Genomic DNA, 124,367 nt, shown 5'->3' with positions numbered 1-124,367 from the left:
CGACTGGATCCACAAAGTCACCGTGGTCCACAAAGTCTCTTTTGGTCATGTAGACAGAAAGCTGCAGCACAGAGTAAGAGGGTCAGGGCTCTGCTCAAGGGTTCAGGGGTAGAAAGGATCGGGGCTCTGCTCACGGGTTCAGGGGTAGAAAGGATCGGGGCTTTGCTCACGGGTTCAGGGGTAGAAAGGATCGGGGCTCTGCTCACGGGTTCAGGGGTAGAAAGGATCGGGGCTTTGCTCAAGGGTTTAGGGGTAGAAAGGATCGGGGCTTTGCTCATGGGTTCACAGGTAATGAGAATCGGTTTCATGAAAACAACTCACCGACTTGTCCCGTGACACTTTCTTGAAGACAACATGTTTGGGACTCATGTTGACCAATAATGTCACAACCTAGAAACAACTCACACATGTCTTAAATTATGACTAAATTAAGTTTAATTAAAGCAGCAGACGTTGTTTACAGTTACAGAACAGTTTAATTTAAAAGCTTTCTAAAGTATCCGTATCATCAAGGTTAAATCAATTGAAATCAAACTGATCTCTTTGATCAACTGAAAGTATTACTAATGATAGATAACTCAACACTTAAATCTTCACTATGACCTTGAAGGTTATTTTACCTTCAGACGAACTGATGTTTGAATCATGAGGATTAATTCCGCAGTGTGTGTGAATAATAATTATTAACAGACGATGAGATTCAAAGGAAAAAAAGAGAAAAGAGAAACTTACCTGAGACCAGAAACGTTGTTGATCAGCAGCAGATTTCTAATAAGTGATCAGACCGATCAGCTGTATTTATAATAATCAACAGGAAACCAGGTCAGCAAGCTGATCATTAATGACTCAACAGGGACATAATCCTTCAGAGGGAGCGAGATAATCTCTAGGTATGTGTGTATGTATAATATAAATATACCCATATATATATATATATATATATATATATATATATATATATATATATATATACCCATACATACATACATACATATACATACCGGGTAAAATAAATATTGAACACACAATATATGCTTTTACTGCAAATCCTCTCCGCCAGACTGCATGCCTCAGCTGGGATCGAGCAGGCCCAAAAGAGGCGGGTCTAAGAAGCAGTTTAGCCAATCACTGATTAAAGATAAACGAGTGGCATTATAACTTCAGCGATACAATGACACAGAGAAGAAGTATTGATCGAAAAGGAGCAGGTGGCATGTACCGATCCGTGTTTCGATATGTTCGCTCACTCATACAGCGCGACCCCCAGTGGACTGATTAGGAATAGCAACTACTTTCATAGAAATGCAATTGATGTCTTTCTGTAATTGTCAGACTGGCAAAGTGATCCGGCGGGGCCATCTGGCCGTACGTTTGACATCCCGGCTTATGTGGTTTCCTGATAAAAGAAAAATGTATCCGCTGACACAAGGCCCCGTTCATCCTCGGATCATTTTCAGGATAAGAATACACAGATCAGGCTTCTCGGTTCCACCATAGCAACACATCCCAAAACAGGAACCTGCTCCAGAGCAGCTGGATTAGTTCATCACTTCCCACGATTGATTATGAGTCACTTAAAATCAGCCGATACATTTTACCAACACTGCAGCAGTGTCGTGTTAGATTTTCTACAGCCTCTCGGAGGGCTTTACACCAGAAACCCTCACATCGGCACACAAAAAAACTCCCCAAGAAATGAAAAACCCTTCGATGGGGCGAAACAAAGAGGAGAAACGTTTAGAGGGAACGTTGAATAAGAGAACGCTGAGCTGCCTAATACAACATTTGATCGACTTAGTTGAACCACGTACGAGGAACAAAGCCCTGAAAAAAACCCAGATTTATAAATGTTCTCGCTTTTGGACGGTTATAACGTAGCTTGTTTTGCTAGAACAAACAAGATCAAATATTAATAACCTGGCAGTGACATAGCTTTGGTTTCATGGTCTACATTGAGATTTAAGAACTATTTGAACAGCTGCTTTGCAAACAGGATTTTGCTGTTAAAAGGCACCTTAAAGAGTTTGCATAAGAACAAGTTTGCAATACACTACTTTTGAATTCATTATAACATTTTGAACAAGACAAATCATTTAATTGCACATATATGTATCTTGTATAAATATAGCACAAAAGGTAAGGGTATTGTTCGGGAGATTTCTTCGTGGCAATAAATGCCTGTTATTCCCCTTTTAATGGCGCCATATTACCAGCCTGGGCCCCCCTCCTCATGCTGATCAATGTGGGGGAGGTCGGGCTGCTGGACGGCCATGCGTCCTCTCCACAGTCCCATACTAGAGATACGGGATGGCCACTGATGCAGGATCTCATCTGGACTAGGTCTGCAATGAGGTGCCTCCAATGATCATGAGCCTCCACCAGAAGATATTTCTCCATTGGGCAAACAATCCGCAGCACACCTTTCCCTTTCTCCACACTTTAACGCTGCTCCACATGTGAAGAGCAATCGTCCGGTCAGCCCGGTGGGACAAACCACCTTCACTTCAACTGCTGGCTGCTCACAAATATGGCACCATTTAAAAAAGGAAACTTTAACAGAAAAGGATTTATTGCTAAGAAGCATTGTTTCAACAAAGAAATAATCAGTCAAACACACATTTCCTTCCTTTCTTTGCCATGTTTATATCCTATAGCTCAACCTTATATGAAGATAATCAATGACTAATACGATTCATTATCCTTGTTGGGATTCAGATATGACGTCTCATCAGCTGAGCCGATAAACTGCTGAGTGACACACACACACACGATAATCAGGCTATTACGAGACTTTATTCTCAGACTTTAGCCCAATGGACACATTTGTTTATCTTCAATAAAGACTTTGAACATGTTGGTTTGATTTAAACCATCGGAACCATTGAAAGGTCCCAGAAGAAAAAGAGTAAACACCAGATTCCACCGGCGTTTACCGAGTAGTCCACATGAAGAAAGGACAAGTCCTATTGGTCAGAGTTCAACAAGAAGAGGAGCTTCATCATCATCTCCATCAGGTCAAAGAGCAGCTACATCAGACCTCTTGCTACTCCATCAGGTCACATGTCAGACCACAGGATGGCCTTGCTGCCTTTCTCCACGCTGGCCACAAATGCTCCGGAGGGCGACCAGGACACCGAGTTAATGGCAGAGCTGTAGAAAACAAGCGCTCCCAGAGTCACAATAAATCTCCTGCAGTAATAATTATACATAACTGTCGTTCATTCTGGTTCTTACTTGTGGTTCCGGTCCAGAGTTCGGTCCACTTTCCCTGTGAGGACATTCCAGATGTACAAAGCTCCATCAGCTGATCCTCCAGCCACGTAGCTGCCGTCGGGACTGTAAACAACAACAACAACAACAACATCACAGAAAACGTTCAGCATGACTCAACTTCTTAATGATTAACCGATTTAAACTTAGTCTGTTTTTTGTGAAACACCTGCACAAGAAGTGGAAAGTTGCATTAACAGGGATCAGATTAATAAATGCAATGTTTGACTCTTCAACAAAACTGTTGACTCACCTGAAGGTGACTCTCGTCCAATCAGCTCCACACTTGAAGCCTTGCGCACTAAGACACACACACACACACACACACACACATTAACGAGGATCACTGGTGGGTCGGGCCTCCCCACTGTGCGCTCGGTCACACTCACCTGAGCGTCTGCCGCACAGCGTTGGTGCGCAGGTCGATGATCTTCACCAGGTCGTCTCTGGAGCAGGTGAGCAGCTCTGTGCGGTCGTGGTTCAGGTCCAGAGACGTGACTCTCCCAAACAGCTCCAGCTCCTGGACGATGCTCTCTGCTCTAAAATATGAACACCTGTTTATAGCAACAGGTAATGAGCAAGAAACCGCAAAACATTAATAACGCACCTGATGTCCCAGAATCGAACCTTCTTATCAAAGTGTCCGCTCATGACACACTGCTCCGTGCACACAATGTCGTTACAGCTGGAACCAGCAAACACCGTCTTCATACCTGTACAGGTGAGGCGGCAGGTAATAACTCTGCAGAGAAATAGAATCTAATAGAAACACATGTCCACGGTTGCTATGGTGACCTGTAGAAACGTACAGACTTTGCTGCGGAGGTCCCAGAGCTTCAGCGTGCGGTCGTAGCTCCCGGAGACGATGCGAGCGTTGTCCAATAGGAAGCGAGCTGCCAGCACCTTCCCACTGTGGCCCGTCAAGGTGTGCTGGAAACACACAAGTTCTAATGGATCAACAGGAAACTGAACCTCACACATCAAACCAGCTCTCAAGGTCTCAGGAGAAAAGTGAGATCAGCACTCAGGCCCCACCTCCTCAGCCTCATACTCCACTCGGATTGGTTTTGTGGGATGTCAGTCACACAGAGTCTGTAGGGTCTCTGCACACACTCACACTGTGACGTCATATCCTGTGTCTGTCAGCAGCTTCCCAGAACACCACTGCAACACTAGAGCATGATGGGAGCACAGAGGGGCTGCTGGGAGCCAAAATGGCTGACGAGGGGGATCTGAGATTCAGACCTTTTACATGACATCATCGACCACAATACAAATATTCAGAGAGCGAGAACTGAGAAGACTCACTCGGAGTCTGTAGTCGTCTACGGTCCAGATCCGACTCGCAAAGTCATTGGAGGCCGCCAGCAGATAGGAGCCCTAAAAACAGGACATGTATGACATCATCATCACTAAATGAGCAGTTAGGAGTCATCAACTATTGAGAGTGTAACAAGTGACTGATGACTTACAGCGCTGTCAAACTCGATGCTGGTGATTCCAGCGTTGCTGCCGGTCAGAGCGCCTTTAGGCTCACAGCGACCTGCAGTCAGGAGATACAAGAGACGAGCTAAATACAGGTGATGGGACCAGTTACCCTGCTAACCCATCTGTAGGGCTGCCAAGATTGACTCGTTGTGCGATGTTGGTTTAACCCGGCGCTTCGCCGCAGGGAGAGACGCGGCGTCTCTGTGCCGCTAACAATCGGCCTTATGTCATGCAATGAACTGCAAATTATATATATTTTTTAATCATACATGTGATTTTCTGGACTTTTGTTTTAGATTCCGTCACTCACAGTTGAAGAGTACCGATGATACAAGTGACACTTTGTAAGCGGGAAAACCTACAAAATCGGTTCCCCACTGTATAATATATGGCAGCACAAAATGATCGTGCTAATTTTCATATAATAAGTCAATATATTGATTACGGAAACAGGCCTACCCATCTGACGAACAAACCCACCACGGGGAACCAGGTCTCTCTCGCCCTAAAGAGACCGGATGACTCACCTGCAACGACTTCCCACAGCTTCACCCTGCGGTCCATCCCTCCTGTTGCTAGGAGACGAGATCCGGGGCTGAACCTCACTGCGTTGACCTCGCCGTCATGTGCCTCCTGCACGCACACATTACCGCACAAATTAACACACACACACGCACGCACAGGAACACACACACACACTCACACTCTGAACTAATGAAAACATGTTTCTTTCCAGGTTTTGGTCTCAGGTTGAAAACTAGAGATCATCTCCCTCCTTCTCCTCAGCCTCACACTCCACTCTGATTGGTTCTGTGGGATGTCAGTCACACGGAGCCTGTAGGGTCTTTGTACAGCCTCCCACTGTGATGTCACATCCTGTCTGTCAGCAGCCCCTGGGACCACCACAGCACCACTAGAGCGTGATGGGTGCACAGAGGGGCTGCTGGGAGCCAGAGGGCAGCAGGAGAAGATTTGGGGTAATCAGACCTTTTACTGCTCATCATTGACCTCTGGTAACACCATCCTTATGTTATCAAACCATCAGGTGGGACTCCACTGGTTACTTACGAACACGTGGAGAGCGGTTGAAGGGACTCGGACCTCAGCACACACTCCAGAGGGGGCGTCAGTGTTCTCAGGCGAGGAGCTGAAGGAGTTAGCAGGTCGACGCCTGAGGGGGAGATCATCACAAACCAGTCAGACCAGTCCAACAACAACCAGTTACAAACCAGTCCACCGTACGGACACCAATCCACTATCGGTCAGTGTTTCCCCTACCATGATATAGGGGTGGGTGGGGAGGGCCCTCCCCCCCCGTGCCCACAAAGAAAGTCCCAAAGCGCACGGCGGAGTTCTACCCCGATGGGCTCACTCCCACCAGAGGACAGACAGACGCATGGAAAGATGAAAATGGTGTCCAGCCGCACCCGGACACCCCCGGTTATTCCCGTCCACAAACACTTTCATCCTCAGAAGCAATGTTCTTATAGCAGTTTTTAACCTGAACAACCGGTCGTTACGGCGGCGGTCATGTGTCAGGGTGGAAACACAGGTAAGGTCACCTGAGGGTCATAAGTCATTGATAATTATTTCTAATGTTTTGGTTGCAGCTTAAACTGAATGTAAACAGACGTCACCGTTAACTAACCGTCTAACGCAGGGCGAGGGCAGTCCGGGGGGGGGGGGGGGCATTCCCCCAACGGTAGGAGAAACACTACAGATACAATTGTGGACTCCACATGTCTTTCTATAAACGAAGATTACATATTAAGGTTATGGCAAAAATAATCACGTCCTTACAATCTTCACCGCGTGAATACCAACATAAAATCAAAGGACACGCCCCCCCCCACTCAGACAGTGTTCAAGTCTGTGATATAAACTTTGAGGGTACAACGTAATTAGTTATATTACATAACAAAAACAAACCAGCAGGAGGCTAATAAATAATATAAATGACTTAAGAAGCCAGCGGTCAATCAAGGAGCCAAAAGTGTACACAGACACAGACACACACACACACACACACACTCCTTCACCTGGAGAGTGGGGGGGCGAGTCCAGGCTTGACACACTCAGACTCGCTGCAGATAGACAGACAGACAGGTGGTGAATCACAACAGCTCATTGGTCCAGACTTTGGACCAATGAGCTCTCAGCTACGTACCCAAAGATGTTGGAGATGGAGTCCAGCAGACCAGCAGGAGGAGGCTGGGAACTCTTCTTACTGCAGGGACATGACAGGCGGTCAGCTAGAGGAACATCTCACAATATCATCATCATGTTGGGTTTATGAAACATGAACACTATGTAGCTGTAAAAACAAGGCTCATTGTGTCTTCTTAGATAATTCTGTGTGTGTGGTCCTGGTGTTCATGAAGGAGGAGCTCTTGCTGGCAGGGTGTGCTTGCTTGCGGTGCCCTCCATGCGCCCCCCCCCTCCCCCCATTCGACCCGGTGCTGGAGCGCGAGTCCTCCGGCTTGTGGGACTGGGCTGCAAGAGCGAGAAGCTGAAGCATGTCCACTCCTTCAGGAGACAGGTGTCCATACCCCTCAGACGCTAAAGATGTTCTTCAGGGTGAAGCGATGCAGGAACGGGTGGTTTCAGCTTTAGGGGAGAGCACAAGCAGGCCGTTTGTCCTCACAAGCCCATCGAGGGCGCCACGTACCGGCAAAGGAGCTCGCAAACACCAAAGCTCGGGTGGATGGCAGCTGGCGAAGTGTGCTGCCCCGTGTGGGTGACGAGCCGCCGGCTGAGACCAGGAGAGAGGAGGCTCCCAAAGTGCAGGTAGGTGCTCAAGACGGGGAGCTACTTTGGCAGCAAGAGGAGAGGAGGAAGCAGGAACCAAAGACCGTATCAGGGGAAGTGAAGGAGGAACCAAAGACCGTATCAGGGGAAGTGAAGGAGGAACCAAAGACCGTATCAGGGGAAGTGGAGAGAGGAGGAAGCAGGAACCGAAGACCGTATCAGGGGAAGTGGAGAGAGGAGGAAGCAGGAAATGAAGACCGTATCAGGGGAAGTGGAGAGAGGAGGAAGCAGGAACCAAAGACCGTAGCAGGGGAAGTGAAGCAGGAACCGAAGACCGTATCAGGGGAAGTGGAGAGAGGAGGAAGCAGGAACCGAAGACCGTATCAGGGGAAGTGGAGAGAGGAGGAAGCAGGAACCGAAGACCGTATCAGGGGAAGTGGAGAGAGGAGGAAGCAGGAAATGAAGACCGTATCAGGGGAATTGGAGGCGAGCACAGGGGCCACAGCTGATGTACAGGTGAGTGGGGGGCACTTTCGCTCCTTGTTTTCTCCGTTACTGTTTTCCTGTTGCAGTCTATGCCACTGCTCCTTTTCTTCCCCGAGGTGGGGGTTGTTTCTCTAAACCAGGGGTCTCAAACTCGCGGCCCAATTGCGGCCCTCGGGACGATATTTTGTGGCCCCATCCTTAATATGAAAGTGTAATGTTAGTGCGGCCCGCAAGTTTTATACTGTAACCCCACTGTCAGCTGCTGTGTGGGACATGTTATGATGTTCTGGTTTCCTACTGTGTGCTTGTCCAGTGAACGTGGCATGCATGTGACTGACATGGGGGGCGGGTCGTGTGTGTCGCCCGAGGTGCAGAGAGCAGGAGGGTGAAATTCAGTTTCCTGCCCTCTTTCGCGCAGGTGATCATGTGACTAACCGTTTAATAAAGTTTTCCTTTACGACTCACACTAACAACACATGAAGCATCTGACGTCACCGACGAGCGTCTCCGTCCATCACTACGCAGCTTCGATTCAAGTAACTTCACGTTTGGCTATAAAGGAATTCCACGGTCACATGACCTTAGGTCTCCCCCGCTGAGTTAAAGGAGGACTAGTGTTGTAGTCTCATTCGGACCGATCCCCCAGGGTGGGGTTCAATGACTGCTTTTGAAAGTGAGTGTTAAGTTGTGTTATTGTCGACCATGCCGTTCGGACGCTAGTCTGGCCCGCGTTCGGTTGAAGTGGGCTGCATCTGGCCCGCAGCTGATTTGAGTTTGAGACCCCTGCTCTAAACGCTGATGGTGGGAGGGGTCAAGAGCCGATGGCGGTCACTGCTCAACCAATCAGACAGAACCACTTGGTCATCGTGTTGCTGCCAGAGACGGATGGTGGGCAGATTGAGGTTAGGCTGGTGGAGCTCCCGGACTGAACGATATGCTGCAGACATCATTGAAGACTTCTGGAGTTGTGTGGGAGGAGCTTATAGGCATCATGTGGCCCTGTCTCTGGCGCGCACACACACACATCTCCCTCCCTCCCCTGGCAGTCGTAAGGCTGAAGTGTGGAGAACTCGCTTTAGATCAGTCTCAAAACCAGTGGCAGTCCATCCTGGTCTTACCTTGGAGTCCTGCTGAGGGGTCTCTTGGGAGACGTCTCTCCTCCCCCCTTCCCGCCGTCCTCTGACAGAACCTCTATGTCGTCGTCCCTTGGGAGAAAACAGAGCGGGTGATGACGTCACAGAGCGGGTGATGACATCACAGAGCGGGTGATGAGGTACTGACTGCTCGATGGGAAGTGGCTCCTTTGCTGCGTCGGCCAGTTCCTTCTGCAGTTTAGCTTGTCTGCGCCTGTAAGAACAGTCAGGGGGGTCAATCACAAGCCCATCACAGCCCCCCCCTCGCCACACACACCTGGGCGGGCTCACCTGTTGTCCTTCTCGTTCTCTGCGTTCAGCTTGTTGGCCTCCTGAGCCTTCTCAGCCATCCAGCGGGACACCAGCTCCTGGTTGTCTTCGCTGGTCTTCCTCAGCTTCTCCTCCAGAGCAGAGAAGGTGATCTGCAGAGCGTCGTACTCGTCTTTCAGAGTCTGGTTGGCCCGCTCCAGGTCCTGGAGGAGACCAGGAGATCTTCAGAGTACACCTCCACTATAGGTTCTCTTCTTCAGGTATTAGTGTAACACAGAGACGCTGCTATAAAATTTAAAAAAAAAATCCCTTTTGTATTAAAGACTAACAGGTGTTTAACGATTCATCCACTGAATGGATTAATATTCCTGCGATCCAACTGAATTGATCTGTGCTCCGCAAATCGGCATTCCGGACGACGTATATCGATTACAAATCGATTGAAATGGTACATAATCGATTTGTATCGTTACTTGGAAACTGCACATTGGATTTAAGCACAAACGGTATGGATGTGCACTTTGGACACGTTAAACGTTACTGGATTCAGTCTGCCTGTCTGTGACGTCATCAGTACGCAGCGGCAGCCGCGCGAAACTCTGAACAACTACACACGGCGTGGAGGAGACGACTGCGAGCGAGACATTTACAAACCAACGTATCGATCCAGTGGAAACATTTGGGCTTTTGCAAACACGGAGGTGTTCTAAATAAGTCGCTCGCTGTTTGTAGAATATGTAGAAGACAAATAAAAAACCACGGAAACACGAGGAATCTTTCCGGCCGTCTACTAAGGCGCCGTGGGATTAAACAACGGCGACAGTCAGGACCTCGAGCAGCGTCACCGCTGCAGCAGCAGCAGGTAACTCAGCTCTGCAGACGCCTCAGGCCTCGCCAGCAAACTCATCACAGTAACAAGTTCATCTGTAAAGACGTGCGGCCCTACGATGAGGTGTCTGTGAATTGATCCAAACATTGTATAATTATTGTGTCATGTTTACATTGAAAATGGCACTGGATTCAAATAAAAGGTTAATACATTTGCCATTAATTGTTGTTTGCTTGTTTATAATATCCATAATTCATTTAAACCTGATTTCCTTACAAGAAACAACAGGGATCTCAGAAACTTTGCCTGCACTGTGCAGTAAAGTCACTGAATCGAATCGTTGTTAAAATGAATGGTTACACGCCCACTAACAGAGCTACTGAGGAAAACGTTTCCTCTCCATGTAAGCTGCTCCAAAGTGAGAAAAAATATTGTAATGGTTGTTTTCCTGCTTGATAGGCTTAATTGCACATTTTGATGTAAATGTTGAGACTGAATGTTCGGTCTCCTCCTCCACTCTGGTTCAGCGACATCACACTGAGCACGTACCGACTCATTGGCTCTGTCTCAAAGCCGCTAAGGACACATTTGTCGACCGCATACGTCACTTCAGCGGAGACTCGCCTGTCCCAATCGGTCGGCTCCTCCCCACGCGGTCGAGGGGTCCTCTAGGAGCCGGTGTGGAGGACACATATGATCTATCCTTTGCGGCCCAGCACATCCCAGCATGCAGTGTGGGCCGAGGAGAATTTCAATATTAAGTAATAGAATTCGCTCAAATATACGATAGAAATGTTATAATATATATAACATCATATCTTAGTTTATGAAATCACTTGCGTGACATCGGTAACCGATGTCGTGTTTTTAAATTCACATAAGACTTTAGAGCAAACTGCTCTTAGTTGCCCCTTACAGCCCCTGAACCCCCCCTGGGTCCATGAAGCGTTAACGGCTCGTCCGCCCGTAGTCATTAGTGAAAAGTCACTTTAATGACTTTCACACTTTGGAGGTTGACGCTGTGACGGTTTTATATACAGTTTATACTTCATATTATGAACAGAAATGGATCGGTGAGCTCAGGTAGACCAGTTATGAACCTGAAATATCACAAGTCAGTGATACAGAATAAATACACAAAAAACTGAACCTGCTTTGGTTTTGTTGTGTGATTATAAATGAACTTTACATTTAGTTGTGTTTTATGGAGCAGGAGGAAGCATCAAGCTGACGGAGAACGATGTGTGTGGTGACATTAAGCTGCTGTAGCGTGGACATAGTCTGTAATATTTTACAGTTTAAATAGTTCGTATCCTATGCAAGAAAAAAGAAAAGTCCCTGCATACAAGTTAATAAATGTGTTCTGTTGTGATTTTTATTGACAACATAAATGGAATTTCCTCTGCCTTAAGATTGCAATATTACTTTAAGATGAAAGTAATTCTAAATTAGTAAAGTATTATACATTAACTGATTTAATTTGAATTTAAAATAAACCGGAAAAGGTTCTCTCACTCTGAAATATATGATGCTCCGGAGGAGAAGCGCATCTTCCTAAATGAAATGAAATAAGATTTTTTTTCCTTATGTCTACTTTATACATTTTGGGGTTTTAAGGCTTTAATTGTTAAGATCAGCAGGTTGCTAGGCAACAGGAGCAGCGGAGGTAAAGCTGATGACACAAGCAGGAAGTCCCTCCGTAGGACAGACCGCTCGGGTCAGCCTGCCCCTACACAGCCCCGGTCTACGAAGGCTGCAGGCTACTGGGATGCCGCTTCGTAGCTGTGTCTCAAAGTCGCTAGGCTGCAGCAAGAGAGGATTGTGGGTAATCCGACCATTTACTGCTCATTGATTTTCATCACAAAGTCAACTCCAAAGTCTGGCCTATATGTAGTTTTACTGTGCCACTAGAAAGTGTTGTATTATTTAATATTAATAAACATAACCCAATAAAGGAGACATGAGTTTGAGGGATGAATAGAGTTCAGTTCAACTCAATGTGATGTGTGTGGGTCTCCGATTGTAACAGGAAGCCAGATCGTATCTTCATTTAAAAAGGTCACTTTATAAAGCGCTGCAGATACACTAATCCAGAAGGACGACTAACAGACACCTATGAAATCCACCTGGGGATCTGAGACAAAAGAGTCAATTGGTAAACCAGCCAAACCTTAATAGGAACAAAGGGGTCTAATCCAATGAGACGAGTCATTCCGTGTTCATGGTGACGAAATCATGTCGTTCCTTTGCCAAAGGACACAAGAGTTATGGTCATAAGGAGGTCTCTGGCACAGGTGAGAGGTTACCTGAAGGTAGCCCCTCAGCTCCCGACAGTCCCCCTCCAGGCTGCTAACTTGCTGCTGGTACTCAGACATCCTGGTGAGGAAATCAAACATGAGGTCATGTGCTTGTGCGATGCTAAATGCTGGTGTGTGTGTGTGTGCGCGCGCTCACTTGGCCTCGTTGCTCTGGATCTCTTTGTCTTTCTGCTGAATCTGATTGTTCAATTCGATCACATTCTGAGCCAGCTGCAGGACAAATAGACAACGTGTATCCAGAACTTTTATTGACCCCGAGACTATTTGACCGCCTCCGTTGTTGAACCAGTTCTGTAAACTAACGACGTATTTCTATCATAGTAAATAAATCAAACCTTCTTTAATCAGCCATGAGATTACATCACCAGTGGGACTCACCTCTCCTCGTTTCTTGTGCAGCTCCGTCAGCTCCTCCTGGTGTTTGATTCTCATCTGAGACATCTCCTGCTGCAGGACCTCACCACGGCTAGGGTCTGTCCCCAAGCTGAGGGGTAGCACACGGACACGTCAGAGGTGGGTGTGGGGGGGTCAAAGGTCACAAAAAAGGTGGGTAGGAAGTCAAGGACTCACCTAGAGTCATGCCCTCTCTGGATGTCGTATTTGTCCGGTTGGTATCTTTCTGATAAAACCGTCTGCAGGTCAGACTTCTCCAGCAGACGGTTATCTAAAGACAATGAGAGACAGGTCGTCATTATGTATCTGCACTGAGACAGTGAGTGAGAGCGACAGGAGGTGAGACTCACACTGGAGGACAATCTCCTCAAAGCTCTGCCTCTGAACTCTGTCTCTGGCCTTCAGCTGATCTAAGATGTGTCTCTTCCAACACTCAGCACGCCGCTCCGCCATGACACCCTGAGGGGTAAGGAACACTCTGTTAGGAACTCTGCTGGGTCGTATTACCGAGTGTAATACTTTAAAGTAGGTTTATTTTAATTTACTAATCAACTAATTCCGGTCTTAAATTAAGTATCCTATGTGTCTCCACAGATACTTGATGGCAGACAGACAACATGTTTACACATGAGTGTCTCTCTCAAGCTTCCTACTGTGTGGCGTTCAAGACCAGTCGGATCTCTGGATAGTTTGTGTAATAGAAATGAGTCATTTTAATAATATCGTTATTAATAAATCTATTCAAACTATCTGCATTTAATATTACTACAATATAGTAAAAAACTGCATGGAAAGTGGTCTGAATATGCCGCCATGTTATCTGGTAAATGTTTAATCCAACGGGCAGAAAGGGTGCAACGTGTAAACAAACATGACGTCAGGTTGTGGTTCGTTGTCTTTACGTCGAACCGCTGCACGTTCAACTTGGAGGAATCAGGCCTTTTTTCGGGACGCAGCATAATTCACAATACAGAGTTACATCCGATGATTCACCCGTAAGGCAGTGACAAACAGAATGAATAGATATCATCACATGTTTAGTTGCTGGTAGCTTCTCTGTTAGCATGTTGCTAAATTGAACAATAACACGGCAAAGCTAACCAGATTACATGCTAAAGCGCCATAATGTCTCGTAAAATGTAACCCATCTGAAGGATACATATGCCTGCTCCAAACCGAGTCACTAACCCGGTAACGTTGAGGTGTTGCTGGTCCCCGTGACTCGACATGTTAGCATGCTAGGTTAGCAACCACCTGAGCGTTTAACGGATATTATAACGTACACATCTACCTTTGGCTCCTCTTCTCCGGAAACCTCGGCAGCGCCTCACGGTGTTTTGTGTTACACGGTCCGCGTCCTCTTCTTAACCGACATCAGCTTCTTCAGCTGCCTCCATCCAGATCCGCGCCATTTTGGCTCCTTGGCGTTCTTCCTGGATCGTCGCATGAGTATGACGTCGCATTTAAATATGAGCGGAATAAAGGCCAGGGCTAGATTCAGATTTTCAAAAAAATCCCTACTAACGTCTTTTTCTAGCCACTATTCCTTGACCTCTGTGGAAAACGTCCCGGGGTCAAGGGGATCCGACATCCACTTTCACTAAAGCCTAGTTTATGCTTCTGCGTTTTCAGAGCGACGCAAGACCCCCTGCGTGTCTTTTCACACCTCCTTGCGTGTGTCCACCCATTTCTAGGCTTGCGTCGAAAGCCTCCCGCAGCGCACCAGGCTGTGATTGGTCCGCTAACTACGTCCTTTACGGAGTCTCACATTCCCGTTTTCATAACCCGATACCGCCATTATTAAAATAAAGAATGTTTACGAGAGAACGGATCAGATTGAAGAGCTTTTGTGTGAAGAATTGCGTAAACATGATCACGTGTACAAGCCGTCATTGGCGGACTATGAGGACGCCGGATGGCCTCTGATTCATGGAGGGAGATCTCCACAAACGAGGGGGACAAAGTCGTGGAGGAAAATACGGGACAAATGTGTCCTTGATGAAAAGCAGCAGTGTGGATGCACGGGGCAATAAAGTCTATGATCAATAAATAAACCCACCAACGACTTCCACACACAAAGACGTGACTCTCCGGGTCAGTCTTTTTCAACCAGTGTGCCGTGAAAAAAATCATTTTTTACATACTGTCACTTGGTGAAATAACAAGAGCCAACTTGTGTGTTTGTGCGTGTGTGTCGTCGCGCTGTTGGTGGTGTGGAGGCTCAATACTCAGCCGCAGCGTCATCAATAGGCAGATTTGCTGAGGTGACAATTTAAAAAAGTGAGATTTAAAGGTTGGCGCATGTTTCTGCGTCTTTACGCGTCTTTACGCACTGGTTTCACTTCCTGGTTGTAAAGTCTCGCGCGTGTTGCAGAGCGATTCACCTCCAGAACAACAGGTGGAGTCACGTGTTTTGTTGAAGACGACCTGGAGAGTCACGTCTTTGTGTGTGGAAGTCGCTGGTTGCTTTATTTATGTATCATAGACTTTATCGCCCCGTGCATCCACACTGCTGCTTTTCATCAAGGACACATTTGTCCCGTATTTTCCTCCACGACTTTGTTCCTCTCGACCGGCAAACCGGCGTTTGCGGCGATCTCCCTCCGTGAATCCAACCCGCTTAGTGCCGGTCGAGAGGAACAAAGTTGTGGAGGAAAATACGGGACAAATGTGTCCAGCTTGTAGAAGCGCCACGAGGGTCTTGCGTGTGCGTCGCTCTGAAAACGCAGAAGCATAAACGAGGCTTAACTCCGCTGGAGTTAAATCAAGAATAGAATTTAAAGTTCTCCTCACCTACAAGGCAGCGTCTTATCTTAAGGAGCTTGTAACACCGTATTGTCCTACAAGGCAGCTGCGCTCCATAGATGCTGGTTACTTGTTGTTCATAAAGTCTTAATAATCCAAATAACAATAATAATCTTAATATTTTGTTATGTGATACTCCATTGTGTTTATTGTATCTACATGTCAAAATAGCCTAATTTATTTGTACACATTAGCACATATATGCGAACTGTATGATCACTTAATGTTTCAATGTGTGTCAGTATGAACAATATACACATAAAGTAGTAAAGTTTTATTGAGATAGAGTACAGAGTTGAGACCTTTAGCTCAAATACATAATGGCAGAAAGATTAAACATTACATCTCTCAGAATCATTGATAAATGACAACAAATGGATTGTCTGGATTGTTTTTAGGAGGTAAAAAATAAACGTTATAAAAAAAACCAACAACAATATTCACTTGGTCATCAAACTGATTTATGAATAAAATTAGTCAATTGATTCCAGAATTATGATTTATTACTGCCATATCAAAGATCCAATTTAATATTGAACTATTCACTGATGATGTCGACTGAACATTATTAATTCGATTCAGCATTGATATGAAACTGATATTTGCATGTACCAGGAGTCCCAACGTTTAACACATTAAAGTCATCTGTAATAATCAATGAATTAATTTTCCATGAAAAAAAAGAAAGACCTGCGTGAGCTTCAGGGTCAGCTGATGAGTTACCACCATGTTGCATCATGGGACATGCAGTCTTCAGTAATGTCATGGCTTACACCAGCAACATTTTTGACTAATTTAACTAATTAAAAACAAATTCTTGATTACTTATTTATTTGATTAACCCATAAAATATAAAAAGTCACCAGAATCACAGTCATAAGTTCATTATACTGATTTAGAACAGAGTACAAAGTAATTCATGATTACTCAAAGGACAACTCAAGTTACTTCAAAATGAAAGTTTAATATAATTTCAATCATTATTTAATTCTCTGCTTCCTACCTTAGAATTGAATAAACTTTCAAGCTACAGAAGTCAAGTTTAAAAAAAGGAAACCAGCTGATTAAACAGTTCTGTGTGGGTCAGATCACAGGAGTATGGAATGTGCAGGTTATTGATGCAGAACCTCTCAGAACAGGTTCTATTTGGGGCTCTCTGGGACGGATGGAGACTCCAGAGAGGACTGATCATCTGCTTCTGGGAGCAGCTCCTCCTTATCACTGCCGGGAGGGTCACATATCACCATTACAGCAATCAATACCTCCATTAAATCAGTAATTACTTCACTCAATCATACATACATACATCAATTATTACCTCAATCCACCAATAAATTACTACATCTATTATCACCTTGATCAGGCAATCAATACCTCTATCAATCATTACATGAATGACCTCCACCCATGACTCAATCAATAAATCCTAATACAACCATTCATATCACCTCTCCCCCTCAGTCAAAGGAACCCTTTAAGTGGAGGAGACTTTTTGTTCCACATCACAAATGTATGAAGAGAATGTGTTATTAGAAAAATAAGTATTAATAATAATCAATAATACCTGACGGAAGATGGTTGTCGAGTCAGACGGTGACGTCTCATTGTTATGACGACGAGCGTAACCAGCATCAGAGCAGAGACGGTTGCTAGGGTGACAAAAAGGAAGACACCTGGAGCAGATGTCAGAGGGGTCAATATCGGGAGGATATCATGATGTCATCATAGTACACAATACACAGTACTCAGATTTCATTATAGTACCAGGCCATCATCTTAGTACTCGGGAATTGTCAAAGTACTCGTCACAATAATCAAGATTCCCAGTTAGGGGGGCCATTCGTCCGGCTTTTAAATGCCCCGTCCGGCTGCAGGCGCAGAGTAAAAACTAACCTGCAGTCCAACGGTCACGAACTCTTCCGCGATGGTCAAAGGAACCTTGATGTAGAACACACATTATAATATTTTGCAGTTTATTGCATGAAATAACTATTTGATACACCAGAAAAGCCAAACTTAACATTTGGTGCAGAAACCTTTTTTTTTTGCAATTACAGGCATCATACGTTTCCTGTAGTTCTTGACCAGGTTTGCACACAGTGCAGCAGGTATTTTGGCCCACTCCTCCATACAGACCTCCTTCAGGTTTTGGGGTCGTCGCTTGGCAACACATACTTTCAGCTCCCTCCAAAGATTTCCTATTGGGTTCAGGCCTGGAGACGGGCGAGGCCACTCCAGGACCTTGAGATGCTTCTTATGGAGCCACTCCTTAGTTGCCCCGGCTGTGTGTTTCGGGTCGTTGTCGTGCTGGAAGACCCAGCCACGACCCATCTTCAATGCTCTTACTGAGGGAAGGAGGTGGTTGGCCAAGATCTTGCGACGTATGGCCCCATCCATCCTCCCCCCAATACGTGCAGTCGGCCGGTCCCCTTTGCAGAAAAGCATCCCCAAAGAAGGAGGTTTCTTCACGCTTCACGGTTGGGATGGTGTTGTTGGAATTGTACTCATCCTTCTTCTTCCTCCAAATACCGTGACTGGAGTTTAGACCAACAAGCTCTATTTTGTCTCATCAGACCACATGACCTTCTCCCATACCTCCTCCTGCAGGATTTTAATCCATGACGGCGTAGTGTGTTACTAATGGTTTTCTTTGAGACTGTGGTCCCAGTGTAGTTCTGGGCTGATCCCTCACCTTCCTCATGATCATTGATGCCCCACGAGGTGAAATCTTGCATGGAGCCCCAGGCTGAGGGAGATTGACTGTCATCTTTAACTTCTTCCATTTTCTAATAATTACACCAACAGTTGTTGGCTTCTCACCAAGCGGCTTGCCTGTTGTCCTGTAGCCCATCCCAGCTTTGTGCAGGTCTACAATTTGATCCCGTATGTCCTTACACAGCTCTGTTTCATTGAGTGTGTGGACAGGTGTCTTTTATACAGGTAACGTGTCCAAACAGGCGCAGTTAATACAGGTAATGAGTGGAGAACAGGAGGGCTTCCTAAAAACAAACTAACACGTCTATGAGAGCTGGAATTCTTACTGGTTGGTAGGTGATCAAATACTGCAAAATACATATTTTTTAAATCATACTATGTGTTTTTCAGGATTTGCTTTAGATTCCGTGACTCACAGTTGAAGAGTACCTATGATAGAAATTACAGACTCCTACATGCTTTGTGAGTGGGAAAACCTGCAAAATCGGCAGATATCAAACTTCCCTTTTTTTCTTTTTCTTTTTTCTTTTTACAAACAGCTTTTGAAATAATGTTTTGGTGCCAAACAAAACTGCTGAAAAGGATTCTTACGTTCACAGCTCGGTAAAGCCCACTGAGCCAGTTTTTCCAAAGACAAAAGTCTTGTTGCCTTGTCATATGACAGATGCACCCAATCCTAGATTACAGCCTCACCAGTGATCAATAATTGATCAATCGATTAGTGGGTGTGTGTATAAAAAGAACCCCAGCACACCAGACCGCCTCAGCAACATGCCTGAGAGTCACCCTGAGACCAAAGCGTTGGTTATCACGAGGCTGAAGACCAGATCCACTGCTGAGGTGGCTGACACCTTCAATGTGTCTCAGCGTCAGGTACAAAGAATATGAAAAGATTTGAAGAGACTGGAGATGTTTTTGACAAGGCCAGTTCCGGCAGACCCCGCAAGACAACTGCTCGGGAGGACCTAGAAAATCCAAGGCCCGCCCCTTTTCCACTGTAGCAGAGCTCCACCAGACCTGGCCACCTCAAGTCCCCGTGGCCCCGGGTCAGTGTGTAGAATTCTGTCTCGAAATGGCCTCCATGGTCGAATCAGTGCCCAGAAACCAGCACTAAACAAAAAGGCAATTTAAAAAAACGTGTGGCATTTGCCAAGGCCCACAGCCTGCTAGAAGGATGGATGCTGGAAAAGTGGATTTCGCAGATGAATCTTGAATTACATCACAGCCGCGGCAAATATTGCAGGAGACCTACTGGAGCCCGCATGGATCCGAGATTCACCCAGAAAACAATTAAGTTTGTCTCAAATCATTGTCTGGGGTTACATCCAGTATGGGGGTGTGCGAGAGATTTGCAGGGTGGAAGGCAATATCAATAGCCTAAAATACCAAGAAGTATTAGCTACCTCTTACATTCCCAACCATAAAAGTCGTCAAATTTTGCAGCAGGATGGCGCTCAATCACATACTTTCATCTGTACATCAAAGTTCCTCAAGGCGAAGAAGATCAAGGTGCTCCAGGACTGACCAGCCCAGTCACCAGACATGAACATCATTGAGTATGTCTGGGTTACAATGAAAGACGTATGTATTGAGTATGGAAGACGAAACCAAAAGAATCTTGATGATGGGAGGCTGTAAGACTGCTGTCTTTGCTATTCCTGATTCATCAATAGATTGGATGAATCATTGTCGAGCCGCATGGATGTAGTCCTTCAAGCTCTTTCATATATGAGCCATTTCTTAAACCAATGGATTAATTAAAGTCAGGTTATAAGCTGTTGTTTCTATAAAATGGATAAGTGACAAAACTTTTGTCAGGGAGTGTATATACACACACTGTACATACACACTCACAGCACCACACACACACACACACACACACACACACACACACTACCCCTTGCAGTACTCTGGCCTGTGAAAGCGGCATCCTGGGTGCTCACCTTGCCCTGAGCAGCGCCTCATGCACTCCTCTATGGTGTTGTAGCGGTTCTGGTTTCCTCCACAGCCTCCGTAGATAAAGGAGCGGCAGGTGGCAGCTTTCAGGTCGTAGTAGAACATGGGGAAGGCGGCCCGGCAGAGACCGGGGTCAGAGGTCACCATGCAACCATCTTCAGACAAACACCAGTCATTTAATGAATGTTACAGAATCCATATCTCAGTTTACTGCTTTTGGTTTATTTCCGATTAGCAGTCAGGATAAAATGCTTGGTGTTTTTTTTACCTTTGTATTCTGACGAAATGTCATCATTATCAGCAGCAACTTTCTTGGAGGACGGAAGAACTCTGACTGCAGAAAGAGAGACACGTTCCCTTCAGTTGACCCGGTTTACCCCATTAGACCCTAGTTACATGCATGTAAAGCGGGGGTAGCCAACGTGGTGTCGCCCACGGGGCAGGTTCTAAAAATAGCCCCGGTCACCATGAAGCTACGTCTAAATAATTATTGTGGTACGCAAAAACACTTGCATTCATATTCCTTGACTTTAAAATGACAATATTTAATATAAATGTAGAAAGGTAATCACAGTCATAAACAGACTAGGACTAGTTTGAGAACAGGTTTTGTGATTTTGATCAACTTGAGCCTTTCATTACACTACATTGGTGAACATGCAATGCCATGCTTTCCACTAACAGACATTTACAAAGAAAGAGATAACAACTTTTTATTGAAAACAAAACAAAAATGCCGCACAAAAATGTGAAAAATAAAACAACTCAAGATTTGTAGTAAATGCTACAGATTTGATTATTAGTAATAATGTATCAAAGAAATGTGATACCTCTGACTTTCAAATGTTGAAACAGAAATAGATATTTCATGTTTAAATAGTAGTTTTCTACCATTGTTGTAGAAACCATGTTAATAGTTATTGTGAGGAAAAATTATTTATTTATTTTTTACATTTATTATTATTACCATTACGGGTGAACACCGGTTAGTTACCCACGGTTACAGGTGCACACAGGTGTGTTGCTCACCTGTACATGTTGCCATGCAGCTTTCCTTGCTGTTGTAGTTGTTCTTGTTGCCTTTGCAGCCTCCATAGATAAATGATTGACAGGTACCGGTCTCACTGTTGTAGTACCAATGCTCGAAGGCTGCTCTGCAAGGACCCACCTTAGGCTCCGCCTCACAGCGCTCTGATAGGACAAAAACACACGTTTAATGTTCACCTGGTTCTGTTTATCAAAATTATGACTTGTACAGTACATGTATTCATTTTGTTTGAAAATAAATAATTCATCTCATTTCTCATCATCATTTATTTTTATTTATTTATTTTACACTAAAGGCCGCCGCGTGTTTCTGCGTCGTTGCGTCGACGCACTGGTTTCACTTCCTGGTTGTAAAGTCCTGCGTGTGTTGCAGAGCGATTCACCTCCAGAACAACAGGCGGAGTGACGCGTTTTGTTGAAGACGACCTAGAGAGTCACGTCTATTTATTTATTTGTTTATTTATTTATCATAGACTTTATTGCCCCGTGCATCCACACTGCTGCTTTTCATCAAGGACACATTTGTCCCGTATTTTCCTCCACGACTTTGTTCCTCTCGACCGGAAAACCGGCGTTTGCGGCGATCTCCCTCCGTGAATCCAATCCGCTTCTAAACCCACCAGACAAAAGTTCTTCAATCTGCTCCGTTCTCTCGTAAACATTCTTGGTTTTAATAATGTCGGTATCGGGCTATGAAAGCGGAAATGTGAGACTCCGTAAAGGACGTAGTTAGCGGACCGATCGCAGCCTGGTGCGCTGCGGGACGCAAGCCTAGAAAAATGTCTCGACACACACAAGGACGCGAGGAGGTGTGAAAAGCGACGCAAGGGACACGCAAGGAGGTCTTGCGTCTGCGTCGCTCTGAAAACGCAGAAGCATAAATCAGGCTTAAAGGAGGGGCAGACACACAATGAAGAATGTGTGGGGCATAATATTATGGCTCGCTCCACCTCTTCACTCTGCGCTCGCTCGACTTGCAGCAGCGTTACATTTGTGCCACAAAACCAACCAATCAGAGAATTAAAGAAGGTCCATTGTGATTGGCTGTTGGTCTCCAACCACAACGCTAGTAGAGCTACCTACAGCATCGCGGGAGCTCAGCGAGTTGTTGGAGTTTGCAGCATTTGTGCTAAATGCTAACGGCCTGGATTAAAACACGTGCTGTTCTCATCATTTGCTTCGTCATGTCTGATGGTGGCTAGCCGGACTTCTAATATCACTTTTTGTCTTTGAAGCGTTGTGATTGGAGACCAACAGCCAATCACAATTGACCTTCTTTAATTCTCTGATTGGTTGGTTTTGTGGCACAAATGTAACGCTGCTGCAAGTCGAGCGAGCGCAGAGCGAAGAGGTGGAGCGAGCGCAGATCGAAGAGGTGGAGCGAGCGCAGAGCGAAGAGGTGGAGCCAGCGCAGAGCGAAGAGGTGGAGCGAGCGCAGAGCGAAGAGGTGGAGCGAGCGCAGATCGAGGTGGAGCGAGCGCAGAGCGAAGAGGTGGAGAGAGCGCAGCAACGGCTGCCTGCGCGCAGAAAACCAGTTTGTGGAGAGAGGCAAAATACAAGTTTAGCAAGGCGTGAGAGATGCTAAACGACTGTACTCTGAGAAACTCCAACAGTTCTCAGCAAGTGACTCTGCTTCGGTCTGGAGACAAACACCTCACCAACTACAAGCCAAAACCCCCCAACACTTCATGAATGACCTCCGCCTGGCAGACGAGCTGAATGAGTTCTACTGCAGATTTGAAAGACAATGTCCTGATCCCATCCCCCACAGCTCCACCAACCTGCTGCAGTCCCCCTCCCCTCCCTCCCCCAGCCCATCAGGTGCTCACGCCTCTTCATCTATATCACCTTCCCCTCCCCCACCAGCAACGACCCTCTCTATTCTGGAGAGAGACGTTAACCGGCTCTTTAGAAGACTAAATCCCTGTGAGGCAGCCGGTCCGGACTCTCCCCTCACTCCCTGAAGCATTGTGCTGACCAGCTGTCTCCGGTGTTGACTGACATCTTCAACACCTCCCTGGAGACACACGATGATGGTCCACTTCTACACGGCCATCATGGAGTCCATCCTCTGCTCCTCCATCACCGTCTGGTACACTGCAGCCACAGCCAAGGACAAGGGCAGGCTGCAGCGTGTCATCCGCTCTGCAGAGAGGCTGATCGGCTGCAATCTGCCGTCCCTGCAGGACTTGTTCGCTTCCAGGTCTCTGAAGCAGCTAAAAAGATCGCGGCCGACCCCTCTCACCCCGACAAAAACTGTTTGTGTCCCTTCCATCTGGCAGGAGGCTGAGGTCCATCAGGACTAAGACCTCCCGCCACACCAACAGTTTCTTCCCGTCGGCAGTCGGGCTCATGAACAGAGCCGGTCCCCCACTGACTGACTATAACACTCCACCGGTCACTCCCCTCCACACTGCACATGCCACTTTAACTGCAATTCGTCACTTTGTCACTTTGTCTCTTGTCTGTTACTTGTTTGTTAGTGCACTTTATGCTTAATTTTTTTTCTTTTTAACTTCTTAATATTTAAATTTTTTAAACTTTATTCCCTTGTTTTATACTAACCCATAGCCTTATTCTACTAACCCATTGGATTAGCATTTCATTCCACTTTATTTTATTACTTGTGCACTGTTGTCTTGTCTGTCTACTGTCGCGCACTAACCGCCAAGACAAATTCCTTGTATGTTTGACATATTTTGGCTAATAAATGTTTCCTGATTCCTGATCACCTGAGTAAACTGCGCGCACGGAATATGTTTTTCTTTGCTCAAATATAGTTCTCTGTGATCAAAACTTAAAATTACGTGCTCAGGATTGTGGCACAAATATAACGCCATATAATATGTGCTGCAATAGATTGATGGAGATGAATGATGAGCAGTGCAAACAAAATAAGGATTAAATTGTGAAAAGAGTTAAAACATACCAGCAAAGTCTGAGGCAGACATTTCTGTTGGAGAGAAGAAGAACAGAGTCATAAAACACTACACACTGGCCGTGGCTACTGATCAACTGACACACACACACACACACACACACACACACACACACACACACACACACACACACACACACACACACACACACACCTTTCTCCTCAGGGCTCTTTGCATGTTCAGCTCCCTGAGAAACACCTGCACAGACAAAATCAGAAATATCTTGTAATCAGAAGTATTTCTCACTGTACCACAGTTACTACTAGAAGTACTATAGTTCCTACTGCCAGTACATGCATTTGTTACTTCAAGACAAAATCACATTTATTATTATCTACTGCTGTCACTATTATGATCATTTTTGTTATCAAGCTGCTCAAATAAGTCATTTAAGTCCTTCCCATTGATCCAGAATGCTGCAGCATGTTTGCTATCAAACTGCTCTGCTGTAATATAACCCCAATAAATGATCCTTCAATATAAAGCTCCAATGAATGATCCTGCAATTTAAAGCTCCAATGAATGATCCTTCAATATAAAGCTCCAATAAATGATCCTTCAATATAAAGCTCCAATAAATGATCCTTCAATATAAAGCTCCAATTAATGATCCGTCAATATAAAGCTCCAATTAATGATCCTTCAATATAAAGCTCCAATTAATGATCCTTCAAAGAGTAAAGATCTGACAGTTTATGGCAGGTGGAGTTCTTGAGGAAACATTGTCATGTCCCAGCTTCCAGGAAGTGGAGCGACCGGTCAGACCAGAGAGCTGCATTCCTCAGTGATGACTCACGGTCACCTGACCGGTGGATTTGATGACGTCAGAGGAGGATACGACATCATCAATATAATCATTTAACTATTTATTCAGCCTTTTATCTCATGTCATAGCAGCACCAACAACTATGGCATTCATTGAATTAACGTGGAATAAATAGATTATTTTCTAAATGAGAGATGACGTCTTCTCCCAGAGTTCCAGATTATAGCATGTATACAGAAATAAATCAATTATCACACATAAAATAATCTTACTGTGCGCGCTGTCGTAGCTGCTGGGCACCATCAACGGGACCGCGCGCAGCCCCTCCCCGCCTCGCGACTGCTTCCGACCGGACTCGCGCGTGCCGTTCTTGCGATAAACCTTGGACTGAGTTGCGGGCTCGAGGACACACAGGTCCTGATCCTGGACCAGACACTTGACCAACATGCATTGCGGCTTCCCGTCTGCTGGGAACCGGACCAAGGCCAGGTCGCAGTCCGGCTGGGAGCAGCACTTAGACCGGCAGGACTCCGGGTCCGACACCTCCGAGATCTGGTTTATGTCGATCATAAAGTTGTTTATGACGCTCAGGTCCTGATCCGGATCAAGGGACCGATCCCAGTCACAGCCCAGAACTACACCGGTCCCGACGAGAACCCAGACCATCAGTATCGACCCAACCATCGTCTTTTGAGGAGAACCTTAAACTCGTAAAGATGACGGTGGTTCGGCTCCGCGCGCACTTCCTCGTTTGGTGGCTTTTTGTTGTCGCAGCTACATTTACCTGAGCGACAGGTGAGGTAACAGTAGCCACGCCCACCAACCTGCGTCACTGTCATGTGTTTACAACATTCAGTCCAACGTTTTCTTGATAATCCGTCATTCATATATTATTATTTATGACAAAATAGAATAATATAATTGGTTAATGTTTATTAAAAACATCAAATTGCATGATTCATTCATAGTTTTTATTACAACTGAATTGTTAATAATAATCAAAATACGGAGGCTCTTATTGGAGTCATGTATTTTGATTTGCGCAATTCATTTTATTAAATTGAAAAAAATATTGTTGTGGTTCTGCACCCTCTTGATTGAATGCACATGTTGTTGGTTGAAGTCGCTTTGGATAAAAAAAGCGACTTGAATGTAATAATCTCTCACAGACTTTAAATTATTTACGTTTTCAGTATATTTAACTTTATTAAAATATACACATATTTGTGTCTTCAGTGCTTAAACCAAACATAATATCATCAGATCTTTATGGAAATAAACTTTATGATCATTATGTCAGTAGTAATATTAAGTGCAAGGCATCCATCAGGCTGCAGTCCATCTGGCCACCACCAGGTATCGTTAAAGTTAATTTATTCTCCTCTAACCCATTAACGCGAGAAGCACTAGGACCCAGCAGGATCCTCTCATGCTGCCTTCCCGTTCGTCTCAGAAATGTCAGAATCAAATATCATCCTGTGTTTTACAGCATACCGTTTCATTTGTAGCTCAGTTTAATAGAAATACTACTTCTTAGAAAACACAAACATCATCATGAGATTATAATATTTGGTCATATTTATTCCATCATTGTGATTCAAGCTTTTTATGCTGAGTATAATTATCAATCAACTATTAAATTAGCTTCACATTCCCTGTCTGAGAGTAAGAAAACCTCGACAGCCCCTGAACGCACCACAAGCAGCGTGGTGCCGCCCTGCTCATTTTCCGGCAGCTACGACTATCCACTGGCTCATTCTGACGGGACTGTTTTCTGTTATATTCTATTTTCAAAGCTTCACTACGATTCATGCATTCATTAGTTATATATTATTTAAAATCACAAAGCAGTTTTCCGGAAAGGGAAGAAACAAGATTATTTGGGATTTTACAAATTCCGTTTTTGTTATTATTATTGTCATTATTTAATAGTAGTAACAGTATTAGTAGTAGTATTTCTTACTGATATTCTTTCTGATTTTTTCATACGTTTAATTAAGTCCTTAAAGTCTTAAAGAGGAGGATTCTTTCATCATCTGAATATTTGACCAGATTGGGTGTTGTTCGAGTGGCAGGCCGTGTGGGTTCGGTCCTGATGGCGGCTAACCGGGTGGGACGGCGGATGAATAAGTCTTGTAGTAATCAGTCCCCCAGCCGGGCCAGTGCTGATCGTGATGCGGCTCAGAACCTTCAGCGCCGGCATATCCGGGTTACTGTGAAGTACAACCGGAAGGAGCTGCAGAGGAGGATGGAGGTGGAGAAGTGGATCGACTGTGAACTGGAGGAGCTTTACAAGGGAAGGGTGAGTACTACAAGTACTACTACCAATGTTACTACTGGTACCACTCACTACAAGCACTACTACGAGTACAGCTGGGGTCAAAAAGTATGATTCACTATAAGTACTACTACGAGTACAGCTACAAGTACTGTTGGGGTCAAAAAGTGAATCGACTGTGGACTAGAGGATGTGTACAAAGGAAGGGTAAGTACTAGAAGTACTACTACGGGTACGGTTCACTATAACTACTAGTACTACTCACTACAAGTACTACTACAAGTAAAGCTACAAGTACTGTTGGGGTCAAAAAGTGGATCGACTGTGGACTAGAGGATGTGTACAAAGGAAGGGTGAGTACTACAAGTATGATTCACTATAAGTACTACTACGAGTACAGCTACAAGTACTGTTGGGGTCAAAAAGTGAATCGACTGTGGACTATAGGATGTGTACAAAGGAAGGGTAAGTACTAGAAGTACTACTACGGGTACGGTTCACTATAACTACTAGTACTACTCACTACAAGTACTACTACAAGTACAGCTACAAGTACTGTTGGGGTCAAAAAGTGGATTGACTGTGGACTAGAGGATGTGTACAAAGGAAGGGTGAGTACTAAAAGTACCACTACAGGTACGATTCACTATAAGTACTACTACAAGTAGTACTCACTACAAGTACTTCTGTGGGTCAAAATGTGATCAAAGCGATCAAAAAGATCGACTGTGCACTGGAGGAGCTGCACAGAGGAAGGGTGAGTAGTACGCGTACCAGTAGTAGAAGTGTTGCCACTGGTACTACTATCTACAAGTACTACTACTAGTGTTAGTACTGGAAATACTCAGTAAAAGTACTACCACAAGTACAACTAAAAGTGTTGCTACAAGTACTACTACAAGTACTACTCAATACAAGTACAAGTGGTACAACTACTATGAGTACTACACTGATGATAATCAGCTCTGGCAATAAACAGCTTCTGAATCGATGCCGCGTTTCAAAGGTTTTTTCTTCAGGTTCTGTGTCATTTAATTGAAACAATGTGTGTTGGCGGTTCAGCTCTGACCGTGTCTTCATTTGAAAAGCACTTTTACTTAAATACTTTCTACCAAGTTAAGAACTAACAAGGCATCAAGTCATAAATCCTCCCCCAGTTGTCTCCTGGAGTCTCTTTAAATGCTGAATGGGTTTGTCTCTTAACCTCCAGAGAGACTTTTATTGACGTGTGAGAGACGGTAAAAGCTGCATTAGGGAAGATTGATGGCGCACACACGTACACACACACACGTACACACACACACACGTATACATGAATACATATTAGACCGATTTGTGTATGTGTTTTTGGTGATAAATAGATAATCAGATCTGCTCATTTCCTGTCAGACTCCATTTGAAGACTCTCACACACACACACACACACACACACACACACACACACACACACACACACACACTTAAAGGAGATATTTCCGACAGACTCACCATCTCATCAGTAAAGACGTCAGAGGTCGGATGTCCGATCACCATGACAACTGATAGGATGAATAGAATCAATCTGAGAAAAAGAAGATTAAAACCATTCATGTATTTTATGGAAGGAGGATGCAGCTGTGAGACGCATTGCTTGATGAAGACGTTGGTGCGATAATGTGTGTGTGTTGGATGGTCCATCTGTATATTTTCGTCAATAAGCTTCCAATGGTTTTATTAGGACTAATTACCTCTATAAGGTTTTTCAAAATGTTTCTTTAACACACATAAAGCCTATTTCAAAATATTTGTAACATTATATAACTTTAACTTTTAAAAAGATGTTTTAATATTATGCGATGAAATTCTTCGAACACTGTATTAACTATATTTCATATGATTTCAATAGGATTTCAACACATTACAATTTTTAACGCTATTCTAAAATTATTATCTAAAAACATTTTACATTGTCATTTTATTATGTAATTATACAATTACATATTATTACACCCTAAATGTGTTATATTATTTTTACGTGATATCATATTATACAAACATTTAAAAAATAATTCAGTATACACAGGAAAATAATGTAAATGTCTTTACAGGAGGAGGACATGCCAGCGGAGGTGAACATTGATGAACTTCTGGATTTACGGACGGATGAGGAGAGGACTGAGAGACTGCAGGTAAATATGCTATTCCGTATGTCTCTACGTCCTTCCACTTGGTGTCTAATGTGTCTCTTTCTGTTTGTTCAGGACATCTTTCACTCCTGTAACAAGGAATCAAAGGTGAGTCTATAAACATGAAGGTAAAGACAGGAAATGAAATAAATGAGTGAAACAAATCTCAGGTAAGTTTTTGTATTGAGTTCATGAATGACTCATCAGCAAAGATAAAACCATGAATGAGTATTAATGTAATGGAGGTTCACTATTAGTCTGTCCGGGGAAGACACTTGACCAACATGCATTGCGGCTTCCGGTCTGCTGGGAACCGGACCAAGGCCAGGACTCCGGGTCCGAGACCTCCGAGATCTGGTTGATGTCGATCATAAAGTTGTTTATGACGCTCAGATCCTGATCCGGATCAACGGACCGATCCCAGTCCTACAGGGGACTGTCTACAGGGCTTTGACCATATTATGTATTTACAATATGCTGCTGGATAAAAGTAAGAATGTTACAACCAAATGTCTGCTAGGAAGAAGTGTTTGTAGTGGACGTTACTTCTGAAGCCTCAAGTTGCGATGGCATCTGTTTTTTCATTTTATGTTGTGCACAGTGTGTTCGGTTATTAGCTAGTATGAAACTACATTACTAATGTCAATCAGATCACTCACAGATAATAGTAACAGGGCACCACCCTGGGTGCAGGGACCAATAATCAAACTATTGATTAAGTGTCATAATGGAGGTTTACTCATTATTATCAGAATACACAAAGTAATCACAGCAAACCTCTCTTTAAAGTATAACAGTTTATTAACCTGCAACAATACCAATAAGGTCAACTGTCTGAAATCAACAACTATTATTATATAACAACAAGAATACTATCTAAACAACAACAACAATCATTCATGATTGTTTGTTGTTTGTTGTTATGCTGTGTCCTCTTCTATGCTGTGCTCTGCTCGGTGGGGCATTACTACGGATGACAAAAACAGGATCAATAAGGTGATCAGAAAGGCTGATTCAGGGATGATCCTTTACCCAGACTCGAGGTCGCTGTGCAAAGGGCCAAGTTAAGAACAATAATTTCTTTTGAAGGGTACACTGTGTTTAATGGACTCAGGAGCTCGTTCAGTGGGCGACTCGGGATGCACAGGTAATCCGCTGGACCACTAACCCTAACCCTAGCCCTAATCCACTGAACCACTAACCCTAACCCTAATCCACTGGACCCCTAACCCTAACCCTGAACCACTCACAAGGTCTCGTATTGCAGCAGCGGTTCCATTTGTTAAGGAACACCTTTAGGTCTAGCATCTTTCTGATGTCGGCCATGTTTTATAAGGCATCTTCTGGGATTATTTGTTCTTTGCAATGTGTTTCTTGTCTTTTGGGCTCTGTGGACTGTGTCTATTGTTGTTTCTGTTGTGGTTTGTAGACTTTCTTGAGTTACTTGAAATGAGTTTCCCCACTGAGTTTTCTAATCTAACATGCAGTTGGTGCTTCGGCTTCACTTTTCAGACCCGAAGGTCATTGCCTGAAATCAGTCAGGTTGTTATGGGTATGTTCATGTTCAGGCTCAGAGGCCTTCTGACTCTTAGTAGCTGCAGAAGTATTAGGGGTTAGTTTGGTTTGTGGGAATTTGGAAAAATGCACGAAGCAGCGGGTTGGTTGACGAAGCATCGGTGTCTACATGGTGATGACACTTCAGGATCAGGAATCAGGAAACATTTATTAGCCAAAATATGTCAAACATACAAGGAATTTGTCTTGGCGGTTAGTGCGCGACAGTAGACACACAAGACAACAGTGCACAAGTAATAAAATAAAGTGGAATGAAATGCTAATGCAATGGGTTAGTAGAATAAGGCTAAGGCTATGGGTTAGTATAAAACAAGGGAATAAAGTTAAAAAAATTTAAATATTAAAAAGTCAAAAAGAAAAATATTAAGCATAAAGTGCACTAACGAACAAGTAACAGACAAGAGACAAAGTGACAAGTGACGACAAAGTGATGAATTGCAGTTAAAGTGGCATGTGCAGTATGAAGGGGAGTGACCGGTGGAATGTTGTAGTCAGTCAGTGGGGGACCGGCTCTGTTCATGAGCCCGACTGCCGACGGGAAGAAACTGTTTGTGTGGCGGGAGGTCTTAGTCCTGATGGACCTCAGCCTCCTGCCAGATGGAAGGGGCACAAACAGGTTTTGTCCGGGGTGGGAGGGGTCGGCCGCGATCTTTTTAGCTCGCTTCAAAGACCTGGAAGCGAACAAGTCCTGCAGGGACGGCAGGTTGCAGCCGATCACCCTCTCTGCAGAGCGGAGGACACGCTGCAGCCTGCCCTTGTCCTTGGCTGTGGCTGCAGCGTACCAGACGGTGATGGAGGAGGAGAGGATGGACTCGATGATGGCCGTGTAGAAGTGGAGTCAGTAGTGTCTTTATGATGTCGTCAACAGTCCGGCCTGTAGGGGGCGCTAACTTCTCTTTTTCTGTGTCTTCTCCCATCAGGTCTTTGTCTGTGAACTTCTATTTAAGCTTCATGGTTTACAGAAACACGAGGATCTGCACAACAACGGTATCGACCTCCCTCAGCTTCACATCTACCCCACCCGCCCCGGGTCAGCTGACAGGGAGGTGCTGCACTGATGGACCAAGTGAACCAATCAGTTCCCGACCATCGAAACCGCCACACCAGCTATACCCTGCACACTAACACCTCCGACAACCTGAAGACTCCCTCCAACTCTATTGTCCACTGTTTCTACGCCATCCGTGTCCCCCGAACCCCTGAACTTTGTGTTCACATCTGATCACTGTGTAAAGACTCAATTCAACTCATTTAATTGTTCTTTGTTTGTGTAAATGAGCATGATGTCAATGTTTAAAAAAATAAGGATGATATTAAAAAAGAAAAAGATGGCATGGGCAAACCTTCACAGCCTTTTGGGCTTAAAAATTGTACAATTCATTTTGGGCAGCACATGGTGTGGTGAAGGTCTGGGTTTTGACACCATCCAGCACCTTTGAGGCCACAGTGATAACCACCACACCACCGTGCCCAAAATTGCAAATTATAAATTTGGCTCTGAGGGCTTTAGAGTCTGTACACATGCAACATCCTCTGTCCTCAAACCCTCACAGCGGCACAGGAAAAAACGTTCGATGGGAAAAAAGGGAAGAAACCTCAGTGAGAACGTCAGAGGAGGATCGGTCTCCTGATGGACAGACTACAATGATGTCATGTGTACAGAATGAACAATGTAAAAGATGAACAATACATTTAATTCCTATAACAGAACAGAAATTATTCAAATATTGCAAGTAGTAAGCCAGGTGTACGTCAGGACCACTGCAGGACAACCACCATCACATAGAACCGCCATCAGATAGAACCACCAACCACAGAAGCCTGTGGAAATATTAATGGTGTTAGAAGCAGCAGGGCCGTGGCAGGGGTCAGGACCAGGGTCCAGACGGAACCATGATCTACGGAAACCTGTGAAGCGAACCGGCGAGTGCATGGGAGAGACAGCAGGTCTCTCGAGTCCACAGACAAAGGAAAGAGACAAAGACAGACAGAGGTATTGTGAGACTCAGGAGAGGACTTGTTTGACTCGAGGAGAGGGCTGTGACTTGTGTGTCTCAAAGAGTCATTCTTAAATAAGCCCAAAGAAAATTCATCAATTTCATTTTAAAAATTCTAAAAATAATGAAAAGTCTAAGAATGATTAAATACAAAATGGTAATAAAAATACAACAATCAATTTTATTTTATTGAAACAAGGTTTAGTTGTTTAATTAATAAAATTAGAGTCCTTGTTTTTAAGTGCAGCTGTTGTTTTTCTTCATTCAATTCTCTTACAGCCTGGAACTGAAAAAGGGTTTTGCCACAATAAAGTTTTTATAACTTTATATAATGAAGATTTTATCAACCAGTGTTCTCACTCAAGATCCTCTGGACACACACACACACACACACACACACACCCCTATATTGTGATTGGTCCTCACAGGCTCAGTCCCCCTGACCCAGGATCAGTCCCAGTACGGAGTTGAGGATGTTGGCGCTGCAGAGGACCGTCTGTAGCCCACTGGCCCCCCCCATCACACTGAACAGAACCACGTTCCACTGGACCACACCTCTGGGCTTCAGACACACTCCAGACCACAGAGTCCTGTTGTATAGGTAGCCTGCATGACTGAACCAGACGGGGGTGGGGGTGGGGCGGTACAGGCAGAGTTACAGTATCAGAGTCATGACGTCCACTTTTAACTTTGTTAAAGTGGTGGTCTTTGTGTGTCTCACCGGTCTGGTTGGGGTTGCAGTGGGACCCCCCAGACTGGGGTGGAGGTGGTGTTATACAGACAGTGGGGCCCCTGAGAGAGACCAGTGAAACTGACCAGACTGCAGAAACCAGCCGCTAGCAGACACACACAGGAGTAGACCACCTGACACAGCATCTGGACACACACACACACAGATATGTATATATATTTATTTATATGTAGATATATTTTTGTATATATGAATATATATATATATATATATATATATATATATATATATATATATATATATATATATATATATATATATATATATATATATATATATATATATATAATCTGACCTGACGTCTAAAAGCACAGCAGCCTCTGGTCTGACTGGTCTGCACAAAGGCTCGAGCTCCCACCAGAACCTCAAAGGAAACACAAGTCTTATGTTACCATGAATATTCATATTGAGCTTTTATTATATTTCAGAACTTGGTTAGCGTCCTTATGATCTGAAAAATAAAGTTTCTTTCATGTCTATCTTCATATTTTGTATATTTCACTGACTGATAAAAAGACAAAAGAACAGACCCGCACTGGGTTTACCAAAGTGTGAGAACAAAGATGTTCAAACCACGGAAACGGCTGCTGCAGAGCCGCACAGACCCGCCATGAGGCCTCATCACAATAGAGGCCCATGAGCCCTTATGGGTCTCTAACAATGACCATGAGGTCTCATGGCCTCCACCAGTGACCCAATGTTGCCTTTGGGTCACTGATGGAGTGGGCTACTCATTCTGTGCGAAATGAATAGCCAGTGTAGAAGCCACTAACATTCAAGCAAGTTCTAAAAACGTCTAAAGAAACTTCAAAAGTGAGAAGAAGAAGAAAAACAAGATGGATTTGAGCTGAGAGGAAAAAATAACCAGAAAATGTGACAAGACACCAGAATCACACAACTTCCATGAGTCAATCACACACTGCAGTTGTCATCATTACCACATGCATCATACAGCACATGACACACACACACACACACCACTAAACCGGACCCCCACAGGCCCGTGACCCAGGTGGCCTCTCTGGTCACATGACCCTCCATCAAGAAGTGGATCTTCAGTTCAGGAATCAACAGCAGGATGTTGCTCAGTATGCAGATTATTGCCAATGCGACCAGAGAGACGGCTACACTTTGCAGACACCTGGACACACACATCTGCCAGAGGTTAGCACAGTGTTGACAATAACATATAATGTGTTATTATGATTATTATGCTGGGCCTTTATGCCTGCATCCTCATGAATCCTCATGAAACCCTTTGTTCTTTGTAATCAGTAATCAATGTGATGATCAATACCCTGCCCACTATTTCACCAGTTTCAACATTTTATCTTTACCTTGTTGCTGATTTAATTAATTGTGTATTGAATCCCTCATGTCTAAACATACAGGTGAGCTATATATATATATATATATATATATATAGGGTTAGGGTTATATATATATATATATATATATATATATATATATATATATATATATATATATATATATATATATATATATATATATATATAGCTCACCTGTATGTTTAGACATGAGGGATTCATATATATATATATATATATATATATATTATTATATATATATTATATATATATATATTATTATTAAAAAAGTCACTGATTTAATCTAAAACCCTGTCACATGTTTGTTGACTGGTTGTCTAACACAAGCAGCAGATTGCGGATTATGGTTAAGCCTGGTTAAGGTCTATAGTTAGGGCTGGTTCAGGTTATAGTTAAGGTTGGTTCAGGTCTATAGTTAGGGCCGGCTCTTGTCAGCTTGCACCGGCCCTAGATATTCTACTATAGATGAAGACTAATGGATAACTTCTTAGAATATCCACTCTCCTCTTCTGTGTTCTCTTATCTATGAACAACTTAGTTTCTTCCTCTGAGTCTTTGTGCTTTCTGTCCCCATAGGTTTCTGTGGATTGTTGTTTTATTTGGACCCTGGTTCTGCCTGATAACAATAATGATTGTAGTAGTGGTGGTTAATAGTCACATTACTAATGTGCACTTTGACTTTGGCTGCTATAATCCTGTAAATGTCCCCGCTGGGGTACAAAGGATTATTTAAAAGGAACATTTATGTACAGTATGTTACTATTATTAGTATTCCACTATATCCACTGCTGCTGTTATTATAGCATTTGTTTCCGTCATTATTTCTTACTACTCTCATTATCTGAATATTTTCTCTTATATGCAACTTAATGTCTTGCGACTCTGGTACGTTGTTCATTGTGGACACGACATCTACATCTGTCCATCCTGATAGAGGGTTAGAGAATATTAGGGGGTATTATACATGGCATAATATATATATATATATTTTATCCCACCTCTGTTACTCTTACTGAGGTTAAAGGTTGCTTTGGGTGGGATTATTCTTTGCTGGTGAGAGGGTTGGAGGTCAGAGGATGTTAAATGTGTATATACTGTAAAACACCCGAGGCAATTTTGATTTGTAATTTTGGGTTGTACAAAATAAATCGATTATTCCATTTTCTTCTAAAAAGTTATTTTCTCATTAAAACTAATTAACATTAACAGGTCTAAAAGTCGAACATTTTCTTTCAGGCATAAAACATTTATCCGGGTTGATTTGTTGGCCTCTGACATGAAAGTTAATAGTACATTTTATAATTATTATGTTAGAGAACGTCTAAGTTTGATTAACTGGTTTTTGCATTATCCTGCTGATAACCTCTGAGCAAACAGCTATGTATTTATATTTAATCATCATATTGGAGTCCTGGAATCCTTTAAATTTATGTAGACGCACCCAATCATTTAAATGCAATTAAATGAGCGGAAAAGCAAATTATACCATAAGACAGTGTTATAGAAGTTAAGTAGATTAGATCTTTTTTATTAGTTATTTTACTGTTTTGTTAAATCATTTATCATTTTGGTTTTCTGATCAATTAAATTCCTTTTGTATAGCCCAAAATCACAACTTTTCTCAGAGGTCTTTCAATAACAATAATAATAATATATTGCGAAAATAAATAAACTCACCCTGAAGATGTGCCGATGAGCAAAGATCTAGTTCAGAGTCAATATGAGGAACTAAACTTTGTGAGACTTATTCTTTTAACTGATGAATCATGAGGAAATGCCCACGACCATAAATGGAAAACCGGAAGTATCATGACTGTGGTCATCTTTAGAATGGTACATATATATCATCACATATCTATATATATAAATACATTTTAATATACAGTGCATGCATATGTATTTACCCCATTGGACATTTCTACATCGTGTCATGGTAGGGTCAATTTTGTTTTCATTGGGATTTTATGTAATGGACTAAGGCAAAATAGTCAATCATTCAAAAGTTGGGGAAAAGTTTACATGAAGCAATGAGAATCATACTTAATACAGCCACATCTGTCATTTGGTTCAGCATTTAGTTCTGAGATCAATGACATCATCCCATGGCGGTCTGTCATTGTGATGATGTTATTGATCACTCGGTCAGATGTCTTTGCATTTTGGTTCAGGTTTTTGAATGTGTTGCTATGGTAATTTAGCCAAACTTACTTCAGGAACCGAAAAGCCTGATCCATGTAATCCCATCCTGAAAGTTATCCAGCTAAGTCAGTTAGCCACATACGAGGGGCCCTGGCCCCTGACCTACTGAGACCCAGATGTCCTCGTGGACTCTAGTGCAGCTCAACGTTTACTGAGCCTCAACTGCAACAAGAACGAATACCTTCAGCATTTATAGGGTCCACACAGAAACCGTGAGAATTCTTCTCCAGTACAACAACTACTTTATCCACAAGCAGAGCAATGAGTGAGAAGACGGTCACCAGGGCCGGCTGAGACAACGGGGTTGCACGAGAGCAAGAGGGCCAGGGATCATGAGAGCGGAGACCACCAGAGCCAGCTGAAACCATCAGAGCCGAGGCTACCGGGGCCCAAGGAAGTACTCGGTCTTCACCTCGAGGACGCACTTCTCTTCTGTCTGCTGACAATGACTTTCGTGTGGTGTTGATCTCTAATGGCACTTCTTTTCTTTCTAGTTCCCGTTTTTCCCCCAACGTTGCAATAAAACTATTAAGATTGAGGTAATGGCATCAACTAGTCTAGACTAGGGGTCGTCGTGGCGGCGCAGGGGTTAGAGAAGGTGTGCTGGGAAGTGGTTCGATTCCAGGCTGCCCCATGTTCCATGTCGAAGTGTCCCTGAGCAAGACACCTAACCCCTAATTGCTCCCTGGGCAAAAATGTGAAAAAGCCATGGGTTTAAAGTGTAATGTAAGTTGCTTTTGGATATAAGCGTCTGCTAAATGACCTGTAATGTAACTAAACACTAAAGTGTACTTTCTAACCCTTACTAGCTAAATACGTTTTTCTAAAAGTTAGCATTGACTTTCTTCGTAGGAAAGGGGCGCCAACGCCGGTGTATTGGTCGTACGGAAACATTGTCCCAACTCGGGCAGACCTCCATCGTGGTCTTAAACACTGTTTTACGGGATATTCACTCGTTTCAAAAATTCCAAGCGGTCAACTAGAAAGAAAGAAAAGCAGATGTTTCTAAATATTACAAACTGCTCCTTTAATTACAAAGGAAACCAAGTCACTGTATATTTTATGACATGATATATAAATCTATTTATAGATATAAACAAAAGGCAAAAACCAACAGGGCAACCCCAGACTGAGGTGCCTGAGCCTTATCTGCTGCCTTCTCTCATAGACAACGGTTACCCTGAGCTAACAGGAAGGGGAGGAGTTAGAGAATGGGAGGAAGCAGTTGGCGGTGGAGCCACAATCAGCAGTGAGTTCTCCAGTTAGCCTGAAACAAGCAGATCTCCTGTAACGAGGTTCTTAGGAGCTGAAAGAAAGCAACTTCTATGATCAAACTCACCTTTAATCTAAGAAAACACTAACACCAAAAATTAACAAACACTGTAAAATTCTCAAACAACATAAACAGAGGTGTTTTATTTCTTAGAAAAGGTACCGATGACATGTGTTTCACCAGACACAACAGATGTCCTTTTGCTCTGTTATCAGCACTAGAGAGAAGATTAGTGCAATGCCCAAGTTAAAAAGCATTTGGAGGATCTACTGGGACACAGGAGAAGAATCAGCAGCTCTGAAGAACATTTCCGTCAGGGTGGCTTGTTTAGTGCTGCTGTAGGAGGGGGTGGAGGTATTTGTAGAGGACGAGTGGTCTTTAGTCTTCATCGATGAGGAGAGGGGGGTGGAGGTCTTCGTAGTCCTTTGGGTGGGTCGGGTGGGCGTGTCAGAGGTGCCGGCCTTCATCTCACGCCTGCTGTGGTGACGGAGCAAGTAGGGGTCTGAGGATCCTCTACGTCGGTTGGTGGCTGTCTTCTTCTCTTCCTGGTCCAGCTCCTTCTGCAGGAGCAAAGCTAACCTGCGGTCCTCCTCCTCCTGCCGCTGTCTGCACAGAAGCTCCGCCTCCAACCCAGCAACCTCTATAGAGGCCGCCGTCACCACCTCAGGAGAGGAGGGACAGCCCCAGCTGGTCACCTCCTCTAACGTCTCCGGCTCAGAGGATCCCTCTCCTGGCTCTTGATGATGGAGATCAACCGAGGGTTCAGGGGGGGGGCGCTCCACCTTATGGAGAATGTTCTCCTGAAACAGAAAGTCAAAGAGTGTTTGTACATGACGTTCAGTACATTACAGGTCATTTAGCCGACGCTTTTATCCAAAGCAACTTACATTACACTTTAAACCCATGGCTTTTACATTTTGCCCTAGGAGCAATTAGGGGTTAGGTGTCTTGCTCAGGGACACTTTGACTTGAGACATTGGGCAGCCGGGACTCGAACCACCAATCTTGCGGTTCCCAGCACACAGAATTGGTTTATTCACTGGATCCCCATTAGCTAACGCCTTAGCGGCCACTAATCTTCCTGGGGTTCATAATGGGTTTCTAAGCTCTGAGTGGTAAAGAGATCGAAGTTACTGTTACATGTTTTAACAGTTCAATAAGGAGCATGGTTAGCTTAGCATGAAGAGGTCATAATGTGGTTCTAAGCCAGCGGTTCTCAAACAGTGGGGCGCGGAGGTGTTACAGGTGAGGTGCGAGGGGCTTGTGGAAATGTAGATTTTTTTATTATTATTATTTATTTCATTTATAATACTTTATTAATCCCACATGGGGAAATTATTTTCTGCATTTTACCCATCCTTAGTAATTAAGGAGCAGTGTGCTGCTGTGAAGCACTGGGGCTTCAGTGTCTTGCTCAAGGACAGAAAAGATATTCAGTACAAAACATGTTAATTAGGCTATTACAATACGCTAGTTTTGACAAGAAAGCAACTTAAAATGTATTTATTCTATTAATAAAAGCACACATGGAGTCAGAAAATGTCGTTATTTTAATAAAAATTCAGCATGGACCATTTTGTTTCATTTTTGTTGGGGCCCGAACATTTTTCTTCCTCCGAAGTGGGGCCCGACAGAAAAAGTTTGAGAACCGCGGTTCTAAGCGAACAGATGTAAATGTTACAAATTTGAAGCAATGACATCATGAACTATCATCTGTTACCTTGTTTGATATGAAGCTGCAGGGTGAGGAGACGTTGTTGGAAGGAAGGGGAAAAAGAAACCTAGGACACAAATACATAGGTCATCACCAGTGAAACCATCAAAGTCCTCTAATCATACTGGTCCCAGTGGACACCAATGGACCTACTTCTTCATCTGTCCTCCACCAACCACCTCCTCCTTCTTCTTCTTCTTGGCTGGAGTGATGGGAGGAGGACCAAAAGTCTCTTGAGAGACAGGAGCAGAGTTCTGAAGGAGAAATAAATTAACACATCTCTCTCGCTCTTTATAGATTTAGATGTACATCTAGATACAATGCCTTGCATAAGTATTCAAAGGTTCATACATTCTTCTTGACGCTCAGTCCAATTGGATGGAGGTGAATAGCATCTTAGATTCTCAGTTGACTGGGACATTTTAAAACATAAACATGCTTTAAACTAAACCATTCCATTGAGCTCTGGCTGCATGTGTAGGGTCATTGTCCTGCTGGAAGATGAACTTCCGCCCCAGTCTTCAGCATCTTTTCCTTATTGTGTTTGGCATTGAGGCCAAAAAGTTCCATTGTGGTCTCATCTGGCCAGAACAACTTCTTCCAAACGTTTGCCGTGTCTCCCTCGTGGCTTGTGTTAAACGGGATTTAAACAGGTTTAGCGGCTTCCTTCTTGCCCCTCTTCCATTAAGGCCTTATTTGTGGAGTACACGGCTACTAGTTGTCCTGTGGACAGATTCTTATCTCTAAGCTGTGGATCTTTGCAGCTTCTCTGGTTAATCTCCTTGTCCGGCCGGTCAGTTTGGGTGGACGGCCTTCTTGTGCTGGGTTTGCGGTTGTAAAATATTTAGGGCTATTAATCTGGCTGAATTAATGCAACAAAGTATTTTAACACAGCTAACATACGTTTGTTTACCTCCGGGACCAGAAGTAAACCGGAAGTTGACCGTGGAAACTAAATGGCCGCTAGCTGCAGTCAGTTACATCAAGATGGAGAGCGCTTTTTGAATTAGAAGTAAAACAGAGGCGTGACATACAGCGGAGAACCAAGCAGAGGAATTACTCCACGTGTCAAACAGAAGGGGGGTGCATGGCAAACGGACCACTTAAAGCACGGTTATGCTAAGCTAGCTGCTAGGCTAAGCTGCTTCCATCTCAACATCTAACGTTACCCTGTGCAGCAAACTGAAGAGGACCACCACCGTGTCCCTAAAAGACAGTGGTTTGAAAACGTACTGCTAAATGTGGGGAGATTGTTGGCTCCTCAAACACGTCAGATTTGGAGAGTTGAGAGCAAAGTGCACGAGGACGACAGGAAGAGTCGCTAGGTCAACATGTTCCACCAGGTGGAATTCTGCCTCCATGATGATCAAATCAAACAATGTCTAAAATACACACTTTCTAAAGTGATTATTCATTACTTTTAAGATTTAGTCTTTAGAAAAACAAACATTATTATAAACAACATTGTAACAACAACAACAGCAGCAGCATTTATTAATCGCCATTACCATGTAGATCTATCATACAAATTAGTCTGGATGCGGTTAGGGTCACCAGATAGCGCCAAAAAAGTTACGATAATAATGATAGTATCGGCAGTAACTTTAATTTGGAGTGGAAGAATGGAAAGTTTGAGAGAAATGACATCTCAACCCTAATTGGCCAAGACGTCATATCAAAGGGTTTCATTGTGAAGATCACACCATCACCAGAAACGCTGGACGGCCTGTTGACCTCCACCAAGTTTGCAGGTATGGTATACATATTCACTTACAAGCTGGCTGCTGAGGAGACGAGCCAGCTTCTCGTCTCCTTCTCGTCTCCTCGTCTCCTCCTGCCTCAGCTTCTCCTCCTCAGCCAGCAGCCTCTGGATAAAGTCCTCACTGGCCTTTCTCTCCTCCTCCTCATGGAATCGCTTCTCCTCCATCAGCTATGACCAAAAGAAGGAGTGAGTTCCTGTACGTATGGTATGAAAAGTATCTATTCATTCCTTAAAAAAAGAAAAAAAAAGATTATTGATTACAGTAGATGTGACTGTTTAGAGCATATTGTACACTGCACACCTGTGGTCCAATTACAAAAAGGCAACCCTACAGAGACTCAGTAGCTTATAATGGTGCTATGAGAATATTACTGAAGAGATCGAGATGGTGCAGTGCCAGTGAAATGTTTGTGGCTGCCGGAGTTAATACTTTGCAAGCCATTTTGCTATCCAGCAGTCGCTTGACTTCCTCGCTCTCACGGAGACCTGTATCACACTGGACAACACATCCACCCCAGCTGGTCTCTCCTCTGCCTTCTCCTTCAGCCACACACCCAGACGCACAGGCCATTTTCACCCAAATGGACCTTTTCTCTTTACTCGCTTCCACCGTCCACCCTACTGTCTTTCAGATTTCATGGTGTAACAGTTACTCACCCGGTACAATTAAATATTGTTTTTGTTAACCGTCCCCCAGGCTCTTTGGGTCATTTCTTGGACTTTTAAAATATTTTAACTTTAACTTTATTCTATTATTATTTTATACTAACCTATAGCCTTATTCTACTAACCATTTAGGCATTTCATTTTATTTTATTACTTGTGCACTGCTGTCTTGTTGTCTATTGTCTGTTTTGTGTCTACTGTCACGCACCAACCGCCAAGACAAATTCCTTGTATGTTTGACATATTTTGGCAATAAATGTTTCCTGATTCCTGGAAGAACTGGACATTCTCCTGTCCAACCTCCCTGAAAATGGCCCTCGGCTCATCCTCCTGGGTGACTTCAACATCCAGACAGAGAAGTCATCAGACCTTTTACTCCTTGCACTGTCACTCAGTCACTCTCCTCCTACTCAAAGCTTGACCACATGTCCACTAGAAACTGCTCTACTCACTGGCCTCCTCTGTTCTATCAGCTCTCCCCTCAACTGACTCTTTCTCACGCTTACATCAGAACGCTGCCGGAGAGACTCTGAAACTCAAAAATTCTTTTCTATCTTCCCCAACCTCCTCAACCTCCCCAGTCCTCCTACCCACTCCCCCGGAAGACTTGGTCAACTATTTTACCCCCCAAAAATAGCTGACATACGCTCCTCTTCCCCAAACCCATCTCCTATTACTTGTGTTTCACCAACTTTAACCATCGTCCTGGCTTCCCTCTTTCACTTGCTTTCTTTCTCCTAACGAACAGCTGTTTGGGTAGCCGGCGGTCCATTTCGGGGTCAAAGAATTAATGCCTTTACTTGAAAAAGGAATACAGTCACATACCGGGATACAGTCAGAATCTTTCTAAATACCGTGATACGGATTTTTGGCCATGGGGGTCCTATCTGGACAATGGTGGTGATTAGAGCGGTCACGATACCAAAATTATGACTTGATCCGATTCCTGCCATAAATATCCTGATATCCAAAACTTACAATACCAGAATTCAATACTACAAACATGATATGATACGGGTATATTTATCTATAATAGCAATAAATAGAACATATGTATGGTTCCCTTTTTACCAGCTTGTTCCTACGCAACTCTGAATGCTCAACAAATGGCATTAATATTAGTATTTGCCTACAGCAACATAGGAAGGAAAACTACGTCATAGCATTGAGCACACGGATATGTAATGCAGTCACAGTATTTCCACATTTCGCCTCTGTGGCTTATTTTTCCCCAACAAGCTGATGATGGTCAACAAGAGCTGAGCATGACAAGGAGCGGAGCGCGCTCTGATCACGCTATTTTAATGAAGTATTGTTTCTAAAAAATAAGTAAACTCCTATTGTTGTGGACGCCTGGTTACCGCGATACCTTTTCAGTATCAATACACTGTGCAATAGTGGTGATAATGATTACATTATTAGAGAATAAACTTACTTTGGTGACCTGGTTCTCATATTCCTGTTTCAGCTCTCCAGGCTGACTCACTCTGGGAAAACAAACCGATACTACACACACACGCACACACTTTATTTTTGTTAATTTGTTTTTGAAAGAACCACGTACAATTCAAACATAAATGTCACCATGTAACTGTAGCAGATTTGTGCTTTAAGCCAATTTTCCTTTGTAGTCCCTTAGCAGGTCAAAGCAAATATAATGCAATGACAAACAGGAGACAGATACGAGCCCTGAAAGAAAGACACACTAGGACATTACAAATGTGTCCCTTAAGGAGAGCTGAGATGTTACACATGGTCCATTGTGGCAGGTGCCAATTATCGTACGTACGTACAATAATTGGGCTCAGTTATGGAGGTCCTCTCCCCACAACCAGACCATCAGTATTATTCAATGTCTGTGTGTTCTGTACCTCCAGGCTCCTCCTCCTCCTCCTGCCCGGTGAGGCGGCGCTGACACTGCAGGGGGAAGCAGGTCTGGATCTGGTCCCACAGAGTCTGGTCCACCAGAGAGTTCTTCCTGCTGTTCAGACGGGCCCAGGTAGAGACCCTCCTTCTACACAGGGGGCAGCAGAGGGTGGCTTTGTCCACCGACTCCAGGAAGCACACCTATGCCACAACATAGAGATATGTTGTGACCCACAAGGTATATATATATACACACACACTTACATACACGCATGCATGCACCTACATCTGTTTCCTTCATACGTGTGTTTGTTTCTTACATAAGGTGTGTGAGTGTGTGTGTGTGCGCGTGAGTGTTACCTTGCAGAAGGTGTGTGTGCAGGGTAGCGTCACAGGCTCCAAGAAGATCTCCAAACACACCGGACATCGGCAGTCCTCCAGAGACAGAGCTCTTCTTCTCTTACCTTCTCTGTCTGACCCCTCCACCTCTACATCTGACAACATCTTCTTCTTCTTAATACCAGAACCAGGTATCAGTAGTTAGTGTTCACTTATCTGCTGGTTACAAGTGTTAAAGTATAAAACGAAGAAACAACAAACTAACGTTAGACGCTAGCTTTAGCATCTATTAAGTTTGTTTACGGAGACTCACCTGAGGTCTCCACAGGTTAACAAACACAGGTACAGATGAACTTTAACAGGAACTTTAGTACTGTGACGTGTTCACTCAACTGAGCTATGTTCACCTAGACGTTTGTTACAACTTCCGGTAATGCTAAAGTTAGCTACTGATGTAGCTTCCCGGCTAACTTTAGCGCACACCTCAAACAGCGGAAGGCTGGAGGATTAACGGCTAGCAGTTAAAATGCTGCAGATAACGTGGTCGAACCAGCGGTTGACCGCAGGTATCGAGCCTGTAGGAAATCCACCGCGAAACGACCAACGGATCCACAGTCCGCGCGTCAACCCATTCTTTGACGCAGCGCGCATGCGCACAACCCGCCAGCTGACGCCATCAAACTTCCGCCAGGGCTGCTTCCGCAACAGTCGGAAATCACAGCTTCTTCTTCATTTACATTTATGCTGCATTACTGGACCCCGTTCCTCGTACGTGGCTAACTGACTTAGCTGGAAAATTTTCAGGATACATTACATTGATCAGGTTTGGCAAAATCACCAAAACAACACATCAAAAAACTTTTGAGCCAGCTGGTTTTAGTTCATCACTCCCCGGAAAAAAGGACAGCTCTCTTCCTCACTGCACATATATATGATACATACAGTACATATATCCTCATAACTATTGATTTGTATCAATTAGACCCTTTGGGCTTGTTTTTATCTACTTATTCTACTTAAGAGCTGAGATCATTGTTCTCATTGGATGATGATGAATTCCATGAAGCCTCCAACCAGCAGCACATTTAAAGAACTATAATCTGATTAATTAGTGATGAGGCACCTAAAATGAGCAGATACATTTTCCCAACACTTACGCATTTCACTTGTCTGCGATACTTTGTCGGGCTTGTAGCCTCGCAGGGGGGCGGTGTCAGTTTTTGCCATGATTATATGACTCCTTTTATTTTCTATAGAATAAAAGTGCACATCAGTCACAGACGGCTTTAAAGTCTGTACACGTGACACCTCTTGTCCCAAAACGCTCACACCAACACAGGAAAAACTACCCCAAAAATGAAAAAACATTCGATGGGGAGAATAAAGGGAACCCTTTAGAGACAGAGAAGACAATATTCAGTATATAACCACCAGATCGTAACTATTATAAATATGTATTAATGGTCATCTCCTGCTGAATGTATGAAAAGGACGCTCTTCTTCTACCCTAGTTTATTTAATGAGACGGTTGGAACCGAGATAGCCTGACTTCAATCATCTCGTTTACATGAGCTGGCTAATGGGACATTTGATCGACTTAGTTTAACCACGTACGGGGCCTTGTTGTGTTATTGCTCAGTATATATTGTATTTAATTTACTTTTAACACTCAATGATCACGTGCTCCCCAAGTGTGACACGTGTGTGTGTGTGTATATATAAACACACACTTGGTTACTCTCTGCCAGTGTTATGAGAGATTTAATATTTTTCCACAGTATTACGATTGACTTGTTTGTATTATGATGATTCATCGGTTTGTATGTTTATATTATCAGGATTTAGCTGTTAGTTGGCATTATACAATGTTCATAATGTTTGGACACACAAGACAGTAGGAGGAAGTAAACTGGCCCTTTAATTCAACAGAAAACTGAGTGAATTTAACATATTCCAACACAGAACAAGGGTTTGGCCTTCCATTAAACAGAACTCATATAAGAAACGTCTAATTATGTATTTTAATCTGTTTGACATATTTGTTTTTACACATTAAAAATACATAAAACTTTTAAAGCAATAGCAAAACATTCTGGGATTATTGTGTGTTGACAAATGATGTGTGAGGATGGATCTTTATCCCATTTCTGACTCAAGAACTGGGCGGATGGATACACGGTCGTTGACAGGAAATAGATCCGTTTGTTTGATTGATGTGTTCATCACCTGTATATTTGAACAGAGCCAGGCTAGCAGTTTCTGGTCTCTATGCTAAACTAGGCTTGCTCTTATCAATCTCTATGCTAAGCTAGGATAGCGCAGTCTCAACCACTCCCCCTTCGGGGCCTACTGCTGCATGAAGCCTTCCACCCAGGGAAAGCCGTTCTTCTGCTTTCTGCATTTGCTGGCCGACTCACAGCTCTGGAATTCGTCTACACATTGATGTTTCTTCAGCTGCCTTGAGTCAGAGAAGCCCTGGCCGCAGTGCTCGCAGGTGTACAGCTTGACCCCGGTGTGGATCTGCATGTGAGACTTGAGCTGGTTGGACTGCCTGAACTTCCTGTTGCACACCACGCACTCGTAGGGTTTTTCTCCGGTGTGGATCAGCAGGTGGCGATGGTAGTTCTGCGGCGTCCTGAACTCTTTGCTGCACTCTTCACACTTGTGAGGCTTGACTCCGCTGTGCAGAAGCTCGTGCTGCTTCAGCTGTGACATCAGCAGAAAGCCCTTCTGGCAGATGCTGCAGACGTGGGGCCGGTCGCCGCTGTGCTGCCTCATGTGGTACAGGTACAGGTGGCGCAGGTGGAAGGACTTACCGCAGGTGTCGCAGGTGAAGTCCTTGTTCTGGGCGTGGCTCTTCTCGTGTGTCCTCAGGGTGGTGTTGCTGCTGAAACTCTTCAGACAGCTCTTACAGCTGTAGGGCTTAGCTCGGGTGGGTCTGGGTCTACCCGACAAACTTCCGACCTTATGCTGGTCTTTGTTGTCGTGGACAAGTTGTTGGTGCTTCTGCAACTGGCAGTTGTAGAAAAAGGTCTTTCCACAGAGGTCACACATGAAGGGTTTCTCCATGCCGTGAACCAGCATGTGTGTCTTCAGAGCCCAGGTACCCGTGAAGCCCTCTCCACATTTATCACACCTAAGAGCGGAACAAATAACGTGTTACAGTCAGGGTTAAACACACACACCAACCCACCAAATACAATACAAGGCGCTGGTATAATTAATTGCAGTTAAAGATTCACATGAGTGCAAAAAAGAAAAGCTGAGCTTAGTACCAACCTGCTGACGATGGGACAGAACTATGATCCGAATGTACACTATTTAATTGACTGGCTGATTGCAAATAAATGTTAAATTCAAATGTAAAAAATGGTTATTTGAAGGCATTGGGTGTGCAGTCCCTTTTTAAAGTATATCTAATACTCTTCATTATCAATTAATCTTCCAAAAAATAGTGATTGAATTCTTTTATAATTCAGTCATTTCAAACGTCACTTTAGTGAGAAAAAGAGGCAGTATTTTCAAGCTGCAACTGGAGATGTTGAATCCTGAATTGTGTTTTTGAACTCTGACCCTGCCCTCTTCCTCTGGAGGAGCAGTGAGGAGTGAGGTTGAGTACCTGAAGGGCTTCTCTCCGTTGTGGAGGCGCAGGTGTCTCTGGAAGTTGTACTTGAGACCAAAGCTGAGTCCACAAGTCTGACACATGAAGGGTTTCTCCCCGGAGTGGACCACTCGGTGCTGCAGCAGCCCCATCTTACATTTAAAGGCCTTGTCGCACTCGCAGCACTTATAGGGCCGCTCCTCGGAGTGGGACCTCTTGTGGACCCGCAAGTTGCTGGCGGTGGAGAAGCTCTTCCCGCAGGCGGGGCAGGCGTAGGGCCGCGCCCCGGTGTGGACAGTCTGGTGCTCGCGGAGGCTCTTCTTCCTGGTGAAGCTTTTCCCGCAGACGTCACACATGAAGGGCTTCACCTGGGCGTGTGACACCTCGTGGTAGCGGAGCGCACCGGCCGAGGTGAAGGTGCGCTTGCAGACATGGCACTGCAACGGGGTCTTCTTCAGCCGGTGAGAAGCCTGGTGGACTCGGAGCTGCCGCAGCAGCCTGAACTTCCTGTCGCACTGGTCGCAGTGAAGTAGCTTGTCCGGGTCCTTCTGCTGAGCCTCCCGCAACTCGTGGCTCTGCAGGTGCTTCTGCAGACTCTTGGCCTTGCAGAAGCCTTTGTCACAGGAGCTACAGGGAAAAGGTTTGAGGTGGCACGACACATGTTTCCTCAGCTGGTGTTTCTGATGGAAGCCTTTGTTACAGAGCTCACAGAAGAACCTCTTCTCCTTGTATAGCTCCCTCCTCCTCTTTCTCTCCAGCTCCTTCTGCCTCTCCTCTTCCAGACCTGCCCCAGAAGACATTACATTACAATCAGATCCAGAGCTCACAAGTTACCTTCCACACTTTCTTGTGCGCTTTGACCTGAATCTCACTTCATCATTATTATTCTGTAACTACCTGTCTCACCGGGTTGACTGTCCAACGTCGCTTCAATGGTTTCCATCTTGATTTCTGTTTCCTGGGACACAGAAGAGAGGTTAAGTTATCATTAGAAACAAGATTAAGTACAAAAACCGAGAAAGAATTCTTCAACTCAGTTGCTTTTCTGTACAAGTACAATTATTTTATTTGTGATGGGCAGGTGAACGCGTTATTATCACGTTAACGCATTAATACAGACAATTATTATACTGCGCAGTTTATAAATATATATTATTAATATAATTCTGCTTGTACCTGCTGATAAAAAAGAAAACAGATTAATAAATGTTAACTGTTGCTTGGGAAGGTGCCAGTTAGAAATATAATATAATAAGGTGCCCTTTGTTTTAATACTATAATATCAATGTCCTGGCAGGGTTAAATAGCTTTGGTTTTATTTTATTTGATTAAATACAATTATATTTACCAGAATAAATGTGGGCAAACACTACTTTTGACTTAATTATTGAATTAATCGCAATTACAAATTTTAATTGTTGACCAGCACTAATATTTATATATTATAAAAGACTTACAACAACTACAACAGACTGGTCCACTTCAGGTGATGGCATATTTTCTACCGTTGTCACTGGTAGACTTGTGGGCTCACTGATTGGCTGATTTTTATCCAAAGGAAGCGATGTTACTTCCCCGGGTAACTCATCAGGATCTGTGGAACCCTGGTTGACTTCTAACACCACCACAGTTGGAGAATCCTCGGAGTCGTAAGATGTGGTTTGATGAGGTTTCTCCGGAAGCACCGGGAGGGTGGGGCTGCTCTGGCTCGTGATTGGTCCTGGCTGGCTGATGATGACCAAAGGCACCTGAAGGTTGCTTCTTGTTCTGCGTCTGGATTTAGCGGAGTTGAGGATGGCCATAGCGAGGGCCGCCGGGTTGGCAGCTGATTGGTTAATGTCCAGTGACAAGGCGGGACCATCTGGGGGATTCAGTATGATGAAAAACAGCCACACGGGAAACATCTCACATCATGTGTTCTTCCTTTATCTTTGAGTGATAAAACACTGTTTACAGAATCAAACTTTTGTGCTGTTACTAAAGTGGCTACGTAAAGTGCAAGGTGAAACCATTCCTACATACAGTCTATGAGGTCACCGTAGGGCTAACAACAATCAATAACCCACAACAAACGCTCCATAACAGGGTAAAACACAACAACTTGTGACACATAAACAGTTTGTAACACATAATTGTACATTTATAAAAATGACCCCCGCCGAACTGCATGCTGGGTACAGCTCACAACAACAATGAACTCTCTTGCTACATGGAAAAGAGCGATACGGGAGGAACAACGAGAGACCAGAGATGCACCAACACAACTTGTGCCCAAGAGAGGAGCCGAGTCGTAAGTTAGATCAGAAAACGATTTATTGCAAAGTTGGTTGAGCCGCTGGTATTTTCTCTGGTGGCAACACTAGCGGGCTACGAGGTCACCACGTTCCTATGTAGAGTCTAGAAAGTAATACCTATGGTCTACGAGGTCCCTATGTTACTACGTACAGTCTATGAGGTCACTACATTCTGATAGAGGCGATTTAAAGTCTCATTAGGTGAAACCGTTCCCTAATAGGTCAATCTACCTAGACCCGTGAAGCATTAAGAGAAACTGAGTTCAACAACTTTGGGTGCGGGCGGACTTCCTTCCTTTGGTTCCTTCACTCCTCAGAATGTATTTACACCAACAGTTTTCCCTATTGATCCAACTAAATTTAAAACGCTTCATAGTTTCCATGAACAAAGATGTAATCTGCTCAGTGAGCCTTGACTCACCTGATGATTTGATCTTATAAACCGTCTGAGGCTTCTCTACCTTTGACTTCAGTTCACTCTCCAAATGTCCCACTTTGTGCTTCAGAGCTTCGTTTTCCATCACTAAGCTAACAATGAGCTCTCTGAATACTCTGCAGATCTTACGACCAGCCTCTCTGGTCACCACGTGGAGGACGGAGGTCAGCAAATCCTGCAGGGAAGGCGTTAACCTTAAAGTTAGTTCAAGGTTATTTGTGTTAAATGCCATACTGTAATCAAGCTTCCTTTTCACCAGTAAACTGAAGTTCTGGTAAGAACGGCAAGAAGACATTTTATATTTCACATGAGCTTCAACGGATTAAATATTAATGAATTAATTGAGAAAACAATCAACAGATTATTGAATACTGAATATTTTTCTGGTTCATCAATCATCAATCTGAATTCCATATAATATATTGTATTGGAAAGCAGCTTCTACAATAGTTGCAACAATTATTTGACTTATGTGTTAGAGAAGACATTCTTTGATTTAAGCTCCTTAAATGTAAATATTGTGATGTCTTCTTTACTCCTCCCTGACATTAGAATATCTTGGAGTTATGGACAGTACTTGACATTTGATGACGTCAGCTCCGGCTTTTGGGAAAGAAACTCGGACAACTAATTGACAAATCAAAGAAATAATCAATTGTCCATTGTCACAAACCAGTTAAAAGGGAGTGACGACATGTAGGCTGAGGAGGCGGGACATCACCATAATTTACTAAATGAAGATCACGCCGTATTGAAGAAGACTTGTAACTAGAGATTGAGACCATAAACTCATGTTTATGGTCTCAATCTCAAAAGGGAACAATTCAAAAGAAAAGTCATTTTCTCAGACTACTATACAATTCAATTTAATTCATATTAATCTTTTTTTACTATTAATCAATTATAATTATATAATCAATTCAGTTATTATTAGATCAATACATTTCTAATTCTATCCTAAATTAATATTAATTTATTATTAGGTAATTATTTGATCAATAAACTAGGAAGTCCGTCTAAATTTGAAATCACGTATCTGTAGTCTCGCGTAATTTTAACTCCCACCCCAAGAAGGAAGTGACATAGGGATTTTCCTCTGAAGCAGTGTAGCCATTTACAAACGTTATATATGTATTTACTGGTGTGTGTGTGTGTGTGTGTGTGTGTGTGTGTGTGTGCGCGTATATATATATATATATATATATATATATATATATATATATATATATATATATATACATATACACAGTTAATTACGTGTCCTCTCACCCGTCTCTCCGGGCGGTCCCTCGTCCCCTCAGCGAGAACACACACGGCTGATTCCACCGCCGCCTCCATGATCTGCTCCGTCTGACTAACAAAAGTTTCGGTTCTCTCCATCACGGCCCGCGAGCTTCACGGAGGGTCTCTCGAGGGTAGACGGAAGTTCTGTCCCGTTCTGCCGTGTCTACAATTGTAGGAGAAACCGTGAAACACGAACACTTTGGATCTTTGTATCCAACATGGCGCTTTGATTACATCCGGTTCACTTAGAGCTCCCACTTTTCAAAGTAAAAGTGTCGTGGTCACGTTTGTTTTCCCAAACTTACATAACACTTTTAACTGACACTTTAACTGAATTTTTGCATTAGGTCTGTCTTCACGCTCCCGAAGACATAATGTAGCTGTTGATTACGATACGGAGAAGAGTCACATCACGGTGTATAACTATATACGTCTAATTAAACAATAGAGTTACACACTATGACCAGAAAAAGGCATTGACTAGAAACTAGAAAATGCATTTCCTGCAGAAGATGCGTTGGAATGCTGAAAGCTAAAAGCTTAAATTAATTTTAAATTGATCAAAATACAGACATGATACTATTAGTCATAGCACTATGTGTAGTAAAATTAGTGGTAGTTGTAGTATTAATAGCAGCCTAAATACAAGTACTTTTTGTTATAGTAGTATGACCTGGTGATATTACATTACAGGTCATTTACCTAAGTCGCTTTTATCCAAAGCGACTTACATTGCATTTTAACCATTGGCTTTTTACGTTTTTGCCCGGGGAGCAATTAGGGGTTAGGTGTCTTGCTTAGGGACACTTCTACATGGGACATGGAGCAGCCGGGTCTCGAACCGCCAACCTTGCGGTTCCTGGCGCCACCGTCGACCCCTGTCCTATTATTATATTCTGCGCACAAGAGACGGAATGAACTGCAGCTAGAGACTACTATTGTCACGACCGGACAATGGCCCTGAACCCAAATGCACAACTGTGGAGACAATGTTCGAAATCAGAGTTCATTAACAAAAAGGCAGCAACTGAAAATCACTCTTGGTAGAGGAAAAGGCACTGTGTTAAATCTAAGAACAAAAGGATCTAGAAAATAAACACCAGGCCCCCCGTCTGTTATGAGGTGCGGGGTGTGGGAGGTAGTGGATAGTGTGTCCATAGAGGGGTTGGAGGGTGTGGTCTACCACATCGATGACTTACTAGTGTGGGGGCGGGACCAAGACGAGCACGACACTCGACTCCATGCTGTGCTGCAAAGACTGGAGAAAGCAAGCATCAACCTGAATGTGGAAAAGTGTGAACTCTCCAAGAGCGAGATGGGCTTTTTGGGCCACATCTTTTCAGCCACAGGCATCCGGCCCGATCCGAAGAAGACGGAGGCTATCACGGAGATGAAGGAGCCCACAAATGTAAGTGAAATAAGGAGTTTTCTTGGCATGGTCAACCAGCTGGGGACCTTTATTCCTCAGACGGCTGAAAAAGACAAAGTACTACGTGACCTCCTCTTGAAAAATAACTGCTGGGTGTGGGACCAGGTAACGGCATTTAAGGAGCTGAAGGCCTCCTTCTTGCTTCTCCTCCAGTGCTGGCCATGTATGACCCAAACAGAGACACTAAAGTATCAGCTGATGCATCTTCGTATGGCTTGGGAGGCGTTATTCTCCAGAAGGTTGACGGGAATTGTTCCTGTGGCTTATGCATTGCGGTCACTCTCTCCAACTGAACAACCATATGCACAAGTTGAAAAAAACATTTAAAGCCCTCTGAGGCAAATTTAGGATTTTGGGCTGAGTCCCTCAGCTCCTTTAATTGACAGTTTCTGCAAGTCGGAATTCTTAAAGACATTCTTAAATTACATTCCATACTATTTTATTCTATTTCAAATCTGTTAACATCTTTTTATTATCCTTTTAATGAATTTTTATTTTATGTTTCAATGTATCAATGTTCTTAACTGTCGATGAATCTCTTCATCCCCTTCAACCCTATCGCTTTATGTTTGGATGTTTCTAATGGTTTTATGTGAAGCACTTTGAATTGCCTTTGGTGAAGTGCAGTCCTTGGGGGGAACGTGGAATAACAAGGATACAGCAATGGGTTTTTGCAAAAAGTTTTTTATTGTCTGTTTTAATCACACGAGCGTCCGGCTCCAGCTTCCTCGCCTGCCTGAGTCTCCTGTCGCTGTCGCCGGATCTCTCCTTCTTAAGGATCTCTCACACACACACACACACCCTGATTACTCCCACCTGAGGCCAATTATGCCTCCCCCTGGCACCGTTCCCCGAACCACTCCCTTCTCCGTCCCCTCTGCAGCTGAGCCAAACCACGCCCGCCACCACAGCCTTGTTGTTGAAGTGTGCTGTACAAATAAAATTGCCTTGCCTTGCCTTAAGCAGCTTAGTTGGAATCAGATCCAAGAGAAAAGTAGAAGATTTAGACTTCTGAATTGTAGAAGTCAGTCAAGGTTGATGAAAGAAAAGCCATCCAAGTAGGTATCAGGGCCCAGTGCTGCATCCAAGGTTCCTACGTCCGAGGACGGGTCAGCACTGGTTGAAGGCAGGAGACCATCAATTTTCTCTTTGATAGTCAGAATCTTATCATTGAAGACATTCATGAAGTTGTTACTGCTGAGACCTAAGGGTTAAAGCCTAGTTTATACTTCTGCGTTTTCAGAGCGACGCAAGGAAAAGCAGACACAAGACCCCCTTGCGTGTCCCTTGCGTCGACACGGTGCGTAAAGATGCAGAAGCATGCGCCAACCTTAAGGAACAGACTGCTCGACAGAGCTGTGGTTCTGTTAGTCTGGCTACAGTGCTGATAAGTTAAGTTACTTGACATTAGTAACTGATGTTAACTCCGTCATGCTGCCCCCCCTTACATACTTTATACGTTTTTCGGGTTTAAGGCTTTAATTGTTAAGCCCAGTGGGTTGCTAGGCAACGGGAGCAGTGGAGGTAAAGCTGATCACCCAAGCAAGAAGTCAGCCTATGCGGTTGTTGGAGGACCCAGGCCAGGTCTACCGCGAAAGCTGCTGAAAACTAGAGGCTACAGAGACGCAGCCTAGCAACTTTGAGACAAAAGCTATAGACAGATTTCACCACTGCAACCCAGAATGCTTTGCTTCCGTCAGATGTTACCTTTGATTTGACATCACATGAATTAATCAGCTCACTCACATCCATCGCCAACAACAAGTAATTTCTCTCTGAAATATTTGTTCATTAACCCAAAAACCCAGTTTGTCCCCTGAGTCTCACGTGACCTTAAGGAAATGGTCATGTGACCTTTAGCTGAATGTCATGTGACCTTCAGGAAACAGTCATTTCACCTTCAGGTGAATCTCATGGTAAGGCCCTCACATTTAACCAGAGGTGTAGTTGTCTGATAGAATAAACAAAACAGTATCAAATTTTACATCAACACCTTGGGCCCAGAAAAGCTCAAACCGCTGAGTCCAACAGGAGTAAACTGGAATTGGACTGCAGTTAAACTTGAGTCAAACTAGAGTTAAACTGGAATTACAATAGAATTCAACTCTGGGGTTGAACTAGAGATAAACCGTAGCTAAACTGCAGTCTAATTGGAGTTAAACTGCACTCAAACTGGAGTTAAACTCTAGTTAAACTACGGTTAAACTGGAGACAAACTGCTCTTAACAGTTAGACTACAGTCTAATTTAAAGTCTAATAAAACTGGTTGAACTGTGTTTTGACTCGAGTTAGCCTGCAGCTAAACTGCAGTTATGGATGATACCAAACCAAAAATGTTATTTTGAACATAAAAAAATCATTACTTACTGTCTTTTTCTTCCACACACAGATTCACAGATTACCTTTTAATTATAAAAACATGTTTGATTGACATATTCAGATTATTCTTTTCACAGAGTGGAGATTATAAACTTTTTTTTCTCTTTACGGCATTTTGCTCCACAACTGCCCTTAACCTTAAAATACAACCTTAAAATACATTTGAATCTTTTCACGTGGTCAGATATAAAAAATATCCAGCAGAAAGACAACAGAAAACTTTGCTACACTTTTAGGCCACGCCTCCCAGTGCTCTGACTGGACAGAAGGACACCTGATCAACTACGCACAATAATTGTTTCTGTTTCCTCAAATAGTTTGATGCTTTTCATATTTTGTAAAAGAATTTAGTTAATTTAAGTGCTAAATAATTAGTACAAAATAAAATGGTTAATATCTTCTTAATACTGATTTTATCACATAATCTTTTTGACTCGGTCTAGACATCCGGATCGAGACCCACATGAGGTGACTTCATTTATAAAACCATTAGGATACATCTTTTTATAATTTGAAAAACCAAGGTATTAAAATATTTACCGTTTAGGGATAACAAAAACTGTCACATGATCAGACTCAGTAAATAGAGTATTAAATATTGATTTATTTGAATAATGTGTAGAAATTATGTTGTTGTTTCTGTTCATTTTATAGATATTTGGTTATTTTCTTTCTTCTCTTTGATGTCAACACTCTCTGCTGTATTTTTTTATTAGTGCCATACTTGATTAATTAATAATTGAAGGTCCAGTAATATAGGCTTCATCACTTTAAATTTAACAACTTTATTCATGTGTTAACGCCTACAGCTCGCAGTGATACGGGTTAGGCTTAACTTCCGCTAACTGATGTTTGTAAATTTGATTAAACTCGATAGACTGATTGACGGCAGTGAAGGGTCAGCAGATACTGTCCATTAAACAAAAAGAGAAAAACAGCAGTTCGGAGCATAAACAAGCTGTTAATGTGTCCTGATGGCTTCATCTTCATCATCATATTTATCATCATCATTATCACCACCACCATCAATGACTACATTTACATGCACACTAATATTATTCTTTGATACGACTCATCCAAACAGATTATTCTGAAATAGACTCAGTTTACGGGAGGATTCTTTGGACGTGTATTCAGTACATTCCAAAAATAAACATGACTTCTTGCGTGTTTTCCTTTTTGAAGAACCATGAAAACAAAAGATGGAACAGTGACAACAAGGGAACACCACAGGAGCAAAATGACGGCACGAGAGAAATTCATCTGATGGGCATCACTGAAGGCCCAATGGAAACATTTCATGTGATCTCTATTGGCCACATTGACATCTTAGTAGGAGAATTATCTTATTTTGAATAGGGACATAGTCGTGGTTTCTGTGTGCTGTTTTCAGATGGCCGTGTCCCAGAACACTGCTGCCGTCTGTCCGGCGACGGCGGCGTAGGGCGGCGGCTGCTTTCTCTTCCAGCTGGGCAGGATGGGCATGCTGTCCTGTTTACAGAGATTCTTCTCAGGATGCTGACGAGCTTTAATCTCTTGACATAAAACTTGTTTCTTCTCAATCATCTCCATCATGGTGGCGTCTCCGCTGAGCCAAGGCATCTGCAATCAATCAATCAATCAATTAAGCAATTAACCAATCGATCAACTAATCTAACAATTAATTGAACAATCAACCAATCGATCACCTTTTACTTTTGCCTCATTGATCACTTTCTACCTTTTAATACAAATTTGAATACTTTCTACCTCATACTAATTAATCCCTGTATAATTTATTGATCACATTCTTCTTTTATTATTTATTGATCACTTTCTAGCTTCATCACTCATTGTTTATTAGTGTTTATTAGCAGACTGTGGGACATGAAATGCATTGTGTGTTTTGGCTATTTAGTATTTTTTTACAAAAACAGAAGATACACATGTGTATCTTTAAAAGTTCTCTGAATGAGATCTAATTCCTTGGTAGAATCGAAGGGACATTTGAACACGTTGGATAAAAGCGACAGCTAAATTATAATTTCTCTTCAGCACTGTAGCCCGACTGACAGAGAGTCACAGCTCTGTCGAGCCGTGTATTCCTTTGGACCTCACTAGTAACGACTTCATGAACTTCTTCAATGATAAGATTCTGACTATCAAAGAGAAAATTGATGGTCTCCTGCCTTCAACCAGTGCCGACCTGTCCTCCGATGTAGGAACCTTGGATGCAGCAGTGGGCCCTGATGCCTGTTTGGATGCCTTCTCTTCCATCAACCTTGATCAACTGACTTCTTTATTTTCAAAGTCTAAATCTTCTACTTGTCTCTTGGATCCGATTCCGACCAAGCTGCTTAAGGAAGTTTTTCCTTTAGTTAGCACATCCTTATTAGATATTATGAATCTGTCTTTGTTGACAGGACATGTACCACAGTCCTTCAAGGTAGCTGTAATTAAACCTCTTCTTAAGAAACCTACTCTTGCTCCAGAGGTGTTGGCTAACTACAGACCTATCTCTAATCTTCCCTTCCTCTCTAAGATCCTTGAGAAATCCATCGCAAATCAATTATGTGACTTTCTACAAAACAATGCTTTGTTCGAGGATTTCCAGTCAGGATTTTGAGCGCATCACAGTACAGAAACAGCACTGGTGAAAATTCCGAATGATCTTCTACTTGCATCGGACCAAGGACTCATCTCTTTTCTTGTCTTGCTGGACCTCAGTGCCGCATTTGATAGCATAGACCATTGTATCCTGTTGCAGAGACTAGAACATTTAATTGGTATCAAAGGAACTGCACTCAGCTGGTTTAAATCCTACTTATCGGACCGATCCCAGTTTGTGCTTGTAAACGGTGAATCCTCAAAGACCACCAATGTTGGTCACGGACTCCCACAAGGTTCTGTACTTGGACCGATTTTATTTACCCTCTATATGCTTCCTTTGGGCGATCTTATCAGGAAACACCACATAAACTTCCATTGTTATGCAGACGATGCTCTGCTGTATCTGTCGATCAAGCCAGAAGAGACGGACCAGCTAGTTAGACTTCAAGAATGTCTTGGAGACATCAAAACTTGGATGACCGGCAACTTCCTGATGCTAAACTCAGAATAAACGGAAGTTATCCTGATAGGCCCAGAGCGCCTTCGAAGCCAGCTGTCACGTGATACAGTTTTTATGGATGGAATTGCTCTGGTACCCAGCAGCACCGTCAGGAATCTGGGAGTCCTCTTCGACCAGGATATGACCTTCAACTCGCATATAAAGAAGACTTCAAGGACTGCCTATTTTCATCTACGTAACATATCAAAAATCAGGAACTTCCTGTCTCAAAGTGATGCAGAAAAATGAGTTCATGCGTTTGTCACTTCCAGACTGGACTACTGTAATTCTTTGTTATCAGGCTGCTCTTGTAAATCTCTTAAGCCTCTCCAGTTGATTCAGAATGCTGCAGCATGTGTATTAACAAGAACTAAGAAAAGGGATCATATCACTCCTGTATTAACTTCTCTGCACTGGCTCCCTGTTAAATCAAGAATAGATTTTAAGGTACTTCTCCTCACCTACAAGGCACTTGCTGGTGAGGCACTGTTGTATCTTCAAGAGCTTGTAACACCTTATTGCACTACAAGGCAGCTGCGCTCCATAGATGCTGGTTACTTGTTGTTCCTATGGTTTTAAAAAGTAGTCTGGGGGCCAGAGCCTTCAGTTATCAAGCTCCTCTTTTGTGGAACCAGGCACTTTCAGTCCGGGGGGCAGATTCGGTCAGCTCTTTTAAAGTAAAACTTAAAACTTTCCTCTTTTGATTGTGCCTATAGTTAGGGCTGGCTCAGGTTAGCCCGGACCAGCCCTTAGTTAAGCTGCTATAGGCTTAGAATGCCGGGGGAATTCTTAGGACACACCGAGCTCCTCTCTCACGCTCTCGTTCTACCATAATTCAAGTTTTATTAATGCACATGACTAATTCAGCTTCTTTCCGGGAGGTTTTTTTTTTGTGCTTTCTCCCCTATCAGGTCTCCGTAGATCGTGGTTCCTTCGGGACCCTGGTCCTGACACCTGCCGTGGCCCTGCTGACGCCTGCTGCTGCCATCATCATCATCTTCATTATTATTTTAGATATTAATCATATTACTGTACCCTGGCTTACTACTCACAATTACTTGAATCATTTCTGTCATAGGAATTGCATGTATTATACATTGTTCATTCTGTACACATAGCATCCATTGTAGTCTGTCCATCCCGGGAGTGGGATCCCTCCTCTGACGTTCTGCCTAAGGTTTCTTCCCTTTTTTTCCTCTTGGAAGGGTTTTTTCATTTTTTGGGGAGTTTTTCTGTGTTGGGAGTTTTTTTCTGTGTTGGGAGTTTTCCTGTGCCGATGGTGGGTTTTGGGACTGATAATCAAAGTATGAGGCTTAGTAAAGGCTATAAAGGCTTAGTTGGGGGTTCGCTGTCTTGTCTTGATTTAAGAGTTAGGTAAGGGGGGAAGCAGGATGTGAGGAATGCAAGGTCTGCGGGTCAACTAGAAGATTTACCAGCCAAAGGGGGTTAGAGACACACCAACGCTATTCAACATACACACTCTGTTCGCTGATGTTTACGTTAAGTCAGGAGTCTGGACATTGGATGTGACCTGATCTTTAGATGCGGGAGGTGGAAGGTCCTCCTCTACGCCAGTTTAGGGCCAATAGAAATCTTTCTTTCTCTGTCTTTCAAGGGTTATAAAACATGATGTTCTTGCTGATGTTAGTTGTTCTTCCGGCCTGTGTGCTGCCTGATCTGCTCCTGCCTTTGCAAATGACTTCCCAGAACGAGAGAAGTCGTTCGGCTGAATTTTTGATAACCCCGACCAGGCTCCAAATCTTGAACACGTATTCTTACAGGACAGAGGATGTTGTATGTGTACAGACTGTAAAGCCCTCTGAGGCAATTTGAGGTAATTTGCGATTATGGGCTGTACAAAATAAAATGAATTGAATTGTTCTGTGACTACTTCTTCTTTTGCTATGTTTATACCCAAAAAACGGGTTGACAGTGGTTCTCGCATCTGATCTGTAAACAACAGCTTGACTATGTCACACCTGTATGTCAAGTTGGGTTTTTGACCTGTCTCTACGTTTGTTTTCGTGACTTCCTGTTTTATTTTAGAGATTAAATATTCTCTCGTTTCAGGTACCTTTCCCTTCCTGATGTGTCAGCCGTCTGATTGTCTTCCCTGATTCCTGATGTGTCCAGCTGTTCCCTCTTCCCCCATGTGTTCATATAGTCTGCGTCTCCCTTTGTCTTGTGCCAGTGTGTCGTCCTACGTCGTCATACCTGCCAGTGTCCAAGATCCATAGTTTGTCTAATCTCGTGACCATAGTTTTACCTCGTTCGAGTGATTTTTCTTTGTAGCTCTTTTTGTTCCAACGTCAGGTCTCCGTTAGGTTTAGATAAGTAGCTTTGTTTCACTCCTTTTGGAGTGACTTTATTTTTGGACCTATTAGTGCTCTGTGTGAATAAACTGTCACCCTATACACCTGCTCTGCCTCCCGTCTGGGTCTGACAGATTAGTCTGATGATGTGCAACAGGACTCTTGAGGCGTAACCCTCAGAATAGGATAAAAGCTGTACGTTTTGTCCACTCTGTGTGAATTGTTATTATTATAAGTCATCAAAAGCGATGTGAATTTTCGCCAATTACTCGACCGACTAGTTGTAGTTATTTCGCCTTCATTGGCTCCTGAAAGGGGGCGTGGCTTATATATGTTACTTGTCTCCGTAAATGATTACAAGTTATAATAATTTCCACTATCCACCATGGAAATAAACAACCACTATTTCTGCTCTTTATTTGTTGTGTGAACTACACAAACGTCGGAACCGGTGTTGTGTTCGGGTTCATGATGTCATCCGTCGCCGCACACAGCTGGAATGTCACCGACTCCTCCAGGAAGTGCGTCTGGATGACTGCGGCCTCCCGGCTGCTTCAGGCGGACCAGCAGCCGGTCTGATGACCTGTTGTGTCGGATCGGCGCGTCTCTCTTGTTAGACTCAAACTAACTTACAGGCGTTCAGTCTCTGTGTGTCTCCGGTGAGCGGCCGTTTCATAACGTGTGTTCACAGTGTGGCAGCAGGAAGCGGTGATGGCGAGCGGAGCATCTCAGCGCTGATTGGCTAACTTTTTGAACTTTAAATATTTCAACTTTGGTGAAAAAACGATTTATTCGCTTCGCTTCTTTCGCTTTTTCGCGTCCCCTGTACTGCGTCTTTCTCGTCTTTCACGTCCTTCACGACGCCCGTTGAAAATGTTCTTCCTCCGCAACCATTTGTGGCTGTGCATTGACTTTGCATGGAATCTACTCGCGCCAATCATTCGCTTCGCTTTTAACGTGTACGCAGCATTAGTACTGATTTTTAAAAGCATTTATAACATATGCATAGAACATGCTCTCAATGTATTATGTTGTTCACTGTGTACACGTTACATCTGTTTCCATTTCTGTCCATGCAGATAGAGGGACTCTGTTGGGAGGGTCCTGGCACAGAGGGTGTCATCTGTTGTACAGACTGTAAAGCACTGTGGGAACTATCAAAAGGTATTTGGACCCTGACGATACCTGGGGTTATTTCATTAGGATGACCTTCATAAGTCCCATCCATCCATCCATTGTCAAACTGCTTATCCTGCACACAGGGTCGCGGGGGGGCTGGAGTCCAGGGTACACCCTGGATTGGTCGCCAGCCAATCGCAGGGCTACACAGAGACATACAACCAATCACACTCACATTCACACATCTGCGGGCAATTTAAAGTCCCCAATTAACCTGATCCCCAGAGCATGTCTTTGGACTGTGGGAGGAAGCCGGAGAACCCGGAGAGAACCCACGCAGACACGGGGAGAACATGCAGACTCCACACAGAAAGGCCACTGGGCGGAATCGAACCCAGGACCTTCTTGCTGTGAGGCAACAGTGCTAACCACCACGCCACCGTACCGCCCTTCATAAGTTTAAACGCTAATTGTTAACCATGATTACACTTTAATACGTTTCCTCCTCTGTGAGCATATTTCTGAGTCGTGTGGGATGCATTTCATTATCAATAGTTGAAGTTAGTCATTGAAGTGAAGACTCCCATGACCCAACACTACCTTTGAGGTAGTCTGTCTATTGTTACTGTTTTGATTGAGAGAAATGACATGCTGTGCTTCGGAATTTGGTGAAATGAAATATTTTATCAATCATAAATCAAGATTGGTTACACAAAGTTTCAGATTTCATGTCATGTATTATAGACCGAGAGACGGAACAAATCGTTTGTCAGGGAATCATAGTCTACTACAGATTAGGGGGTGAGGTTAAAGGCCAGGGTTAATATGGGATCGGTTAGGGATAGGTGACAACAGAGTTTTTATTAGAGTGAATGTAAAATAATTGATATAATTTAAATGCAATCCATTAAAGTGCTTGAGTGTAAGTATACTCACTGAAGTTTTAGTATTAGTGTGAAGTACGCTTTGTTAGTTTAATAATAATATCAATGAAAGTTTGTTAGTATGAGTATTAAATTACGACAGCCTGTTCTCATTCCCATAGGTTCAGGGTTAGGGTTAGCCTTACCCCAACTCTTCAGATTCTGTATGCAACAATGTCAACATGTCCTTATCAGTGAGAAACTCAAACTAAATGCTCAGAGAGCAACGACCAGAACAATTGTGTTGTTTCAAGTTTCATATGTGATGTTTGTCTTTAGTTTATGAACTTATGTTCAGCCCTCTGAGGCAAATTAGTAATTTGCGATTTTGGGCTATACAAAATAAAATTAATTGAATTGAATTGAATGTTCCATTGATTCTGCATATGTATTTTAGAGATATTCTAAGGCCAACCATAGGATCCTGAACCTTACCGAGTGGTCGTATTACCTAAACCTCATCCTAAAGTGTTTGTATTCGAATTTACAACGCTAACCACGTATTTAATGTGACTGTATTAGAGCGTCATTGTTTGACTTGCTGGACTAACATGTGTTAACAAGTGACACAGTGAATCTGACCAAGTGGAATGAGAACACGTTGAGTATAACTTCACTTTAAATATCACATTTATATCAATGTCAGTTTTTAGAATTCATGTTGAGAATTGAAAAAAACATGAATTTACAACCAAATACTTTACACACAAATTTGATTATGAAATGTTTCTTGTACAAATAAAAGAAACACCCTCTTTACTAGTTTATATGTTAACATTTCAGATGTCAGTCAGCTGATGGATCAATGCTTCTGGCTGTTTGTAAAACGTTTTCTACGGTCTGTCGCTGTTGTGACGTTGAATCCTGTGAGGAATATAAATTCTCCAATTATTTATATAAATAAAATATGACTATTATTATTTAATAATATACTTTTTTTTTTTTTTTTTCTAACTGATTTACAAAATGTATAGAAGCAAACAGACAAGTAACACAGTTACACAGCAGCCTGATCTCCAAAACCTGTTCGTAAAAATGTATACGAAAATCTTGAACATACAAATTCGTAGTGATACATACGAAATAAATACGGACTGCAACTGATGACGTCACCCTATTCAAAGTGAATGGGGACCTGCACCCCGTAAACACACTTTGTGAATTCTACCGATGTAAAATAAACGTGTTATGATTGAATTTTTAACGAGAAATCAATGTTAATTTGTAAGAATAGAATACTAACCCTAACCCCCTCAAAAAATCCAACATGGCGGAGAGACGTTCACTCAAGAATCCGACATGGTCCGCCATGTTGTTCACACAAGGGGCATGGTTAACCCCCGCAGTTCATATGTATTGTTACGAATTTGTATGTTCAAGATTTTTGTATACATTTTTACGAACAGGTTTTGGAGATCACGTTGTACACAGAGAGGTATACAGGAAGTAAACAGATGGGCAGACAGGTAGAAAGTCAGGTGGTCAGACAAGGGGATAAACCGTTGGACAGACATGTGGAAAGACCAGTGGACACACAAGTAAACAGATAGGTGGACAGAAAGGTAGACAGACAGGTGGACAGACTTGTTGACAGACTTGTTGACAGACAGGTGGACAGACATGTGGACAGACAGGTAGAAAGACATGTGTTACACAGGAGCGTACCTGGCTGAGGGCAGGGTGATGCAGCTCATACAGGTGACGATGCGGCGTCCCCCCTGGTGAAGGAACTCCTGACGTTGAAGCTGAACGGCCAAGTTTACACACCAACTTTGATTCTGCAGATTCTATTTTGGTTTTGCATCAATTTCCCAAAAGAAAAAAAGATTACGAAAGAAACCTCCCTTGTTAATAACTGAATGGTCTTCTAAAATATATTTACAAGCCGCAGATACATCAAAAAAATCACATCTATGATTTGGGTCAAAAAGCAAATAAATTAAATTAAAATCAACTTCACATTTAAACCTGACCTCCTCCTCCGGCTCCTCCTGACAGCATCATGGTGGGGCTCACAGATGACCTCCCCATCCTGCTTGGAAGTGGACTCGACTGTCCTTCTCTGTCTTTGCTGCCGTGTCTTGGTAGAGACCTGCAGTCTCCTACATGATTGAAACAAAGGAGACAATGAGACAAGAGAAACACACGATGAGAGAGGAAAAGCAGCTATGTAACTTAATGGAATCAATCTGTAAGACAAGGAAACCCAGAAGATGTGGTGAAAATAATTAACATGTAACTCGAAATAGATAGATAGATAGATAGATAGATAGATAGATACTTTATTGATCTCTCAAGAGGGAAATTTTGGTATCACAGCAGCATGTACAGGGAAGAATATAGAAATGTTACAGAATAAGAACTGTAAGATAAAGAAATGACTCTCCTCTTCTTTCTAATGACAAGATTAGAATTTGTTTATATTAAAAATATATTTTACATATAGTCATATGTGCATGCCTCATATATATATATATATATATATATATATATATATATATATATATGTAAATATATATATGTATATATAAATATATATAATATATTTAATATATAATATAATATATATACATATATATAAATATATATATGTATATATATATATATAAATATATATATATATATATATGTATGTATATATATATATATATATATATATATATATATATATATATATACATACACATAAACAGGTTGTAATACATACACATAAACAGGTTGTAATAGATTTTATATCAATCCATCCATCGTCAAACCACTTATCCTGCACACAGGGTCGCGGGGGGGCTGGAGTCTATCCCAGCCAATATTGGGCGATAGACGGGGTTCATCCTGGATTGGTTGCCAGCCAATCACAGGGCTACACAGAGACATACAATCATTCACACTCACATTCACACATCTACCGGCAATTTAGAGTCCCCAATTAACCTGATCCCCAGAGCATGTCTTTGGACTGTGGGAAGAAGCCAGAGTAACCGGAGAGAACCCACGCAGACACCGGAGAGAACATGCAGACTCCACACAGAAAGGCCACTGGGCGGCGGCGAACCCAGGACCTTTCCTGCTGTGAGGCGACAGTGATAACCACCACACCACCGTGCCGCCCTAGATTTTATATGAATATAATATATTTATTATATAATATTTATATTGTATATTTATAATAGTTATGATGTGGTATTTATATCATATACAGAATATATATGTTATATATATATATGTATACTGGCTGGCCCTACCATAAAAAATCCACCAGCCGCCACTGGTAATAACTCTAGAACTGCTTTCTTTATCTGGACAATTGTTTTTCTGTGGGGATAAAGGAGAACCTCTGTGGGTGTTCTGTTACTGGTGAATAAATCAATCAATAATCATTTTTTTGAGAATCGCCTGAAATAAAATGACTGAATCACATATAAGTGATAGCCCAGTGGATGGACAGTAGTCCTGGAAGGTTTTACATTGATTAAGTAGACTCATTCACACCCATTCCCTCCCATTCACATCCATTCCCGCTCAGATTCACATCTATTGATCATGTTGATCCTATTGACCCTATTGATCCCATTTATCCTACTGATCCCATTGATCCTGTTGATGCTACTAATCCCATTGATCCTACTGATCAAACTAAACAGAATGTTCAAATTGATCCTGCTTCATAATCTGTCTACTAGAATGTAACACTGAAATTAACTTTGAGCTCTGGAGGACTATATCACTGATGCAGAACTTGAGTGTTTACCTTCACTCCCTCTAGTCTTCCTGCTTCCTGTGACTTTCTTCATCACCTGTCTACCTGAGGTAAACAGATTGTTGAGTTCCTCCAATGGGCTTGGGGGGGTCTGTGACCTCATCGACACATTCTGCATGGAGCCGTGGGTGGAGGAGGAGTTACTCAGCTTGGCGCTGGCCTCCCCGGCCCTGTGTGAGGATGAGGACGAGGAAGAGGAAGAACGGGGCATACTCCCTCCTGCCATCAGAGTGTCATATGGTGGAGGTCTCTTCAGGCTCAAGGGAGTCAGAGAGCGGCCCATGCTGACCGGAGAAGGACACGCTGATTGGCTGCGGGGGTAACCATGCCCACTGTGGGCGGAGCCAGAGGACTTGTAGAGGTTGGAGGGGAGAGGCGGAGCTGATGAGCGGCCCGAGGAGGTTATTTTGTTTGTTGAGGCCAGGTCCCGGTCTCTGCCTCGTTCCCGCTCCTTGCGATGGTGGGTGGAGCTCTGAGGATGTTCGACGCCACCTGACTTGGAATAGGAGGGATTTTCCATCATGGGCAGCCGTGTGACCTCTAGAGGGGTGAGAGGAGACTCGTCAGAATTTGGGGAGCACTGAGCAGGGAGGGGGGGGAAGACGAGCAACGGGGGACGGTGAGTCAGGAGGTTGGGGAAAGGTGGAGGGATATCGCAGATGGATCCACGGGATGTCCAGGCTTCAAGATCTAATAGGGTGGAGTGGGCATCCTGCAGGAAGTCCTCCAGTATGGGATACTTCATCTCCTCGTACACAGCCTCGCTCTGCTCGTCCTCCTCAGTTTCTTGACCTTTCAGCTCTCGCGGAAAATTCCCCACCATCTCAATGTAGACAGGCTCCTCGTCCTCCGTGTCCCTCGATGCTGGACTCTGGGACGAAGATTTATCCCATCGCAAAGAAGACTTCCTGTTGTCATGGTTATGGATATAAGATTCATCAAAGGAGGTGCTGAGCTGAGTGTTTGGGTTCCTTTTGGGTTTAGGTGGAGGCATCTTCTTGTAGTCTTCACTGTAGAGATGGCATCCAGCTGCAGAGAGACAGACATTGATGCCATCCAAGAGGTGTTCAGTTTAACCCAGTAGATAAAAGTAGAGAAAAGTACTTTCTACAAAAAAAGATTTGAGACAAGAACAGAAAAACTATGGAGTCAAAACATATTTTGGTTAACTCTCTTTCTCTGCTCATTTGAATAAACCATTATTTGGCAAAGGTGGATCCCTACACTCACCGGTCACTTCTTAGGAACAGCTTGCTAGTAAAAGATTAGAACCCCCTTTTGCCTTCAGAACTGCCTTAATTCTTCATGGCATACTTTCATTATTCGGTATTTTGCATTCCTCGTGTGTGTGTGTGTGTGTGTGTGTGTGTGTTACTGAGGGTCACTGGTCTGTGAGAATGTGTGGGTCATCAGATAGATAAAGTTAGTGAGTTAGGGTATAATTAGAAAATAGTAAAAACTATGAATAAATTAATCCACAACACTCTCTCAAACTAGTCAGCCCATTTTCCTCTGACCTCTCACATCAATAATGCATTCCATTCACGTCCACACAGCTGCTGCTTTTTTGGACCATTCTCTGTAAACCCTAGAGATGGTTGTGTAAAAATCAGCAGTTTGTGACATACTCACACAAGCTCGTCATTCATGAGGTCAGAGGAAAACAGACTGCTTCGAGATGATAAAATGGCAACTCAAATAACCACTTGTTACAACAAAGGAAATCAGAATACCATCTCTGAACGCAGATCACTTGGAACCTTCAAGAAGATGGGCTACATCAGCAGAAGACCACACCGGGTGCCACTCCTGCACTTTCTTGTTTCTTGTTATTCTGAGTTTGTATCCTTATGTTTGAAATGCAGTTATTGTAAGTCACTTTGGATAAAAGCAAGCTAAATGACATGTAATTTAATGTAACAACAGGAAACTGAGACTACAAGTTGCAGGCTCACCAAAATTGGACAAGATTGATAGAACGTTACCTGGTCTGATGAGTCTCGATTTCAGCTGCGACATTCCGGTGGTACTGTCAGAATTTGGCGTAAACAATATGGAAGCATTGATCCATCCTGCCTTGTATGAACCGTTCAGGCTGGTGGGGTTGGTGTAATGGTGTGGGTAATATTTTCTTCCTACATTTTTGGCCCCTTACCACCACAGTCACCACATCTGAATCAAATTCAGCACTTTTAGGATGTGGTGTAATGTGAGATTTGCATCATAAAGTTCAGCCAACAAATCTGCAGCAATGTCATGCTATCATGTCAATATGGACCAGCATCTGGACCACTTTAGGCACTGATGCCTTGAATATATTGGTAGCACTAAGCGACTTCCATCTCAACATCAACCCTGCGCGGCACACAGTCTGCAGAGGACCACCACTGTTGCCCTGAAAGAAAGTGGTTTGGAAAATGTCCTGGCTAAATCTCGAGAGATTGTTGGGCACTTTAAACACAGCCATCTAACTCTATGGAGAGTTGAGAGGACAGCGACATGCACAGCAGGAAGAGTCTCTAGTTCCAGATTTTCCACCCAGTGGAATTCTGACTTGGGGCTATTACATTATATTACAGGTCATTTAGCTGATGCTTTTATCGAAAGCGACTTACATAGCATTTTTAACCCATGGTTTTCAAATTTTTGCCCAGCGAACAATTAGGGGTTCGGTGTCTTGCTCAGGGCCCCTTTGACATCCTTGCGGTTCCCGGCGCACCCTCTCTACTCCATGCGCACCATCGACCCTGAGATGATCAAATGTGTGTAGTTTTTTGTTTATAAAAATGCAATTAAACATTAGTCTCTAAAATAAATGCTTTTAAAAGTGATTACTTGTTAATTTATAAGATCATTTTTAATCGCAATTAATCGCAATTAATGAATTTCAAAATGTGACAATAATTAGTTAACTTTTTTTTAAAATCTATTGACAGCTCTAATATATATGTCACAATTACACACCAGGTGTCATGTCTAACCAGCTGATGTTATTTTTAACCATTAAACATTAACCACCAGCTGGTGTAATTTCTAACTAGCAGGTGTCTAACTAGCTGTCACGTCAGCTGTGGGGTTTTCACCTTCGGCCTGCTCTGAGGTCTCTCTGGTCTCTTCAATATCTGTCTTTGGGACTCCAGTGCCTCCGTTCACCATCTCAGAGCTGCTGCTCAGTTTGGTGTTGGGGTCTCGCTTTGGTTTGGGTGGGGGCTGTTTACGGTTTGGACTGCAGTCATCATCTCCGCCCACAGAGTGTAAGGACTGTGATCGAACGGTGAAACCCTGACTTGGGGGTGGCAGACGATCCTGCGGTGCGGGCATTGTCATGAAACCCATCCTGAAATGTTTTCCAGAATATGCCCCGTCTGTTGCCATGGCTACATCTTCACCAATCCTGGAAGTTGAGGGACAAAATTGTAGATTATTTATCAATTACCAATTATTATCAATCACACAGCAACTAATAGAATTTACACAATTTAAAACTGTGGGTAACAATTACTATAAGAATGTTACACTGTGCTGTACTCTATATAACTGTATGTCCGTACAAATGTGCCCTCTGTAAATTCCAACATTCTATTCAGAATGTGAACAGGCAGCATTTGTTTAGCGTTCTCTAAATGTATTTTTTTCTGGCAGCGATTTGAGTAAATCCCTGTTTGTTCTATGACATACAAGATGAGCTTGAAGTTTTCATTCTAAATAAAGTTGAGCAGAGACAAAATCTAATTTTGACAAATTCTAAAACTCCAGTCAGAGAAGACATGGATCAAGTATAAAATACACTATTGATGATAATTCTAGAGCTCTCCACTTTAATGGGGTGCTAAATAGATTAATTAACTAGATATTTAGATGGTGTGGCTACTACTGCCATAAGAAGTTGCAATATATATATATATTATAATTAGCAGTTATATGCGATGCTTGATATGAGGGAAAACAATGGCTTGACTACCGTAAAGGGTTAGGGTTAGGGTAACAAAAAAAAGATGTCTACATATATAAGCCGCAGGTGTCCACGCGGCAGAAAAACAACTGCTGATGCAGAGTCGTCCGCGCCGGAGAGGCCTTTACGTCTCAAAAATCTGGGACCACGATGGTCCACCGCTAAAATCTTCTTTTCGGTGGCAATTATTTTGGCTTTCAGTCGGATCTGCACGGTTGAAACACCTCAGCCATCTGCTCTCTGTGTGTTCACCCAGTCTTCAAGAACGTTTTAAAGTTTGGGCGATCTGCTTTCATTTCCTCTGCAAGCTTTTGTCATCTTTTTACATCGAGTACGTTCTTCACATTGCCGTCTCCAATGTCTCACCATTGATTCCTTAATGGCAAGTTTACGTGTAGCCGCTCTGTTTCCTTCTCCGACAGCCAGATTGGTTGCCCGTAACTTAAATGCTGCATCATATGCATTCCTACGTGTTTGAATATGATGCGCAAAATGGCTGTTCGAAACACAATCAAACGTCTTCCTCAGCGCATTATCTCTTGCACTTGTCTGACTCGCTCTCGTGTGCTAGCCCGTGAGAAATGATACATTAGCCACATCGTTGTATGAGCCGCAGGGTTCAAAGCGTGGGAAAAAAGTAGCGGCTTATAGTTCGGAATTTATGGTATGTCTGCGCATGAGTCAGTGCCGCAGACTGGTAAGACTAGCTAAAAAGGCTAGCTAGCTAAAGACATAAGAGATTTTCTCTGGTTATGGTGGCCCCATGGCAGTTGTTTGGGCCTGTTTAACCAAAGCTAGTGAGTGAGTGAGTACTACTAGTCATCATGGTGACAGAGTGAATGCTGGCGCGTCTGTAGGGTTGGTATGGAAGAGGCCCAAATGCCATGTTCATGCACTTTTCAAAGAACAGGAGCATGAAAAGTGATTTTTCATTTCATTTTTCACCACATGTAAACAAGTAGCCCTAGATGCAAAACTATGACTCCAATCAAACTAATCAAATTACATTTTTTAAATTTTATTTTGTATAGCCCAAAATCGCAAATTACAAGTTTGCCTCAGAGGGCTTTACAGTCTGTTCTGAAACCCGGGCGTACCGTCAGCAGCAAGTACACACCTTTCTGATTGAGTAGAGATCTGGCAGATATATTCTGCAAACTGAACACACCGAATATGTCTGTGCATGTCAAGGATACCCGCATTTAAACCTGAATGACACCTTGGGTTGCTTTCTGGAGAAAGCAGAGCTGTGGAGCAGTGACTGTGCACCGACCTCTGCTTTCCTCTGGTGGATAATTTTCTCTTAAGAGACAATGTGGACCGAGATCCAGTCATATCATGCCGAACCAAGATTTCTGTCACTACTCAGGGAAAACTCCTGGAAGTGTCCACTGACCGTGGCCTCCAGATGAAGTTTGAAACATCCACAAAAACAGATTTGGGTGTATTTGTTGAGGAGCACCCTAACCTGGGACACAAAATGCTATAAATGCATGATAAAATCGTTGTCGGAGTTAATGGATTTCAACATCAATGTATTGATAATGCGTTAATGTGCCAGGGGGTACAAATAACTAAACCAGGATTTCTTAGGATGGTGCCAGCGGAACCGCCTCCATATGAAACTTTAGCAAAACCAAGAAGTTGGTGGTGGACTTTCGCAGGGGTAAACACACTCCTCCTGTACCAGTACTTTCAGTGAATGGACATTGAGATTGTAAGATATTATAAGTACCTGGGTGCTCACTTGAACAATGAACTGGGCTGGACAGATCACATTTGTGTGTCTATTAGAAGGGTCAGAGCAGACTCTGCTGAGGAGACTGAGGTCCTTTGGAGTGGTTGGAGCACTCCTAAGGACCTTCTTTGACTTCGTTGTGGCATCTGCCATTTTTTATGGACTGGTCTGCTGGGGCAGCATTATATTGCTGGCCAACAGGAAGAACCTCAACAAGCGTATCAAAAAGGCCAGCAGTGTGCTAGGGTGTCCACTGTGCTGGAGGTGGTGGGAGACAGGAGGATGATGACTAAGCTATCATCCCTGAAGAGCAACACCTCCCACCCCATGGTGGCGCCCTGGAAGCTTTGTACAGCTCTTTCTTTCAGCAGTTGTTTATGTACTCCATTTTCATTTTAAATTTTGTCTATTATTATAATATTTGTACTTTTACTCCTGCGCTTGTTTTTTTTCATGTATCTTGTGTGCACTGTCCTGTGAATTTCCCTATTGTGGGACTAATAATGGAATATCTTATCTTATGCGTTTTCTACCTTTTGATGGCCTCTTCCTGTCGTCTCTTCTTCTGGTGTTTCTCCTGCATGTAAGTCCAGTTATTCTGGTTGCGGATCCGGTCGCTCTCTCTGGCGATGTCCGAGGCATTTTGGATAACCAGATTGTCGTATGTTCTAAGGCCACTGTCCTCCACATACTGAAAGAACCTCCTGAAGGAAGACGCCTCCTCCTGAGACCTCATGACTCTCCTGGGGACCTGAAGGATTGTACAACAGTTAGTTTACAAAATAATAATACATGTTAATACATGACACAAGTAGTAGTCAAAGCTGTCTACATTAGGAAACAAAATTATATTAGTGGTATTGCTTTACCTACTTAAAAATTATGACTATTACCAGGTGTCATGTTTAACCAACAGGTGACATGATTGACTAACAATGCTGTTGTTTATCATCTCAATGTTTACAAAGTGTTGCTGGCTATTTGCATTGTCATTGGCCTCTTATGTAAACATAAGTTATTAGTATGAATGTTCTTCAATGTATTTATTTATATTGCCCTCATATCTATTAAAGTGGGCTGCAGGGTGAAGTCACCATTGTTTGGCTATCAGGATGTCCCTGCTCCTCTACTCTCAGTCTGTTGTGGCCAGTGCTTTGTACTTCGCCGTGGTCTGCTGGGGGAGCAGCATTAGAGCCGGTGACACCAACAGACTTAACAAACTTGTTAAGAAGGCCAGCTCCATCATTGGCTGCAAACAGGACAGCTTGGAAAAGGTGTTGGAGGGGAGGTCACTGAAGAAACTGCTATCCATATTGGATAATCCTGACCACCCCCTCCACCACCTGCTACAGGGACAGCGGAGCACGTTCTCCAACAGACTCCTTCAGCTCCGCTGTCACAAGGACCGATACAGGAGATCATTCCTGCCCAGTGCAATAACACTCTACAATAAATCATCTCTGGCTAAATAATGACAATAATAACCATCTACTGCTGTGATGTTGCTGCTCTTCCTCTTCTCCTTTTACAAATTATTATTATTGCACTGTCTCTTCTTGAAGGTTATTCTTTTGTTTTAGTTTAGTTTATTTAATTTAATTTAATAATTTAATATTTTTTAACCTCATTATATTGTATATAATGTGTATCTTTTAATTCTATTTTCTTCCCTGTACATGCTGTGACACCAAAATTTCCCTCTTGAGGGATCAATAAAGTATCTATCTATCTATCTATCTACTCCAGAGGATGATGAAATAGGTTATATATTAGATGTTGTGAACCTCACTTTGTAAATAGACTCCACTTGTATGGGGTTAGGATTCATCCTTTTCTTCTGACCAGTTAGAGTGCTTGAACACTACATGTCATCATTCACCCCTTTCATATCGTGATGACAGGAGCTACGGTGTAAGGGGTTACCTGCTCATCTGGACTAAAAAAACCTTCACCCTATCATTCACCAAATTCACAGCATGCATAGCTCTTTGGGGTACCAGGCCAGGTCAAAGTGTTAGAGGGCATGTGTCTAATCAAAGGACACATTGACATGGACTAGCTGAGCCTGGTTTCTACAGTGAATTGAACAGCAATGTCGCACTGATCGATTATTGATATTGTAAATGCATCAATACAATAATACAGAGTCTGGTCCCCCCAGAGATAAGATCATCTTATACAGGTCTACCTTTTTGAGTACTAAAATAGTGAATACAAGTTTCACAATACTGAAGGAATGTCTCTCTCTCCTTTTCTCTCTCTCGTTCCCCTCCCCCACCACTCAGTCTCTTTCTAAAAATGGAACAGGGAGTCAGCTGGCGGTAACCTAGCAACAGCAGCATCCCCCAGAGGAGCATGATGTAATACTCTCGGTCCTCGAGTGAGGAAGAGGAAAGGAGAATTTAAGGAGAAGGAAAGATAAGGAAAATAGGGAGAGGACCATAGAGTATGAAAGTGAAAGTAAAGCTAGTGGGATGGGGGGAATTGGAGGGGGAATCCAGTTTAGACAAAAGCCTCTAGCCTGCCTGCTTTTTCAGAGATTTCATTTATAAATTATTATTTCATAAATTGATTCCACTGCAGTGTCTTCCTGTATGGTCCATGTCCCTTTGGTCCTGCCATACTGTCTTCTCCAGGTGCTTTGACACTATGAACCCAAAAATAAAGGAGCCAACAGAAGATTCAGTGACTTGTGACGGGAGGTAGCTATGTAATCATTATACCGGGAAGTGTCCTCCTTTGCCTTGGTGGAGTAAATATCTACCAGGATGCTTAGAGTATTTTGTGACACAGCTAACCTCTACTTTGCTGACATCCAGTCAGCTAGTGTCCAGCATCGTAGCCATCTGCCTCTGATCTGGTCCATTCACCTTAGCAGACCTTAGTCTGAAGCCCACATCTCCCGAACCTACCACAGTTTCTTTGTTGGGGATCACAGTTGACAGTAATCAGGGGTGTGATCTGACGTCTCAAAAGGTTTCTCGGTTGGGTTACTGGCTGACAAGGTCAGGGTTAGGTGCTCCACCTGTCGAGGTGGGAATTTAGTAGACCTGCCTCCTATCTGGATTTAGCACGTGCGTAAGTTTTACAGTCAATGTCTACAGGTGTGCCGTCATTGCATGAAGTGCACAATGGTAACTTTATGAAGCTACATTAACTTAATTTTTCATGATTCCCAGAGTTTGGGCTTTTCCAGACATGTATCGTCAGTACTTTGTCATAAAACATTGCTTGAGCACACTTCAGAGTGAACGACTTATGCAATAATGTACATTCAACCCAAACTACTGTTTATTCTATTTTCTTATATTGTTTTCTACTGACTGCCTCTCGTAGCACTTTCTACTTTGATGCCGTAATCCTGCAGATTACTCCAATGTGGTCCAATTAAAGGATTATCTTCTATAATCTATTCTTTATTTTATAAAGTTTCAGCTACTGCAACCACCAGATGTCCATGCAGCTGAAAAAGAGCTCCTAAAAAGGCTAACAATTATAGTTCGTTGCGTCAGTATGTAATATTAGCTGTGGACATACACAGGGATGCTCACATGTGCACTCATTCACAGATTAACTCATATGATTTATGTAAATATCTCCCATAGGAGATGAATCAGAAATCTGCTTTGGAGGATTATTAAGAACATTTCAGTTATATATTTATTGTGTCTCAATTTCAGAGATGTTGGTCAATTCTTTCAAAATAGGAGTGATTTTAATTTGTAACTTCTTTCTGAGGTCTGATTCAAGATGGCTGCAGTGTTGAAATTAGATGCTGCTGTTTCAGGTTTCACGGTTAAAATACAAAAAAGGTGTGAGGACCCAGATTTGCCGGATTTTGTTGATTCTGTTTACAAGAAACACTGATGACAAATAGATCCGAGCTGTTCACCAGCAACTCCACATTTAGTCTAGATATGCTAGAGCAAACATTGAGGCTTACCAGAGAATCAGTATAGACTCAATCTCCCCCCATTCCTTCTTCGCTGTCGCATACAGTGTCTCCTTTAATATCTCATTCACGTGTCTTCAGTGTTTTCTTCTTTCTCACATTCAGTGTCTTTTTTTTCTTTTCTTCAACCTCTGAGCAGAATCAAAGGCAGAGGGATAAAGATTTTAGCAGCTCAGCGAAGACTGCGGTTCCTTTTTACAGAAACGTTAATCCACATTCACCCTTTAACACCTCCTTGCTCCCTTCCTTCGTCTCTTCCTTCTCTCCGTCCTTCCGTCATATATTCTCACTGATTAAAGAATCACGCCTCACGCCTCACACTCAGAAAACCTTCAACTGCACACAGCCACACACACATCCCCGTTGACAGTCGGCACAAAAAATAGAGAGGTTGAAACCACGGCAACCTGACGGCATCCTCACCCTGCTGACTCCTCCCCCTGCTGCTGAGAAAGAATAAGAGGGAGGGAGAAAGATGGGGGAGGGACACAGAGGGGAGAGATTTTATATTCCTCAACATAGAGGAAGCAACTATGTGCTTGTGTATTGTTGACATTACCTGGCATGATGTGACATGAAGCCTTATTTCCATGTGATGTCATAGCTGGTTGATTGTCCCCAAAAAAGACCGCCGGCCACCTGAAAGCTGTTCACCGCTCGCATGTCACAAGCTGTGTTGTTGTGTTTTACTGGTGAAGAGCGTTTATTGTGGGTTCATTGTTGTTATAAAGTTATAACCAATTAATTAATCTCACTAGCTCCAACCACTGATTGCTCAGCGATGAGGTGTAAAAATAAATTCTGCTGCCTGGCGAAGAGCAACGGCAGTTGTTACAGCTTAACAGTGGTATGACGGTACATACAAAATTCATACCGTCAGGAATCGGGTACCGGTATACTGGTTGAAACGGTAAAACTTCCCTTTTTTCCCCATGGAAGGGTTTTTTATTTCTTGGGGAGTTTTTCCTGTGCCGATGTGAGGGTTTCGCATGTGTACAGACTGTAAAGCCCTCTGAGGCAAACTTGTAATTTGCGATTTTGGGCTATACTAAATAAAATGAATTGAATTAAATACTTCCCAGTCCTAGTAAAAACATTCAACCAAGAACAAGATCCTGGAGTCGATTGTAGAGCGTACAGAGATGAGTAAAGGGAGCAAAGCTGAGAAGACTGATCTCTGGTGGGGATGAGTCCGCCTACAGGTGGAGTCTGACCATCTGGTGTCCTGGTGCAGCCAGAACAACCTGGAGCTCAACGCTCTAAAGACAGTGGAGATGGTTGTGGATTTCCGGAGGAACAGAGCCCCACCCTCCCCCATCACCCTGTGTGACTCCCCTGTCACTATTGTGGATTCCGTCCGTTTCCTGGGCTCCATCATCACCCAGGACCTCAAGTGGGAGCTGAACATCAGCTCCATCACCTAGAAGGCTCAGCAGAGGTTGTTCTTCCTGAGGCACTTGAAGAAATTCAACCTGCCAAAGACGATGATGGTCCACTTCTACACGGCCATCATGGAGTCCGTCCTCTGCTCCTCCATCACCGTCTGGTACGCTGCAGCCACAGCCAAGGACAAGGGCAGGCTGCAGCGTGTCATCCGCTCTGCAGAGAGGGTGATCGGCTGCAATCTGCCGTCCCTGCAGGACTTGTTCGCTTCCAGGTCTCTGAAGCGAGCTAAAAAGATGGTAGCCGACCCCTCTCACCCCGGACAAAAACTGTTTGTGCCCCTTCCGTCTGGCAGGAGGCTGAGGTCCATCAGGACTAAGACCTCCCGCCACACCAACAGTTTCTTCCCGTCGGCAGTCGGGCTCATCAACAGAGCCGGTCCCCCACTGACTGACTATAACATCCCACCGGTCACTCCCCTTCACACTGCACATGTCACTTTAACTGTAATTTTTCACTTTGTCGTCACTCGTCACTTTGTCACTTGTTCGCTAGTGCCCTTTATGCTTAATATATATTTTTTATTTTTTAATACTTTAAATTTTTAACATTAACTTTATTCTCTTGTTTTATACTAACCCATAGCCTTATTCTACTAACCCATTGCATTAGCTTTTCATTTTACTTTATTTTATTACTTGTGCACTGCTGTCTTGTTGTCTATTGTTACACTGTCTAGTGTCACGCACCAACCGCCAAGACAAATTCCTTGTATGTTTGACATATTTTGGCAATAAATGTTTCCTGATTCCTGAAGAGGAGATGTGTCTACGTCAAGAACTCTCTTTCACTGGTGTAGGCGTGCGTGGTTGTCCCCCCTCCCACACCTCCTTCTGTGGTGCAGAGGAGAGGTTGAGAGGGAGTGTAAAGTGGGGCCCCAAACGGTATTATGTTAGGGTTAGGTTTTGGTGGGTGCGTGGCCCTCCGAAGAAGGTCACATGGGGCACTAGGACAAGGTAGCTGTGTTTTTTTAAAACAGCTTTAATACAGAAATCCTAAATGAGTTAAACAATAAAACGACATGTTAAAAAATACCCATAAAAATAAATGTGAATAAAAAAGGATTTTTTTTAAATTCACACAAGAGTTGTGGTATAAAAAGAGACCCTTGTGTTGTCCTGGGATCTTTGTGAACGCAAATTAAATATTGACGTAAAATATATTTGATATTCATCAACACTGTAAGTGTTGTTCTCTGAGTCTGTTTTTGTTCACCAACATTGATGATGCTGGATAGCATTTTATGATTTTTATTGTAATGTTTTTTGCCTGGGCCCGAAGAAGAATAGTCTCCACTATGGTGTAGACTAATGAGGATCCTTAATCAACCTAAACCTAAACACACCTCCCTTGCGTTGTTCTGCTTCAGTTTGGTCTCCAGCTTCCTCCTGTCCTTGCACTCCCTGAGATTCACCCTCATGTCTTGCTGGACGTTCCTGAGCTCCTCCCTGTCTATTGACCTGAAAGCTGCCTTCTTCTTGTTAAGAAGAGTAGCTGTTGTTTGATATTTATTTTGCTAACAAGAACAGCAGACACACACCTAAATATAACTCAACTCATATGCCTGTATTCCGTACACTGCTCTCCTATTTTGGTAAAAAAATATATTTATTTAATGAAAAGATGGTGCAGTTAGGACCTGAGATAGTGTGAGATAGAATATGTTTGTTAAAAACAATTTTAATGCAAAAATTGCTGTGGTGAAATGACTGGGTCTGTTCCCTCTTGGTTGAATGCACTTTGAATACAAGCATCAGCTAAATGAAATGGATTGTAAAGTGATAGTCCCAGGAAAGAAAAAATGTATGTGGCTCCATCTGCTGGAAGAATATGTTTGTTTTATTAACTAATTTTCTATTAAATATGTTCAGTCAGTTTACAACAATAACACTACATCATCGTCTAATATAGGAGTCCTGCAATGAATCATACTTTAATAAAAGTTACAGCATCTGATTTAAGAACGGTGCAGATTACATTTCATATTTGAGGCTATAGATTGGGCTGCTGTTGAACTTTATAGTAATATTTATCGGGTCATTAATATATATCAGAGCTGCCAACTCGCACGGTTTCACAATGTGACACACGCTTTTGCATGTTTTCACACACTCACGCCACACATCCAATTTCTCACGCTAAAAAAAATCAGATTTTGTGCCGAGATGCGTTCGTTCCTTTTCAATCTCCCTCACGGTAGATGGCGCTAAAAAGCGCATCTGAAATCCTATTTTCTGCATAGACATTCTCTTTACCCCAAAGTCAGCGACAGAAAAGTTACAAAGAGAGACAACTGCGGGAGAAACTCGGAAAGAGAATCTATCGCTGAAGAAAATCTCCATCTCCATGTGAGCAGAGACATGGCGTGTTAATGACATGTGGTTCAATTAGGAACTCACTTTCTTAAACTTTAAATCTCGAAAGAAATTATTTGTTTGTTGAGTTGTTGTTTATGTGTGTCAAATTGATTTAGTGTGGTGAATGTAAACTCAGCTGTCATAACAAGCAGCAGGAGAGCACCGTGTTAACCCTGTGGTGTACTGCATGCTCAAAACATCATAGCATTGTTTATTTGGGCTGCTCAAATATAACGTATCTTTTTATTAACAGGCCAAAGAAAAGGACTCACTCTGAAGACATTCACAAACAGCGCGGCCAGTACAACCTTGCCCACAGATCTTAGAAAATGACTAACCAGCTTCTGAAAGGGAATATTTCCAACACACCCATCACCATTTAAAAAAGAGAATGTGTATTCCTAAATCGTGAATATTAAACCAAAATCTAGAATATTGAGGTTAAAATTGCTTTTGTTCTGCTTAAGTTAGAAAATATCTTTGTTGTGTCTAATACAGCTGTAGATTAGATTTTCCAGGAGTTTAACTATTTTGATGGTTCTGTCTGTGCCGATTACTCAAAGACTGTTTAGCCAACTATTAGCATTAAGAGATAATGGATGCCAGTTTGACCACTCAGTAGTTGAAAAGCTAGCCCAATCTCTGAGAGAAACCTTGTTAGAAGCAATTGGTGATACAGGTCCACTTTGCAGTGCATGGAGGAGAGATGGAGATGGAGGAAGTCTTTGTGCTTTCCCTCCCGACAGGCTTCTGTGGATGGTGGTTCTATCTGATTGTGGTTGTCCCTGCAGTGGTCCTGCCGTGCGTCTGGCCTAATGCTCACAATTACTTGAATCATTTCTGTCATAGGAATTGAATGTATTATACATTGTTCGTTCGGAACAATGTATTGATTGTGTGGGTTTCGGGACAGAGGATGTCGTATGTGTACAGACTGTAAAGCCCTCTGAGGCAAATTTGTAATTTGCGATTTTGGGCTATACAAAATAAAATGAATTGGAAATTGAATTGAATTGAGATGTTTACTATGAGACCCACTTTAATGCAATGGAGCCAGTTGTTCCAGTACTTGATTAAAAGAATAGTAAGTCATTTTAGTAATTTTAAAGTATTTGCTTTGAATTCAGCATTCTGCAAATGTGCTTCTTCCCCTTTCTGAGACATCAATTTCAGATTGGAAATCATATACACACATGTGGCTTTACCAGACCTCCGTTGGAAGTGATAAATGTTTCCACTCTGTAAAGCCCTCTGAGGCAAATTTGTAATTTGAGATTTTGGGCTATACAAAATAAAATGAATTGGAAATTGAATTGAATTGAGATGTTTACTATGAGACCCACTTTAATGCAATGGAGCCAGTTGTTCCAGTACTTGATTAAAAGAATAGTAAGTCATTTTAGTAATTTTAAAGTATTTGCTTTGAATTCAGCATTCTGCAAATGTGCTTCTTCCCCTTTCTGAGACATCAATTTCAGATTGGAAATCATATACACACATGTGGCTTTACCAGACCTCCATTGGAAGTGATAAATGTTTCCACTCTTTACGTTCATGTTCTTAACAAGGAGATCTGAAATTCTCTGAAACAAGTCTTCAACTAAGGACACTGCAAGCTTGGCCAAAAGTGTGGTATATAATGGTCTAAACTACAGGTGTGTGATGATTTTGATCCATGGCTTGCTGGGTGCACGGCCAGAGTTTGATGAAATCATCTAAATGGTGATACTGCAAGACAACTTCATCTTCGTTGTGAAGAAGCTGAGTCTGTAAGATTATAAATGAATAATTAGAAAAATAATCTTTTTCAATGTGTAGCCAGTGAGCAAATATCCTTCCTGAGCTACCGTAGGCTCAGGCAGGCCTTGGTACCTCCCACTTCCTGGTTCACCCATTAGACAGGGTATAAAAACTGCACATTATCAGGAAACATTTATTAGCCAAAATATGTCAAACATACAAGGAATTTGTCTTGGCGGTTATGGAGTTGCTGTCATGCTGTATGCTTGTCCCTTTCTGTTTTGGAGTCTGACTGGAGAATCCCGTGAGCTGGTGGGTGTATTTATTCTCAATTCTTAGGGAAATGGTTTTGCCTTTAGTGAACTTTCTGTTTGCGTCTTGTTAAGTTGAATCGTGACTACGCTTCCCAGAGTGCACCAGCAGAAATCACTAATTGTGGAGCACCTGTGTAGAGGTCCTCATTCCCTTTTTAAACAGGCACAGGGGAGAAGAGACACAAGTTACTCTACGGTTCGGTCCAAAGACGCCAATGGTCGGTGAGATTTTATTTACTTTGTTTAAAACGCTGATTTATGTTTAAAGCATGGGCAACTGAGTTGATTAGGGTGAATCATTGTAGCATCAAGAATTTGCTAAAATATTTCATTAAATTTGAAAGTATAAGATGTTTATTTAAATGTAAACCCAGTTAACTTAATTTGGCAATGTTTAATGTGAATGTTTAATTTTGAAAGGTAATTTATGTTCTTTGTCTTTAAAGGTTTACAACCTAACTCTGAACTGGCAAATCAATGGACAAAGGCAAAAGAAAAATTTAAATAAAAGTGATTGAGCCAGAAACTTTGAGTTGTCCTCGTGTCCTTTGGATTGTGAGGTGGAGATAACTTGACACGTCTCCCAGCTCGTCACGAAGGCCCAAACCATGTGTGAGCTGACACGGGTGGAAGAGGCTCAAACTCCAGGCTGGGATTAGAAGCCAGTTTCCTTTGTGTTGCTATATTCAGTTCCTGTCTGGAGCTTCTTCATGTTGGTGGTATTCGTTAGATTCCAGAAGATTACTTTTGGTAAGTAATGTAGTGATCAAATTTGATATAATTGAACTATTTATTTGTCTTTAGGGGTTGAGGCTGTCTGCAGAGTAGCAGCCCAGGTGGTGGGTCTGGTGCCTGGGCCTCTCATCTGCCCCTCCCATTCTCGGTTGTTTTGGTCTGTATTTTGATTTTACATAGCATGCGTTGATTCTGATTTTTAGAATATTTGTGTGGAGAAACAAAGTCTGTGAGCAACCTGTGCTAGCGCATGTGCCTGTTATTGCCCCGCTGCGGCCTAGTCACCAGTAGCCCTCAATTTGTTTGTAGAGGCCATTTGGGTTATTTTTTTTAATCCTACAGCTGATGGGAATTGGTTTGATTGCTATATTTAAAAAAAGAGCGATTTTAAGTAAATGTTGCAATCTGGGGGGAATCCTTTGCCTCGGTCTGATTTCAGTCACCATGGAACCATGGTTATTAAATAATTAGTTTGTAAGGAGGAAATCTTTCCCCCTGTGCTACTGGTGGTTACAAATGTCTTTCCTACAGTTGCTCAACTTCTCATGATTTAATATACACACTATGCATCAGCTAAAACTAATGCATTCTAATAACAGCCCTACAAATATTTCTCACTCATCTTCTATCAGGAAAGTAAACGGCCCAAATAGCAATTGGCCAATGGTACTCCTAGAGTGGATTTCCTTGTATGTTGAACTTTACTAATGGCTTGTGATCTCTTCTCAGACTGCTATGGCTGGTTCGACACCTGCAGAATCAAGGGGAACATTGAAAAACTAACACTTCCAAATGGCATGCCAGAGTCACTAGATTATCTTCACTGCAAGATGAAGACAACCTTTAGGTTAAAGGGCCTCCTCTGACTTCAATACATGGCCAAAGATGTTTGAAATTCTTTTTAAATCTCAATTCTACCACTGGATTTCATGGACTAGTAAGAAGCCAAATGGGTTGGTTGATTTGTAAAATGTTTGCCCTACCTCTGTGGATTGCCCGCAAGATATTTCGTAACCCGGTTTTATAAATTGTTGCAGATAATTTAATTTTTTTTAAAATATTTTGTTGTCATTTACTCATTTCAGTTGGTTCAATATGCGTTGGGCAAGAAACCTGGTGGAGACCGTGGTACCATGAGTACAAACAAAAGGTTTGACTGACTTGCACTATTAACAAGTACACTACTAAAGAGACACTGCTCATATAGATTTTAACTGTTTGAATTGCTTGGTGATTTATGGTAATTGTGATGTTTGTTCCATAGTGCAAGTGAATCTTATGTGTACCCTGTAAAAATGCACTTTAAATACACATTTCTGTGACAGTAATTAAAACTCATTTTAAATTTGTATTTAAAGAGCAATTTTTCCATTAACTAAACCGGAGTTTGTTGCACAATATATCACAAGTGGTTGTTTTGAAAATATCTAACTATTTATTTGAATAGTTGCTTAAATATTTCTCCTGCAGATGTTTTGAACTGGACAAAGAAAAGTCAACCTCCTCATAGTGCTGTACACTTCAGTGTAACCCCAACACTGTAGGTTAAGACCTTATGTTTACTGGCTTAGTGTTGCAATGTACTCCAATTTTACAGTCAAATTTACTGTGTACCTGGAATGTAATTTTGGCAGTGAATTTATAAAATGTCAATGTATTCTAGAGGAGAGAGAGAGAAGATGGGCGAGGCCTGGGCTCTCCATAAAGGTATTTTTTTTTTTATATATAATGCTTGTCGTACAGGCGGTGTAATGACACTAATAAAATGTCTTTCTAAGTGGAAAGAATGCCTGAGTGTTGCGGCCTGTCCTGAACTATTTGTATCCTTTATCTGCTTAACTATTTGCTGTTGGGTTAGGGGTTAGTACTGCTAAATAACATTAGCCTATGGGCAAGAAGATGCCATCTCGTCAGTGGTTCAAAGATTTTTCAGAATAGGTTGTGATTCCACGCAGGACGGTCCAGAGAATACAACAGGCTCCCGCCTTGAGGATCCCCAGAAGTGGTCAAGCAGTTTCAGCCTCCTGTGACGGTCAATTACCAACAGTCTTTAGTGATTTGAGTGAACGGTAAGACTTTTTTCCTGTATGGTTTTTGATATGTAATGCTTGTCATGCAGAATGTGTGAAAAGTCTAATACAATGTTCTGTTACAATAGCTGACTGTTGGTTAACTGCATCTGCTGCTAATATGTACTGAACTAATCCAGTCTCTATCTGCGCCTTCACTGTGTGTGTAAAAAGATGCATTCTTGTCAGTGTTTAAATATTTCTCATTTGCACGCTATTTCCACGCAGGACGATTCAGAGAACACAACAGGCTCCTGCTTCAGGGTCAAGCAGCTTTAGCCTCCTGTGGAAATTGCCCTACCAACTTAGCAATTTGCGTAACAGGTAAGACTTTTTTCCCAGTAATGGTTATGTAATGCTTGTCATGCAGGCTGTGCGACAGGTCTAGAAAAATGTTTGCAACTGTATGATTGCATAATGTGTTAACTTGCGGTGCTTCTTGTCTTTGGTTGTATGTCCTTAACTATGTTCCATTGGCCAAGGTTTTAGGAATGGGTTTGTATTGCTAAATATAAACCTGCAGGTACAAGAAGATGATCATGTCAGTGTTTCAAGTATTTTCTGGATGAGTTGGGTAATGTAGTTTTGTTATTTCTTGCAGGACGATATAATCCAATTCTCTACAAGCTTTGCCAGATCTCGTCGACCAGCTGACCGGATTTGGCAGAAGGTAAGACCCCTTTTTTGGGCTAGGGTTAGCGGGGGCCAAGTGTGGGCTAGGGTTAGCGGGGGCCAAGTGTGGGCTAGGGTTAGCGGGGGCCAAGTGTGGGCTAGGGTTAGCGGGGGCCAAGTGTGGGCTAGGGTTAGCGGGGGCCAAGTGTGGGCTAGGGTTAGCGGGGGCCAAGTGTGGGCTAGGGTTAGCGGGGGCCAAGTGTGGGCTAGGGTTAGCGGGGGCCAAGTGTGGGCTAGGGTTAGCGGGGGCCAAGTGTGGGCTAGGGTTAGCGGGGGCCAAGTGTGGGCTAGGGTTAGCGGGGGCCAAGTGTGGGCTAGGGTTAGCGGGGGCCAAGTGTGGGCTAGGGTTAGCGGGGGCCAAGTGTGGGCTAGGGTTAGCGGGGGCCAAGTGTGGGCTAGGGTTAGCGGGGGCCAAGTGTGGGCTAGGGTTAGCGGGGGCCAAGTGTGGGCTAGGGTTAGCGGGGGCCAAGTGTGGGCTAGGGTTAGCGGGGGCCAAGTGTGGGCTAGGGTTAGCGGGGGCCAAGTGTGGGCTAGGGTTAGCGGGGGCCAAGTGTGGGCTAGGGTTAGCGGGGGCCAAGTGTGGGCTAGGGTTAGCGGGGGCCAAGTGTGGGCTAGGGTTAGCGGGGGCCAAGTGTGGGCTAGGGTTAGCGGGGGCCAAGTGTGGGCTAGGGTTAGCGGGGGCCAAGTGTGGGCTAGGGTTAGCGGGGGCCAAGTGTGGGCTAGGGTTAGCGGGGGCCAAGTGTGGGCTAGGGTTAGCGGGGGCCAAGTGTGGGCTAGGGTTAGCGGGGGCCAAGTGTGGGCTAGGGTTAGCGGGGGCCAAGTGTGGGCTAGGGTTAGCGGGGGCCAAGTGTGGGCTAGGGTTAGCGGGGGCCAAGTGTGGGCTAGGGTTAGGGTTAGGGAATAAATAGTTTTGGATGGACCTGCGAGCAGGACCATCTGTGCACTGTCCAGCACTGCCTCACAGCCCGCAGCTCTTAGTCCTCATTTAAGCCCTTAGGATACCTGGTGTTTAATTTATTGATCCAGCCCCTCTCCGCTCTCCTCCTCTGGGGAGCGCTCCATCCGGGGTTCATCTGGATCACACACACAGACACAGATTTCCAACCGTGCGAAATAAAATGTGCCACAAGTGGCGTCAGTGTTTTTTTCTTTTTAATGATGTTGTGTTTGTGTTGTGTGAAGTGGGTCGCGATGGTGTTCCCCGTCTCCCCCACATATTGTAATCCACATTGTACACACGTGATGAGGTAAACACAGTTCTTAGACTTGGTGTTTCCCCTGGCTGAGTTCAGGAAAACGTCTCCCGTGCTGTGGCTTTGCAGCCATTTTCTGTGTTTATAAAAGGCATCACTCTGACCTCTCCCCTTAGTGCTGTGCAGAGGTTTTAATTTGGCCTTTACCAGATAGTCCAGTAAATTCTTGTTTCTCCTGTAGGCCGGGATGATCCTGTGGTCCTGCAGGACAGAAGACCCTGTGGTGTGGGAGAGGAATCTCCTTCTGCATCCTCTGACCAATGCCATAGTAGAAGGTGAATATGTGGTGACAAAGGGGAGACTGGAGCCCACAGTAATAGGCTTCTTCTCTAGAAATGACCTCTGGCATTTTCTAAGAAAGGTCCTAGAGTACCCCCTGGTGGACAAAGCGTGAAAGAGCACCCCGACTGCAACACGGAAATCCTCTTCTCTGCTGCATATTCTGTGAAACCTCAACAGTTGGGATTTGATTAAGCCAGCATATGTGTGCTTTGGGTGGAAGCTGGTCTTGAAGAGCAGAGCATGTGTGTCTGTCTCCTTAAAAAATACCTTAATGTCCAATGTGTGGGTTTCCTTAAATGTGTTACTTTTAAACGTTGTGGTGTCCAGAAAGTCAACAGAAGTCAAATTGTCGGTGGATTTAATTTTAATAGACTGATTGTGATTGTTGAGGGTGCACAGAAACACTTCAAAATCCTCCCTCGAGTGGGGCCACACACCCCAGATGTCGTCCAAATATCTATAATAATGCAGTGGCTTTTTAGGACATATTTTCAGGACTGATTCCTCCCACTCAGCCATAAAAATGTTAGCGTATGCGGGAGCAAACTTCTTCCCCATCGCTGTACCCTTGATTTGAAGGAAAAATTCCCCATTAAATTCAAAATCATTTTGGGTCAGATTGATCTCCAGTAACTGTAATAATTCTTTTTCTGGTCGCTTTTTGTCGGGGTGTTTCCGAAATGAATTCTTAACGGCCTGCATGCCTTCTTTTATGTCAATGTTTGTATAGAGACTATCAATATCAATGGTGAATAAAATTGAGTTGTCCGGAATGCGGAGTCTTTTAATTATCTCTACAAAGTGGTACGTGTCCTTTATGTAACTCGGGTGTGTGGTCGACAGAGGATTCAAAAAGTGGTCGAGGTACTCTGCAGTGTGATAAGTCTCACTGCTGCAGTCAGACACGATGGGCCTGCCGGGAGGGATTTCATGTGGTTTACTCCACTTGGCAGGGTCCTTGTGTATTTTGGGCAGCATATAGAATAATCTGGCTCTAGGTACAGCGTCACCCATTAAATAATGCTTTTGTTTCAGATTAATGAACTTCTTCTCATGTAGAGTTAGGATGATTTTATTTACAATCGGGACAGTGTTTGGATAAATGGGGTGGGTCAATTTGGTGTAGTATTTGGGATCATTAAGCTGTCTGTAGCCTTCCCATAAATATTGCTCCCTGTCCAAGATCACTATAGAGCTGCCCTTATCTGCTGGTTTAATAACTATGTGTTTGTTATTAACTAGTTCATCAAGTGCCCGCACTTCCTCCCTACTGAGGTTAGGCGGCACGTGGTGAATTTTGAAGCGTGTGTTAAAATACCGAATGTCTGATTGTATTAGAGCAGTTATGGTGTGTGGTATTTGTGCCTGTACAGGAGCCCAGGACGATTTATAAATGAACGGGAGTCGTTCACACTCTCTCGAGTTTTCAAAATAAGCCGCCAGCTTTAACCTCCTGTGATACTGCTGTAGATCAAAGCGGCTCTGCTCCACAATCTGTTTATTAGTTCCCTTAGTGGGAATGAAATTTAACCCCCTGCCAAGGAGAGTGCGCTGTGCTTCAGTGAGTTTAAAGTGCTTAGTGAGGTTGATGACTAACTTATCCCCCTCCTGAGTAGGCAGGTTTATGGGGACAATTAGTTTAAGTAGTGAACCCAATTGTCAAATATGCGGGCAGCTGTGGCTCGGGTCCAGTGGATGTGATCCGGACCTGTGTGAAAGAGACCTGCTGGCAGCGCTGGGATGTACTCACACATTCTCGCAATAGCAGTGTTCAGATGTGTGAGGCGCAGTTTCTCCTTCGGGGGAAGATCTCCGGAGAAGTTGACCTGTGGCACAAAAACGTCAGCAGAAGGAAAAGTCAGTCTAACGCTTCGGAGGGCCCTCTGCAGCTGTTTGATGGCCGTCTCCTGCGTTTTTTGGACACGGTTGTTGATGCCGAAGGCCAAAATGACCTTCTGCACCGTGACCTCAGAGGTCGTCTTGTTCATCAGGAGATCTGCGTTCCTGAAGGTGCCCCCTGGAAAAGCATCCACCTGCAGATCCTCGATGTTGTGGGCTGGCAGTTTGTACACATTGGAGTCTCCAATGATGAGCCACTTCTTGGTCACATGGAGACTCCAATCCTGTGCCTTCCGCGCGGTGGACTGGTGTCTGCATGGTCGCTGAGCTCCCTGCGGTGTCTGCAGGCCGGAAGTGGGAGTGGCCACCGGCCGGATCAGCTGGGTCTGCACCGCTGTCCTCAACCTGGTGGTGCTGATGGGCGTTAAGGGAACGTGCCTCACGTCCCTCTGCATCCGGGACCACGGCTCTCTCGCCTCCTGCTGCACCAGCTCCTCCAGGTTCCTCTGGGAGAACTCCACCTCGTCCGTGTTCGGGGCCACACACGGATTGCGCGGTGCGAAGGACCATACGGCAGATATTGAGGGCGTCGCTGCCGCCGGTGGAGGTGTCTGCGGTGATGGCGTCTGCGGTGATGGCGCTGCTGATGATGGCGCTGTTGCTGCTGCCTCCTCCGGCTCCGTCTCTGCTGCTGCTGCTGCCTCTGCTGAAGCCACTGACGACGAGCTGGGTGAAAGTTCTATTGTGAACTGTGGTCTGCGAAAGTTCAGTCTCTGTGGCCGGGGCAGCTGGGAAGACGGAGTGGGTGAAACCACCTGCTGTGAGCCCCCTGTCGACTGTGGCGTGTCGGGGGAGAGGGTGTCAGAGTTGAAACTAACCTCGATCGGGAAGTCTAACAGGTTCTGGATCAGTGGAGGAGTGCTGGGCCGCCGTTCTGCCGTCACTGGTGAGGAGGGCGTCACCAGCGCCGCCGCTGGAGCATGCGGTCCCGCGTGGACCTGGGCCGCCGTCGTGGTGATGACAGGTGCCACAGGTGCTGTTGCTGCTGCTGCTGCTGCGGCGGGCTGAGGTGAGTCTGGGCGTCTCTGGGCCTCGATAGTGTGTGTGGGCGGTGCGTTTACCGGTTCCGCTCTGGCCACAGGTCTCACTCGTCTCAGGGGATGACTGGCCGGGTCGGTCTGGGCCGCTGGTGCTGCTGTTGTCGCCGGCGCCGCCGCTGCAGGGGCCTGTATTGGCTCATCTACCGCCAGACCGGCCATCCAGTCCACAATTGTCTCTCTGGCCTCTTTTAATGTGTCCGGGCCGAGTCTGCGGCCAAACTGCCTTTTGGCCCAGGCTGCCGCCACCTCGAACGGGTCACTCCACTCTGGACTATTGAGTCTGTGAAGGTTCCGGATTTCCTCCTTTATCACAGACTCATAGTGGTCCTGTAAAATGACCAACGCAGTGTGCTCCCAGTTCTTAGCGTTGCCGTCAATAAGCATCTGTGTGGCCGTGTTGGGAATAGCCGGCTTAATGAATGCGGCTAACTGCTGGGTCATTCTAGAGATCGTGACCGGTGGATGTGTTATAACAATGTTAGAAAAATGATGTGCCGCTTTAATGATCTTATGGAGGATCCGGCATTTAACAGTGAAAAGTGGGTCGTCAGATCTGGGCCTATTCTGAGCGCCCTCATTGTTCTGGTTCTGGTTTCGCTGGTACCGTGTGTTATTGCTATTTACGTTGCTATTGTTATTGCTATTATTATAGGGGGCGCGTTGAAAGCGGGAGTCAAAGGACCGGGGCTGTGCGGGTCTTGGACGGGGACCGCGGTTAGCGGGACGTCCCGTGTACCTGTCATCCTGGCCGCCATCATAGCGCCACCGCGGGGCGTCTCCCCGATCCGCGGGTCTCCGGACAGCGTTCGCGTAGGTGTCGCGTGGATAGCGGGGCTGCTGTCGCTGGAAACGTGGCGGTGCGTTCTGCTGAAAGCGGGGCTGTTGCGGCTGGAACTGTTGCGGGGCTCGGCGCTGGTCCTGTGGCGGAGCGTGCTGATTGCGGCGCCTACCGCGTCTGCCGTACTGCACCAGCGTCCACTCGCCTTCATCCTCCCGGCCACGCCCGTACATGTCGCTAGCTAGTGAAGCCTCGTGTTCACTAGCCACGAAAAAAAGGCGAAGGAAAAGTTGTTCTTTTTACCTTTTATTAGCTGGAACAATAACAACAAAAATAAAACAATAAACGGAACAAGTTTAAACAGTTTAGCAACGTTTCGGATATAAAGAATATCCTTCCTCAGGCTATAAAACTTGTAAAAAAGTGTGAGCTAAAGATGCGCGCTGTTGTTGTCGCTCTGGTCAGCTCGGTGACATGACGGTCCGGCTAGGGCGTCGCCAATATGGCGGCCGTGACCTTTCCCCTCTCCGGTGTAGCTGACCAATAGCTGCGCTGAACTACAAATCTCTAGGTGCATCGCATACAGTGAGACGTTCAATGCACCCGTCTCACAATCCGAAATACCAGCATCGTCGAAACCAGAAACATGAATCACTTAGTAATACAGCAAAAACATGATAATAACATCAGCAAACATCATACATTGAATTATTAAAATTAGAAACAGTAATGGAATATGGAATAATACACACATTTTTTCCAATAAGCAGAAATATTTACAATACAACCACACATGATGAAGGGTTAAGATTAGGCATAGGTTATGGAGTGGTTGTGTTTAGGAAAAAATAACCGGGTGGGCTGTATAGGATTAGGTTTAGGCATGGGTTATGGAGTGGTTGTGTTTAGGACAAAATGACAGGGTGGGCTGTATAAGAGAACCGTAGAGACCGCAGGCTGCTCAGCAGGCGGCACGGGCCGGTTAGGGAATAAATAGTTTTGGATGGACCTGCGAGCAGGAGGGTTAGGGGTGAAAGGGTTGGGACAGCGGTCCGAAGACCACTGTCGGTGCACGGTCCATCAAACCGGACAGGTCCCGCAGTCCCGAACATCCACGCAGCCTCCTGTTGTCCTCCGTCTCCAGCCTCCAGTTTTCTATTATTAAACTGTTATTTATTGGTTAAAAGTAAACACGAAGCCGTCACCTTCATCAGCAGCCGTCCGTGTTGCGGTTTAGCTGACGCTGCACCTGGAGCGGTCTCAGCGGCGTGGCTCGGTGAGCAGGTCATCGTGTGTGCGTCGTCTCTCTCCTCTCTCCGGTCCCCTTGCTTCGATGTTATTGCATCGTCATACGTCGTGCCGCATTCGCGTTCGCCTCATGTTGTGCGTAGTACGCCTCAATGTCTATGGACTCGCTAGCGGGCTGTGCTAGGATAGCCTCAGTTAGCTTATGGGCCCGCTTAGCATTAGCATTTAGCTCCAGCATGACTTAGCTTTTAGCAAAAAAAACGGAGAAAGGATTGTTCTTTGCCGTTTATTTTTCTTGAGCCCGACAAAACATGAGAATCGTCTTACTGTACATCCAACGTTTCGACCAGGTTTAGGTCTTCTTCAGGGACAATAAACAGCAGTTAGCGGCTACATAACGGGAGCCAAGGACGGGGAGATGTTACTCCACCAACGGTCCAGGAGAGAGAGCTCTTTTTCTTTTTTCTTTTCTTTTTTTCTTTCTTTCTTTTTCTTCTTTTTTTTTTTTTTTTTTTTTTTTTTTTGTTCTTTGCCGTTTATTTTTCTTGAGCCCGACAAAACATGAGAATCGTCTTACTGTACATCCAACGTTTCGACCAGGTTTAGGTCTTCTTCAGGGACAATAAACAGCAGTTAGCGGCTACATAACGGGAGCCAAGGACGGGGAGATGTTACTCCACCAACGGTCCAGGAGAGAGAGAGAGAAGAAGAAGCGGAGCCAATGATAATAGAGCTGGGTATGACGACATCCGGTCACCTTCCGGTGTCTCATCTAAAAACACCCTGATAGATACAAACCACTGAAGAATGGGTCCATTGCCCTTCAATGTTGCCTTCAAGCATAAAGTCATCCCTATTGGCGTTATCAATACAGTGCATTATAATAATTATACATTTGTCATACCTTCACCAGAGTTGCAAACATTACTAGGAATCAAATTGTGCTTCATTTTGAGCTACGTCCTGTATATAAATATGCATAACATTCTGGGAGTTAACTTTGTCTCTTAAATAATTGCAAACAGTATTGTACACACAGATGAAGAATCCTAATAGCAGGAATACATATTAAAGTATGAAATAGTCCATGTTAGTGGATTGCAGGTGAGTCACTGTGGTTGTGATTAGGGCTTAAAACCTCTGTGGTTAGGCTTAGGGACAGGAACATCGGGGACCGCACAGACGTCCAGCGAAGACAGGACCCAGACCGGCGAGGCACTGGCTGGTTAGGGGTGAAAGGGTTGGGACAGCGGTCCGAAGACCACTGTCGGTGCACGGTCCATCAAACCGGACAGGTCCCGCAGTCCCGAACATCCACGCAGCCTCCTGTTGTCCTCCGTCTCCAGCCTCCAGTTTTCTATTATTAAACTGTTATTTATTTGTTAAAAGTAAACACGAAGCCGTCACCTTCATCAGCAGCCGTCCGTGTTGCGGTTTAGCTGACGCTGCACCTGGAGCGGTCTCAGCGGCGTGGCTCGGTTAGCAGGTCATCGTGTGTGCGTCGTCTCTCTCCTCTCTCCGGTCCCCTTGCTTCGATGTTATTGCATCGTCATACGTCGTGCCGCATTCGCGTTCGCCTCATGTTGTGCGTAGTACGCCTCAATGTCTATGGACTCGCTAGCGGGCTGTGCTAGGATAGCCTCAGTTAGCTTATGGGCCCGCTTAGCATTAGCATTTAGCTCCAGCATGACTTAGCTTTTAGCAAAAAAAACGGAGAAAGGATTGTTCTTTGCCGTTTATTTTTCTTGAGCCCGACAAAACATGAGAATCGTCTTACTGTACATCCAACGTTTCGACCAGGTTTAGGTCTTCTTCAGGGACAATAAACAGCAGTTAGCGGCTACATAACGGGAGCCAAGGACGGGGAGATGTTACTCCACCAACGGTCCAGGAGAGAGAGAGAGAAGAAGAAGCGGAGCCAATGATAATAGAGCTGGGTATGACGACATCCGGTCACCTTCCGGTGTCTCATCTAAAAACACCCTGATAGATACAAACCACTGAAGAATGGGTCCATTGCCCTTCAATGTTGCCTTCAAGCATAAAGTCATCCCTATTGGCGTTATCAATACAGTGCATTATAATAATTATACATTTGTCATACCTTCACCAGAGTTGCAAACATTACTAGGAATCAAATTGTGCTTCATTTTGAGCTACGTCCTGTATATAAATATGCATAACATTCTGGGAGTTAACTTTGTCTCTTAAATAATTGCAAACAGTATTGTACACACAGATGAAGAATCCTAATAGCAGGAATACATATTAAAGTATGAAATAGTCCATGTTAGTGGATTGCAGGTGAGTCACTGTGGTTGTGATTAGGGCTTAAAACCTCTGTGGTTAGGCTTAGGGACAGGAACATCGGGGACCGCACAGACGTCCAGCGAAGACAGGACCCAGACCGGCGAGGCACTGGCTGGTTAGGGGTGAAAGGGTTGGGACAGCGGTCCGAAGACCACTGTCGGTGCACGGTCCATCAAACCGGACAGGTCCCGCAGTCCCGAACATCCACGCAGCCTCCTGTTGTCCTCCGTCTCCAGCCTCCAGTTTTCTATTATTAAACTGTTATTTATTTGTTAAAAGTAAACACGAAGCCGTCACCTTCATCAGCAGCCGTCCGTGTTGCGGTTTAGCTGACGCTGCACCTGGAGCGGTCTCAGCGGCGTGGCTCGGTTAGCAGGTCATCGTGTGTGCGTCGTCTCTCTCCTCTCTCCGGTCCCCTTGCTTCGATGTTATTGCATCGTCATACGTCGTGCCGCATTCGCGTTCGCCTCATGTTGTGCGTAGTACGCCTCAATGTCTATGGACTCGCTAGCGGGCTGTGCTAGGATAGCCTCAGTTAGCTTATGGGCCCGCTTAGCATTAGCATTTAGCTCCAGCATGACTTAGCTTTTAGCAAAAAAAACGGAGAAAGGATTGTTCTTTGCCGTTTATTTTTCTTGAGCCCGACAAAACATGAGAATCGTCTTACTGTACATCCAACGTTTCGACCAGGTTTAGGTCTTCTTCAGGGACAATAAACAGCAGTTAGCGGCTACATAACGGGAGCCAAGGACGGGGAGATGTTACTCCACCAACGGTCCAGGAGAGAGAGAGAGAAGAAGAAGCGGAGCCAATGATAATAGAGCTGGGTATGACGACATCCGGTCACCTTCCGGTGTCTCATCTAAAAACACCCTGATAGATACAAACCACTGAAGAATGGGTCCATTGCCCTTCAATGTTGCCTTCAAGCATAAAGTCATCCCTATTGGCGTTATCAATACAGTGCATTATAATAATTATACATTTGTCATACCTTCACCAGAGTTGCAAACATTACTAGGAATCAAATTGTGCTTCATTTTGAGCTACGTCCTGTATATAAATATGCATAACATTCTGGGAGTTAACTTTGTCTCTTAAATAATTGCAAACAGTATTGTACACACAGATGAAGAATCCTAATAGCAGGAATACATATTAAAGTATGAAATAGTCCATGTTAGTGGATTGCAGGTGAGTCACTGTGGTTGTGATTAGGGCTTAAAACCTCTGTGGTTAGGCTTAGGGACAGGAACATCGGGGACCGCACAGACGTCCAGCGAAGACAGGACCCAGACCGGCGAGGCACTGGCTGGTTAGGGGTGAAAGGGTTGGGACAGCGGTCCGAAGACCACTGTCGGTGCACGGTCCATCAAACCGGACAGGTCCCGCAGTCCCGAACATCCACGCAGCCTCCTGTTGTCCTCCGTCTCCAGCCTCCAGTTTTCTATTATTAAACTGTTATTTATTTGTTAAAAGTAAACACGAAGCCGTCACCTTCATCAGCAGCCGTCCGTGTTGCGGTTTAGCTGACGCTGCACCTGGAGCGGTCTCAGCGGCGTGGCTCGGTTAGCAGGTCATCGTGTGTGCGTCGTCTCTCTCCTCTCTCCGGTCCCCTTGCTTCGATGTTATTGCATCGTCATACGTCGTGCCGCATTCGCGTTCGCCTCATGTTGTGCGTAGTACGCCTCAATGTCTATGGACTCGCTAGCGGGCTGTGCTAGGATAGCCTCAGTTAGCTTATGGGCCCGCTTAGCATTAGCATTTAGCTCCAGCATGACTTAGCTTTTAGCAAAAAAAACGGAGAAAGGATTGTTCTTTGCCGTTTATTTTTCTTGAGCCCGACAAAACATGAGAATCGTCTTACTGTACATCCAACGTTTCGACCAGGTTTAGGTCTTCTTCAGGGACAATAAACAGCAGTTAGCGGCTACATAACGGGAGCCAAGGACGGGGAGATGTTACTCCACCAACGGTCCAGGAGAGAGAGAGAGAAGAAGAAGCGGAGCCAATGATAATAGAGCTGGGTATGACGACATCCGGTCACCTTCCGGTGTCTCATCTAAAAACACCCTGATAGATACAAACCACTGAAGAATGGGTCCATTGCCCTTCAATGTTGCCTTCAAGCATAAAGTCATCCCTATTGGCGTTATCAATACAGTGCATTATAATAATTATACATTTGTCATACCTTCACCAGAGTTGCAAACATTACTAGGAATCAAATTGTGCTTCATTTTGAGCTACGTCCTGTATATAAATATGCATAACATTCTGGGAGTTAACTTTGTCTCTTAAATAATTGCAAACAGTATTGTACACACAGATGAAGAATCCTAATAGCAGGAATACATATTAAAGTATGAAATAGTCCATGTTAGTGGATTGCAGGTGAGTCACTGTGGTTGTGATTAGGGCTTAAAACCTCTGTGGTTAGGCTTAGGGACAGGAACATCGGGGACCGCACAGACGTCCAGCGAAGACAGGACCCAGACCGGCGAGGCACTGGCTGGTTAGGGGTGAAAGGGTTGGGACAGCGGTCCGAAGACCACTGTCGGTGCACGGTCCATCAAACCGGACAGGTCCCGCAGTCCCGAACATCCACGCAGCCTCCTGTTGTCCTCCGTCTCCAGCCTCCAGTTTTCTATTATTAAACTGTTATTTATTTGTTAAAAGTAAACACGAAGCCGTCACCTTCATCAGCAGCCGTCCGTGTTGCGGTTTAGCTGACGCTGCACCTGGAGCGGTCTCAGCGGCGTGGCTCGGTTAGCAGGTCATCGTGTGTGCGTCGTCTCTCTCCTCTCTCCGGTCCCCTTGCTTCGATGTTATTGCATCGTCATACGTCGTGCCGCATTCGCGTTCGCCTCATGTTGTGCGTAGTACGCCTCAATGTCTATGGACTCGCTAGCGGGCTGTGCTAGGATAGCCTCAGTTAGCTTATGGGCCCGCTTAGCATTAGCATTTAGCTCCAGCATGACTTAGCTTTTAGCAAAAAAAACGGAGAAAGGATTGTTCTTTGCCGTTTATTTTTCTTGAGCCCGACAAAACATGAGAATCGTCTTACTGTACATCCAACGTTTCGACCAGGTTTAGGTCTTCTTCAGGGACAATAAACAGCAGTTAGCGGCTGCATAACGGGAGCCAAGGACGGGGAGATGTTACTCCACCAACGGTCCAGGAGAGAGAGAGAGAAGAAGAAGCGGAGCCAATGATAATAGAGCTGGGTATGACGACATCCGGTCACCTTCCGGTGTCTCATCTAAAAACACCCTGATAGATACAAACCACTGAAGAATGGGTCCATTGCCCTTCAATGTTGCCTTCAAGCATAAAGTCATCCCTATTGGCGTTATCAATACAGTGCATTATAATAATTATACATTTGTCATACCTTCACCAGAGTTGCAAACATTACTAGGAATCAAATTGTGCTTCATTTTGAGCTACGTCCTGTATATAAATATGCATAACATTCTGGGAGTTAACTTTGTCTCTTAAATAATTGCAAACAGTATTGTACACACAGATGAAGAATCCTAATAGCAGGAATACATATTAAAGTATGAAATAGTCCATGTTAGTGGATTGCAGGTGAGTCACTGTGGTTGTGATTAGGGCTTAAAACCTCTGTGGTTAGGCTTAGGGACAGGAACATCGGGGACCGCACAGACGTCCAGCGAAGACAGGACCCAGACCGGCGAGGCACTGGCTGGTTAGGGGTGAAAGGGTTGGGACAGCGGTCCGAAGACCACTGTCGGTGCACGGTCCATCAAACCGGACAGGTCCCGCAGTCCCGAACATCCACGCAGCCTCCTGTTGTCCTCCGTCTCCAGCCTCCAGTTTTCTATTATTAAACTGTTATTTATTTGTTAAAAGTAAACACGAAGCCGTCACCTTCATCAGCAGCCGTCCGTGTTGCGGTTTAGCTGACGCTGCACCTGGAGCGGTCTCAGCGGCGTGGCTCGGTTAGCAGGTCATCGTGTGTGCGTCGTCTCTCTCCTCTCTCCGGTCCCCTTGCTTCGATGTTATTGCATCGTCATACGTCGTGCCGCATTCGCGTTCGCCTCATGTTGTGCGTAGTACGCCTCAATGTCTATGGACTCGCTAGCGGGCTGTGCTAGGATAGCCTCAGTTAGCTTATGGGCCCGCTTAGCATTAGCATTTAGCTCCAGCATGACTTAGCTTTTAGCAAAAAAAACGGAGAAAGGATTGTTCTTTGCCGTTTATTTTTCTTGAGCCCGACAAAACATGAGAATCGTCTTACTGTACATCCAACGTTTCGACCAGGTTTAGGTCTTCTTCAGGGACAATAAACAGCAGTTAGCGGCTACATAACGGGAGCCAAGGACGGGGAGATGTTACTCCACCAACGGTCCAGGAGAGAGAGAGAGAAGAAGAAGCGGAGCCAATGATAATAGAGCTGGGTATGACGACATCCGGTCACCTTCCGGTGTCTCATCTAAAAACACCCTGATAGATACAAACCACTGAAGAATGGGTCCATTGCCCTTCAATGTTGCCTTCAAGCATAAAGTCATCCCTATTGGCGTTATCAATACAGTGCATTATAATAATTATACATTTGTCATACCTTCACCAGAGTTGCAAACATTACTAGGAATCAAATTGTGCTTCATTTTGAGCTACGTCCTGTATATAAATATGCATAACATTCTGGGAGTTAACTTTGTCTCTTAAATAATTGCAAACAGTATTGTACACACAGATGAAGAATCCTAATAGCAGGAATACATATTAAAGTATGAAATAGTCCATGTTAGTGGATTGCAGGTGAGTCACTGTGGTTGTGATTAGGGCTTAAAACCTCTGTGGTTAGGCTTAGGGACAGGAACATCGGGGACCGCACAGACGTCCAGCGAAGACAGGACCCAGACCGGCGAGGCACTGGCTGGTTAGGGGTGAAAGGGTTGGGACAGCGGTCCGAAGACCACTGTCGGTGCACGGTCCATCAAACCGGACAGGTCCCGCAGTCCCGAACATCCACGCAGCCTCCTGTTGTCCTCCGTCTCCAGCCTCCAGTTTTCTATTATTAAACTGTTATTTATTTGTTAAAAGTAAACACGAAGCCGTCACCTTCATCAGCAGCCGTCCGTGTTGCGGTTTAGCTGACGCTGCACCTGGAGCGGTCTCAGCGGCGTGGCTCGGTTAGCAGGTCATCGTGTGTGCGTCGTCTCTCTCCTCTCTCCGGTCCCCTTGCTTCGATGTTATTGCATCGTCATACGTCGTGCCGCATTCGCGTTCGCCTCATGTTGTGCGTAGTACGCCTCAATGTCTATGGACTCGCTAGCGGGCTGTGCTAGGATAGCCTCAGTTAGCTTATGGGCCCGCTTAGCATTAGCATTTAGCTCCAGCATGACTTAGCTTTTAGCAAAAAAAACGGAGAAAGGATTGTTCTTTGCCGTTTATTTTTCTTGAGCCCGACAAAACATGAGAATCGTCTTACTGTACATCCAACGTTTCGACCAGGTTTAGGTCTTCTTCAGGGACAATAAACAGCAGTTAGCGGCTACATAACGGGAGCCAAGGACGGGGAGATGTTACTCCACCAACGGTCCAGGAGAGAGAGAGAGAAGAAGAAGCGGAGCCAATGATAATAGAGCTGGGTATGACGACATCCGGTCACCTTCCGGTGTCTCATCTAAAAACACCCTGATAGATACAAACCACTGAAGAATGGGTCCATTGCCCTTCAATGTTGCCTTCAAGCATAAAGTCATCCCTATTGGCGTTATCAATACAGTGCATTATAATAATTATACATTTGTCATACCTTCACCAGAGTTGCAAACATTACTAGGAATCAAATTGTGCTTCATTTTGAGCTACGTCCTGTATATAAATATGCATAACATTCTGGGAGTTAACTTTGTCTCTTAAATAATTGCAAACAGTATTGTACACACAGATGAAGAATCCTAATAGCAGGAATACATATTAAAGTATGAAATAGTCCATGTTAGTGGATTGCAGGTGAGTCACTGTGGTTGTGATTAGGGCTTAAAACCTCTGTGGTTAGGCTTAGGGACAGGAACATCGGGGACCGCACAGACGTCCAGCGAAGACAGGACCCAGACCGGCGAGGCACTGGCTGGTTAGGGGTGAAAGGGTTGGGACAGCGGTCCGAAGACCACTGTCGGTGCACGGTCCATCAAACCGGACAGGTCCCGCAGTCCCGAACATCCACGCAGCCTCCTGTTGTCCTCCGTCTCCAGCCTCCAGTTTTCTATTATTAAACTGTTATTTATTTGTTAAAAGTAAACACGAAGCCGTCACCTTCATCAGCAGCCGTCCGTGTTGCGGTTTAGCTGACGCTGCACCTGGAGCGGTCTCAGCGGCGTGGCTCGGTTAGCAGGTCATCGTGTGTGCGTCGTCTCTCTCCTCTCTCCGGTCCCCTTGCTTCGATGTTATTGCATCGTCATACGTCGTGCCGCATTCGCGTTCGCCTCATGTTGTGCGTAGTACGCCTCAATGTCTATGGACTCGCTAGCGGGCTGTGCTAGGATAGCCTCAGTTAGCTTATGGGCCCGCTTAGCATTAGCATTTAGCTCCAGCATGACTTAGCTTTTAGCAAAAAAAACGGAGAAAGGATTGTTCTTTGCCGTTTATTTTTCTTGAGCCCGACAAAACATGAGAATCGTCTTACTGTACATCCAACGTTTCGACCAGGTTTAGGTCTTCTTCAGGGACAATAAACAGCAGTTAGCGGCTACATAACGGGAGCCAAGGACGGGGAGATGTTACTCCACCAACGGTCCAGGAGAGAGAGAGAGAAGAAGAAGCGGAGCCAATGATAATAGAGCTGGGTATGACGACATCCGGTCAAGGGTTAGGGTTAGGGTTAGGGTTAGGGTTAGGGTTAGGGTTAGGGTTAGGGTTAGGGTTAGGGTTAGGGTTAGGGTTAGGGGTTAGGGTTAGGGTTAGGGTTAGGGTAGGGTTAGGGTTAGGGTTAGGGTTAGGGTTAGGGTTAGGGTTAGGGGTTAGGGTTAGGGTTAGGGTTAGGGTTAGGGGTGAAAGGGTTGGGACAGCGGTCCGAAGACCACTGTCGGTGCACGGTCCATCAAACCGGACAGGTCCCGCAGTCCCGAACATCCACGCAGCCTCCTGTTGTCCTCCGTCTCCAGCCTCCAGTTTTCTATTATGAAACTGTTATTTATTTGTTAAAAGTAAACACGAAGCCGTCACCTTCATCAGCAGCCGTCCGTGTTGCGGTTTAGCTGACGCTGCACCTGGAGCGGTCTCAGCGGCGTGGCTCGGTTAGCAGGTCATCGTGTGTGCGTCGTCTCTCTCCTCTCTCCGGTCCCCTTGCTTCGATGTTATTGCATCGTCATACGTCGTGCCGCATTCGCGTTCGCCTCATGTTGTGCGTAGTACGCCTCAATGTCTATGGACTCGCTAGCGGGCTGTGCTAGGATAGCCTCAGTTAGCTTATGGGCCCGCTTAGCATTAGCATTTAGCTCCAGCATGACTTAGCTTTTAGCAAAAAAAACGGAGAAAGGATTGTTCTTTGCCGTTTATTTTTCTTGAGCCCGACAAAACATGAGAATCGTCTTACTGTACATCCAACGTTTCGACCAGGTTTAGGTCTTCTTCAGGGACAATAAACAGCAGTTAGCGGCTACATAACGGGAGCCAAGGACGGGGAGATGTTACTCCACCAACGGTCCAGGAGAGAGAGAGAGAAGAAGAAGCGGAGCCAATGATAATAGAGCTGGGTATGACGACATCCGGTCACCTTCCGGTGTCTCATCTAAAAACACCCTGATAGATACAAACCACTGAAGAATGGGTCCATTGCCCTTCAATGTTGCCTTCAAGCATAAAGTCATCCCTATTGGCGTTATCAATACAGTGCATTATAATAATTATACATTTGTCATACCTTCACCAGAGTTGCAAACATTACTAGGAATCAAATTGTGCTTCATTTTGAGCTACGTCCTGTATATAAATATGCATAACATTCTGGGAGTTAACTTTGTCTCTTAAATAATTGCAAACAGTATTGTACACACAGATGAAGAATCCTAATAGCAGGAATACATATTAAAGTATGAAATAGTCCATGTTAGTGGATTGCAGGTGAGTCACTGTGGTTGTGATTAGGGCTTAAAACCTCTGTGGTTAGGCTTAGGGACAGGAACATCGGGGACCGCACAGACGTCCAGCGAAGACAGGACCCAGACCGGCGAGGCACTGGCTGGTTAGGGGTGAAAGGGTTGGGACAGCGGTCCGAAGACCACTGTCGGTGCACGGTCCATCAAACCGGACAGGTCCCGCAGTCCCGAACATCCACGCAGCCTCCTGTTGTCCTCCGTCTCCAGCCTCCAGTTTTCTATTATGAAACTGTTATTTATTTGTTAAAAGTAAACACGAAGCCGTCACCTTCATCAGCAGCCGTCCGTGTTGCGGTTTAGCTGACGCTGCACCTGGAGCGGTCTCAGCGGCGTGGCTCGGTTAGCAGGTCATCGTGTGTGCGTCGTCTCTCTCCTCTCTCCGGTCCCCTTGCTTCGATGTTATTGCATCGTCATACGTCGTGCCGCATTCGCGTTCGCCTCATGTTGTGCGTAGTACGCCTCAATGTCTATGGACTCGCTAGCGGGCTGTGCTAGGATAGCCTCAGTTAGCTTATGGGCCCGCTTAGCATTAGCATTTAGCTCCAGCATGACTTAGCTTTTAGCAAAAAAAACGGAGAAAGGATTGTTCTTTGCCGTTTATTTTTCTTGAGCCCGACAAAACATGAGAATCGTCTTACTGTACATCCAACGTTTCGACCAGGTTTAGGTCTTCTTCAGGGACAATAAACAGCAGTTAGCGGCTACATAACGGGAGCCAAGGACGGGGAGATGTTACTCCACCAACGGTCCAGGAGAGAGAGAGAGAAGAAGAAGCGGAGCCAATGATAATAGAGCTGGGTATGACGACATCCGGTCACCTTCCGGTGTCTCATCTAAAAACACCCTGATAGATACAAACCACTGAAGAATGGGTCCATTGCCCTTCAATGTTGCCTTCAAGCATAAAGTCATCCCTATTGGCGTTATCAATACAGTGCATTATAATAATTATACATTTGTCATACCTTCACCAGAGTTGCAAACATTACTAGGAATCAAATTGTGCTTCATTTTGAGCTACGTCCTGTATATAAATATGCATAACATTCTGGGAGTTAACTTTGTCTCTTAAATAATTGCAAACAGTATTGTACACACAGATGAAGAATCCTAATAGCAGGAATACATATTAAAGTATGAAATAGTCCATGTTAGTGGATTGCAGGTGAGTCACTGTGGTTGTGATTAGGGCTTAAAACCTCTGTGGTTAGGCTTAGGGACAGGAACATCGGGGACCGCACAGACGTCCAGCGAAGACAGGACCCAGACCGGCGAGGCACTGGCTGGTTAGGGGTGAAAGGGTTGGGACAGCGGTCCGAAGACCACTGTCGGTGCACGGTCCATCAAACCGGACAGGTCCCGCAGTCCCGAACATCCACGCAGCCTCCTGTTGTCCTCCGTCTCCAGCCTCCAGTTTTCTATTATGAAACTGTTATTTATTTGTTAAAAGTAAACACGAAGCCGTCACCTTCATCAGCAGCCGTCCGTGTTGCGGTTTAGCTGACGCTGCACCTGGAGCGGTCTCAGCGGCGTGGCTCGGTTAGCAGGTCATCGTGTGTGCGTCGTCTCTCTCCTCTCTCCGGTCCCCTTGCTTCGATGTTATTGCATCGTCATACGTCGTGCCGCATTCGCGTTCGCCTCATGTTGTGCGTAGTACGCCTCAATGTCTATGGACTCGCTAGCGGGCTGTGCTAGGATAGCCTCAGTTAGCTTATGGGCCCGCTTAGCATTAGCATTTAGCTCCAGCATGACTTAGCTTTTAGCAAAAAAAACGGAGAAAGGATTGTTCTTTGCCGTTTATTTTTCTTGAGCCCGACAAAACATGAGAATCGTCTTACTGTACATCCAACGTTTCGACCAGGTTTAGGTCTTCTTCAGGGACAATAAACAGCAGTTAGCGGCTACATAACGGGAGCCAAGGACGGGGAGATGTTACTCCACCAACGGTCCAGGAGAGAGAGAGAGAAGAAGAAGCGGAGCCAATGATAATAGAGCTGGGTATGACGACATCCGGTCACCTTCCGGTGTCTCATCTAAAAACACCCTGATAGATACAAACCACTGAAGAATGGGTCCATTGCCCTTCAATGTTGCCTTCAAGCATAAAGTCATCCCTATTGGCGTTATCAATACAGTGCATTATAATAATTATACATTTGTCATACCTTCACCAGAGTTGCAAACATTACTAGGAATCAAATTGTGCTTCATTTTGAGCTACGTCCTGTATATAAATATGCATAACATTCTGGGAGTTAACTTTGTCTCTTAAATAATTGCAAACAGTATTGTACACACAGATGAAGAATCCTAATAGCAGGAATACATATTAAAGTATGAAATAGTCCATGTTAGTGGATTGCAGGTGAGTCACTGTGGTTGTGATTAGGGCTTAAAACCTCTGTGGTTAGGCTTAGGGACAGGAACATCGGGGACCGCACAGACGTCCAGCGAAGACAGGACCCAGACCGGCGAGGCACTGGCTGGTTAGGGGTGAAAGGGTTGGGACAGCGGTCCGAAGACCACTGTCGGTGCACGGTCCATCAAACCGGACAGGTCCCGCAGTCCCGAACATCCACGCAGCCTCCTGTTGTCCTCCGTCTCCAGCCTCCAGTTTTCTATTATGAAACTGTTATTTATTTGTTAAAAGTAAACACGAAGCCGTCACCTTCATCAGCAGCCGTCCGTGTTGCGGTTTAGCTGACGCTGCACCTGGAGCGGTCTCAGCGGCGTGGCTCGGTTAGCAGGTCATCGTGTGTGCGTCGTCTCTCTCCTCTCTCCGGTCCCCTTGCTTCGATGTTATTGCATCGTCATACGTCGTGCCGCATTCGCGTTCGCCTCATGTTGTGCGTAGTACGCCTCAATGTCTATGGACTCGCTAGCGGGCTGTGCTAGGATAGCCTCAGTTAGCTTATGGGCCCGCTTAGCATTAGCATTTAGCTCCAGCATGACTTAGCTTTTAGCAAAAAAAACGGAGAAAGGATTGTTCTTTGCCGTTTATTTTTCTTGAGCCCGACAAAACATGAGAATCGTCTTACTGTACATCCAACGTTTCGACCAGGTTTAGGTCTTCTTCAGGGACAATAAACAGCAGTTAGCGGCTACATAACGGGAGCCAAGGACGGGGAGATGTTACTCCACCAACGGTCCAGGAGAGAGAGAGAGAAGAAGAAGCGGAGCCAATGATAATAGAGCTGGGTATGACGACATCCGGTCACCTTCCGGTGTCTCATCTAAAAACACCCTGATAGATACAAACCACTGAAGAATGGGTCCATTGCCCTTCAATGTTGCCTTCAAGCATAAAGTCATCCCTATTGGCGTTATCAATACAGTGCATTATAATAATTATACATTTGTCATACCTTCACCAGAGTTGCAAACATTACTAGGAATCAAATTGTGCTTCATTTTGAGCTACGTCCTGTATATAAATATGCATAACATTCTGGGAGTTAACTTTGTCTCTTAAATAATTGCAAACAGTATTGTACACACAGATGAAGAATCCTAATAGCAGGAATACATATTAAAGTATGAAATAGTCCATGTTAGTGGATTGCAGGTGAGTCACTGTGGTTGTGATTAGGGCTTAAAACCTCTGTGGTTAGGCTTAGGGACAGGAACATCGGGGACCGCACAGACGTCCAGCGAAGACAGGACCCAGACCGGCGAGGCACTGGCTGGTTAGGGGTGAAAGGGTTGGGACAGCGGTCCGAAGACCACTGTCGGTGCACGGTCCATCAAACCGGACAGGTCCCGCAGTCCCGAACATCCACGCAGCCTCCTGTTGTCCTCCGTCTCCAGCCTCCAGTTTTCTATTATGAAACTGTTATTTATTTGTTAAAAGTAAACACGAAGCCGTCACCTTCATCAGCAGCCGTCCGTGTTGCGGTTTAGCTGACGCTGCACCTGGAGCGGTCTCAGCGGCGTGGCTCGGTTAGCAGGTCATCGTGTGTGCGTCGTCTCTCTCCTCTCTCCGGTCCCCTTGCTTCGATGTTATTGCATCGTCATACGTCGTGCCGCATTCGCGTTCGCCTCATGTTGTGCGTAGTACGCCTCAATGTCTATGGACTCGCTAGCGGGCTGTGCTAGGATAGCCTCAGTTAGCTTATGGGCCCGCTTAGCATTAGCATTTAGCTCCAGCATGACTTAGCTTTTAGCAAAAAAAACGGAGAAAGGATTGTTCTTTGCCGTTTATTTTTCTTGAGCCCGACAAAACATGAGAATCGTCTTACTGTACATCCAACGTTTCGACCAGGTTTAGGTCTTCTTCAGGGACAATAAACAGCAGTTAGCGGCTACATAACGGGAGCCAAGGACGGGGAGATGTTACTCCACCAACGGTCCAGGAGAGAGAGAGAGAAGAAGAAGCGGAGCCAATGATAATAGAGCTGGGTATGACGACATCCGGTCACCTTCCGGTGTCTCATCTAAAAACACCCTGATAGATACAAACCACTGAAGAATGGGTCCATTGCCCTTCAATGTTGCCTTCAAGCATAAAGTCATCCCTATTGGCGTTATCAATACAGTGCATTATAATAATTATACATTTGTCATACCTTCACCAGAGTTGCAAACATTACTAGGAATCAAATTGTGCTTCATTTTGAGCTACGTCCTGTATATAAATATGCATAACATTCTGGGAGTTAACTTTGTCTCTTAAATAATTGCAAACAGTATTGTACACACAGATGAAGAATCCTAATAGCAGGAATACATATTAAAGTATGAAATAGTCCATGTTAGTGGATTGCAGGTGAGTCACTGTGGTTGTGATTAGGGCTTAAAACCTCTGTGGTTAGGCTTAGGGACAGGAACATCGGGGACCGCACAGACGTCCAGCGAAGACAGGACCCAGACCGGCGAGGCACTGGCTGGTTAGGGGTAAAAGGGTTGGGACAGCGGTCCGAAGACCACTGTCGGTGCACGGTCCATCAAACCGGACAGGTCCCGCAGTCCCGAACATCCACGCAGCCTCCTGTTGTCCTCCGTCTCCAGCCTCCAGTTTTCTATTATGAAACTGTTATTTATTTGTTAAAAGTAAACACGAAGCCGTCACCTTCATCAGCAGCCGTCCGTGTTGCGGTTTAGCTGACGCTGCACCTGGAGCGGTCTCAGCGGCGTGGCTCGGTTAGCAGGTCATCGTGTGTGCGTCGTCTCTCTCCTCTCTCCGGTCCCCTTGCTTCGATGTTATTGCATCGTCATACGTCGTGCCGCATTCGCGTTCGCCTCATGTTGTGCGTAGTACGCCTCAATGTCTATGGACTCGCTAGCGGGCTGTGCTAGGATAGCCTCAGTTAGCTTATGGGCCCGCTTAGCATTAGCATTTAGCTCCAGCATGACTTAGCTTTTAGCAAAAAAAACGGAGAAAGGATTGTTCTTTGCCGTTTATTTTTCTTGAGCCCGACAAAACATGAGAATCGTCTTACTGTACATCCAACGTTTCGACCAGGTTTAGGTCTTCTTCAGGGACAATAAACAGCAGTTAGCGGCTACATAACGGGAGCCAAGGACGGGGAGATGTTACTCCACCAACGGTCCAGGAGAGAGAGAGAGAAGAAGAAGCGGAGCCAATGATAATAGAGCTGGGTATGACGACATCCGGTCACCTTCCGGTGTCTCATCTAAAAACACCCTGATAGATACAAACCACTGAAGAATGGGTCCATTGCCCTTCAATGTTGCCTTCAAGCATAAAGTCATCCCTATTGGCGTTATCAATACAGTGCATTATAATAATTATACATTTGTCATACCTTCACCAGAGTTGCAAACATTACTAGGAATCAAATTGTGCTTCATTTTGAGCTACGTCCTGTATATAAATATGCATAACATTCTGGGAGTTAACTTTGTCTCTTAAATAATTGCAAACAGTATTGTACACACAGATGAAGAATCCTAATAGCAGGAATACATATTAAAGTATGAAATAGTCCATGTTAGTGGATTGCAGGTGAGTCACTGTGGTTGTGATTAGGGCTTAAAACCTCTGTGGTTAGGCTTAGGGACAGGAACATCGGGGACCGCACAGACGTCCAGCGAAGACAGGACCCAGACCGGCGAGGCACTGGCTGGTTAGGGGTGAAAGGGTTGGGACAGCGGTCCGAAGACCACTGTCGGTGCACGGTCCATCAAACCGGACAGGTCCCGCAGTCCCGAACATCCACGCAGCCTCCTGTTGTCCTCCGTCTCCAGCCTCCAGTTTTCTATTATGAAACTGTTATTTATTTGTTAAAAGTAAACACGAAGCCGTCACCTTCATCAGCAGCCGTCCGTGTTGCGGTTTAGCTGACGCTGCACCTGGAGCGGTCTCAGCGGCGTGGCTCGGTTAGCAGGTCATCGTGTGTGCGTCGTCTCTCTCCTCTCTCCGGTCCCCTTGCTTCGATGTTATTGCATCGTCATACGTCGTGCCGCATTCGCGTTCGCCTCATGTTGTGCGTAGTACGCCTCAATGTCTATGGACTCGCTAGCGGGCTGTGCTAGGATAGCCTCAGTTAGCTTATGGGCCCGCTTAGCATTAGCATTTAGCTCCAGCATGACTTAGCTTTTAGCAAAAAAAACGGAGAAAGGATTGTTCTTTGCCGTTTATTTTTCTTGAGCCCGACAAAACATGAGAATCGTCTTACTGTACATCCAACGTTTCGACCAGGTTTAGGTCTTCTTCAGGGACAATAAACAGCAGTTAGCGGCTACATAACGGGAGCCAAGGACGGGGAGATGTTACTCCACCAACGGTCCAGGAGAGAGAGAGAGAAGAAGAAGCGGAGCCAATGATAATAGAGCTGGGTATGACGACATCCGGTCACCTTCCGGTGTCTCATCTAAAAACACCCTGATAGATACAAACCACTGAAGAATGGGTCCATTGCCCTTCAATGTTGCCTTCAAGCATAAAGTCATCCCTATTGGCGTTATCAATACAGTGCATTATAATAATTATACATTTGTCATACCTTCACCAGAGTTGCAAACATTACTAGGAATCAAATTGTGCTTCATTTTGAGCTACGTCCTGTATATAAATATGCATAACATTCTGGGAGTTAACTTTGTCTCTTAAATAATTGCAAACAGTATTGTACACACAGATGAAGAATCCTAATAGCAGGAATACATATTAAAGTATGAAATAGTCCATGTTAGTGGATTGCAGGTGAGTCACTGTGGTTGTGATTAGGGCTTAAAACCTCTGTGGTTAGGCTTAGGGACAGGAACATCGGGGACCGCACAGACGTCCAGCGAAGACAGGACCCAGACCGGCGAGGCACTGGCTGGTTAGGGGTGAAAGGGTTGGGACAGCGGTCCGAAGACCACTGTCGGTGCACGGTCCATCAAACCGGACAGGTCCCGCAGTCCCGAACATCCACGCAGCCTCCTGTTGTCCTCCGTCTCCAGCCTCCAGTTTTCTATTATGAAACTGTTATTTATTTGTTAAAAGTAAACACGAAGCCGTCACCTTCATCAGCAGCCGTCCGTGTTGCGGTTTAGCTGACGCTGCACCTGGAGCGGTCTCAGCGGCGTGGCTCGGTTAGCAGGTCATCGTGTGTGCGTCGTCTCTCTCCTCTCTCCGGTCCCCTTGCTTCGATGTTATTGCATCGTCATACGTCGTGCCGCATTCGCGTTCGCCTCATGTTGTGCGTAGTACGCCTCAATGTCTATGGACTCGCTAGCGGGCTGTGCTAGGATAGCCTCAGTTAGCTTATGGGCCCGCTTAGCATTAGCATTTAGCTCCAGCATGACTTAGCTTTTAGCAAAAAAAACGGAGAAAGGATTGTTCTTTGCCGTTTATTTTTCTTGAGCCCGACAAAACATGAGAATCGTCTTACTGTACATCCAACGTTTCGACCAGGTTTAGGTCTTCTTCAGGGACAATAAACAGCAGTTAGCGGCTACATAACGGGAGCCAAGGACGGGGAGATGTTACTCCACCAACGGTCCAGGAGAGAGAGAGAGAAGAAGAAGCGGAGCCAATGATAATAGAGCTGGGTATGACGACATCCGGTCACCTTCCGGTGTCTCATCTAAAAACACCCTGATAGATACAAACCACTGAAGAATGGGTCCATTGCCCTTCAATGTTGCCTTCAAGCATAAAGTCATCCCTATTGGCGTTATCAATACAGTGCATTATAATAATTATACATTTGTCATACCTTCACCAGAGTTGCAAACATTACTAGGAATCAAATTGTGCTTCATTTTGAGCTACGTCCTGTATATAAATATGCATAACATTCTGGGAGTTAACTTTGTCTCTTAAATAATTGCAAACAGTATTGTACACACAGATGAAGAATCCTAATAGCAGGAATACATATTAAAGTATGAAATAGTCCATGTTAGTGGATTGCAGGTGAGTCACTGTGGTTGTGATTAGGGCTTAAAACCTCTGTGGTTAGGCTTAGGGACAGGAACATCGGGGACCGCACAGACGTCCAGCGAAGACAGGACCCAGACCGGCGAGGCACTGGCTGGTTAGGGGTGAAAGGGTTGGGACAGCGGTCCGAAGACCACTGTCGGTGCACGGTCCATCAAACCGGACAGGTCCCGCAGTCCCGAACATCCACGCAGCCTCCTGTTGTCCTCCGTCTCCAGCCTCCAGTTTTCTATTATGAAACTGTTATTTATTTGTTAAAAGTAAACACGAAGCCGTCACCTTCATCAGCAGCCGTCCGTGTTGCGGTTTAGCTGACGCTGCACCTGGAGCGGTCTCAGCGGCGTGGCTCGGTTAGCAGGTCATCGTGTGTGCGTCGTCTCTCTCCTCTCTCCGGTCCCCTTGCTTCGATGTTATTGCATCGTCATACGTCGTGCCGCATTCGCGTTCGCCTCATGTTGTGCGTAGTACGCCTCAATGTCTATGGACTCGCTAGCGGGCTGTGCTAGGATAGCCTCAGTTAGCTTATGGGCCCGCTTAGCATTAGCATTTAGCTCCAGCATGACTTAGCTTTTAGCAAAAAAAACGGAGAAAGGATTGTTCTTTGCCGTTTATTTTTCTTGAGCCCGACAAAACATGAGAATCGTCTTACTGTACATCCAACGTTTCGACCAGGTTTAGGTCTTCTTCAGGGACAATAAACAGCAGTTAGCGGCTACATAACGGGAGCCAAGGACGGGGAGATGTTACTCCACCAACGGTCCAGGAGAGAGAGAGAGAAGAAGAAGCGGAGCCAATGATAATAGAGCTGGGTATGACGACATCCGGTCACCTTCCGGTGTCTCATCTAAAAACACCCTGATAGATACAAACCACTGAAGAATGGGTCCATTGCCCTTCAATGTTGCCTTCAAGCATAAAGTCATCCCTATTGGCGTTATCAATACAGTGCATTATAATAATTATACATTTGTCATACCTTCACCAGAGTTGCAAACATTACTAGGAATCAAATTGTGCTTCATTTTGAGCTACGTCCTGTATATAAATATGCATAACATTCTGGGAGTTAACTTTGTCTCTTAAATAATTGCAAACAGTATTGTACACACAGATGAAGAATCCTAATAGCAGGAATACATATTAAAGTATGAAATAGTCCATGTTAGTGGATTGCAGGTGAGTCACTGTGGTTGTGATTAGGGCTTAAAACCTCTGTGGTTAGGCTTAGGGACAGGAACATCGGGGACCGCACAGACGTCCAGCGAAGACAGGACCCAGACCGGCGAGGCACTGGCTGGTTAGGGGTGAAAGGGTTGGGACAGCGGTCCGAAGACCACTGTCGGTGCACGGTCCATCAAACCGGACAGGTCCCGCAGTCCCGAACATCCACGCAGCCTCCTGTTGTCCTCCGTCTCCAGCCTCCAGTTTTCTATTATGAAACTGTTATTTATTTGTTAAAAGTAAACACGAAGCCGTCACCTTCATCAGCAGCCGTCCGTGTTGCGGTTTAGCTGACGCTGCACCTGGAGCGGTCTCAGCGGCGTGGCTCGGTTAGCAGGTCATCGTGTGTGCGTCGTCTCTCTCCTCTCTCCGGTCCCCTTGCTTCGATGTTATTGCATCGTCATACGTCGTGCCGCATTCGCGTTCGCCTCATGTTGTGCGTAGTACGCCTCAATGTCTATGGACTCGCTAGCGGGCTGTGCTAGGATAGCCTCAGTTAGCTTATGGGCCCGCTTAGCATTAGCATTTAGCTCCAGCATGACTTAGCTTTTAGCAAAAAAAACGGAGAAAGGATTGTTCTTTGCCGTTTATTTTTCTTGAGCCCGACAAAACATGAGAATCGTCTTACTGTACATCCAACGTTTCGACCAGGTTTAGGTCTTCTTCAGGGACAATAAACAGCAGTTAGCGGCTACATAACGGGAGCCAAGGACGGGGAGATGTTACTCCACCAACGGTCCAGGAGAGAGAGAGAGAAGAAGAAGCGGAGCCAATGATAATAGAGCTGGGTATGACGACATCCGGTCACCTTCCGGTGTCTCATCTAAAAACACCCTGATAGATACAAACCACTGAAGAATGGGTCCATTGCCCTTCAATGTTGCCTTCAAGCATAAAGTCATCCCTATTGGCGTTATCAATACAGTGCATTATAATAATTATACATTTGTCATACCTTCACCAGAGTTGCAAACATTACTAGGAATCAAATTGTGCTTCATTTTGAGCTACGTCCTGTATATAAATATGCATAACATTCTGGGAGTTAACTTTGTCTCTTAAATAATTGCAAACAGTATTGTACACACAGATGAAGAATCCTAATAGCAGGAATACATATTAAAGTATGAAATAGTCCATGTTAGTGGATTGCAGGTGAGTCACTGTGGTTGTGATTAGGGCTTAAAACCTCTGTGGTTAGGCTTAGGGACAGGAACATCGGGGACCGCACAGACGTCCAGCGAAGACAGGACCCAGACCGGCGAGGCACTGGCTGGTTAGGGGTGAAAGGGTTGGGACAGCGGTCCGAAGACCACTGTCGGTGCACGGTCCATCAAACCGGACAGGTCCCGCAGTCCCGAACATCCACGCAGCCTCCTGTTGTCCTCCGTCTCCAGCCTCCAGTTTTCTATTATGAAACTGTTATTTATTTGTTAAAAGTAAACACGAAGCCGTCACCTTCATCAGCAGCCGTCCGTGTTGCGGTTTAGCTGACGCTGCACCTGGAGCGGTCTCAGCGGCGTGGCTCGGTTAGCAGGTCATCGTGTGTGCGTCGTCTCTCTCCTCTCTCCGGTCCCCTTGCTTCGATGTTATTGCATCGTCATACGTCGTGCCGCATTCGCGTTCGCCTCATGTTGTGCGTAGTACGCCTCAATGTCTATGGACTCGCTAGCGGGCTGTGCTAGGATAGCCTCAGTTAGCTTATGGGCCCGCTTAGCATTAGCATTTAGCTCCAGCATGACTTAGCTTTTAGCAAAAAAAACGGAGAAAGGATTGTTCTTTGCCGTTTATTTTTCTTGAGCCCGACAAAACATGAGAATCGTCTTACTGTACATCCAACGTTTCGACCAGGTTTAGGTCTTCTTCAGGGACAATAAACAGCAGTTAGCGGCTACATAACGGGAGCCAAGGACGGGGAGATGTTACTCCACCAACGGTCCAGGAGAGAGAGAGAGAAGAAGAAGCGGAGCCAATGATAATAGAGCTGGGTATGACGACATCCGGTCACCTTCCGGTGTCTCATCTAAAAACACCCTGATAGATACAAACCACTGAAGAATGGGTCCATTGCCCTTCAATGTTGCCTTCAAGCATAAAGTCATCCCTATTGGCGTTATCAATACAGTGCATTATAATAATTATACATTTGTCATACCTTCACCAGAGTTGCAAACATTACTAGGAATCAAATTGTGCTTCATTTTGAGCTACGTCCTGTATATAAATATGCATAACATTCTGGGAGTTAACTTTGTCTCTTAAATAATTGCAAACAGTATTGTACACACAGATGAAGAATCCTAATAGCAGGAATACATATTAAAGTATGAAATAGTCCATGTTAGTGGATTGCAGGTGAGTCACTGTGGTTGTGATTAGGGCTTAAAACCTCTGTGGTTAGGCTTAGGGACAGGAACATCGGGGACCGCACAGACGTCCAGCGAAGACAGGACCCAGACCGGCGAGGCACTGGCTGGTTAGGGGTGAAAGGGTTGGGACAGCGGTCCGAAGACCACTGTCGGTGCACGGTCCATCAAACCGGACAGGTCCCGCAGTCCCGAACATCCACGCAGCCTCCTGTTGTCCTCCGTCTCCAGCCTCCAGTTTTCTATTATGAAACTGTTATTTATTTGTTAAAAGTAAACACGAAGCCGTCACCTTCATCAGCAGCCGTCCGTGTTGCGGTTTAGCTGACGCTGCACCTGGAGCGGTCTCAGCGGCGTGGCTCGGTTAGCAGGTCATCGTGTGTGCGTCGTCTCTCTCCTCTCTCCGGTCCCCTTGCTTCGATGTTATTGCATCGTCATACGTCGTGCCGCATTCGCGTTCGCCTCATGTTGTGCGTAGTACGCCTCAATGTCTATGGACTCGCTAGCGGGCTGTGCTAGGATAGCCTCAGTTAGCTTATGGGCCCGCTTAGCATTAGCATTTAGCTCCAGCATGACTTAGCTTTTAGCAAAAAAAACGGAGAAAGGATTGTTCTTTGCCGTTTATTTTTCTTGAGCCCGACAAAACATGAGAATCGTCTTACTGTACATCCAACGTTTCGACCAGGTTTAGGTCTTCTTCAGGGACAATAAACAGCAGTTAGCGGCTACATAACGGGAGCCAAGGACGGGGAGATGTTACTCCACCAACGGTCCAGGAGAGAGAGAGAGAAGAAGAAGCGGAGCCAATGATAATAGAGCTGGGTATGACGACATCCGGTCACCTTCCGGTGTCTCATCTAAAAACACCCTGATAGATACAAACCACTGAAGAATGGGTCCATTGCCCTTCAATGTTGCCTTCAAGCATAAAGTCATCCCTATTGGCGTTATCAATACAGTGCATTATAATAATTATACATTTGTCATACCTTCACCAGAGTTGCAAACATTACTAGGAATCAAATTGTGCTTCATTTTGAGCTACGTCCTGTATATAAATATGCATAACATTCTGGGAGTTAACTTTGTCTCTTAAATAATTGCAAACAGTATTGTACACACAGATGAAGAATCCTAATAGCAGGAATACATATTAAAGTATGAAATAGTCCATGTTAGTGGATTGCAGGTGAGTCACTGTGGTTGTGATTAGGGCTTAAAACCTCTGTGGTTAGGCTTAGGGACAGGAACATCGGGGACCGCACAGACGTCCAGCGAAGACAGGACCCAGACCGGCGAGGCACTGGCTGGTTAGGGGTGAAAGGGTTGGGACAGCGGTCCGAAGACCACTGTCGGTGCACGGTCCATCAAACCGGACAGGTCCCGCAGTCCCGAACATCCACGCAGCCTCCTGTTGTCCTCCGTCTCCAGCCTCCAGTTTTCTATTATGAAACTGTTATTTATTTGTTAAAAGTAAACACGAAGCCGTCACCTTCATCAGCAGCCGTCCGTGTTGCGGTTTAGCTGACGCTGCACCTGGAGCGGTCTCAGCGGCGTGGCTCGGTTAGCAGGTCATCGTGTGTGCGTCGTCTCTCTCCTCTCTCCGGTCCCCTTGCTTCGATGTTATTGCATCGTCATACGTCGTGCCGCATTCGCGTTCGCCTCATGTTGTGCGTAGTACGCCTCAATGTCTATGGACTCGCTAGCGGGCTGTGCTAGGATAGCCTCAGTTAGCTTATGGGCCCGCTTAGCATTAGCATTTAGCTCCAGCATGACTTAGCTTTTAGCAAAAAAAACGGAGAAAGGATTGTTCTTTGCCGTTTATTTTTCTTGAGCCCGACAAAACATGAGAATCGTCTTACTGTACATCCAACGTTTCGACCAGGTTTAGGTCTTCTTCAGGGACAATAAACAGCAGTTAGCGGCTACATAACGGGAGCCAAGGACGGGGAGATGTTACTCCACCAACGGTCCAGGAGAGAGAGAGAGAAGAAGAAGCGGAGCCAATGATAATAGAGCTGGGTATGACGACATCCGGTCACCTTCCGGTGTCTCATCTAAAAACACCCTGATAGATACAAACCACTGAAGAATGGGTCCATTGCCCTTCAATGTTGCCTTCAAGCATAAAGTCATCCCTATTGGCGTTATCAATACAGTGCATTATAATAATTATACATTTGTCATACCTTCACCAGAGTTGCAAACATTACTAGGAATCAAATTGTGCTTCATTTTGAGCTACGTCCTGTATATAAATATGCATAACATTCTGGGAGTTAACTTTGTCTCTTAAATAATTGCAAACAGTATTGTACACACAGATGAAGAATCCTAATAGCAGGAATACATATTAAAGTATGAAATAGTCCATGTTAGTGGATTGCAGGTGAGTCACTGTGGTTGTGATTAGGGCTTAAAACCTCTGTGGTTAGGCTTAGGGACAGGAACATCGGGGACCGCACAGACGTCCAGCGAAGACAGGACCCAGACCGGCGAGGCACTGGCTGGTTAGGGGTGAAAGGGTTGGGACAGCGGTCCGAAGACCACTGTCGGTGCACGGTCCATCAAACCGGACAGGTCCCGCAGTCCCGAACATCCACGCAGCCTCCTGTTGTCCTCCGTCTCCAGCCTCCAGTTTTCTATTATGAAACTGTTATTTATTTGTTAAAAGTAAACACGAAGCCGTCACCTTCATCAGCAGCCGTCCGTGTTGCGGTTTAGCTGACGCTGCACCTGGAGCGGTCTCAGCGGCGTGGCTCGGTTAGCAGGTCATCGTGTGTGCGTCGTCTCTCTCCTCTCTCCGGTCCCCTTGCTTCGATGTTATTGCATCGTCATACGTCGTGCCGCATTCGCGTTCGCCTCATGTTGTGCGTAGTACGCCTCAATGTCTATGGACTCGCTAGCGGGCTGTGCTAGGATAGCCTCAGTTAGCTTATGGGCCCGCTTAGCATTAGCATTTAGCTCCAGCATGACTTAGCTTTTAGCAAAAAAAACGGAGAAAGGATTGTTCTTTGCCGTTTATTTTTCTTGAGCCCGACAAAACATGAGAATCGTCTTACTGTACATCCAACGTTTCGACCAGGTTTAGGTCTTCTTCAGGGACAATAAACAGCAGTTAGCGGCTACATAACGGGAGCCAAGGACGGGGAGATGTTACTCCACCAACGGTCCAGGAGAGAGAGAGAGAAGAAGAAGCGGAGCCAATGATAATAGAGCTGGGTATGACGACATCCGGTCACCTTCCGGTGTCTCATCTAAAAACACCCTGATAGATACAAACCACTGAAGAATGGGTCCATTGCCCTTCAATGTTGCCTTCAAGCATAAAGTCATCCCTATTGGCGTTATCAATACAGTGCATTATAATAATTATACATTTGTCATACCTTCACCAGAGTTGCAAACATTACTAGGAATCAAATTGTGCTTCATTTTGAGCTACGTCCTGTATATAAATATGCATAACATTCTGGGAGTTAACTTTGTCTCTTAAATAATTGCAAACAGTATTGTACACACAGATGAAGAATCCTAATAGCAGGAATACATATTAAAGTATGAAATAGTCCATGTTAGTGGATTGCAGGTGAGTCACTGTGGTTGTGATTAGGGCTTAAAACCTCTGTGGTTAGGCTTAGGGACAGGAACATCGGGGACCGCACAGACGTCCAGCGAAGACAGGACCCAGACCGGCGAGGCACTGGCTGGTTAGGGGTGAAAGGGTTGGGACAGCGGTCCGAAGACCACTGTCGGTGCACGGTCCATCAAACCGGACAGGTCCCGCAGTCCCGAACATCCACGCAGCCTCCTGTTGTCCTCCGTCTCCAGCCTCCAGTTTTCTATTATGAAACTGTTATTTATTTGTTAAAAGTAAACACGAAGCCGTCACCTTCATCAGCAGCCGTCCGTGTTGCGGTTTAGCTGACGCTGCACCTGGAGCGGTCTCAGCGGCGTGGCTCGGTTAGCAGGTCATCGTGTGTGCGTCGTCTCTCTCCTCTCTCCGGTCCCCTTGCTTCGATGTTATTGCATCGTCATACGTCGTGCCGCATTCGCGTTCGCCTCATGTTGTGCGTAGTACGCCTCAATGTCTATGGACTCGCTAGCGGGCTGTGCTAGGATAGCCTCAGTTAGCTTATGGGCCCGCTTAGCATTAGCATTTAGCTCCAGCATGACTTAGCTTTTAGCAAAAAAAACGGAGAAAGGATTGTTCTTTGCCGTTTATTTTTCTTGAGCCCGACAAAACATGAGAATCGTCTTACTGTACATCCAACGTTTCGACCAGGTTTAGGTCTTCTTCAGGGACAATAAACAGCAGTTAGCGGCTACATAACGGGAGCCAAGGACGGGGAGATGTTACTCCACCAACGGTCCAGGAGAGAGAGAGAGAAGAAGAAGCGGAGCCAATGATAATAGAGCTGGGTATGACGACATCCGGTCACCTTCCGGTGTCTCATCTAAAAACACCCTGATAGATACAAACCACTGAAGAATGGGTCCATTGCCCTTCAATGTTGCCTTCAAGCATAAAGTCATCCCTATTGGCGTTATCAATACAGTGCATTATAATAATTATACATTTGTCATACCTTCACCAGAGTTGCAAACATTACTAGGAATCAAATTGTGCTTCATTTTGAGCTACGTCCTGTATATAAATATGCATAACATTCTGGGAGTTAACTTTGTCTCTTAAATAATTGCAAACAGTATTGTACACACAGATGAAGAATCCTAATAGCAGGAATACATATTAAAGTATGAAATAGTCCATGTTAGTGGATTGCAGGTGAGTCACTGTGGTTGTGATTAGGGCTTAAAACCTCTGTGGTTAGGCTTAGGGACAGGAACATCGGGGACCGCACAGACGTCCAGCGAAGACAGGACCCAGACCGGCGAGGCACTGGCTGGTTAGGGGTGAAAGGGTTGGGACAGCGGTCCGAAGACCACTGTCGGTGCACGGTCCATCAAACCGGACAGGTCCCGCAGTCCCGAACATCCACGCAGCCTCCTGTTGTCCTCCGTCTCCAGCCTCCAGTTTTCTATTATGAAACTGTTATTTATTTGTTAAAAGTAAACACGAAGCCGTCACCTTCATCAGCAGCCGTCCGTGTTGCGGTTTAGCTGACGCTGCACCTGGAGCGGTCTCAGCGGCGTGGCTCGGTTAGCAGGTCATCGTGTGTGCGTCGTCTCTCTCCTCTCTCCGGTCCCCTTGCTTCGATGTTATTGCATCGTCATACGTCGTGCCGCATTCGCGTTCGCCTCATGTTGTGCGTAGTACGCCTCAATGTCTATGGACTCGCTAGCGGGCTGTGCTAGGATAGCCTCAGTTAGCTTATGGGCCCGCTTAGCATTAGCATTTAGCTCCAGCATGACTTAGCTTTTAGCAAAAAAAACGGAGAAAGGATTGTTCTTTGCCGTTTATTTTTCTTGAGCCCGACAAAACATGAGAATCGTCTTACTGTACATCCAACGTTTCGACCAGGTTTAGGTCTTCTTCAGGGACAATAAACAGCAGTTAGCGGCTACATAACGGGAGCCAAGGACGGGGAGATGTTACTCCACCAACGGTCCAGGAGAGAGAGAGAGAAGAAGAAGCGGAGCCAATGATAATAGAGCTGGGTATGACGACATCCGGTCACCTTCCGGTGTCTCATCTAAAAACACCCTGATAGATACAAACCACTGAAGAATGGGTCCATTGCCCTTCAATGTTGCCTTCAAGCATAAAGTCATCCCTATTGGCGTTATCAATACAGTGCATTATAATAATTATACATTTGTCATACCTTCACCAGAGTTGCAAACATTACTAGGAATCAAATTGTGCTTCATTTTGAGCTACGTCCTGTATATAAATATGCATAACATTCTGGGAGTTAACTTTGTCTCTTAAATAATTGCAAACAGTATTGTACACACAGATGAAGAATCCTAATAGCAGGAATACATATTAAAGTATGAAATAGTCCATGTTAGTGGATTGCAGGTGAGTCACTGTGGTTGTGATTAGGGCTTAAAACCTCTGTGGTTAGGCTTAGGGACAGGAACATCGGGGACCGCACAGACGTCCAGCGAAGACAGGACCCAGACCGGCGAGGCACTGGCTGGTTAGGGGTGAAAGGGTTGGGACAGCGGTCCGAAGACCACTGTCGGTGCACGGTCCATCAAACCGGACAGGTCCCGCAGTCCCGAACATCCACGCAGCCTCCTGTTGTCCTCCGTCTCCAGCCTCCAGTTTTCTATTATGAAACTGTTATTTATTTGTTAAAAGTAAACACGAAGCCGTCACCTTCATCAGCAGCCGTCCGTGTTGCGGTTTAGCTGACGCTGCACCTGGAGCGGTCTCAGCGGCGTGGCTCGGTTAGCAGGTCATCGTGTGTGCGTCGTCTCTCTCCTCTCTCCGGTCCCCTTGCTTCGATGTTATTGCATCGTCATACGTCGTGCCGCATTCGCGTTCGCCTCATGTTGTGCGTAGTACGCCTCAATGTCTATGGACTCGCTAGCGGGCTGTGCTAGGATAGCCTCAGTTAGCTTATGGGCCCGCTTAGCATTAGCATTTAGCTCCAGCATGACTTAGCTTTTAGCAAAAAAAACGGAGAAAGGATTGTTCTTTGCCGTTTATTTTTCTTGAGCCCGACAAAACATGAGAATCGTCTTACTGTACATCCAACGTTTCGACCAGGTTTAGGTCTTCTTCAGGGACAATAAACAGCAGTTAGCGGCTGCATAACGGGAGCCAAGGACGGGGAGATGTTACTCCACCAACGGTCCAGGAGAGAGAGAGAGAAGAAGAAGCGGAGCCAATGATAATAGAGCTGGGTATGACGACATCCGGTCACCTTCCGGTGTCTCATCTAAAAACACCCTGATAGATACAAACCACTGAAGAATGGGTCCATTGCCCTTCAATGTTGCCTTCAAGCATAAAGTCATCCCTATTGGCGTTATCAATACAGTGCATTATAATAATTATACATTTGTCATACCTTCACCAGAGTTGCAAACATTACTAGGAATCAAATTGTGCTTCATTTTGAGCTACGTCCTGTATATAAATATGCATAACATTCTGGGAGTTAACTTTGTCTCTTAAATAATTGCAAACAGTATTGTACACACAGATGAAGAATCCTAATAGCAGGAATACATATTAAAGTATGAAATAGTCCATGTTAGTGGATTGCAGGTGAGTCACTGTGGTTGTGATTAGGGCTTAAAACCTCTGTGGTTAGGCTTAGGGACAGGAACATCGGGGACCGCACAGACGTCCAGCGAAGACAGGACCCAGACCGGCGAGGCACTGGCTGGTTAGGGGTGAAAGGGTTGGGACAGCGGTCCGAAGACCACTGTCGGTGCACGGTCCATCAAACCGGACAGGTCCCGCAGTCCCGAACATCCACGCAGCCTCCTGTTGTCCTCCGTCTCCAGCCTCCAGTTTTCTATTATGAAACTGTTATTTATTTGTTAAAAGTAAACACGAAGCCGTCACCTTCATCAGCAGCCGTCCGTGTTGCGGTTTAGCTGACGCTGCACCTGGAGCGGTCTCAGCGGCGTGGCTCGGTTAGCAGGTCATCGTGTGTGCGTCGTCTCTCTCCTCTCTCCGGTCCCCTTGCTTCGATGTTATTGCATCGTCATACGTCGTGCCGCATTCGCGTTCGCCTCATGTTGTGCGTAGTACGCCTCAATGTCTATGGACTCGCTAGCGGGCTGTGCTAGGATAGCCTCAGTTAGCTTATGGGCCCGCTTAGCATTAGCATTTAGCTCCAGCATGACTTAGCTTTTAGCAAAAAAAACGGAGAAAGGATTGTTCTTTGCCGTTTATTTTTCTTGAGCCCGACAAAACATGAGAATCGTCTTACTGTACATCCAACGTTTCGACCAGGTTTAGGTCTTCTTCAGGGACAATAAACAGCAGTTAGCGGCTACATAACGGGAGCCAAGGACGGGGAGATGTTACTCCACCAACGGTCCAGGAGAGAGAGAGAGAAGAAGAAGCGGAGCCAATGATAATAGAGCTGGGTATGACGACATCCGGTCACCTTCCGGTGTCTCATCTAAAAACACCCTGATAGATACAAACCACTGAAGAATGGGTCCATTGCCCTTCAATGTTGCCTTCAAGCATAAAGTCATCCCTATTGGCGTTATCAATACAGTGCATTATAATAATTATACATTTGTCATACCTTCACCAGAGTTGCAAACATTACTAGGAATCAAATTGTGCTTCATTTTGAGCTACGTCCTGTATATAAATATGCATAACATTCTGGGAGTTAACTTTGTCTCTTAAATAATTGCAAACAGTATTGTACACACAGATGAAGAATCCTAATAGCAGGAATACATATTAAAGTATGAAATAGTCCATGTTAGTGGATTGCAGGTGAGTCACTGTGGTTGTGATTAGGGCTTAAAACCTCTGTGGTTAGGCTTAGGGACAGGAACATCGGGGACCGCACAGACGTCCAGCGAAGACAGGACCCAGACCGGCGAGGCACTGGCTGGTTAGGGGTGAAAGGGTTGGGACAGCGGTCCGAAGACCACTGTCGGTGCACGGTCCATCAAACCGGACAGGTCCCGCAGTCCCGAACATCCACGCAGCCTCCTGTTGTCCTCCGTCTCCAGCCTCCAGTTTTCTATTATGAAACTGTTATTTATTTGTTAAAAGTAAACACGAAGCCGTCACCTTCATCAGCAGCCGTCCGTGTTGCGGTTTAGCTGACGCTGCACCTGGAGCGGTCTCAGC

The 124,367-nt window shown here is 44.6% G+C and overlaps 8 protein-coding genes and 2 non-coding genes across 26 annotated transcripts in view; 1 reads left to right on the top strand and 9 right to left on the bottom strand.

The window, feature by feature from the left end:
* LOC120828604 (S-arrestin) overlaps positions 1-886 on the bottom strand; it is a 6,972-nt gene extending 6,086 nt beyond the window's left edge. The window contains exons 1-3 of the mRNA XM_078105173.1: positions 733-886; positions 322-390; positions 1-61 (exon numbers count right to left, since the gene is read on the bottom strand). Coding sequence (XP_077961299.1) covers positions 1-61; positions 322-369 — 109 coding nt within the window. The 5' untranslated portion in view covers positions 370-390; positions 733-886. The remainder of the gene's footprint in view (positions 62-321; positions 391-732) is intronic.
* A 1,888-nt stretch (positions 887-2,774) lies between these two features.
* atg16l1 (ATG16 autophagy related 16-like 1 (S. cerevisiae)) lies at positions 2,775-14,812 on the bottom strand. Of its 5 annotated transcripts, none has more exons than XR_005712605.2 (21): positions 14,227-14,806; positions 13,286-13,394; positions 13,113-13,206; positions 12,921-13,026; positions 12,679-12,752; positions 12,531-12,600; positions 9,417-9,598; positions 9,274-9,339; positions 9,111-9,197; positions 6,926-6,985; positions 6,798-6,842; positions 5,827-5,929; positions 5,286-5,391; positions 4,743-4,813; positions 4,579-4,650; positions 4,084-4,200; positions 3,878-4,012; positions 3,660-3,809; positions 3,524-3,571; positions 3,235-3,336; positions 2,775-3,150 (listed from the first exon to the last, which is right to left on the bottom strand). XR_005712605.2 is itself a non-coding variant. In XM_040181036.2 (21 exons), the coding sequence occupies exons 2-21, from the start codon at positions 13,386-13,388 to the stop codon at positions 3,057-3,059; spliced, it is 1,860 nt and encodes a 619-aa protein (XP_040036970.2). In that variant the 5' UTR covers positions 13,389-13,394; positions 14,227-14,806; the 3' UTR covers positions 2,775-3,056. The 5 variants fall into 5 exon arrangements, 4 of the variants coding, with proteins under 4 accessions (XP_040036970.2, XP_040036977.2, XP_040036986.2 ...); XM_040181036.2 differs by having other exon boundaries at positions 3,878-3,983; positions 4,080-4,200; XM_040181043.2 differs by having other exon boundaries at positions 3,878-3,983; positions 4,080-4,200; positions 14,219-14,788.
* On the bottom strand, positions 4,267-4,537 carry LOC120830230 (small Cajal body-specific RNA 6). The gene has a single exon (XR_005713881.2).
* Positions 5,500-5,767, bottom strand: LOC120830222 (small Cajal body-specific RNA 6). Its single transcript, XR_005713879.1, has one exon.
* Positions 14,813-15,999: 1,187 nt separating the features above from the next.
* Positions 16,000-26,001, bottom strand: spint2 (serine peptidase inhibitor, Kunitz type, 2). The gene is made up of 9 exons (XM_040186288.2): positions 25,436-26,001; positions 24,551-24,595; positions 24,388-24,411; positions 21,441-21,602; positions 20,680-20,745; positions 20,399-20,566; positions 17,634-17,678; positions 17,305-17,413; positions 16,000-16,961 (listed from the first exon to the last, which is right to left on the bottom strand). Exons 1-9 carry the CDS (start codon positions 25,845-25,847, stop codon positions 16,883-16,885), a joined length of 1,110 nt encoding a protein of 369 aa, XP_040042222.2. The 5' UTR covers positions 25,848-26,001; the 3' UTR covers positions 16,000-16,882.
* LOC120826752 (protein phosphatase 1 regulatory subunit 14A) lies at positions 25,618-33,505 on the top strand. 4 transcript variants are annotated; one of them, XM_078105274.1, is made up of 5 exons: positions 25,618-25,958; positions 27,216-27,465; positions 29,529-29,609; positions 29,682-29,714; positions 32,102-33,505. In XM_078105274.1, the coding sequence occupies exons 2-5, from the start codon at positions 27,259-27,261 to the stop codon at positions 32,237-32,239; spliced, it is 459 nt and encodes a 152-aa protein (XP_077961400.1). In that variant the 5' UTR covers positions 25,618-25,958; positions 27,216-27,258; the 3' UTR covers positions 32,240-33,505. The 4 variants fall into 4 exon arrangements, with proteins under 4 accessions (XP_077961400.1, XP_040045222.2, XP_077961405.1 ...); XM_078105279.1 differs by lacking the exon at positions 25,618-25,958 and adding an exon at positions 30,696-30,753 and having other exon boundaries at positions 26,897-27,465; positions 32,102-32,240; XM_040189288.2 differs by lacking the exon at positions 25,618-25,958 and having other exon boundaries at positions 26,867-27,465.
* LOC120826745 (transmembrane 4 L6 family member 5) lies at positions 32,855-37,012 on the bottom strand. The gene is made up of 6 exons (XM_078105266.1): positions 36,956-37,012; positions 34,908-35,084; positions 34,225-34,293; positions 33,900-34,054; positions 33,581-33,792; positions 32,855-33,002 (listed from the first exon to the last, which is right to left on the bottom strand). The coding sequence occupies exons 2-5, from the start codon at positions 35,082-35,084 to the stop codon at positions 33,609-33,611; spliced, it is 585 nt and encodes a 194-aa protein (XP_077961392.1). The 5' UTR covers positions 36,956-37,012; the 3' UTR covers positions 32,855-33,002; positions 33,581-33,608.
* Positions 37,013-38,801: 1,789 nt separating this feature from the next.
* rnf168 (ring finger protein 168) lies at positions 38,802-45,855 on the bottom strand. Of its 2 annotated transcripts, none has more exons than XM_040175896.2 (8): positions 45,411-45,855; positions 45,119-45,313; positions 44,764-44,959; positions 44,328-44,398; positions 42,239-42,394; positions 40,618-40,718; positions 40,471-40,531; positions 38,802-39,550 (listed from the first exon to the last, which is right to left on the bottom strand). In XM_040175896.2, the coding sequence occupies exons 2-8, from the start codon at positions 45,260-45,262 to the stop codon at positions 39,017-39,019; spliced, it is 1,263 nt and encodes a 420-aa protein (XP_040031830.2). In that variant the 5' UTR covers positions 45,263-45,313; positions 45,411-45,855; the 3' UTR covers positions 38,802-39,016. The 2 variants fall into 2 exon arrangements, with proteins under 2 accessions (XP_040031830.2, XP_040031839.2); XM_040175905.2 differs by having other exon boundaries at positions 45,119-45,271.
* A 1,142-nt stretch (positions 45,856-46,997) lies between these two features.
* On the bottom strand, positions 46,998-52,988 carry LOC120818939 (uncharacterized). 6 transcript variants are annotated; one of them, XM_040175867.2, is made up of 6 exons: positions 52,698-52,988; positions 51,414-51,603; positions 50,156-50,559; positions 49,596-49,656; positions 48,717-49,482; positions 46,998-48,233 (listed from the first exon to the last, which is right to left on the bottom strand). In XM_040175867.2, exons 1-6 carry the CDS (start codon positions 52,806-52,808, stop codon positions 47,444-47,446), a joined length of 2,322 nt encoding a protein of 773 aa, XP_040031801.2. In that variant the 5' UTR covers positions 52,809-52,988; the 3' UTR covers positions 46,998-47,443. The 6 variants fall into 6 exon arrangements, with proteins under 6 accessions (XP_040031801.2, XP_077961194.1, XP_040031818.2 ...); XM_078105068.1 differs by having other exon boundaries at positions 49,605-49,656; positions 52,698-52,957; XM_040175884.2 differs by lacking the exon at positions 51,414-51,603 and having other exon boundaries at positions 52,698-52,955.
* Positions 52,989-54,805: 1,817 nt separating this feature from the next.
* Positions 54,806-77,801, bottom strand: nyap2a (neuronal tyrosine-phosphorylated phosphoinositide-3-kinase adaptor 2a). 4 transcript variants are annotated; one of them, XM_078105045.1, is made up of 8 exons: positions 77,785-77,801; positions 77,353-77,492; positions 73,943-74,160; positions 70,803-71,113; positions 67,711-68,748; positions 65,936-66,064; positions 65,628-65,749; positions 54,806-58,122 (listed from the first exon to the last, which is right to left on the bottom strand). In XM_078105045.1, exons 3-8 carry the CDS (start codon positions 74,143-74,145, stop codon positions 57,910-57,912), a joined length of 2,016 nt encoding a protein of 671 aa, XP_077961171.1. In that variant the 5' UTR covers positions 74,146-74,160; positions 77,353-77,492; positions 77,785-77,801; the 3' UTR covers positions 54,806-57,909. The 4 variants fall into 4 exon arrangements, with proteins under 4 accessions (XP_077961171.1, XP_077961170.1, XP_040037282.1 ...); XM_078105044.1 differs by lacking the exon at positions 77,785-77,801 and adding an exon at positions 77,583-77,777; XM_040181348.2 differs by lacking the exon at positions 77,785-77,801 and having other exon boundaries at positions 65,628-65,707; positions 77,353-77,778.
* Positions 77,802-124,367: the final 46,566 nt, after the last annotated feature.

This window comes from Gasterosteus aculeatus, chromosome 1, assembly GCF_964276395.1.
Source record: "Gasterosteus aculeatus chromosome 1, fGasAcu3.hap1.1, whole genome shotgun sequence".
Taxonomy (NCBI): domain Eukaryota; kingdom Metazoa; phylum Chordata; class Actinopteri; order Perciformes; family Gasterosteidae; genus Gasterosteus; species Gasterosteus aculeatus.
Note: the sequence above shows the minus strand (reverse complement) of the source record. Positions and strands in the feature narration are given on the sequence as shown.

Coding starts and splice junctions, on each gene's coding strand:
- nyap2a (XM_078105045.1), bottom strand. CDS start 74,145: ATGAGGTCTCAGGAGGAGGCGTCTTCCTTCAGGAGGTTCTTTCAGTAT. Junction 68,749..70,802: donor GACCTCAGAGCAGGCCGAAG/GTGAAAACCCCA, acceptor GTCTCTCTGCAG/CTGGATGCCATCTCTACAGT. Junction 58,123..65,627: donor ATCACCCTGCCCTCAGCCAG/GTACGCTCCTGT, acceptor GATTGATTGCAG/ATGCCTTGGCTCAGCGGAGA.
- LOC120826745 (XM_078105266.1), bottom strand. CDS start 35,084: ATGTGTGTGTCCAGGTGTCTGCAAAGTGTAGCCGTCTCTCTGGTCGCA. Junction 34,294..34,907: donor TGTGGGGGTCCGGTTTAGTG/GTGTGTGTGTGT, acceptor GTTTCCTTTGAG/GTTCTGGTGGGAGCTCGAGC. Junction 33,793..33,899: donor CTGCAACCCCAACCAGACCG/GTGAGACACACA, acceptor CGTCTGGTTCAG/TCATGCAGGCTACCTATACA.
- spint2 (XM_040186288.2), bottom strand. CDS start 25,847: ATGGTTGGGTCGATACTGATGGTCTGGGTTCTCGTCGGGACCGGTGTA. Junction 21,603..24,387: donor GTCTGCCTCAGACTTTGCTG/GTATGTTTTAAC, acceptor TTGTCCTATCAG/AGCGCTGTGAGGCGGAGCCT. Junction 20,746..21,440: donor CTGCATGGCAACATGTACAG/GTGAGCAACACA, acceptor CTCTTTCTGCAG/TCAGAGTTCTTCCGTCCTCC.
- LOC120826752 (XM_078105274.1), top strand. CDS start 27,259: ATGGCGGCTAACCGGGTGGGACGGCGGATGAATAAGTCTTGTAGTAAT. Junction 27,466..29,528: donor AGGAGCTTTACAAGGGAAGG/GTGAGTACTACA, acceptor ATGTCTTTACAG/GAGGAGGACATGCCAGCGGA. Junction 29,715..32,101: donor CCTGTAACAAGGAATCAAAG/GTGAGTCTATAA, acceptor TTCTCCCATCAG/GTCTTTGTCTGTGAACTTCT.
- LOC120818939 (XM_040175859.2), bottom strand. CDS start 51,723: ATGTCTTCTTGCCGTTCTTACCAGAACTTCAGTTTACTGGTGAAAAGG. Junction 50,560..51,413: donor TTATAAGATCAAATCATCAG/GTGAGTCAAGGC, acceptor TGAATCCCCCAG/ATGGTCCCGCCTTGTCACTG. Junction 49,483..49,595: donor CAGTCAACCCGGTGAGACAG/GTAGTTACAGAA, acceptor CTTCTGGGGCAG/GTCTGGAAGAGGAGAGGCAG.
- rnf168 (XM_040175896.2), bottom strand. CDS start 45,262: ATGTTGTCAGATGTAGAGGTGGAGGGGTCAGACAGAGAAGGTAAGAGA. Junction 42,395..44,327: donor ATGAGAACCAGGTCACCAAA/GTAAGTTTATTC, acceptor TTTTGGTCATAG/CTGATGGAGGAGAAGCGATT. Junction 39,551..40,470: donor GCAGCTTCATATCAAACAAG/GTAACAGATGAT, acceptor TTTCTGTTTCAG/GAGAACATTCTCCATAAGGT.
- atg16l1 (XM_040181036.2), bottom strand. CDS start 13,388: ATGGCGGAGCGGCGTGCTGAGTGTTGGAAGAGACACATCTTAGATCAG. Junction 13,027..13,112: donor CAGAGAGGGCATGACTCTAG/GTGAGTCCTTGA, acceptor GCTACCCCTCAG/CTTGGGGACAGACCCTAGCC. Junction 9,599..12,530: donor AGCTGAGGGGCTACCTTCAG/GTAACCTCTCAC, acceptor GGTCTCCTCCAG/GACCTGGAGCGGGCCAACCA.